Source organism: Brachypodium distachyon, chromosome 5 (assembly GCF_000005505.3).
Source record: "Brachypodium distachyon strain Bd21 chromosome 5, Brachypodium_distachyon_v3.0, whole genome shotgun sequence".
Taxonomy (NCBI): domain Eukaryota; kingdom Viridiplantae; phylum Streptophyta; class Magnoliopsida; order Poales; family Poaceae; genus Brachypodium; species Brachypodium distachyon.
The window spans coordinates 26,006,521-26,124,313 of NC_016135.3; the positions used below are offsets into that span (position 1 = coordinate 26,006,521).

A 117,793-nucleotide genomic window follows, 5' to 3' on the forward strand; every position below is an offset into this window, starting at 1 on the left:
AAATTCCACCGGGTGTGATTTGCTAGAACAATCCAAAGCGTAAGCTTTAAACTTGATATATAAGCTACTAGTAGTATAATGATTAGTAGTATGATGATCATCAGGAAAAAGCGAAAATCCCTCAAGACAGGGGAATCGGAGCAATTTATTGTGTTTCTTTATTACGCTGGAAGCGCACGACTCAAGCTAGTACTAGTGGAGTACACAAAATGCCATCGGTGCATCGAACCATTTTGTCGGCTTGTCTCGCGGACCGCCAGGAGGATATGTCGATCGTACGTGCCAGCTTTGCCTCTGTGGCCCTTCTATCAGTAACTAACACAACACTCCTAGAGTAGCTAGTACGACAATGCAGATCTTACTTATACTGTGGCTAAACATCACCCAAGTCGCTGACAAATGGCTCCGACGCAAAAGAAGAAGAAGAATGCTTTCGGATGAACTGCCGCATGTTTCTGCAGTTTTCCCTCCGTTGCCGTATAAAATGGGCCGTCCTGCATACGTAGTCCGGTCTATTTAGCCCAGATCAGAGAAACCTGGGCCAGATCTGCTGCACCATGGCCCATTCATCCGACGGGGATCAAACTGCGCGAGTACACGTGATACTTGTGCCCAGCGGGCCGCATTAAGCTTTGTGTCGGTTAGTCCAAGAGATTTCACGGGTTGCCCGCGTACCTCGATCTGAGGCGGCGACCGAAGCCCAAGTTGCTTAACCCAGCCCGTGACCTCGACACGGACCGCGTTTGGTCCATCATCGGGTGGTGTTGTGTAGCAGTGGGCCCTAGTGGACGCGTCCAGTTTCTGCAATGTTACGATACGACCGACGCAGTTGCTTTATTAATTCCACTCAAAAAAAAAGTTGCGTTATTAATTGGTGGCCGACGGCATCACATCACAGGTCACCCATGCACCTACGGCGCCGCCGGAAGCTCGGGTCTTGTCAGTTCGGCGGCGTTCAAGCCAATGTTTGCACGGCATTTCCTCCATCGAATAATCATGCCACGAGTTTCGAACAAGTGTCGACTGTCAAGGAGCTATACTAGCTGGGTACGTGGCGCCTTATCTTGGGTTGTATCAAGATTAGCGAATTCCCGTGCGCTATTATGTTCCAAACCAAATGTGCACAGAGCGCAGTTATGTGTGTGTACACAGTTGACAGTTGCAGATCACAAAGGGACCAATTGGAAAGAGATCGACTACGGAATTGGAGTAGCTAGTTAAGTACTCCAGCATGCAAGCAGTCCTGTTCTGTCTCGATCGGTGTAAGCAGTGGTACTACCGAGAGATAGAAGTTTACTCCGTATATATACTTTGTCCGTAAATGCGTCACTCTGCACTCATACGCAGCGGGGCATGCATGCATGAATGCATCCACACCCGTCGTCGTTTGCTTGCAGAGAAGAGGACACTTTTTTGAGTAATAATACAAGAGGACACTTCCAAGATCGAGATTAATTCCCATCACGGTTTGAGCAAAACACAGAACAGGCACGTACGCACAGTTTTGGCGACACAGATCGAGAACAGGCCCCGGCCGGCCGGGCTGGCCGGCTGCATTCTCCAGCCACGCGCGTCTGCCTGCGGCAAAGAACCACACATGCATGCCCCAGGTGCATGCTTAATTTTCTGTCGGTCGAGGTCGCGACTTTTACGTGTCGATGGCCCAAGCGCGCGCTAGCAACTACCCGATGTACAAATGCACAATGTATTGTACTTACGTTTTTAACTTGATGACGCCGTGCACGCACGCACGCAGGCACGTTGAGGATGCGATATGCAACAGAGTTACAGAGGACATGCATCGGGTACGTGACGCTTGCAGGAGCCGGGTGAAATGACGACAGCATTCGAGACCGGCCGGTCGAGTTGACACATGCATGCATGGTCCGGCAACGGCGCAGGCGTCGCGACACGCGCTCTATTACAGTTACAGTATTATTAGCCCCCGATCCAATGCATGCATGTGCATGTGCATGACGCCGTACGTGTGCATGCATGCATGCGCGCGCCGGGGCCAACCTACGTAACTCGCGCATAGACTAGTACATTGCCCGTGCGTTGCCACGGATTTTTAAACATATGCAAATAAAAAGTCACATTTATAGAAAAGACAACAATATAATTTGATATTCAATCAAAATGAATGGAACAATGGTTATTATTCAAAGCGTTATTTTTTTCGGTGATCTCTTCTTCCTCGCCGTGTCATCTTGGTCGAGGTTTGCGGGTGGAACAGTGGGTATTATTCAAAGTACCATTTTTTTGGTGATCTCTTCTTCCTCTGCCACCTAAACTTCTCTCTGCAGCGTCTCACTAACTCAGCTTTTCTTCCCGATGTATACTGGCATCTCCTTCTAAATCTTCTCTGTTTTCTAAATCCCGATGCGTACTCTAATCTCCTCCTAGATTCCGTCAATTCTCGCATAAATCCCAGTAGCCCTTGTTTGATGTCGTCCCTTCCCAGTTGCGCTGCCTCTGCCCAGAGCAGGGCCGGAACGGTGCTCGTTGAATCGGAGCAGGCGAAGCGGGGGCAGAGGTGCAGATGAAGGGATGGCCAGGCGAGGCGGGGGTCGGGTGCGGGTCTTCGGTGCACCACACGATGCGGACGGGTGCCGGCACTCGTCGAATCGGAGTAGGCGAAGCGGGGGCTGTGCAGAGGAAGGGACGGCCGGGCACGGGTCTACGGCGCAACACGCGACGGGCGGGTGCAGCCATCTGTTAAATCCATCCCGGCTCCACGCGGCCACGGCCGTCGGCGGGGGCAGTGGATTTCATCTCCACGGGCACCAGAGTTTCGGGATGGGCATGAGAGTTTGGGATCAGGGGCAAATTATTTGTTTTATTTTGTTACTGTATGTGGGTGTTTTTTTCGTGCGTCAGTCGGTCGAAGCGTGGGCGTGGGCGAGAGAGATGTACAAACAACGACGTCCGCGGGTAGAGAGGGAGAGGGCGGTCCATGGCGGGTTGAATTACCAAAACCTGAAGGACTAAACTGCAAAATTGACCGACGACGACCAAGAAAACCTTCGTCCCTTTATTATTAGGGGTAGATAGCTAGCAACAATGTCATGCAATGCAACGCAAGCGGCAGAAGTGGTCACGCTAGCTTGCATGCCGCGGGATATACCCAAACGTTCAGCGGTCAGGAGGAAGAAGGGAAGGAGCAAACGAACGAGCAAAAACTGACGGACAGATCAAGGATATGGACGGACGGACGGATCGAGCACCGCAATTAGCTACTGTACGTAGAAGCTAAGCCGAGCTGCATGCGAGCGTATACTAGGCACGTAGTACGTTACGTGGGTCATTCTCCGTGCAGCTTAAGCTCTCACGTCGCAATCCTGCACTGGCGCTAGATCTGGAATTCTGAACCGGGCCGGGGGAGAGAAAGGCGAAGATAATAATGCGAGGCAGCCTCTTTGCCTTTTTCCTTCTTCGCAGCTGGGCAGCCGTACGTGGATGATAGCTGCGCGTCGGTGCCCACTTTCCCTTTCGGGAAGGTCGGGCAGGCCGTGAACAGGGGCCGACGAGCCCCGCGCGGCTCCATCTCAACAGCACCGCACCTATAGCTAGCTAGCTAGGGGTTACTAGAGTACTATGCATGCTCTAGCTAGGTAACTCCTCTGAGACGCAAATAATCGACAGCCACAAAGGGAGATCTAGCTAGCTAGCTACCTAGCTAAGCTAGGAGTAGTGTATGTACTGAGCTCTAGAGAGGGTCCATGCTAGCTTAGACTCGGGCCGGGGTCTGCGATTGTATAGGTACGTCGATGTGCATTATGCATTGTCATGGCTGGCTAGCTAGGGAGCTATGCCGGCATGCGCGCGTCCACCTTTGTGGTTTCCTTTTCTTTCCCTCAACTAGCTTGTCGTAATTGGCCACGCCTATGTATACGGGGTGGTTTCACCTCTCACGGATCCATATGTCCATCGTCCAACGAGGAAAGAAATGCTTGCGGGAAAACGGATACCAACCGATGCATGCGTACGTACATCTCATCGATCTCCATGCATATATGCTTGGGTGTTTGCATCAGCAAAGACAGCAACGTACGCCTTGCATGCATATGCTAGGATCCAATAAAGATTGCCCGTTAGTTAGCGGGGAAGACTTTGAAGTGGCACTAGCCAGTGTGTCCCGTCGAGTGGAAGGCATCGATCATGCATATCATCATCAAACTGGAGTATATTGGACTAGCTCCTTTAGCCGGGTGGACGGGAAAGCCGATCTAATATATCCACGATACGCGCCCTCGGTAATAAACATATGCCGGTCGGCGGCGTGGGGTCGATCCCGATCGGTTCGCGCGTGTACGATGAGGAAGTTTTGCTATTTCTCGCCACTGCTACAAAACGATCTATATGTAACGGCACATCAGTAACGGGTCCGACGCGACCATTACTGATGAACAACATCAGTGTCCGCAACCGTTACTGATGAACACAGCAGCGTCTGGCCGTCCCCGCCCAGCCACACATCAGCGGTGGTCGCGCGAGGCCCATCATACGGTCGTCCAAGTTCCGACCACCACTGATGAGTGCCGTGGTTTAAATACGCAGAACAGAGCCGCAGCTGATCGCGTTGCGCGTCATAACGGACCAACTGTGGCCCCTTCTTCTCCGGCGACGGCGGAGCGCTGCTCGAAGGCGCCATGGCCGCCAGCGAGCCCCCCCGGTAGCGCCTCCTCCCTCTCCCTTCCTCCTCCCCCCCCCCCCCCCCCCCGCACCGGCGGCCACCGTCTCCATGGCCGGCGGGCGGCCATGGCCGGCGAGCTCCATTTTTGGAGCTCCGGCAGCCGGCGAGCTCCAATCTTCGAGCCCGAAGCTTCCCTCTCCCTTGCGAGCTCTCTCTCCTTCCCGATCTGTCTCACCGGCCTCCAATTTCTCACTGAATTTCCCCAATTTCAAATTTTTTAGCTCCGGTCGCCAGCCAAAATGCGGCCTCCTCGTCGTCGCCCGGAGCTTCCCTCTCCCTTGCGAGCTCTCTCTCCCTCCCGTTCTTTCTCGCCGGCCTCCAATTTCTCTTCGAATGTCTCTAATTTCAAATTTTTAGTTAGTCCCGATTAATTAACACCTTAATAACCTTGTCAATGATTAGGCTAACTATTTTGCTTTGTTTGTTTTCTTGTGTATTGTGTTGTAGATAGAAGGACCGTTCTTGGATGTACACCAAGGAAAGAATCAATGCTTGATGGATAACCGAATGGATGGTCTTTTTTGGAGTCGCGAAAGGTGATATGGAACAAAAAGAACTTGTGATGATGCGTTGTTCATGTCGCAAATGTGGAAACACATGCATGATGAAGCCTGAAGATGTACAGATGCACGTGCTGGCATCGGGTTTTGTGGAAGGTTATTCTCGCTGGACTTGTCACGGGGAGGATGCGGTTGATGTCGGTAGTGGTAGCGAAGATGACGATGTCCTGCGGTATGATCTGGCGAATGATTCCGAGGAAGAAACAAGGGTCGATGAGGAGGTTAATGTGGAAGGTGAAGGAGCTCCACGTGGATGGATTGCCGAAATGCTAGATGACCCGTACCTACGGGACCAGCTGGAGGACCCCGAAGATGAGGCAGAGTCTGCTCGGTTCAAAAAATTGTTGGAGGACACAAACACACCCTTGTATGACGGAGCTGGCGAAGAAAACAACGTGCTCGAAGTGACGCTCGAACTTTTGAGGCTGAAGACAGCATCATGCTGGTCAGACAAGGGGCTTCACGGACTAGTTGAGTTACCTTGCTTCGGTTTTACCACAGCCAAACAAGTTGCCCAAGAGCACATACGAGGCGAAGAAGATTACATGCCCGCTTGGATTAGATTGCGTGAAACATCATTCATGTCCAAACGACTGCATGGTATACATTGGAGAGTACGAGAACCGTGAGATCTGCCACATATGCGGTGCATCGAGATACAAGAAGAAAAACGCTAGAGGTGGCGAAGATGATGGGGAAGAAGTGATGAAGGGCAGGTCGGCAAATACTGTCTGGTATCTTACGGCAGGTGGCCGAGTTGAGCGTTGGATGCAGAACGTTAAGGACGCGAGGTATCTCGTCTATAACGATCCGGCGCAGGCTGCATTCGATCCTGACGGTCACTACCGTGTGCAGGAAGCTGGGGTCCTAAGACACCCTGTCGATGAGATTCGTGTTGGGGAACGCGGTATGCTACGCTAGCACAAAATAAAATTTTCTACCGCTTCCGCCCGGATCAATGCTGTAGATAATGGATCACGAGATTACCACTAGACGCGCAGACCCGTAGCGGAAGTAGAGTCGATGTAGCGCGTCGATGCCGAGTAGTCGAACAGCCTGCTCCTCCTCGCCGATCCCACGAACAGTTCGTCCAAGCGCAGCAGGTGCAGCGCCTCCGAGGTATCCACACGTACAGGGAGGAACTCCGTGCGGCGGACTGCTAGATCCGATCGCAAGGCTTTGGGCGTGGAGGTGCGACGGCCGAGTCTAACTCGCGTCTGAACTGGAGTTAACCCTAGACGGGTTGGTCTCCTCCACTTATATAGACGTCCCTAGTGGGCTCAACACTTGAGGCCCATTAGGAGTCCAAGCCCGATACGAGTTGGATCCGATCCAACTCGGTTCCCACCCCTTAAGCGTGTGACCCTTCAGGTTCGCGGTCAGTCGGCCACGACTACGAGCTCGGACTGCGGGCCCGAGTAACACCTTGCTCGTCCACTGGCACCGACTCAAGTCGATAGTTGGTAGCGGCGCCTAGCAGCACGTGCCAACTCCCGAGTAACCACAAGGTATATTGACGAACCATACAATGTGTCATATGCAACATTCCTTTTGCCTCGCGATATGTGTGTCGAGCTCAAGGCGAGTGCGTGTCATCCTTGTGGATAGCTCGAGTCTCTTCTCGTTCCTGTGATACAGATTCCCGAACGGGTTAACACTTAACCCAAGTCGCATGGCCATGCTTTCCGAATCTGATCACTCGAGAGGGCCCAGAGATATCTCTCCGAACAGGAGAGGCAAATCCCATCTTGATCAACCATGACTCGCAGCATGCTTCTCAGCAAACCCGAAAGCTACCTTTATAACCACCCAGTTACGGAGTAGCGTTTGGCAACCCCTAAGTAGGCCGATTCACATCCCAAACTCATACGATGACCTCAGGTCTAGGACTGGCATATACATCGTACTTGAGACTAACAAATGACAATCATCTCGTTGTGTCTCAGTGCGGGTCTGTCCAACTCAACAATCTCATTGTCGAGTCCATGCTATCAGTCGGCAACACCTTGCCCTATGACTTGTGAAACATAGTCATCACACTGATTCACATTGCTAGTCTAGGTTATGTGTCCGCATAACCTCAATGACCAGGGACCATTAGAACAACATCATAGAATACATAGTTTCACAAACAAATCACGTATTTATTGATACATATCAGTGATGATGTTCAAGGACAAATAACTCATGAATACATAGGAAATAACATCATCACATGATTGCCTCTAGGGCATATCTCCAACAATTCGGTGGAGGAACTTCGACACGGCATTTCCAAATTTCGGGGTAGAACCCAGAAATCTGAGGCTCGGTCTCAGCATTGACGGGATAAATCCTTTCGAAAACATGAACTACAAGCACAGCACATGGCCAGTGATCTTGTTTGTCCACAACCTTCCTCTATGGTTAATCATGAAGAGAAAATACATCCACATGTGCGTGCTCATACAGGGTTCGAAAGCAGCCGGGAGCTGACCTAAATGTGTATCTACAGCTAGTGAAGGATGAGCTGAAGCAGCTTTGGAATCCTGGCAGAGTTGTTTGGGACGTAAATAGGAGGAAGTACTTCACGATGAGAGCAGCGCTTCTGACCTGCGTGCATGACTACCCCGCAAATGGAAATACTTCATGCCAGATGACACATGGCTACAAGGCCTGTACAAAGTGCGGGGAAAACACGACATCGGAGAAGTTGCCCGCTTCATCCAAAATTGTTTACATGAGCCACCGAAAGTGGTTGGATGCTAAAGACCCTTGGAGGGATGACAAGGAAAGTTCAATGGGAAGACGGAGCACGGGACAGCGCCGAAGGAGTCTGGTATGCAAATTCTTCGGAAAAATTGCTGCGAAAAAATATAAGAAACCTGAAGGCGTTGTGTGGAAAAGGAGGTCCGTATTATGCGATCTGGAGTACTGGGCACATTTAGAATGCCGCCACAGCATAGATGTCTTGCACGTGGAGAGAAATGTATGCGACAGCGTGCTGTGGTTGCTGATGAACATTCCAGAGAAGACGAAAGATGTACGCAATCCATGAAAGGACCTGGAACTCATGTCTATCAGAAAAGAGTTGTGAGGGAAAGATGAAGTGTCGGCACCCGACAAGAATGGTTTCGTGACGGTGACCACGCGGTGTCGTCTTGCATGTTATAACCTGTACAAAGACGAGTTGCATAGGATGTGCCAGTGCTTGCAGGGCATTAAAGTCCCATCGAACTACTCGTCGAGCATCAAGCATCTAGTTGACATGAAGAGTCACAAGCTATCTGGCATGAAGTCTCATGACAACCATGTCATACTCACTCAGTTACTTCCAGTCGCAATCAGATGTATCATGGAGCCACACGTATGGGAAAGAATCATGAAGCTTTCTGACTTCTTTGACAGCATCTCGCAGAAGTCAATCACCGTTAGACGATACCAGATACTGAAGGATAGTATGATACAGATTCTGTACGAGCTCGAGATGTTATTCCTTCCATCATTCTTTGATATCATGGTCCATCTAATGATCCACATATGCGATGAGATCTTGTCCCTAGGGCTCTCGTTCCTGCATAATATGTATGGCCCTGAACGATACAACGGGGTTCTGAAGCGCTACGTTCGTAACAGATCGCGTCCGGAAGGTAGCATCGTCAAAGGCTTTAGGGCAGAAGAGTGCATCGAGTTCTGCACGGATTGGTTGGCCGATCAGAAATCAATAGGTGTTCCCGAATCACGGCACAAGGGCAAGCTCCATGGCGAATGTGGCCTTGGACATACATACCTTAATGTCTATGGAAGAGGAAGGGAAGCTGACTTTGAAAGAGCACATTTGGTTGTGTTGCAAACTGTCGATTGCTGCCGGCCTTATCAGGAAATGCACATGGAACAACTACAAATTAAAACCCTAAAAGATGAGAAGTCTGGATCCACTGGGAGAAAAATAAAACATTCGCAGCATGACTGAAGAATTATTGGTACGGCAGGGAGACGACCAATGAATCTGAAGAGACGGTTGGATGTTTGTCATGGGAACCTGCTTACCACGTCTCTACTTGGCAATCATATGCGATCAACGGCTATAACTTCTACACTGCGACTTAGGACCGTAAAAGCAGGTATCAAAATAGTGGTGTAGGCATGCCTTCTGAGACCGCGACCGACGACAACAACAAAACCAAAGTGTTGTTCGGCGCTATCGAGGAGATATGGGAATTGGAGTACTCGATCACAAAGATCCCAATGTTCCGTGTTAGATGGACCAAAGGTGACAAAGAAGAGGTTCATGACGATGGTGCTACCTCCTGAGGTCCCTCGTGAACAAGTTGACATGAGAAAAATCCCGGCAAGAGAGGAACCATGGGTCTTTGCTAAACAATGAAAACAGGTATTTTACATAGACGACCCGGCAAATAAAGGCCGCATCGTAGTAAGAAGAGGCAAAAGAAGCATTGTTGGAGTGGACGAAGTTACTTCACAAGAAGACTACGAAGTTTCCATGATCCGACGACCGCCGCAGATGACGAAGAAGTGGAACGCACGATATTAACGAGGAAAAAGAGAGAGAAAAGAAGAAGTGATGGGAGCGACAGCGAGAAAATACCACAAAACCCCTACCTCACAAGCACTACTGAGAGGAGTCAAGTTATGACTTACCGAATGAAACAGAAGCACTAGTAGTCACATTGTAAAATGTACTCGTACTGAATTTGAATGCAAACTTTGTACTAAGTGAAATTATGTGTGAAATTTGTATACATGTGATGAATTTCTTGAATTTAATGTAGCACAAATACTAGAGAAATGCATGAATTCATTCCTGAAACATAATTTCAAAGGGACAGGTTTTTCTAAATTTAAATTAGTACAACTGCCCCAACAAGCATATGAGCACATCCGTAACGGTCAGCTACTATGTGACCATTACTGATGTATAGGTGCTCATTATAGGTGCTCATCAGTAACGGTCGCGTGGTAAGGCGACCGCCACTGATGTGCTTCGGCATATAAAAGGAACGGCCAAAACCCTAGCCCATTGCTCTTCTCGCCTGCGCGTCGCTTTCCTAGCAGACCAGCTGTGGGCACTTTCCTCCCCCGGGTGAAGCCCTGCCGGATCTCCGCGCCGCCGCCGCCGCCATCAACCTACTCCCCGTCCCCGAGCCCTCGAGCCCGACGCCGCCGTTGACCTCCTCCTCGTCCGTGAGCCCTCGAGCCCGCGCTGTCTTCCTCCTCCACCCTGAGCCGCCCGACGCTGCCCGACGCCGCCGTCTTCCTCTACGAGGCCACCCGACGCCGCCGTCGACCTCCTCCGCGTCAAGCCCGCCGCCGCCGCCTCCCTCCACGACACCCCCTGACGCCATCCTCCTAACCCTAGGTGCGCGCGCTCCTCTGCCTCCCTCGATCTCCTCTGATTTCCTTGTTCTAACCACAAGCATGTTGGATTTAGGTTACACAGCTATAGTCTGAATTGGATTTAGGTTACACAGCTATAGTCACAAAATCATGCTCTTCAATTATTATTAATTCGCACTTGCTGATTTTGTTTGCGAGTACTGCTCCATAAGACTCTGTTTATGATGTAAATATATCAATTTATGTATTGCTGTATATATAAACTAGTCCATCAATTAATGTTGTTTTGTGGAGTATATACAGAATTGTACCAATGCTACAATAGTCTGAATTGGAGCTACTATTAAGTATGCACAGAAATTCATTGTAGGACAGAAAGTATGCACAGAAATTCATTGTAGGACAAAAATTCATTGTACCAATTCATTGTAGGACAGAAAGTATGCACATAAATTTTGATCATGCAAATTTCAGTGAAACGGTACCTCAGAGCCCATGTTTTCAATTCATTAGACCAATTTGGTAGTACTGTTTTTGGAGCTACTATTAAGTGTGGCCCTGGAACCTCCTTCTTTTCCAATAGATAAGCGATCAAAGCTATAGTCTAAATTGTTTTCCAATAGATAAGCGATCAAAGCTATAGTTTGAATTGTTTTCCAATAGATAAGTGAAACATTAGTTGCCCCCAAGTTGCAGAGAATTAGTAATTCTACCAAATTAACAGAACACCAAGTACTGAGGCAAGTGAAATTTAGGATTTATATACATCCTGGGATACACCAAGTATATGATTTTAGCTATATACATGATGTTTACTTATGATTTTAGAATAATTTAGGATTTATACACATGCTGTTTACTTATGCTATATACATGATGTATATGATTTATATAAGTGCTTCATTTATGTGAATTGTGGGCCCGACCATCATGTCGAGTCATTGGAGAAGGGGCTGCCCATCGTGCCAAGGGGGTACATATGCGGGTGGGTTTTTTATGCAGGTTTCGAGCTCTTAGTAGAGAAAATTTGCTAGTTTTTTAGCATAGGTCATGCCGAAATTTTTGGCCGATACATATTTGATGGTTTTGATGGCATAGGTACGGAATGGGCAAGAGTAACCAGAAATCAGTTCTTGATCGGGAGGAGATAGATCGTGTCGATGAAGAGTCTTCATCGGGAGAGCAAATTGCCAGCTCTGGCTCAGGTAGCTCTCGTTCAGAAGAGCGCGACAACGAGCGACGGGTGGAAGAGAGTAACCCGCAGCCAACTGAAACTACCGCTAAGAAGCCAAAGAAGAAGACGCCGAGGGGGAGCCACAACTTGAAGGACTTTTGTTACGTGGTCACCCGGCACTCTGACAGAGGCCGCTCGGAGTCGCCTGAGAGGGCACAGAAGGCCTTCGCAACGACCTGTGGAGCCGTTGCACTTAAATATTGCAAGATCACCGAAGAGTGGAGTGACATCTCCGAAGTCGTTAGAAACACATGCATCGCGGACGTTGCAAGAAGGTTCCAAGTCACTGACGAGTGGCGTGAGCGATTCCTAGCGTCCGTCAACATGGCAGTGCGGAATGGTCTTGCTAATTGGAAAACCACCGCTAGAAAGTGGAAGGACAAACCCTACGAGATCATCAAGAAGAAATGGCCGTCGATAACTGATGAGGCCGAATGGGAAAAATTCAAGAAGGAATCGTCTGACCCTGCCTTCATTGCGAAGAGTGAACGTATGAGGGCGTTGCGTGCGAGAAAGCCCTTGAACCACAAGCTAGGGAGTGCAGGGAAAGAGGGAAAGAAGAAGGTCTGGCGCAAGCAGGACCGAGTTCTCGAGGCGGTAGGAACGGTGCCTCCAATGCATAACATGCTAGAGGACCAACGTGCTAGAGAATATGCACGTGCCGGAGGACCAAAAGCTTGATATCAACCTCCTAAGGTTGTGGTTTGCCTACCAAATAAGGGAAATGCGGCGAGTGGAGGTCAAAAAAGTAGCCATTCTAGACCCCGTGGTGTTGAACTACGGTGACATCGGTCTTGAGCCAGAAAAGGATCACTCAAGAACCCTGCCATCTAAATACTTGGTGGCATGTCTGGAAAAATGCGCGGACCACGACTTTATCCTCTTCTTCCTTAATTTGGAGTAAGTTGAATTTTATATATGGAACCGTTTGTTTTTCTAATTCAGTCTTTCTTATACACCCTTAGATACTAATTAAACTTTGTTTTTTTTTAAAACAGAGACCATTGGGTGACACTACTCATTTGTTTCCCTTGGTCCGCGGTGTACTACTTCGATTCACTACTTCCGAAGAAGGGTGTACGAGATCGGTACTGGAAACACATCAAATCACTCATTAACACTGCCTGGAAAGTGGCGACCAAGGGAAAACTAGCTGGTAAAGGCTATAAAGACGGGCCTCACCACAACCACAAGTTCCCTTGCCAGCAACAGCCGGCCGGCAGTGTGTACTGTGGCTACTACTGCTGTCACATACTTATGGAGAATGCCGGCATGTTCAAGCCTGAGTGGAAGGGGTCAGTCGCGGCTGTGGAAGAGTACTGGCGGCCTCGAATGACAATGGCACACCGACCTAAATGGGTCGTGTATAACATTCAAAGGGAGTTCGTTCATCTCATCAACAATGAGGTCATCAAGCCTAATGGGGACTTCTACGTACATGGAACAAGTGGTGAGTAGGGTTCACTCACAACAATAGCTTCAAACTTAAAATGAGATACATTTGTATTATTTATATGCTTCTATGAAATTTTGACACTTTGTAATCAATGTCATGAAGTGAGATACATTTGTATTCTTTATATGTTTTAATTGATGCGGCTTTATATACATTTGTATGTTTTAAATGATGTGGCTGTGTATTTTTCTGTGCTGTGATGTGATGTGCCAACTAGATGACGATGAATGTCATTTGTCAACTAGCTAGATGACGTCGTGTCACTGAAGTTAAACAATATATACAATGGTACATGGGAGGTTATACGTGTCACACAACATGCCGTCTTTATGCAAATCCAGGAACAAATCCAGGAACGTGAGAAGCTTTTTAATTGTCGCTAAGTTAGTACAAAATTGTACTAAATCAAGGATAATTAATATGAATCGGAGGCACAATGAACGACAGAGACCGTGAGTTAATGAATGACACCCATTTTCGGTAGCAGTGACCCTCTATGTTCAGGGCCAGCCATTCGGTCGCAAGCCCTGCTAGGGCCTGCTAGGGCGAAGCCATGATGACCAATGTTAATTACAAGCCAAGCCATGTCCATGGAAGCCGGCACTACGGCCAGGATGGAGTGATGGTTCTCTGTAGTCTCGCTTCATGCTATTCCACAATAGTTAATGGATAGTCGAAAGAAATCATATGCAAACACACAGCCCGCGCTAGCTCTCTGGTCCTTACACCGGAAAGGCCAAAAAGACCTGTAGGTCATGAAGTGCACGCGTCCTACACGCTGATGGTTCCTTCACTTTAGAGACGTCCCTGCTAAAAATGACGCTGCTGCAAACAACAGCTAATTAGAGTACTAAAGCAGAGGGCGACTCGGGTGGCGACTCCACCCCTCCTCTCTCCTCCTCGCCGCCGCCGGAGGATGCCGGAGACTCAACGGCGGACGGCGGACGGCGCAGCCTCGTTTTCTGTCACTGCCTTCTTCTTCAGGGCCCCCGCGACGAGCTCTTGTCCTGTACGTCGTCGGGGCGAGGCTTCCATGCGGGGCGGCGGCTTGCTCCGCGCGGATCCGGGGTCATGCTCTCGGATCTGTTGGGGTGGCTGGGCCTGGAGCTGTTGGGTACGGGAGCAACCGGAGCATGGCGCGGGCGGGCGTGGCGCGGACTGCCTTCGCGGGCAGCGTCGGCGAGGTGGCCGGCACGGCGCGGGCAGGCGTGCGGCGGGCCGGCAGAGTGCAGGGCGCGCGCGGGATGGCGAGGTGCGGCCCAGCGAGGTGGCCGGCATGGCGCGGCCGGCGAGGGGCAGGGCTGCACGGGTCGGCGAGGCTCGGGCCGGCGAGGTGGTCGGCAAATTGCGGGCTGACGAGGGGCAGCAGATCTACTGTGCGTCGAGCGGGCGTCAGATCCATGGCTGCCGGTGGCTTCGGGTGAGACATTATCAGCTCTTGGGCTCAATTCTCCTCTCGTTCGCGGTGGGTTGTTGGTGGATGCGGGCGAAAGCCTTGCACTGACAATGTCGGTGCCGGCGACGATGGTGTCTCGGACGTCGTTTACCTTCTTGAAGGCACCGTTTGGCATCTCCATTGCAACCCGCCCATGGCAAGCGAGGTGTCTCCGAGCGAAAACTCAGATCCGGTTTTCTGGACCGGGCAATGGCAACGGCTTCGGTCGTCGTTCCCTCCTTGGAGGCATTGCCTTTGGAGCTCTCGTTTGGCGGCGGTGGATGGGTTGCGATGAGATGAGCTTGGCAGGGGCTTGGCCAGGGCTTGCGGCTTCGAGTGGCGTGGGCACGCCGGTGCGCGAGTTGTACCTGTCGAGGCGATCTCCTCTTTGCTTCGGTCGCTGGAGAAGCCCAACTCTGACTACCTTCTTCTGGCGTTTAGGAGTTGCTTCATGTTCGGTGTCGTTGGAGCCGGTGGTGGTTTGTTTTTGCGGTTGCGACTTGTTTTGTCGGCTGTGCTTTGTTATACTCGTAGTCAAGGTTTTCGTGCGGATTCCTTTGAATAAGCTGCGTATTGTGCGGTTTTCGGTTCGGTTTTCTTTATAAACAGAGCCACTCCATTTTTCTTAATGAATTGCATGAGCACCTGCACTATTTACGAGGTTCCGTAAAAGAAAAAAAGACGCTGCACACGCGCTGCCGCGCGCTTAATCAGGAGTTGAGATCGAGGTCCCGTCCCTGTCCAGCAGAATCACACAAATTTCAGTGACACCCCCACAGCTAGCCACAGGATGACAGGACAGGACACCACGAAATTTCCAGCCAGAGGATCCGGCATCTCTGTTGGTTAGATCAACAAAGGAATCTCTCGAACGAACGAGCGTCTCGAAACGATCCCCCTGCCAACTTGGGATCAATCACTTTGCAGAAGGCAAAGTTTCCCTTGGAGAGACGCCCATGAATTGGAAACCAGAAGGAGGAATGAATGGGCATGGGCGCGCGATCGAGACGAACTGAGTTGAGGACAGCGTGCAGATCGTATTTGTGGTTGGTGTGCAGGCAGGAGCTAGCTGAGATTGGGAGAGCGACCCGGCGTCGTCGGTCGGAGTCTGGACCGGTCCACGTTAACTTAGTTCCAAAGGCCAGTTTACACGAATCGGCTTTACCATCCTTCCTGGCCCAGCCCAGCTTTTGCGTACACATGCTTGCTCTCAGGGACTGGCTCTGGCTGGTTGCTTCTTCTGGCATGGGCCCCCGCCCTACTAGGGTGGAGACCACCACTACGATGTCTCTCTCTACTCCTCGCTTCAATTATTGCAATGCCCGAATTAGAAAGAAGGAATCATCTTCCTTCTAGCAAAATGCTGCGGCCACTTGCGCGCGCCCCGGCCGGGGGATGGCTGTTCTCTTTTCAGTTTAGGGAGCTGCCTGCGTTTCATAGGCTAGGCATCACATTTTGAAAGCATCTCCAAGGATGTCAAAAAGGAAAACAAGCTTGTTTATGTTTTTTGACAGAGGCTTTATCGTCATTCAATCCTATCGAAACAGTTATCTCGTCGATCAAATGTAAAATTAGGAATGGCATTTTGATCTACATGAGTAGTAACTTTTTTTTAGAAAAATCGGCTCAAGTTCTTTACATGGCACGATAAACCTGCGTAAACAGAGCAAATTCATATTTGTTTCTTCTAGGATGCAAACATGTACTCCCTCCGTTACATAACTATTGTCTCAAATTTGCCTAAAAATAGATATATCTATTTGTAAAAAATGTTTAGATACATGTAATATTTCGACAAGATTTATGGAACGGAGCAGAGTACCAGTGAACTCTAGCATGCATGGAAATGGTGTACTGTCAAACGGCACTTTCAGCTAATTTTATTAATACTCGTGACATTAGATGGTGCACCAAATCCCATGATTATGAAGCACGATAACGACAATTACTCCGGCGAAGGTTTATAGAAAAATAGCACGAGGTCCACGAGTTGCATATTCTATGATGTTTACTAGAGGGGTCTTAGCATTGTCGAGGTTAATTAGCACTAGGGCTAGCATCGACAAGACAAAAATGAAAATGAACACGGATGCGACACCAGGATAATTTTCGAGATGTTTATTATTGGATGACTAGCTAGCATGTTGTCGGCCACCCGGGTCGTGGGGGTGCCTTGGAGCGAATTTCCGGAACCAATCTCATCATGGAGTGAATGATGCAACATGAGACCAAACAAAATGAGCTGTGATGTGGACACCCCCGACTCATCGCTGTTGGCCACGGTAAGAATGGAAAAAGCGCCAAAAGATACACAACACACACACTGAATGCTTCTCGAGTGAGTTGAGAGGTGACCCTCCCTCAAAGCTAGCTAGCTAGGCAGTCCACTACTGCCAATCTCTCTCTCGATCTATCCCCTTCTGGGGATAATCTCCACTCCTCATTTACAATGCCCTTTGCTCTCGCTCTCATGTCCATCCATCCTCGGATCGATCCATCTCTCTCACCCAATCGAGAAAGACAGAGCAAGAAAGAAGGAAAAACAAGAAATGTTGGGGAAAGAAAAAAGAATCAATAGTGTCCAGTAGTCGTTCTGCTGGTAATAGTCGTGAGGTTGAGGAATGAAATCCTTCCTCTTGATCTTCGTCCTCCTGGAGAAGAGGCCATGATCGAAAGGGCTTGCTGTTCTTGATCAAATTTTTTTTTGGCTAGCTGTAACGAGAGCTAGGTGGGTCTGGCGAGGGAGTGGAACCCGTTCTTCTGAAGCCAGCTCTGGGCTTGCGATGCGATGTAGGGTGGGAATCGTGATGATGCTGCTGCTGCTGCCGCGGCTGCGGCGGCGTTGCTCGGCGGCGCCGCCGGGTGCGGCACCGGCGACGGCGGCGGCGGCCAGCTCGTGCCAGCGCCGCCGCCGACGCCATTGTTGCCCCAGACGCCATGCAGCCTCTGTTGCTGCTGCTGCTGGAGGTGCGGATGCCAGTGCCCTGCTCCGCCGCTCGTGCCGCCGACCGTCAGCGACAGGCCTCCCGCTGTCCCCGGATCGCCTCCGTTGCTCACGAACTGCCAGCACAGATTTGCACCAGACAATCAATCAGCCAAGCAGAGTATTAACTCGCCGCCTACTAAGAACAGATAATTAACCAAGATACTAATCCATCTTCTCGAAATGGAAAATGGCAGAGTACCCACTTGGTGATGCCTGGGACTAAACGGCAGGTGGGAGGCTTGCAGGCCGGGAGGGGGCATCTGCTGATGCTTCAAATTTTGGTCCAACTGTAGTGCCATGCCAGCCAGCAAGCAGTTAAATTAAGAAAAAATTCAGCTTTCCAACACCATATTAGTACGGCTACTTGATTATAGTTATATAGTTGACGCACGAATTAAGCAAGGCCAAAGTTGGTGCGTTGTACCTTGGCCTTGGTGCTCCGCGCCGCCGCCTGCCAGTCGAGCTCGAACGCCATGGGGACGCGCTGGTCAGACCCCGCGGCGCTGTCGTCGTCGCCGCCGTCAAGAATGCCCCTTTTGGACCCCGCCGAGCTCCCGAGCGACAAGTCCAGGTTTTGCTCGCCGTCGTCCGTCGCAGCTGTTTACACGGCCACAGAAGAACATTGCCCATCATAAGCTCAAGAACAGCAAGAAAAAAACAGATGGTGAATTAAATCACGCGCGCACAGTAGGCAGGGTTCAGTGACTAACCCGTCGGCTCGAACTCCTCGGCGTAAATGCTGGGATCGAAGTTCGTGACCGCATCCTTGCCGTTGCACTTGATGGCAGCGCGATCGTACGACCTGCATACCGCGGGCCGACAAAGGTCCAGAGAGAGAGACACGAGACAGCCGATCAATCAATCAGTTCACCGCCCAACCCAAAGCTCGATTCGATCCACAACAGCAGCAGCAACAATGGACAGAGGGACGCACAGTTCACAGTGCTGGCAATAATTTAGTCTTTTACCTGGCAGCTTCCTCCTCCGTGTCAAACAGGCCCAAGTAGACGTACCTGCACAAGATAGAGAGATGCCACTTTGAGCGCAACGACAGGAGCAAGCAGATACCACTCAGAAACACATGGATGTTCTGTCCGTTTTTGAAGTGGTTCAGAAGATGGATGAAATTATGAAGCGCCGCAAGGTAATTGGATTGGAGGAAGGAGGGAGAGTGATGATACTTCTTGCCGAGGAACTGGCCCATCCGGGCCTCCCATCTGCCGCACTTGTGGAGCGTGACGCCCCTGTACTTGGAGCTGCCCCTGGGGAACCCCGTGCTCTGCCGCCGGAGCACGTGGACGAACTCCTCCTTGGTCAGATTGCCCATCTGCAAGTCGATTCCAACACACGTTTAATTTTACGATTCTGCAAAAACGAAATCGATCGGCCTCGCTGGCGCAGCAGAAATTGTTTGTCGATCACCTGCTTAATGTCGTCGTAATCGTCCAGGCTAAAATTGATGTCGGCTTCCACGCCGCGGAACTTGATCGCCGCCCGATCGTAGGCCCTGCAGTCGTTGCGAGCATGGTAAAGAATTCAGAAAAGAGCGGCGGCGAATTAATTGAATTGGTATTGGCAGAGCAGAGATGCTCGTGTCAGTCGGGGGAGAGAAAGATCAAGGAAGCGAAATATCTTACCGAGCCGCGGCATGAGCAGTGTCAAATCCACCTGCAAGAAGTCGTCACAAGCCAAGCCATTGTGAGGGAAGAACCCAATTGGCGCCCCAAAAATGGAGAATTGGAGATATGGACAAGATGGACGATGAACGAAACTTACCCAAATAGACCTGCTTGCCACAATCCCTGCATTGCACAAAAGGATGGGGTGAGAGAGAGAGAAGAAGAGAGGGCAGCAGAGAGTGAGAAGAGAGAGAGGGAGAAACAAATGGAGAAGAGAGAGAAGGGGAATAACTTTGATAAGATGTTGCTATGAAAGGCAAAAGGAGCAGAAGCGAGGAATGGCCAAAACAAGACGAATCCAATACCAAACCCATCCTCGCTTCTTTTCTTTTGCGCAGACAACACACAAACACTCTCTCCTCTCTCCTCTTCTTCTTCTTCTTCTTCTTCTTCCTCGAGCTCTCGAGAAAAGGGAAAGGGAATGAACAGAACGGAAAGCACAGAACTTACCATATGTGCGACTCCCACCGCCCCGTCCGGCGGTAGAAGGTGACGCCGCGGTACTGCGAGCTGCGCGACCGGGGCCCGCGCCGGCTCTTCTTCCCCACGGCGGCGGCCGCGGCGGCGCCTCCGCCGGACGACGCGGTGGCGGGCGGCGGCGCGCCGGCGAGACGCAGCCACCCCGCCCGAGCGGCGTCGGCGACTCCTGGGGCGGGCTCGCCGGGGACGACGGCCGGGGGGAAGAACTGGCGCGTGAGGACGGCGGAGTCGTCGTCGTCGGGTATCTCGACCAGGGCGGCGGCGGACGACGACGAGGCGCCGGAGTCGTCGACGGACGGCGGGGACGGCGGCGGCGCCGCCTCCGCCGCCGGCGAGTCATTGAGATCCCACATGGCTCCCCTCTCTGTCTTCGCTGGGAGCTCCTCTGCTCTCCTCTTGCTGTTTGTTGTTCTTCCCCTGGCTGGGGCGGCTGAAGATAACAACAGGAAAGGGAAACCAGGGGGAGAGAAACAAAGAGAGGGAGAGGGGGAAGAAAAAGGCAGGAGCCGGTTGCCTTGTTGGGGTATGCAAGTACTTTCTCTTTTGCGCTCTCCTTTGAAAAGCCCCTCTCCTCCTAACCTAGGAGCGCAGAGGCGGAAAAAAGGAGCCCTGCTGCTGCTGCTGCTGGTGGACGAGGCTGTGCGAGATGGTGCGTCTTTTGGCAAACATACTTCCACTAGCTAGCAACTCTCACTCACTTGCTCCGAGGAGAACGAGGAGCGAGGGGAAAAGGAAAGGAAAAACAGAGGCGTGGCGAAAGAAACAGAGTGTGCGCGCGCGCGTTTATAAAAAGCCCAGCGGCGGCCGGTGGACAGAGCAAAGCGCAAGGAGTAATATCATAGCCGTCTTGTGTTATAACGGCTGGGAAAACCAGAGCTCCTCCACCTCAAAAAAAGAAGAAAATTAGAGGTCCTCCTCGTACAGCTTCCTGCCGCTGCAATTGGCTGCAACTCCATGGACCATATGGTTTCACCTCGTTGGACGCTTCGCTGCAAATACTCTGAGTTTTGACCAGAGAGAAAGAAACAAAAAGAATGAACCAGCGAAAGGAACGGCATGCAAGCATTTCCCAATTTAAATTCCTGTCGACTTTGAAGTTCATATTATGTATTGTACGGAGTACGTGTGTGACGAGCCGGCCGGCCGGGCGCTTTGGCCCTGCCAAATTAGCCGGCTTGCGTCGACAAGTCAAACCCAACTCGGATGTACCGATCGAGAGTCCTACATAAGCCCGGTACCGGAACGGTACTTGTGTTCCGTTTTTTTCCTGACCCGTCCGAGCGCAATCGATCGTGACAAGGACGCCATAATTTCCTACGAGTTGCCAATTGCTCTGCAGTGTTCCGGATTTTAGATATTGGTTCTGGTCGACGTCCGGACAGCGATCTGCCGCGCGCGGGTGGCGAAAATATCTCGTCTCCACGGAGAAATCGTCGAATATGGCGGTAATCAATCGATTGTTCCTTCGTAACCCTGGGGCCTAGTGCTTAGTTGTCGGAAGCTCGAAGGCTAGGAGGCTCCGACACATGGGGGCCCATCTGCCAGCCGGTAAAGTGAGGTCACTCTCCGTCGATCATTTGTGCACAAGGTTCCCCTTTTGTGCAATTCTACGAGGGATCGACCTTCAGAAATTCCACACGGTGCTTTCCCATCCTTTGCTTGTCACTTCCACTGAAATGATCCGTCACCCAGCTGGCTGCTACTGTTCGAGCCAATTTTCACGTGTTCGCAGGCGTGATTGATTTTTTCCTGAGACGTGCGTTAATTTGGGGCAAGAATCGTAGTACAAAGCCAGTGTTAGCCCGGGGTAAGCATGTACGTGCTGCTGTCAAAGCAGTGAAATTTTGGAGAGAGCCATGCATGCATGCAGATGTTGACTGGTCTCCGATGGATGGAATCGATCGTTGTATTTCCATTGGCAATGGGCCAATTTCATGTCGACCGACGCCGTACTTGCAGCTAGAGCGAGCTCTCGATCAGCTGCTGCCCGTGCCGGGAAAGATATTTCCGGCCGGTACGAATATTCTCCTCTACTAGCAGCAACACAAGCAAAGATTTTTTTTTTAAAGGTTTCTGCTGCGATATGATAGGGCCTAAAGACTGGAGATGCTCACGCACAGGGACTGGCCACTGGCCAAGGCCAACAGCACAGTCACTACTGCCTTTCTGTTGTTGACCAAAGAGCTACGTCTGTGACGACTAAAGACTTTGAGTGATTTCACTTGGCAAATCTGGGTCTCCTCTCCTCCCTCCGTTTATAGCACCGACCGTTTTTTCTTCCTTAACTTTAGGCCTGGAAGTTTCCCATCGATTCATTCATCCCTTTTCATGTCTATTGAATTTTCAACCTTTTTCCTTCTAAAAAACCACTCCTCCACAAATTCAATCTTACCAAGCTGCATTGCTTCCACATCGCCTGGTCCTGGAGTCATTTTGCGGAATTTACTGACCCGTGCCGTGCCGATGAAAGATGCATATACGACCCGCTGGTTAATTATTACCAGTTGGAGACTGTGGCAGGGGTCGAGAAAAGGCACGCTAGAACCACACACGAATATGGAAACCATAGTCTGCACCGATGCATGCATCACAAGCACGCAGCTAGGCAGATAGATAGATAGCTGGTCCATGTCATCGGGACTTGGGAGGGGGGCTCACAGCGACGTCAACTATATACGCGTACGAATCTGTAGCTAGCTTAGCTAGGGAGGTCCATGCAATGCACTGACCACCCGCAAGCTCCAGCTTGTCTGCTCGATCTAGATGCCAGACTACACGTACTACATGAACTTCTTCTCATCCCCTTCAAGAGAGTTCAAAGGCTAGAAGTTCTAGCTTTGCCCCCACGGAGACACACATGTGCATGCTCGTACGTGCCACAGTCATAGCTAGCTCTCGCAGACGGATCGACTGAAGCCTTGACCGAATTTGCCCCCAAATATGCTTAAAACGGTGCGGTGTTTTTGAGGCACGCGTACGTACAGGTTCGTGCGGTTTCTGGCCGATCGTTATATCTCCTTTCTTTGGCCGAACCTACAGATGATGACGTGATGCGATCCGACGTATGTGTCGACAGCGAAGCTGCAGGGACAGGTCGACTACTCAGTTTAGGCTCTCTTCTTGCTATAAGTATCTTTTGAGCGTCTCCTGTCTCCTTTCCTAATCAAAAGTACTGTACTCCACTGGAAAGCATAACTGGCCAGTGCCAATGGCCAATGGGATATCAACACGGGTTAGGAGTACTAGCACTGAAGTGCTGATCATCCGGGGAATAATAATTGGCTTTGCTTGGGGTCACACGGAGAACCATATAGAATACCCCCCCCCCCCCACCCCCCCAACATACTATTATTGGCAGCACAAGGGCGTGTCATGGGAGAGCGTGATGGTCCACTGATCGTTTCGGGCAAGCAGAAGGCGGATTTGTTAAATCCGGGAGCTAATTCTGGGCCTCGTGGCCGCCTGCCTGCCCACAAACAAAGCCTTTCGACCACTACGTACGTTGGATGAACAAAAATAATATCTTATCATATACTCACCCCCATCTCTCTTTCTTTCAGTGGAGTCAGTCAGTCACGCATATGCAGCTATAGGTAGTAGCCGCTAATTATTGGTGACATGAGCTGAGCCTGTGTGTGTTGTTTCATGGCGGTTCGTGTCAGAGCGAAAGGAAGGGCGGGATCGGGGACATGGATCGATTATTGATGATGGCCGTGGCGAGGAAAGGAAAAGAGCTTTATTTTACAACCGAGAGATGTTCCTTGGAAAGTGGGGGATCGAGAGCCCATCGCCCCACGTCTGGAACCGAACCAAAGGAGGAACCAATTGCAACAAGAGTTGTCAAAGAGTCGAGTCATGCCTTTATTTCGTAAGACTAACGTGAGTCGACCCTGACCAGATCCACGGCCAACGGAACAAAAAGAGTTAACTTATTGGTACAATACTACTCCTCGGTTCGGAAATAAGTGACTCACTTTTGTCATCCAGGCAAAAAACTAAAAGAGTTTTGTTGAGCGACGTTCTTAGAGCGACTCCAATGGGATCGGCCAAATTTTGTCCTCAAATGTCTTTTTTTGCTCATTTGAGGAAGCAATTGGACATGTGTCCGCTTCATCCAACCACACCTTCCAAATTAGTTTTTCTTTTTTTTAATCCTTTCTTTTCTTCCTTTTACCTTTTCTTCTCATTTTCACATCTCTTGTTGTGGGCCGGGACGGACAAAAGAGATTGTCCGGACACCCAAACCTCCCCCCAAATTTTGGGCAAATTTGAAGGATGTGTCCGGACAAACATGACATTTTATCCGTTTAGGAAATTTCATTGAAAGATGATTTTTTGGACAAAATGTACATATGCTCTTACGATTTGTCCGTTCATCTTTGAACGATGTCATTGGAGATGCTTTTACGATTTGTTACTAGGTGTACTATTTTGTTTCAAAGACACCAAAAGGAGACTAATATCATTGTGTGCTCTCCTAAACTTCCTTGGTAGTTGGGAAAGGCCAAATGTGTAACTGCGTGAATTTGAGTGCGGCTACAAACTCCAATTTGGGAAGATGCTCAACATATGGCTGCAATTATCTGTTGGAAAAAATCTAGCTGGATGTCAATTTAGGTGTCAATGTTTTCCTTATTTGGAAGTAGGCATCACAACCCGTGTCCCATTCCTAGTACCAAAACTGCAGCCCCGTACGGTTTGGGCCAATAGATGCTCACGAAATTAGCTAATGGTCCAGCTAATCTAGACCTAACTTAGTACAGCTGCTACAGTGATGAAGAAAGGTTGACATCTGGTGACTGATTTTATGCTATAATTAATGCAAGGACCGTTCTCTCGTCGGGGAGGCAAAAATAAACTACATTCAGTTTGGGGTCCCAGGTCTTGATCAATATAGAAAAACATGCAGGCCTTGCATAGAAATGAGGCTATCATTTTTCCAGCTTCCTAGTTGAATTGTTTCGTCTGAAACTCTAGCATTTCAAATATGTAAACTCCAAACTTGCAGGTGCCTGCAAGTGTTTTTCCAGGGGAGAGAACATGTCACTTGTAGCAGTGTCCTTTAATTTCTTTTCCCTTTTACGCGAATTATTGATGCCGTAGGGTCATTAGAATGGCATTGTTTTCCTCTGACTGTGACCGGTCGATCGCCTTTCCAGGTCTACACATGGCGACACCAGGTCGTAATCAAGAGGTGAACATGAACGTCCAACCAAATGCCTAGATATATACAGTTGTAAGTTAATTGCAACCGTGCAAGGCAAAGGCTGTAACAGGACTCTGAAATCTGAATACGGCACAGATTTGTTAGTGGTTAAACGATGTGCGCTGTGGCTTTCTTTAACTGTCGAAATGTATAGACACTTACTTTTTCTGTGTTAACTTCTGAGCTCTTCTGCTGGATACCGATGTTGTTGGTTAAGCTGGTAACAGTTTACTACTACCAGTTGGTGTTAATTAGTCGTGACTTGTTGGAAAAGGGTCAGATGCGACACATGTGATTTATAGCTTTGGAAGGAAGAGACACCTTTTGGGGATATCATTTGATCAGACGTGGTGGTTGAAATGAGAGATTCAAACTTGAAATATTGCAGCATCAGAGTTCAACCCAGGATGCATGCAGGCAGGTCGCAGGACATGGGCATCTCTTTTCCCTTCCCTTAGTTAAAGATAAGAGAACAAAATGGGCCTTTAAATAACCATGTGCCCAGCTTGATCTGATTTTCTGCTAGTGCTGCCTCTGTCCTGCAAAGAAAGTAGTAGGTCAGCACCAACACCAAACACCCAAGAGGACAAGGGTGTTCAGAAAGTGGTGAGGTATACTCTACAACTATACAATGATCTATTCATTTGTGTCGAATGTTTACGTGTGAGTAAACAGCATGAAGATGATGATGGTACACTGGACTAGCCTGCAAAAACAACAGCCGTGACAGAACAAAAATTTGACCAGCAATAGGACGGAGAGGCAGGAGGACGGCCGCGTTTCATCAAGAAGCAGGAACTACACTTCTGCTGCAACTGTCGAGTCACCAAACTACCCATACTTTTCTCTTTGGCACCTCTTCAAACTCCTATCCCTCTGGCCCGATCGCGTCACTGCAGCTCCTTTCTCCCTATCACTTCTTTACACTTTTCAGGCAAACAAACATGGAGGACATTGATTCCACTTGCCGTTTTCCTTCATTTCCTCGTCCATCCATCCACCAGTCGCCGCCCCAGCTGACACCATGAACGCTTCATTAACTGAGATCGGCACACTTAATGCCTTCAAATCAAGTGCTCTCTGGTGTCCCTCCCTGGTTCCTCGGCATGCAAATGCAGTGCATGCGCGAAGCGGCAGCAGCAGCAGGAGATCTTTTGAACCGGGCGCGTGATCCCTGCGCCTTTCGCTTGCAAGGCGACAAGGCCGTGCCTGTACTCGTGCGAAAACAGCAAGTTTCAGACATGGTACCCGTCATGTGCAGTGCAGATGATGCGTGGAAAAATGGCAGGCGAAACTGAATTCTTTTCTTCCCTTTGGACGAGACGCTCGGGATCAATGCGAGCTGTGTGGACTGGAAAGCCTCACAGTAAAGGAAAGGTGCTTTGCGTTCTGGGGCATTCAACCGAGCAAGAAGAAGAGCTCCGGCGCCAGGTTTTCTTTTTTTTCTTTTCCTTTCCTTTCTTTCTCTGGAACTGCAACTGCAACTGCAAGCAACCATTTGGTCATCTGCAACAGCTTGTGTGTCTAGCTAATAGGAGTACATCATCAAATCCGATCTGGAATTGCGGACGAGGTACTTCTCTGCATGCTAAGCTGCAATCAAGTCCATGTACCATGTTTAGTACAAGGACTGAATTCGGTATTCAATCCAAGCATAGGTTCTGGAGTACTGCGTACTAAAGAGTGCGTATTCAAGTGTAATAGTCTAGATGCACGTACGAAGGGGTACATGCATGGATTGTGGTTGCTTATTTTGATTCGAGTGTAGATTAACAAAAGTGCTGTGTATAATGCTTTGCACCATGCGTTTGTACCGTTGGGATTTACAGCAGCGAAGGAACGCACTATACACACCTACGCGCTGTTCCACTAACCTCTGTTGCCACACGTGCATGGCCCGGCCACGGCACGGCACGGACGGCGACACGTACATTGGTGATACGCTGCCTGTTTCCGACAACGCAGTAATTTTGATCCACCTCGATACTGCACGGGAAGACCCAAGAGACGCTCTGATCTGTTGCTGTTCATCAAGCGTGTGCAAGAGTTGCAGCTCGCATAATTCATTTCATCCATTCGTTCGTTCAGAGTCCCTTGTAACATTTAAATCTAGCAGGCCGGTGGCTCCCTACTTGCAGAAATTGCTGTTACATCTTACAGGCTGGGTTAGTTCTATGTGACCATGTACGCACCCAGCTGTGTTGCTTCCTGCGCGGCTGCGCCCGTAGTACATATATACCAGGGTTTGTTTTCGATCTCTTGTGTGCTGGGCTGCTGGCACATGGCAACCACAGATAGAAACATCGTACAAGTGGGTGTCTGGGTTCTTAATATACGCATCAACCTTTCATTGATGTATGCATTGTTAAACATCGTCTTTCTTATTGAGAATGGGGGGTTGTTAGTGAGCTCACGGCTGACGTATTTTAGCATGACAAGACATGAGTATAAACTAAGCTATATGCATGGTGATGGTATACCTCGTCAGTCACCAGCAGCTTAAAAAACCTTTGCCTCACACTGGGTATCTGAGGACACGATCGTCCACAGGCAATGCAACTGAACTGATGTTTTTGTTCCATTCATAGATCAGAGTGTCAACGCACTAATTAACCAGTCCCCATCCGATCGGCCCCGGCCGGCTCGTACGTATATATATTGTCCCAACTGAACTAATAGCAGAAAATGAACAAGGTTTATCTACAACTCGTAATTTTTTACTCCATGCTTGCATCTGATCAAGCAAAGATTCGCGGGAGTTATTATAACCTACAGCAGTACAGGTAGAGAGGGCAGATGAGCTTCGCTGTTGCTTTGAGTACAATGCCTGATGTTACTACCATGGCTGAGCCGTCCAGTCCGGGAATGGAACAACAGCTGAGCCACGGGCGCGGTCGTCGTGTCACTCGTGTGTCTGTCTGCCCCGCCTTCTACGATGCTCCTTCGATCGCCGGTCGCAGCAGCATCACGTACAGTAGGAATGTTTGGAGATGCTGGAACAGTCGCTCCCTGTAAACTTGAGCAATGTTCTTGTGTTGGCTTTCACTGTAACCTCTCTGACCAGCCCGCTACTGCTTATGAGTTGTCACGTTTTCTGGGTCGGATTCGGATGAACTGCTGTTAGCACCAGTCCGGGGGAGAAAATAGTAATGGCATGTGCGGTTGGTTCGTAGATTCTCGTTTGACCATATTTGCACGAACAGAAACAGCGACATCACTGTAAGAAAAAGACTGCAATGCGAGCTTGTTTCAGGGCTCAGTTGTAACTGGAACTGGCCCTTCTGTTAAAAAAAAAAAGCTTCAACTGGGCCACAATACATTGGACTATTGCTGGGCTCATTTCAATTGGTTGCAAAGCTCTAACCAGATCTGGCTGGGGCTCTCGACAACTCAACGTACTAATATGAAGTTGGGTGGTCCGAGTGCAATTTTTGTTAGGCTATTTTTAACATGGGCAATCATGCTACAACTCTTATGGGCCTAGTTTTATTTTGTTCAAACACCAACTTCGCCTGGGCAATTATATTGATCATTGAACTCCACATGCAGAAAGAAAGAACTCCACATGCAGAAACCTGCAAGTTGGATATGTTCCCTAAAAAAAAAGCTTTCAGTTCCCCTTCAGTTAAGGGGACGGCATTTCATTATCGCGGCACATTAAATCTGTAGCCTCTTCACTATCGCCGCACCATTAAATTTGTAGCCTCTTCAGCGAGTGAAGAGGCCAGAAAAGGAACCCCCAACACTTTTTATGCTGCAAGCTGCAGGCAGCAATAGGGAACGCATGACAAGTTGTCGCCTCGCCCGCCGGTTCCAGCCAAGGCCGGAATTAAGCACGCCTGTCCTGCATATCAACTGACTACAGCAAGTAGCAAAGGTTGCTGTGTCTACAAGAAAAAAAAAACACGCATCCGCAAGGCAGCCGTAGTGCGCAGCGACCGAGTGTAAAAGTTGGCTGGAAAGAGCGTGCGTGAGAGCTGCTGCTGGGCTCCTTAATTCCCTGTGGTTGTGGTGCTGGCGTGGTCCTTTCCTCCGGTCGGCGCCTCTCTGCCTTCCCGACGTAAGAGTACGTGAAATCATGAGCCGTCAATTTGCGAAACAGGGAGAGGCCATGCTGGCAGGGGCGTCGTCGTTAACGTTCATGCACCGTAGTGGGTTTCCTCCTTTCCAAGCAAATGCACAATGATTAGTTCAGCTGAGGAGAAAAAGAAGAACCACTTGTCAGGTGTGATGTCGCCGACCATCACACCACAACTCCCTGGCCCCACTGCAAGGTGTGTAGTAGTACTAGTACTATAGTGCCCAGGTTTAATTCTCTCCATTCTTAACACAGCGACAACTCCGACAAATCACAAGTCGCTACGCACTATACAACCGAATTTAATTACCGGCCGTCCCATCCAAACACACGAGCCCGCCTGCAAAGCAATTTCGCACAGAAAATGGCCGCCTTGCTGGACTTCAACGAATTTCCTGTTTTCTTTTTGCCCCGCTAGTATGCACCAGAGCCAGGGCCGGACACGCGTGATTGCCTCGCTCGCTCTCACTGTAGTGTGCCCGGGCGCACACGCGGCTTTTTTTCCCCCACCTTTCCAAGCAGTCGCCAGTACCGGCCACACATGCTAGTTGTGATGACGATGATGATCATGCATGCATATAACCGGCAGAGCATATATCGTACTACGTCGTATCACACTGCTGTTAGTGGAAAGAATCGCAAAAGAGCACGCCTTAACCTAAATCTGGCGGATCCCCACTTAAAAACCACCGAGGCCCGAACCAGCCGTGCCGCTTCCTTTTCTTTTCCTCCGATGATCGGACCCGCCGCTTTCCGGATTCCAACTCGGCCGGATCCCAGCGGATCGTTTCCGACGCCGCCGCCAGGGGAAAGAGTCCAAAAAACGGAAGGCATCATCGTTTTCAGAATTCGCGGCAGGAGGGGAGAGGAAGGTGGGTAGGTGGCCCGTGCCGTCCCAGCGCGCCGCTTTGCCTTGTCGGCGCGCCTGGCAGCGACACGCGCGGGATCCCCCAACGAAACGCACTGGGAGACGGACGGATAGCGAGGCTTCACTAGGCAACGGGACGGGCCGGGCCGGCGTGCGTGCGTGCACCCAGGTTCCACGGGGCAAGTTGCTCGGGGCAGGCAGGCAGGCACGCCACTGGCCTGTGTTTTTCTTAAAATAATCGACCGGCACGGCGGCAATGCATATATGCTCTCGTGGCCTCGAACCGTCCAACTGCTGGTGCCGGCGGATGATGGATCGAGTCGGCAGGCGGGCAGTGGAATTCCAGAGCACGAGCATTATCCACTCTGTCTGTGGAGTGTCGATCCGTCCATCCACCCGTCCCGCTCCGGCCTGCCCACCTCGCAGCCGTTTCATTCGCTTCTTAATCCGTCATGATTAGCAGCAGCAGTACGTACGACGGGTTTGTTTAATTCTCGGCGAAAGAAACGGCCGGGCCGGGGTTGTATTCCTCGTTAATTACTCCACCCCCCCCCGGCCACCGGAGACCCTTTTGTTTGTTTATTGGGCGTCACAGATAAGATAGCAACGCCCCCGCGCTGGTGCTGTGGCTGCTCCGGGCGGCCGGCCAGGCGCGTCCCTGTCGCGAGCCCCGCGCGCGCTGTTGCTTCCCTCACCCGACTCCTCATCCCTCCTAGAGACGGTAACAGCCAGTGCCCAGATTACGAGTTCAGACATGGACGTGATAGTTGCCATTATACGACTAGTATTTTCCATATCGTCGATCGACCCAGAGATCTCTGGTCTGGTCTTGGTTCTGGTCCCTCCCTCACCCGGCTGCAGATCTTACTATCAATAGTTTGATGCATGCCAGTTCGTCCTTACCCGAATGGTGCATACTGCAGCCTGCGCTTATACTTAAATTGGAAGCTGTATATTTTAGTGCTGTGATCGAGTTTGATACCCAGCTCAGCTGGTTTATCCAAACGAGTGCTACAAACCAACCACACATGTTGCAGCAGCCGGTCAGGTCTCCACCTGCATGTAGACACACCATCTTGTCTTTGGTTCATCGATCTCGATGTTGCCAGTTAAACGGGGCCATACTCGGGTGGCCGTATGAACGCCACATCACCGACAAGATTCATGGAACCAAGAAGTCGTTGCGGCCGCTGTTGGTAACAGAACACCAGTAGTCCAGTACTACTGACTCTTCCTACCTGCACACACACGCGGGCAGTCAGTGAGGCGTACCCAAGCCCCACTTATATTTCAACGCTCTCTCTCACACGTGGCTTCCGCAGGTCTAAACATGGATCGAAAGGACGCTGCAGTTTAATTGCGGTCTTGAACACCCCTGGAAGCCGTGACGACTCGCAACTCGGAAGTCTGTAGTCTAGATAGTCTCCAACCACAGGCACGGCCCAGGTTGGCACCACGACGTGGATTCTCCCCTCCCCGTCCTATCAAGCCCCAACACGATGCGTTCCTATCCGCCCCGCACCGACCTCCATCGTGCATCGACCGTCCCATGCTCGGTGCGGCGCCGCTTACCCATCCTCACCGACCCGAAGACCTGGCGCACCTGGACGTACAGCCTAGACCGGCGCGCGGGTGGCCACTCGTACGAGTCAGGCGAACGAAACGGGTGACGTGGCGACCGGATAGGATCTGCGACTCGCGGTCGCGGCAGGACGAGACGAGACGGGACGGGATTAGGCGGTGCTGATCGCGCGGGGGACGTCATTAGGGCAGCATGCATGATTAGGGAGCCCCGGTCAGATAATGCGCGCGGGGCGTACGTTGCCGTCGCTGGCAAGCAAGCAAGTTGGTTGACGTCTGTATGTGGCTTGGCTTGGCTTGTCCGCACTAGACGAGACGGGGCCGGTGGATGGACGTGGGCAGAGATGCCGTGGACGGGGGAGAGGGAAACGAACGTCCGCGTCCGCGCGCGCACGTCACGCCCCCCATGGGGTTTTACGCCACCTATAGCCCCCCGGCCTGCTCGTTCGTTCGTTCGGCCGTCCTCGTGTCGGTGGTGCCGGTGCGCGCGCGGTTGGCCAGCGGAATTTAGTTCCACGTCCACCAAACGTACGGCGAAAGCGCGCGTCGTCTGGCCGATGGATGGATAATTTCCCAATTGATTGACCCGGGAGAAAGAGTACTCTCCCATCCCCTCTATACCTGGTGCAAGTGCAACGCGTACGCGCGCCAAAGGCAACACCTTTATGTGCTACAGTGCTAGTCTGTTCGATCCATCGCTCGTCTTGCTCGAACTCATCAACACGGAATTCTGGTTTTTATGCCGTGCTAATTGACTCAGAGACGAGTACTGGTCTGTTTTCTTTTTTTTCTTCCCACAACCGATCTCGTCTGGTTGTACCATTCATTGATCATGGAGGAGTATATATAAAGCTAGCTTGACTGGTCTCGTACAAGGGATTTAATTGTCTCGCTCTCTCTGGACTTAAGCACTTGTCGGTTGTGTACTCCATGAGCATGTACGTACAGGAATCGATGTATCACGCGGGGTTGGGGTCAAGAAGTTCACTGGTTAAAATATTGTGAAAAAAACGCTACGTCTACTAATATTTTCTTAAGTGAACAACTTTTGTCACAAAACCATGGCACAAATTTCCTGCTGTCCATATTTTCTGCTTGCAGCTCACCTCCTGCAATAACAAACTACTGAGGACTAAAATTTCACAGATATTACTAATTGACAGCTTAATCACATGCTCGTAAAAAAAGCTCAGTCACGTGAAACGTTAAAACGGTCAATAGAAACATGAATTACCGTACATCAGTTCTTGAATCTGTCATTCGTGTACTGAAAGCCCGGGGAACGAAAGCAGTGCATGCAGTACATGGGACGCCATGTAGCTCTCGATTCCGCGTGCTGTTGGCATCCACCACGACAAAAACGGAACTGAAAGGCCCCCTTTTCCGTGCATGCAGCGCCCGGCTTTTCTTGACCTCAACTCAAGAGGGGGGAGTTCCTAAAGAGATGCTACCCTATTAATAGTCTACTGGCCTCACGAGGCACCAGCCGGATGCAACACCGCACTCGATGGAGGCAAAGCAGCTACCCTCCAACTCTATCCTAGAGCGCCAGCGATATACTCCATATATATAGTCGTCACTACTTATCCTAGCTAAGCTATACCACGGGCTAATCTCGATCAAACATGCATGTGGTCCAAAGCTAGGCCTCCTCTTTTTCGAGCCCGCCCACGCGCGCCGCGCAAGCGACAATCCATGCCGGTCTTTCCCGGCCACGTCGCGTCCCCCACGCGGGCACGGCTCGCATCAGCAAAGCAATACGGTCTCGACGGGCTTCAATCTCACCGGGGGCCACTCAGTGTCGTACTGCGTGATACTGATACCGCGACGTCTCGGAGGGGTTGGTGTAGTGTGTAGTACAGTACGTCCCCGGCCAGCTCGATTGGCCGCTTAGATTTGCATGATTTGGGTTTGGATTTTAGGACACGGATGGGAGCGAGCTAGCTAGCCGGCCACCCGGCCGGCGCCAGCTATTCCCACCCCAATTATGCGTCGCGGCGGCTGGCCAGTTCACCTAAAAGGAAGCAATTATCAGGATTGAAAGAAAGATTAGCTCGACCAAGACGTATTGGACGTCGACCGACCACATAGCTTCAAACTAAAGCTTCTCTACGAAATTTATACGAAAGTATCCAATTATTGCCGATTCCTATCTAGTACTTCCTATCGATTGAGAAAACATTTTTAATGAATCAGGCCACATCGATCGAGAGTTTTTTGTGTGTAGCTAACCGAACATTCCTCATTTATGCACGCAAAACGTGACTCAAGGCCGTCATTCGTGCACGGTAATGTGAAATGAAACTTGGGCATCAAGCAGTTGAACGTACAGGAAAAATCGAGCTGGCGGCACACGGAGGTCAACAAAATTACAATGTGGCGACAAGTGCCCATGAGGGTTGGTGAGGAACAACAAACAGAGCGAAACGAAACGATCGACCGCGACATCCAGATTACCCAAACAGAATTTTCCTCGTCGATCCTTCCTCTCTTGAGAGGCTCTTGACCCAGGCCGATGATGTTGTTTCGATCTGCGTCCAGATTAATTACGCACGGTTCTGTGAAAGGAGAGAGCGAATTGATGCTCAAGTCCAATACGGATATGGACGGAGGACCCATCCGGTGTCCGGACGTACGTACGCACGCAGGTTAGACGGTGGACCTAACGAGTTCCGATCGGTGCCGCTAGCTCTCGGGCGTCCTTCCAAACAGCACGGTGCGTAGTACACAGTGTTTGTTTCTGCCGTCGACGTCCTCTTCCTGGCCCCGAGCCGGAGCTAGTTTATCATTATCCCAACCAAACTCTAATCATACCCCCACCCACGCAAAAAATCCCGATACAAATACCGCCCAGGAAATAAGATAGCCCCGGAAGAAAGAGAAACCAAAAGCTACTCCTCCGTCCGTCCGCCCGCCCGGCTGTCTGTCTGATACCACTGCACACCACAGGGCGGCTGGCCTGCCTCAGCTAGGTAGCCAGACATCTAGGTAGCTGCTGCTTCTTCTTCTTCTTCGCTGATGCAGGGCGAGTATCGCTCTTCCAGCGAGGACTCGGCGGGGTCTGCTGCTTCTGCTGCTGCTGCTGCTGCGGCGGCCATGGCGCCTCTGGCGGCTGCTGCTGCGGCGGTGTCAGCCAAGGAGGAGCAGGTGACCGTGGCTGTGGCGCCGCCGCCCTTGTTGCCTCTGCATCACCATCACCACCACCAGCAGCAGCAGCAGCAGATGCAGGGGCAGAAGCGGCAGTACCGCGGCGTGCGGATGCGCAAGTGGGGGAAATGGGTGGCGGAGATCCGGGAGCCGCACAAGCGGACGCGCATCTGGCTCGGCTCCTACGCGACGCCCGTGGCGGCGGCGCGCGCCTACGACACGGCCGTCTTCTACCTCCGCGGCAGGTCGGCAAGGCTCAACTTCCCCGACGAGATCTCCGGGCTGGCGCCGCTCTCGTCCTCGTCACCGGCGCCGTCCGACGAGGCCGATGGCGCGCTGTCCGCGGCGTCGATCCGGAAGAAGGCCATCGAGGTCGGGTCGCGCGTGGACGCGCTCCAGACCGGCATGATGCCCGTCCCCGCCGCGTCCGTGCCGCAGCCGACGCCGCCCGCCGCGGCGCACCACCGCGAGCGCCCGCTGAAGCCGCGCACGCACTCGCAGGAGGAGGAGTTGCTGGAGCAGCAGCAGCAGCAGAAGCTGCAGCGGACGGCGTGGAACGGGCGGGCCAAGAACCCGGATCTCAACCAGGCGCCCAGCCCGGAAAGCTCCGACGCCGAGTGAAGAAGCCGCCGGCCTCAGCAAGCTGCTAGCGTCTTCCACTACTCCACAGCCAGAGAGCAAAAGACGATGCAGTCAGTCAACTCGATTCTCCAAACGAATTACAGCGTATGATCATCAGCACAAGCAACTCGATCCCACCCGCCTAGCTACTACCTATTCCTCCATCTCCGGCTCTCCTCCGCTGCTGCTGCGGCGGCGGCGGCGACGGGCCGGCGGTGGGGCAAAGTGCTTAATTGGTCGGTGGCGAGATTTTTTTTCGATACGTTCTGGATAAGAACAAGGGAGGGAGAGGAGAGACGGGGGACGCCACAAGTGGCGGTCTTTCCAAATGTCAAAAAAGACAGCTGTAACAGTGATAAAAAAAACAAGTCGTCTCGTCGCCATCTCTTTCTTTTTCTCTCTTCCTTCTTGTTATCGAGTAGATAAGCAAAGCAGGGAGCTTGATTAGCAGTACAACAGACGGCTTAATTAATCCTCCCAATTGCCCGTCCACTTTCTCTGCTTTGTTAGTCGCTCCCGATAGCTGCCATGCCACTGCCTGGCATCGATTGCCGGTGGATTATTCTCACGTATATACAATTGCCCCTGGCCTGCTCAATCGATCCCACCCAACTCGCGTAATACTCATCCAGTTGTCTGCTGGTGAGTACGAGGCCGGGCAAGCAAATCCGCGTTAGGTTAGGCATCATTCAGCGGCCACTAACCAGCCTTTTGTTTTCTTCTTTTCCATGACCGTGTGATTCTGCCGGTGCAATTATGGATGAGGAAGGCCGAACCGCCGTGTCGGTAATCTAATCGCTAACTGCAGTAGTGTACGAGCTACAGTATCACGAGGTTTGGAACCAATTAGGCAGAGAGGAATCGTATGTAGGTGCAAGTACTGCCAGTCCTGGTGCTAATGGCGTGCATGGGAGATCTGGGTGGGTGTTAGGCCACCACATTGGAAAGAAAGAAAGCCAGCAGCACCGGCCGTCGTGCGTGATGATTGATTTTGGGTTTTTTCTTCTCTGCGTGCGCGGATCGAGCCAAAGTACGTACGTACTACTGTGTCCTGTCCCTGCCGCCAACTTTCTGTAGCCGATCAAACTGTTAATCAGCGGTCACGACAGTACGTAGGCATCTGCAACGGCAAAGCAAGAATCATCGTGCTGGATTGGACCCGGATCATTCGATTCCGATGACAGCATTCAGAGTCTGCCGCACGCCGTCAGTTAACGAGTAACAACAAACAGCTAAGGAAAATCTCGAAAATCTAGCGGCGGGTAAGCTTTAGGGGCACGGGGACGGTGCCGGTAAGCTTTTCTGGGTCTTGGCCTTGGAGGTGACGGATCGGCAGGGGCTAAGTAACGACGGCACAGGTGTCGGCACATGCTGCTACTAATGCAGATACGGACCGCGGGGGAGAGAGGCGGCCAGTGGAAGAAGACGGCAGCAGTGCGATTTCAGTACGGTGTACATGTGCCCCGGCCCACTGTTCCAATTGCTCTCGGATCTCACCTCTGGCCATGCATGCTGAAGCTGAACTGCTGGGTCGGTCTCTGCTGAATCTGAGAATCTGAATCTTTATAAATGCAAATCCATGATTGCTCCTGTATCCTCCAAATATTTTCCGTGTCATTTTCAGTTAATCTTCCCACCTACGTGCGTACTCAGATCCTCTGGATTCTCGTTTAAATTTCCTATGGCTACACGGACCCAGTCGTTGTTGCACTGCCTTGCCGGAAGGAGTATACGCTTACGGCTTACACAAAGGGAAGCGAGGAGGTGGCTTTCACGTCCCTTCTTTGCCTGGCTATCTATCGCCTCCATTTCTGGCCTTTCCGGCGTCCTCCCTCCCAATTGGAGCAAACAAGGCATCCAGGAAACACGCACGCCATCGCCAAAAGGTTCTTTCGTTCCGGGCAACCACCACGCCACGCACCCAGCCTGGCCGGCTAGCGAGCTAGCCATGCCCAATAAATACCCTGTCGCGCACGCCCTCCAGATCGTCCATGGCTTCTTTCCGAACGGTCGATCGCCGTTACGGGCCTGTTCCAAAGGCTCTTGCAGGCCAGAAAGAGCCCATTGCCCTCTAGTAAATTGGGCCCGGAATCACGTTGTAGGCCCACCAAACTTTGTTTTAGCACTTTGCACGCGCGGCGAAAATGGAGGGGGCAGAAAAACAGTCCGTATCTCATCGATCAGTTCGTGCAGTCTATAGGGGACATCCGATACTTGCAGCAGTTGGTGCATAGCACAACAGGCAAAGAGCTGTTAATACTCCAATCCAGGTCCGGTAGGACTTACCAAAGCATTGGCCTCAAAAAAGAACCTGAAGAAGACATCCATGACACTTTGCAGGCAGCGGGGAGAGAGCGACCGATCGGACCAGCTAGCAGAAGAAACGGTACCCTGCCGGTGAGAATACAGCGACCGGCCTGTCCGTGAACAATACGTATCAGTCAGTCCCCGTGCGCCACAGCTGTACGTGCGCCCATCGATTTCCCGTCGTGCTCCATGCCGGTGCCGAATGCCGATGCCGATACCGATGCCTGGCCGCGGCTGGGACGCGCGCATGGGTGCGTGGCCAGAGAACAGCGGCCATGGCGTGCGACAGCGAAGGGTGACGACGTCAACAATTGCGTGCCGGCTTCTCGCGGCACCTCATCTCCGTGGCCGACAAGAAACACATACATACAGGTACAGGTGCAGCCAACTTGGCATGAGATCCAGACCCAACCGAGCTGGCTGAGCTACCTGAGCATACCCTGGAGAAAAAGCCCATGCCCATGCGAGCGTAACCGCTGCCTTGCATTTCGTCAGGACTCAGGATGGATAGATAACCACTCCTCCAGCCGTGGGTGCATCCAGGAGCCATGACGTGCATCACACAACAAAACAATATATAGAGCGGCTATCATGTCACATGTTTGAAACTAAGTCCATTATACCAGCCATGAATAGTTAAATACGAGGAGACAGATCCCAGGGATTATTTTGCTGCTGCAAGCCAGGGGGGCATTATGCAGCTTACAGACCAGTTTTGATCGGAATTGTAGGTCAATGTGAAAAAAATTCAGCCAAAATAGCACGGTAATGTTGAATTTTTTGTAAATGATCTTTGTAGTTGAATTGGCATGACTGCGACGAGCGAGCCTCGCAGCCTCTATGATGATTTAGGTCTTCAAGGCGGTGTTCTTGCAAATCGGACACAGATTCTTCACCACTAGCCACTGCCTGATGCAACCAGCATGGAAGTCATGCCCGCAGTGAAGTGTCCCAAGATCATCCCCGTCAATGTACTCTTCCTGCATAAAAAAAAGACGCAATGTGATTAAGGAACTTATATGAATTTTTAGTTTGGAGTGTAGCCTCAGCATTTTTATGGATTCTGATAACTTGAAGAATGAGCTAAGGTTCTAATTTCAAAGATTTCTCCAAGATAATCCCTAGGCAAGACGCTGACTGAAAAGAAAGGCGTGTAAGTTTGAGCGAGCAAAGCACAATTTAATGTTTCTTTTTAGCATACTGTCTAAGTGTTCATGACTCCAAATATTGTTTCGGAAAGTAAATATATGGATGGAAGCAGCAGGCAAGTCTGATTATTTACCCGAAAAGGATTCAAGTTTTAGAAGACTTCAAAAAAATTGAACAAGTATGAAGGACCGGACCAAAGACTTAAGTCTATTTCGAAAAATGATGACTGGACTGCAGATTGTATGCACTACTCCTTTTCCCTTTGCGCGTAGCGCAGGTGTGATTAGTACTAAATGGCTTTGTGATTCAAAGGTTTAGATCAATTCTATAGCTTACTTGGAGTAAAAAATTGAATGCAAATGCTTATATAAGAACTGAAGCAGCGAATGTTTCCAAGTTAAATACTCGAGAGTGGTGGACATAAAGAGTAGAGTGCTCGGAGCATACTGGTACCTGACAGATAGAACATGGCTCATGTTCCACAGATGATAATCTCCACGACGAGAATTTCCTTTGCTTCAGGAGATTCATCACATCTTCCTCACTGAGGCCAGTGCTAACATTTCCAATCCTTTCCTCCAGAGCTAATAGCTCCTGAAAGATGAGTAGACAACAACTATCTTCAATAAATTTCAGTTCGTACGAATATACAGGTAATGCCACAATAAGGAAAACAGACCTCATAAGACATGTTGTCTATGTCAAGACGCATATCCCTGTGCCTATCATGAATTTCGACACCGCCATAGAAAATAGACTGCTTCAAGAACAGATAGGTATAGATACAAAGTAAATCCCACAAGAATAAGCAGAGCTAAAAAACTCAAGGGAAACTTATATGATTAAAGTCTAGTTGTGCATGTGGCAGGTTCACGCCATACTAAACAAAGGCGCCCACCGCCCAGGAACCTAACATCTTAGGAAAAGATCTGTCGTTTCAGCATCTGATATACAGGCTATTTATTATTAAAAAATAATCAAAATAAGAACTAGATGTGATAAGACAACAAACGATTTCAGAAATGAAACAAGGGGCACGGCTCCTTTAATATAAAAAACAGCTACACCCTTTTTAAAATTATGGGCAGTTCATTTTTCTGATTTTTTATCTTCCACAAGTACAGGTTCAGTATGCAGAGATTTATGCGCTATTACTGCCATAGTTCCAAACAAAGTACTACCTCCATTCCTAAATTTTAGTACAAATTTGAACTAAAACCACGACAAGAATAGGAGTACTTGTCAAAGTTAAAACTATGTATACTAAATGTTTTCTTGCCCAGCTAGTAGGTTAAGTTTTGCCAGTCTTGCTGGAAACTCAAGAACAAACAACAGGCCACTACATACAATACTCACAGTCCCTCAGATCCATATTCCATTTCAGTATATTCTGATTTTCTTTACAAACACTACTTGAAAATAAAAGATAGCATGCTCATATGACAAGTTCTGTTGCTGACCTCAAATCTGACATTCTCCCCTCTGTGTATCATTTCAAGCGCATTACGGATCTGTTGACAAATAAACCAATTAGTACCATATCTTGGCATGAAATTCCTCACAGTTTAGAAGTAAATGAATGAAATATGTATCCGTAAACAGTACATATAAACATGGGTGTTCTCTAGCATAGGACATGACCAGAACAGAACATGAAACAGCCAAGTGATCTGTTTCGTGAAAACACAAAAAATAAGATACTGGTGCGTTGCAATTACAAATTTTTCTGGAGTCAATCAACGCACCTCCATTAATCTTCGGCCTTCCCTACTCCTCGTTGGTAATGGAACACCCCAAACACCATCACCTTGTCGTTCCAATAGAAACCCTGACCTTAAACGTGGGTGCTGCTGACTACGAAGTGCTCCAGATAGACGACCTAGCTCCTATAAGAAAGAAGAATTCCATCAGATTAACAAAAAAGGGCAATCAAACAAGAAGACTAACACACCGACACGTGAGAGGAAAAGTTACCTCTGATAAATTTCTAGTATGGCGTCTATGCAGGTTTTGATGATTGATAAATTGGGAGCCTGAACTGGCATTAGCTCTTGATACGGAGGAAACATTTCCTGCAATGGCAGTGCTGCGACCATCAGAGTTCCAGTTAGACGATTCTGGAACCGGATGTCTCATGTCTAGTGCGGCAAGTGGGGATGGATTAGGGAAGTTGGGAGCTACAACATTCCACCCAGTTACTTCGTCGCCACTAAAAATTCTGTTCTCCAAACTGCCTGCTCTCGATGATGAAGCTTCATGACCAGCGAATCGGTGTGCAATTTGTGGAATACCAGGGACGACATTTACAGGGTGTTGGTACTGCAAGTTGAGACCACCGACCATGGGAATACCCTCTTGTGGTTCATCAAATGTAGTCTGAAGGGGAGGCACCTGATGATTCCATGAGCTTGGATGTCTGATTGTACTCGAAGAGGGCCATACACCATAGGGGCTAATCTGCTGAGCTGTGGTCATTCTTGCCCGGAAACTTCTTTGTGAATTTCCTGAATTATTATTGCCTCGGCTAGGATTGTTACTGCTGCTAGATGGCAATCCTACAGTAGCTCCATAACGGGGGAGTTGTTCCTCGATGGAACTTGGAAGTAACAAATAGTTATGAGAGGACAGATTTGTGCTAGGAGGAGGATTGAAACTTGAAGAAGGGATGTTATGGAAGACATTATCATTCCTGTGGGAAAAACTTGTGCTAGCACCTGCTGAACATTGCCCGTGGACTCCCTCAATATTTTTCCTCTTGCAAGCTAAACGGCGACCATCTAGGGAACTGCCTGGTCTGTGATCAATGTCCTCTCTCATTAGTGGAAAATTGCTCAGGGGATTTTCTGAAGCATTCGAAGAAGAAAATGACTCTGGCTGCTCGTCATTTAAGATGAAAGTCCTGTATGGATGTAATCTTAGCTCAGTGGCCTGAGCGTTTGTACCATTACGAGAACATCCAACATATTGCTCTGAGCCTTGAGCGGTGCTATTCGCATTTGAACTCTGACCATATAGATCAAAACTGTTCACGTTAAGATTTATATCCCCGTTATCCAAAGAAAGGTTATGTTCAGCTACCATGCGCCTTTCGCCAATCCTTAAGCCACCACCAATATTTAGTTGCTCTGCTTTGATCATGTTGGAGTTCCCATAGTTTAGCGAATTGACACTTGAACTAGCTTCACCTGATTGCCAGAAACCTAAAAATTGGCCATCTTGATGTAATTCATTTTCATGTGGAATGGTTGCATCACTGCGGTTCATTTCATAACCTTGAAGATTCTGTGATTCTACTGATCCAAGAATGTTATTCCAGTATGCTTGTTGATCCATGACAGGGTTGCCTGAACTAGATCCATGATCAAATCCGAAGACTTCAGCTAACTGTTCGACAGAATTCCTCTGCCCTTGCATTATCAAAGGAACGTCCTTTCTACAAGTTGATATGCGGCAATAGCATTTCAGATGCTGTTACCGCTTTCCAGCAATTTAGGTGTGACCTGCCAATGTAGAAAAAAAACATCAGAAAATTGGTAATGAAAATTTATTCTGAGCATCCCATAAAAAACCCAGCAATTCAAGTAGCAGAGTCAAATATTAATTCGGTACTAAGTTATTATACCTTCAAGGCTTACCACTAAAAAAAGATTATCCCTGTCAACTCATTAACCCCCATCTCTGCTATCCAAAACACTGTGCTGCAATCTTCTTTGTGTGGTATCTCTAACAGATCGATATCTATACAAATTTGGAACAAAGATGCAATCTTATTCCTCTCTCCTACAGTACCTGGAAGTAACTACACCCTGGGTTGTACTACTAGAAGAGGTAGCAGCAATTCATTCGTGAGTGCATTAACTCATCAAACTGTAGCGATCTTGGTGTGAGCCGCATTTGGTGTGGTGTGTGGATGTACCAAACTTGATGGCAAGTTTGGTCATGCTGTTGCAAGCAAAGGTAGTGGTGCTGATGCATGCATTTCTTTTTTCTTTTATTTGGTTGGAAGCGAAGGTGATGCATGCATTTTGATTTTAAAGGGAGAAAAACACGGTGATTCCACATTGCATGCGACCTAAACAGATGGTCCGCATGCATGCAGACGGGGCCCATTGCTTCTGTTCTGTGTGGACGCCCAAAAAACACGCCCTTTTCTTGCGCATTTATTTTCCCCTTCGCTTTCAGTTTTGCAAAAGGATGCGGTAAAACAAGCAAAAGTGAAGACAAAGGCGGAGGTAGCCATCCATGGGTTTTCAATGTTACAGATCAATTTTCTTCTCTTATCACAAACTTGATGGGTAACCAACGGATGAAGAGATTTAGCTAACCCAGAAACACCCAATTCATCTCTGTCTGACGCCCAAAAACAGAAAGACGAATTATGAAGATGCATCTGAAGGTTAGAGAATTTTCTGCTAGCAAAGACATAAATTTTTTGTGCCTTTTTTGGTATGAAATATGTCCCAGGCTTGAGAAAACATATGGTAGAATGAACCATGAAGGAATCAATAAGACAGACAATATGTTCTGAGTAAACCATGGAACTTCACCAGATGGAAACGAATGCCCAGCAGATAGCAGTATAGAATCAAACAAGAAGAAAAACAAAAAACAAAATAAACAGAGAGATGGGAAACAAACCGTACCTGAAACCGGCCCCGATTCTTTCAACAACTTGTCAGAACCCGCAATCCCAGCAAAGAAGAAAGCTTCGTTTCCTCCTGATCCTCTCCAGGCAAGAGAGGAGCCTGAAGAATCAACCCAAGCAAGAAATGGATGAACAATCGCTAGAGAGAGAGAGAAGGCCGAGGAGAAAGATGGTGGGGGAAGATGTGGAGACCGAATTCAGAGGGATCGATGCGATGCGGGTGGGCGGAGAAGAACAGGAAGAGAATGGGTGGAGGAAAATCTGTCAAAGAGAGGGAGAGAGGGAGAGGGGGAGAAAGACAGGCAAGGGGAGAGGTTGGGGGTGGTGATGAGAGGATGTAATGGAGGAGAACAGAGGAGAGAAGTTTGGCAGAATTCGGATTTATTTATTTCTCTGTCTCTCCCTCACTCGTCCCTCCTCCTTGGTCTTGGAACGAGTACAGGTATTCCTTTCCTCCCCCACTTAAAACCTTTACAAATACTGCTCTCCGGTACTTACGATTTAGCAGCTCTTGAAGAACGGCCAAAGATAACACAAGAGGCCTGCGCTGTGTGCTGTGCTGTGTTATCTTTCACATGACCCTGTTTCTCTGCATTTTTAGCCCCCTTTTGGAGGGTCCTTGCAAGCCTCTCTTTCTTTGCATGCTCATCTTTTCCAGCCTTTGGCATTGAATATTTCCTTTTCTTTCCCTTTGCTTGAGCATCCATCCCCTCTCCCGCCCGCATTGAATATTTTCTGGGTGTAATCCAAGTGTCATGAGGTACGGCCCCGGGCTGGGCCACATTTGTCAGTTCGTCATAAAAATAGGATGTTGAGGGTTGGATGCATAAAAAAAAAATCATTGGTCAAGTTGCCATTTACTAGCATCACGCTATCGGCTATCATCTTTTAATGAAGAACGTCCCCGGAATAATCGTATAAGATCCGTTTAAAATCCATCCATAAATTAAGATGGATTGCATCAATGACCTCCCATGAAAACCGAAACGAAACCATGTCCTACGCATGAAAACCATCATGCGTACAACCATGTATTTTTACTACTAGCACTCGCACGTTTCATCCTCTCCCTCCTCCTTTTCTGCATCTCAGTTTCCTCCTTCCTGGTCAACCGGAGCAGATAGAAAACCCCTATATATACCTTCGCAGAAATACGCAAAAGGGGAATAAAAACAGATCAGATTTGCCCATCTACTTATAAGCCTAAAGAAATCTATCTAATCTTCTGACCAAATGGCCCCATCCGTCAGCGTCTCACGCAGTACCTCATCCACAAGACCACAACTCGCCCGCCCCACTGCGGGTCCCGTCCACAAGACCACGCCACCACCAACAACGATGGGGGTAGAAAGTCAAAAGCCGGTGCTCCTACGTGTCTTCAGCAGCGCCCTCGACCATTTCACGGGCAATTTACGGTATCACGTAATCAGGATATAAAGTTATAAACAAACAAACAAACGGTGGGCTGGGCATCGGTGGATGGATCGTTCGGTTCTCCGTCGTCAGATGGCCGCTTTCATGGTTGCATTTGGTGCTTTTCTGACGGGGCTGCTGCCATGTGGAATTCACGGGGAATATACAGCGGGAAGCACCCATCCGTCGCTTTTCTAATTTTTCCTTTCGCCTCTGGTTTCTCCGCATGACTCCATTTGTGTTAGATTCCCCCTCCATCTTTCGTCCTCCCTTTCCTCACGCCCGCTTTGGGCTAAATTACGCAAAGAACCTCCTGGAGCTAGCATGTACAGTTTGTTTTTATGGCTGTTCCTAGTGATCTGTCCTTTCGATGAACAAAATATATAGTACATGCATGAGTACGATCTTGTTTTAGCTAATACAGGAATGGATGCATTCTTACATATCTCCTCACAAGGCAAATAGGCTTTGACTTGGTGAGGTTAGTTTGTTTGGTTGGATGCAAAAGGTTCACAAGGCAAAGCATGCAGCATATGCGTGGACTATTCTCCTCGCTCCACCGCCACTTTAGGCCGGCTTATAGAAGGAACGTCCATGCATACATGAAGACAATTCCAATTCCATTCACCTGTTTTTTTGTACAGGTTTACCAAACCCAAGCACTCGAGCGTGCTGGCTACCCTGATGGAAAATGCGGAGGATAGAAAGTCGTGTGTGACAGACAGGAAACACGGCGCTGCTGCCATTCCCTAGACGAAACGTAAAGAAGGCGAGTTAAGTAGGCGAGTATGCACTCATGGAGGATGAGCATTTGAGCAAGATGCAGAGTTGGTGCCATTGAAAGGCAAGCATCCATGATAATACTAGTATATACTCATGTGCATGTCAGCTACTCCCTGGCAGTAGTACGAGATGTTTAGGTGATGCATGGCATGGATTTTCACGGTTTTTTTTTCTCCCTAATCAAGCATCCTTGTGATGTCCATATCATTGCTATCTACACTACATATTTTTTTTTAACCTTTATCTACACTACATATAGGTTTTGTGTTTTTCTACTCTCTTCCTTTTTTCATGGGCTGTAAGAGAGGGAGAGGCAGCTAGAGTAAAATTAAAGCTGCCAGGTGCATACTGTGGGGACAGGCAGACAGAGAAGGTAGCAGCCATATTTTGGTTTCTCGTCCTTGGACTGTTTAAGCCATTGACTCTGGAACGGGCTGTACTAATGTCGACTGCATGCATGTAAGGTCATCGCATCAATCAAGGATTCCCAGTCTCCTGTGGCTAACTACGTACGGGTCAATTGAAACGGTACGTACATATGATCAGCGCCACACACACACACACAAGAAATCAACGCTAGCGATGATAGTCGACGAAGTATACTGTACCGGAGTATGAAGCAGCAGCAAACCGAGATCCTTTTGCACAAAACAACATACCGGAGTATTTTTTTTTTCTGTTTGAGTGCATTTGCTTGCTGTTCGCTTTCAGAATAAAATTTGCTTGCTGGTACCAATTATGCATGAATTGGAAAAGGAATCTTGCTTTGGTTCTACTATACCCCTGGCTTATTTCATTTTTCTTCCGTTGCACACGTCCGCATGCGTAACGATGATGGACTCGACCGAGCAATTTACTGGAATCGAGGGAATCGAAGACCATTGCATTGCATGGAGGGATGGAGGGGGGCTGGTTACAGTGGTGAGTAATAGTGAGTAGTAACATATTTGTGATAACATAAATCCTCATTTATTAATTTTATAGATTCATTGTATGTTGGGAAATGTGATGTGATGGTAACATATCTAGTTACCTCAACCCTCTCTTTTCTCATTCATAACATGATACATCACCCAAATTGTTTAGTTGGCATTTTAGTTATCATCTTTGTTACTTCCACTGTTACCAGCCTCAATGCTCGAGCTGCGGCACCAGTCAATGCGTGCAGTGCGTGCACACTACACGAACACATGGCTTAATTACTGTACGTACTCTGTATTTTAATCAGCTAATAGTGCTATAGGTACGATTTTTTATGTACGATGTGTGTACGACAGAGCTATGCCATCCAATCGTAACTGCTTAGTTGCTCTTCATTAGCTCAGAAAATGAAGAATCAAGAAATTTAATTGGATCGCGTACGAGTGGGGCGATTTGGGGTAGGGGGCAGAATTAGATAGATGATCTATTTTTAAGAAATTTTAATGGGTTGATTAGTGCATATTAAGTAAAATCAAATTTATTTGCCCCTGTCTCCGTCCCTGGCCACGTCGATTCGTACATCCATCGTAGTCAAAACGTGGGCGTTTCCGCGGACGAAAAAAGAACCAGAAAAGGAAAACCACACCATGCATCGAATTACATGGACACGCAAGTCCAAAGGACTGAAGGAGGTAGTAGGGGCCAAGTACTTTGCTCCCCAATCTCCATTAGGCAGCAGAAAGCTAAGCTAGCACGAACAATGCTCCTACTAGTCCTCGGATAATTGGGCCATCACCAACCACTTTGACCGGGATTTCCCCTCCCCGCACAGTACACGCACGATCGATCAATTCATCCATCCGTCTTTGGGTTCTCGGCGGACTGTGACCCGTCACGAACGAAATGTGAAAAGAGCCGGGCGATCGATGTTTCTTTCTTGCCGGTCTCCTCGTCCCGTTTCCCCCCAGCCCAAAACGTCGGCCATCAACCACCCCTACGGCCCTACGAGTACTAGCACTACGTACGAAGAGCGAGTACTACGGAGTACGTTTTTCTACGGTTCACTGGGACATCGGGAACCGTGGTGTGGACACCATCGTGATTTCCGCCTGACCTTCTCGCGTCACAAATCACGGCTGCATGCACCAGTGAACAGAGGAGAGCAGAGCAGGCAGGGGAACGGCTCGAGCTTAATTAACCTGCTGCCGCGCCCCGCGATTCACGTCCCCCGTGTCGTTGCTGCTGGACGTATGTCATGGGTTAAAGTGGGTAAATTCATGGAGGGACGCGACGTGCGTGCCAGTGGGGGGGAAGAGGCTCTACCGGGAACAGGCGCTGCTATGCTACTCGTAGTCCGTAGTGTACGCTCTCAAAGCTCAAAGCTGGCGCCTGCGGTTTTTTGTGTTTTTCCCTTGTTCCCCTTCCTACGAGGGAGCACCGGAGCACACATTGGCCAATAGGGCTGCTTTCACGGTTCACACGGACGACGTACGCCATTGTTTTACTTACATACAGCATCCCAAAGCGTGCGCTAATGCACGAGCAATACTCCAGTAACTAGTACCAGTTCGTACTGTACTTTTTTTTTCCTTCGAAACTTGGTGTAATGCACCACTAGCAGTACTACTAGTGTACCGCACCTCCTCTTGGGCACTCCTTTAAGACCGATCAGGGACGGATCCGGGCTCATGTCCGTGAGACCGATCACGAGAGGGCTAATTCGCGTGTGCAGCGATTCGAAATTACGCCGATGAATCCAAGATATAAACCCTCCATCACATGTCAAGTGATTCAAACTTGTTCAAATATGAATGTATTTATGCGAAAAAAATGTCTGGACGGGGAGATGACAGCAGCAGCAGTACGTCGCAACTTGCGATGCGAGTCCCGTGATCGTGTGGCAAGCTAGCTCGTTCAGACTCCGTTGGCACGGGCAACTGGCCGGGCAAGTGTTTCGCTTAAATTCCCCACGCTCTTTTTATGCCTTTTCGCGGCGCGCCTGGCTGGCCGTGCCGTGCCCTTGCCGCGCGGCCGGCGCGCTCGGGGATCCCCTCCCGCTTTTCCCTCACCCGCCCGCGCGCGTCGGCGGCGGCTCTCCCTTCCGGCGACACCCAAACCCAACCAACACACAACGGCAGCACACGCAATGCAGCCACCAAACTTACACTATTACTATCGTGTTGACCGGGATCTTGTCATCCGGGCAAAGATCTTTGGACATCGACGAGTGACATCCTGGCCCTCGTCCCTCGTGTCCCCTGCATCTCCTCTCCGGAGCCAGGAAGTTCTCTGAAAGAACGCGCCCATAAACACGATAAATCTCTCATAAATCTCTGCCCACACAGTACAACAAGGGCAGCAGCATTTACAACACGGGCCAAAATGTATGCGCTACTCCTTGAAAGCCTAGGGGCTCGTTCTTGACCAGTAATTGCTGCTGGAATATCACAGATCGACCATCCAAGTATCCAAGGCATGGGCATGGGCTGTCCCTGCTTTTCCTCTGACAAATCACAATGAGAGTCCCCTGGTTCAAGCAAAGCCACATGCACGGCACGGAGAGAAGGGCTAACTAAAGGCTATGGCCGTAGGCCCGTAGGCTTTGCCTGCTGCAAAATCTTGGCCCACGTAAGCGTATACTCCGTACGTACGTTACGTATCGAAGCAGGTATGTGTGTATATTAATATGGTCGATCTTAACCACGTACGGCATGTGAATGAAGGTACCAACAGTAAAATGGTGGTGGTGACCAGTGAGAGAAAATGAGAATGATGTGGCCACAGAAGTTGGCCATGCCTTTGCGTTGCGGGGGATTCCTTCCTTTGAAACGACTTCTCATCTCAATGCAGGAATACAAAGATCGCAGGTGAGATGGTTGTGAGACAGTATGTATACTGTACTCCAGTATATATACCTGTTAAGAATGTTCACCAATCGCCACCGTTTGTGTACCTGAGACCACATGCCGTATGCATGTGAATACATCCAATTACTTCCTTTTCCTTTTTTGTGTTTTTCTTCCATGTGGTGACATGGACAAGGAGGTGATGACTTTGGCGATGTTTTGTCAGCAAAGCGAGTGAAAGCAAAAGTAGACGAACACATAATAGAATAGAATCTTTAGCATATGGCCATAGAATGGTACACTAAACTGGGCTAATAATTAAGAAAACCTTAAGCACACCTAGAGCCAGCCAACAGAAAACCAACACGCGCACCAGCAGAGAACCTAAGAAATAGCTACAAGTGAAAGCTATATATATTACACTATCACAAGATCAAAAGCTACACGCAGCTGGATAATGTAAGTAAACCTCTCTCCTTGTGATTTGCATCATGGCAGCCAAAGAACGGGCGTGCTTGGTCCCCCACCGGTGACTAGCTTGCTAAATACTCGGACAGAGACCTGTCATAGCGCATACGAAGCATAAATCAGGTTGGTGGTTTCAGATGACAACATGAGTATCTTCACAGGAAAAAAAGAGAAGGGGATTATTTCTCACTAGCCAGATGTATATTTATGAAGCGGAATCGGCGCGTGTACGTCTATTTTGCTGACGCCTCAATAGCACAGCCTGCAGTGCCGATGCACCAGCGATCAGTCCAGCTTCTCACGCTCTCTGGCACTGCACTGCACGTCTGCACCTGATCAATGCTGCTACGACGCCACACAAATGACACAATCCCCTGCAGCTACATTTACTCTGCAGCAGGAGAAGGAAGAGTGCAGGAAGGACTCTTAAAAAACCCAACAAACAAATTGCATGCTGTCACGGCTCTTCTTCATTTGCGGGAGACATTGGCATTCATCAGGTGCAAGTGTGGTGTCCAGCTGGAGGATTTGAAACACGGCTCGTCGTTGAAGGTCTCCGAGAATTGAATGACTTGTCACGGAGTATATTCTGACCAACCCTCTACCAAGAGAGTTGCCTGTTTCAGTGAATTGATGTGGGGGTAACCGTACACCTGCATGGCTGCACCTAGTGTACTTGCACTGCACTGTCGACACGCACAAATGCAGGACCGTGCCCTGTTTGGAATCGTGTAATAATTAGATCATGATGGCGCGTGTTGCCTCGCACCCGTCCGTTTTAACAATAAAGTGAGAGTTAAGTTATCTCATTGATTCAAAATTGTGAAATCAATATTTGAGTACGTATGTAATACAGATTCATGCCCTGACCATATACTCCCTCCGTCCCATATTAAGTGACTTAAATTTGTTAAAATATGAATGTATCTTCATCTAAAAAGTGTCTAAATACGTGTAATAGAAACTCACTTAATACAAGACGGAGGAAGTAATATATAATTTGGTGATTATGCTAACACTTTGAATCACACCTTGCACTAACAACATTTCTCTCTCCTAGTCCAAAAACCACTTCTTTGACAACTTTATTGCCATCGGGTCCTGCCCTGGAAATACTCAAATAACTGGACAACACTGACATTGTATTATCAACATTCATCTATGAGTATATGAGTACGCATATTGCGAGTTTTTCCGCACAGATGCTCCTAGAGCAACATTCATGTATGAGTACGCATATTGCGAGTTTTTCCACACAGATGCTCCTAGAGCTATAGCATGACTTGACACCACCAAAATAAAATGTTCAATATCTATATAAAGAGTTCCTTCCATCTTTCTGGAAAAACAAATGGAAAGAAAGATAATGCAGTTTATACATATAAGCTTAATAACAAAAACAAGTTTGCCATCTCTCAACCATGCACTGTCTCAAACCAACCCCTCATTCTGGTTCAATTGGGTTCAGACATGGATTGAGAAATATAACCTTATTTGTAAACTGAGAAAAATTATAAGGTCACTGCGGCATTCGGCATATACAGGCAGCAAATCATCAGGTTCTCTGCAACGAAACACTTATTTGTTGGAAACCGTAAGTTGCAATTGACGAATCCTCGGCATACGGTCTGTGAATGCCAGTAACACACAGAAAGTTATCATAGAGAGAGGGTCGTCAAGCACATCCATATCATCCCTCTAGAACAACAAGACAAGAAAGCTAACCAGAACTCAACCACCGAGTTAGAGCATCTCTAGCTGATACCGAAAAGAGGCCAAAACCGAAAAATAACCATCACTTTAAGGGTTCGGAAGGAAAACCGGCACAGAACAGATACCGTAAACCCAATCTGAACTTGATTTTTTTCCGGTGAACCTATCTCGCGAGGCAAAAATCCGAACATACTCGGGACAGAGTTCGGGATTTCTCGGTTCCGAACATCTCGTGAAAACGGTTGGGCGGGCTGAAATTTCAGCCCGCGCTTTCTTCCTCTGCCGGCCCCTCCATGGCTGCCGCCCTGCCCACGCCGTGCCCCGTGCGCGCCTCCGGCCGCCTGCCCCTGCGCGCGCTTGCGGCCCCTGCGAGCGCCATGGCCGCCCGCCGCGCCCCGTTGCCAGCCTGCCTGCTCGTTTTCGGTTCAGTTTTCGATTTTGCGAGGACTCGGGCATAACAGATACCGCATACTCGTTTTCGGTTCAGTTTTCGGTTTCTATTTTGGCCGCGTTTTTTCAAAACCGAAAAACCTTGATTCAGTACACCGAGCACGCATTTTTTCAGTTCAGGTTTTTCGGTAACTGCTAGAGTTGCTCGTACCCCAAAATCGATGGTCGAATTCATTTGTGCCAACACAGCCCGTATGATTAGCTAGCTCTAAGCAGCTAGAGATGCCCATGTCCTGCATGCATGCATGACATCTGCGTTGAAGGCCCACTTTGTTCTCTATTGTTAACCACAAACCGACAACGCGAGGCCTCGCCACCTACGGAAATTTCTCCGCGCCCGCCCCGTTCTAATTACGGAAAAAATTCGTCGCCCCTCCCTTTTCCTTGTTGTTCCCATTGCGGAAATTTTCTCTGTACACAAAAACGCCTTCGCCTGCTCGATCAGATCAGAATGAGCTCAAACTGACAAGATGTCGTCCGCCCCTCCATCACCATGCACTACCAATGAGTAAAACCAAAGACCCACCACCCGCGAACCCGGAGGATGGAAGGTCGCATGCCTCTGTCTCATCGTCCTATGGTTGTGTACCTTCCTTTTCGTGATCTTCCTATGGTGTCATTGGAGGAAGGCGGAGGCAAGCCCGGCGGATGCGCGACGCACGCCAGAAGAGCGCCAGGCGCAGGCCCAGCTCGTTTAAAACTCAACAAACAAATTGGATGCTGTGACGACTCTTCTTTCATTTGCGGGAGTCATTGCATTTCATCAGGTGCAAGTTTGGTGTCCAGCGGGCAATTCCAGCATCAGCATTGATGCCATGTAATCTCACGGGAGGATTTGAAACAGGGCTTGTCGTTGAAGGTCTTCGAGAATTGAATGGCCTGTCATTGAGTATATTCTGACGAACCAAGTTACCGCACGCCAGTAGTCTCTACCAAGAGCAGTTAGTTGCCTGTTTCAGTGAATTGATGTGGGGTGGGGGATGGGGGGTAGGCGTACACCTGCACGGCTGCACCTAGTGTACTTGTATCGCACTGTTGACTCGCACAAATGCAGGACCGTGCCTCGAAGCCCAGGGACGGAGCCAGGAATTTGACACGAGGAGGGCGAGTTGGGATTGGGGAGGACGAAATTAGAGTCTTCACCAGTGTTTTTTAGTGAACTCATTAGTAAGTATCAACTAAAATGAAATTTCTTGGGCTTGGGGGGGGGGGGGGGGGGGCTCCCTTGGATCCATCCCTGGGGGGCGGCGCCCCCCTTGGATCCATCCTTGTCGAAGCCCGTAGTAATATATGAAAACTCCAATCAGTAGTTTAGAAAGCTTCAATCACAATTCCATTCGCAAAAGGAAAACTAATGGAAAAACTGAACTGCACGCAACCTCATGCAGAAATTAATATATTTTTTGAGAATTGCATAAATTAATATAGTGGAGTCTCACACGTCCATATGGGCCTCGGGATGGCCCAATGAAAATCTACCAAATACGGAGTAGCAGAAAAGGAGTAAATATTTGTCCAGGATACGGATATTGTTTTTAGAGCAGGTCCAGGATATGGACGAACAGTGTAACATACTGGGCCAAACTTTTCGAATAGATGGACCATATGTATGGAATTCGAAGTGGCACATGATAGGAATTTGTTTGGCCCATGTTGTGTACCCTAGTCCTGGGCCAAGTACTCGGGTCGATCCAGTGGTCGCACCCCCCCTCTAAAAAAAAGCCACCGCCGATCCAATCGCCGCCGTGGCTCGAGAATCGAGATGCCATCCCCCTCGAGTTCCCAACGAATATGGAGACGCGCGATCTCGTCGAGGACGGGGACGGTGGCGTCGCCGCGGGCGACCGTCCGGCGCTGGAACTCGATGGCGAGCTCGCAGACCCAACAGCCGACGGCGTCTCTTTTAGCCTGGTGCGCCCCGCGGGACTCTTCGGCGGCGCTGGTGACAGGTGACCAGGACGACAAGGAAGGGGAGCTGATCCATTGGTCGGAGCGACGGAGCCTGCGATGTCCCTAGCTAAAGTTCATCGTCGATTCCGCGCTCGGAAAAAAGAGGAAGAAGATGGGGGTGTTGAGGAAGAAGACGGCAAGCTAAACATGGGCGCTAGGAGCCTGCGCAACCGCAATCAGTATTCGACTGTCTTCTGAGCTGCGTTACAAAATCGGTTCATTGTGGCCGAGAAGGCCTTGGGAGATGTGGATGATTCCACCATGGGATGCATAAAGCTTGCAAGCCTCTTCTGCAGTCAGCACCGACATTGTCTTTCGTTGTGGCCATGATGTTGTGGCTGAGATGAGTTTGGATACCTCCAATATCTCACTCCCGCATGAGAGCTCATACTTTGGACTATTATCATAGTACATCTTCCCCTCCTCCACAGACCTCTGCAAGGAAAAAGGTGTGTCAGCCATTAATGGTCTCACTCATTTAAGTTCATGTTGTTTTGGCCATCAATCTTTTTTTTTATGCGTAGAGCTTCTAGAAAGACATAAGATGTGCATGATCATAATACACATAATGTGGAAAAAAAACATAATCCCTCCGTTCTACAAAAGATGTCTCAAGTTTTTTAAAATTTGAATGTATCTAGACATGACTTAATGTATAGGTGCAATCAAATTTAGTCAAAATTGAAACATCCTTTGTTAGACGGATGAAGTAAATATTTTCTTTTCAGAAACAAAAAAAAACATAAATAAATTGGCACATGCAGGCCCAGTTTTTTGTACGGCTTCCCTCAAATAAGTCATGCTTTGTATGTTTTTTAGGCCCATCGATCTCTTCTTCTGCAATGGAATTTTAGCAGCTCTCATGCTAACTTAAAAAAAGGAATTTTCGCATATAAATCATACAATTTTTCTCGTACTATGAATCTGCAGAATAGAACTAAGCAATGGCTAGACCTCAAGGACACTAGCCAATAAGCAATTGATATAGGAACGATAGTTTTGGGGGGATTTATTCTACTCCCTCCGTAGAATTTCTTGTCGTAGCATCTTTAGGAATAACATTTTACAATAACATCTTCAGAATTATAGAAATTACAATCATCTCGATGAACCTCTCAACCGAAGCCCAGACCAATTATTCAACCCCAATGCGCCCTCATGAGCAGTACTAATTAATCAATCAATTGCAGCATCCATCACTTGTTTGGAGAGCAAGCACATTAGGGTACAACAGAAGAACCTAGTACTGAACTATCTGCTAAATCAAACCATTCCACTTTTTAAAAAGCATTAGGGGCCAAGAAGGACAGTGCTTGTACCTTGAGGTGTGAGGAGAGGGCGGGGCCGTGGAACCAGCGGCTGAGCTCGAGAACCATCCCTGGGTCAAGCTTGACGGCGATAACAACCTTGCCGCCGGCCTCGAGTAGGCGGTTGCTGAGGTTCCCCGTGCCGGTGGCGGCTTGAGGCCGACCTCGGCGAGGATGGAGTCCACCAGCGTCGAGTTTTTCAGGATATGCTGGCCGTTGGACTTCTCGAACGGGACCCTGCGCTGCAGCCGTCGCCGCCTGCCGCTTCTTCTGGATCTTCCCGCCCGCCATGGTGGTCTCTGGTTCCGGCCTCCGCGAACTGGGCAGGAGGCAGTCATGAGGCGGCGCGCGGGTTTGGAATCGGACAGAGGAAGAAGGTGCTAGGGTTCTAGCCGTGCAGTTCGTGCGGGGGCAGATCAAAAAGAAGGGGATGGGGCGGGTGATACGGTGCGACGGCCCCCGCATTGGTGCCTTGGTGGCCGGCCCCGCGCCGTTGTGCTCCGCCCGCACCACCGCGTACTGGATCTTCAACATCTCTCGCTCCCTGCTCGGATCCGGTGTCGCTTGTCCCCTTCCATAACCTCATGCGCCGCTGATCTGAGAAGAAAACCGCTGGCTCGGGCACACGCGCGGGGAAGAAGTGAATCGGGGGACGTTTCCGCTCCACGCGCGGGTAAACTTTATAGCAGTAAACATACAATGTATCTCTTTTTTTTTAATAAATAGAATGCGACATCACATTTTTTACTAGATGGCATACTAGGAGAGTAGTTCCTTTATTACATAGTTGATTAGTGAGGCTTCACTTAATCTCACTCCAAACATGGGACTAATTTGCCGGCGGCGGATCAAGCGCTGGGCCACACCCGTCACACAGTCGACGTCGCTGGCGAGACAAACGTGCGTGCAATCTCCAACGTCTGCGAGAGGCCCTTCAACACAGTTGGCGCCGTAGTCGGTCGCCTGGTCACTCGCTCTAAGAAGAATCGGGGATTGCAACTGCGTATGCAAGCTTTAGCCTCTTGTGCACCGCTATTGATCTTCATGTGGCTTATGTCGTGGATGTGAAGAATTTGGTGGCCTCCGATGTCTCACATGAGAACTCATAATTTGGACTTTGATCCCATTACATTTCCAATCCCCAAGATATCTACAAGGACCTTAAATAGGGTTCATCCTTATTGTGCTAAAAAACGTGTCATCCATTTATGGTGTCACTTAGTTAAGTCACACCACTTTTCATGCCATTTTTTGCCATCAGAAAAGTGTCGTTCGCTCATAATATCAATGCAGACGCACGGAACGCATGCAATCAGGAGCAGAGTAGCATAGCATGCCTGCTCGCACGCACGTTGGTTCGACCGTTGAAGCATGCAGGCTTTTCAAGCATACGGCGAAATTATTACACGTCGCGGCCTTTTTTTCCCTCTCCAAAACGTCTCGGCGATGCGACCATGGTCTAATATGAGAATTGGCCTCGGCATTTCCAAGAACCCAATATGCTTGCTTCGCCTCTGTTTCGATGGAACTTGGAGCAGGCAGTGTGTGCTTTTTTTCGTGGACTACTCTGACACTTTGGCCGTCATAGGTTCCATGTAAAGTGTGACTACTGTAGTTTTTATTTTTGTTGTTATAAACCTCAAGGAAACTTTACCTTACCGGCTCTTGTTCTAACAGAATGAACTGCAGCTAAGTATTAACAATTGTGCAGAAGGTCCCCTCGGGGACATTGTTGATTGCACGGTTATGTGTATGGCGCGCGTAGTCACTTGCATCACTGGATGTGTGCCGAGATTTGACATAACGCCTCTGGTAATGGACGTTTGCCACTACTATTTTTATATGTATCGAGACAAACATTACGATGACTAGCGTGAGATAATCACAAATGAAGAGTTGGAAGAAATAAATGGATCTTGTTCCTAACTCTATGGTACGTTCCTCTAATGTCTCGAATATTCGATTCTCGTTGCCAAACTTTTTTATAATCGAAAAACAACACACTCATAAAGCTAGGAGAAGTGCTTGTTTGAATTTGGCCATCTCTCACAATAATCAACACATCGATGAAGAAAATCTACCAATAAGCCTCTTCCCTTTCCTAACACATTGAATCCTTAAATAGGAGAATTTGTACAGGGGTATTGGATAGTACATGCAAAACTTTCATTGAAACCAAACCCATACCATATGTATGACTATATTACATGCATAATAATTTGGAATGGTGGCCTCATGAGGCATGAATGAAAAATAACCAATGACAACGTCGCATCAAGCATGATGCCAGTCACACAAAATAGGACTCTGTGCAGTGGCGTTGAGGAAGCACAAATGAGTGATCTTGGGTGCACCCCTACAACAGCACCTTGCGGTTAGAATATGGAAAAATAGGATTTTTCTATGAAATGTTCATGTCTGAGTGTTGAATTTTCTGTGAAAAACAGGAATTATCGATTTCACATTTCAGAATACCTTGAGGGAAGGTGCCATGGTGAAGACACCAGGCAAATTTGGGACTGTCTCATATTCAACATTCAACACGTCACCAATTTTTGCTATTTGATTTTACTGGTTGCTTCGATGTTTTTTTTCTTCCAAATATCAGTAGATGATCTAAGAATAAAACACTCCAATAACTAGTGTGTTGGCCCGCGCACTTATGCGGATAGACTTTATAAAAGGCTGCACGTTAACTAGCTCGTGCTCGTCAAAAGTCATAAATAATATCCCACACACCATGTCAGTCTATCCAGCTCAGTTTCCTCCTTGTAGTGTTAGATAACTCTTCAATATTCGTTGACACTAATCACCTAAGTTTTGCCACTGATCATTTCATGACATCCAAGAAACACTGGACTCGACGACAGTCGTGATGCTTAATACAGTCAGACAAGACAGTCTTATTGTACTTCATAATGCAGGCTAATCCCTTTCACCCCTTCTTCCTTAATTCTATTGGTATGATCAGCTGCTTTGAAGTCGGATGTTCCCACTGAAGATCCGGTTTAGGATCGCAGCTAGCCTCACGCCTCCCTGGGCAATCCTCTTCTGAACAACCGGCAGCGCCGAGAAGAAGTACTCGTCTGCAGTTTCAATATCAAAGAGAGGTGATTTCATCACAGTTCTAACCATAGATTGTTTGCCACTACGATAACTAATTCCTTCTAATTACTACTAGTACCTTCTAAGTTGGATTGTTGCTCAACACCCACATATGCGTCGCACGACAGCTCCGCACTCTCCTGTGCGTATCTGCAATTCGCTTTCAGCCGTCAGCTTGCATGAAACTCAGTTTCAGCTGTTCCATTAGAACCATGCAGATGATGAGCTAGCTTACTTGTCGGGATAAGTCGTTGCCGCCCACTCGTTCTCTTCACTGGCCCAGTCCTCCTGTTTGAATTAATACAACTCAAACACTCGAATCAAAACAATCGAGGTGGGAAATTAAGCTCCAGCTAGCGATGCCGACAGTGCAGTGCAGAATATAACGATCGAGCTTACAGTGAGGTTGAGCTTGATGGCCTTGATCATGGTGCTGAGGTCGTCGTTGTAGAACTTGTTCATGGCCGTTTGGATTACCTTATCATCCCACACCTGAAACAACTCACGCGTGTTAGTTAGACAAGCCAGGAACAGAAGGGACCAATGTGGGTCCAAATCCAATCCATTCTATATTTGTACCTTGTGCAGGTTGGTCTTGGTGGTGTTGTACCAGGTGACAAGGATGGTGTTGCCGCCGAAGTCGCTGGTGCGGCCGCAATGCATGGGCTGGTGGACGTCGCCGACGAAGTGGGACAGGAACATCAGGCTCTCCGTCAGGTTGTCTGATGATGGCAGCCAATGTGATTCAGTTGTTTTCTGATTGACCAAGTACACAGCAAAGTGGAGAAAGAAGCTTACAGGGGCTGGACGAGTCTTGCAGCGAGGCGGTGTAGTTGTTGATCGCTCCCACCACGCACATGTCCTTCTCCCCTTTCGTGCCGTGGCAGTCCCCTGTTCAGAAATCGTACCACCGGCGCTAGTTTAGTTTAGCCAATTTTCTCAAGGTTGGTACTACTCGGTTAGTACGCATGCTGCAAATCAAATGTGAGATCGATGAACTGAACATGCTGCTGGAATATTCTGCAAATCAACCGTGTCGGCGTTCAATTTCTCAGAAAAAAGAAAGAAAAGACTAGAGAAGAACGGGTCAGGCATCCAACGGGTTCTTCAGTAGCGTCAGGTGAATGTGTGTGTGGCGTAAGCTGTGGTCTAGGAGCACGCGTGAGAAGAACGTGTGGTGACTGGTGAGTCGTGACCACTCACAGACTTCTTCTGCTTAAGCACGGGCTTTCTAACTTCTAGATGAAGAATGTAGTACTGGATCTGGATGTAAAGGTTGGGAGTCACGAGTGCGAGAGGACAGAGGAGTACGTACTGGCGTAGCTGAACTTGCAGTCTCCGGGAGTGTCGGCGAAGTGCAGGGGCGCCGACCACCGGATCCGGGGCCGCTCGGTGTCCGGCCACGAGCACACCTCCGCGAGTTCGCCGTTGGCGGACGCCGGCAGGAGCGCCTTCACCGCCGCCAACGCCTCGCTCGTCAGGAAACCCTGCACGAGTCCCATTCATTCAGTTAAACAGATTGCTGTACTAATTAAACAACAAATCAAGGACTGGTGTGCAGTGCTGGAGCTGGTGTACGTACATCGGCGATCTTGCAGACCATGTAGTGGCCCTCCACGCCCCACGCCTGAGCCGCCGGAGCTCTCGCCGCCGCTGCGACCAATAGGACGTGGAGAAGCAGGAGCAGGGCCATCCTAGCTTGGCCTCTCTCTTTCGTTCTCTTTGTGTGTGTGTTATTGCTCTCTTTCACTTTGGTGTGCTTTATTATGCATCTACTCCCGTACTGCTACCGACAGGCTGATTAACAAATGACCAATTGCGTGCGCCCGTGCGTTTCGGTAGAATCCCCCGTCTGATCAGCTGAGATGCTGTTGGTCGCAAGTCCTAACCCACCCAGTGTTCCTCGTGGTTCGCATGTGCAGCTCGTACGCTCTAGTGGTCTGATCTCAACAGAGTAATCTTAAAATAAAATAAAATATGAGGATAAGGTCTTAGAAAGGCATGCATTGTCTGCACGCTCTCAGAAATGATGGTTTCAGTCTTGGATTTGCACGCTCAACTTGGTTGTAGGAATGGGTGTGTACGTTGCCATCCCAAAAACCCGTGCCAAGTTGAACGTGAATGGGGCAGTAAACAAAGAACGCTGCCGCGCAGGTTTCGGGGGGCTGGATCTGGATACCCAATACAAAATTCTGTGGAACCGATTTTTCGAACAACCCAACTTGGGTCAAGGGAAGCACATATAGTTGAGTAAAATACTCAAACTGGCCCTATTTTTTTGGGGAGAGGGGGGGCGGAAATTGGCAGTAGGGTTCACTTTAGTCACTGCTCATATTTCCAAAGCCTGAAATTAAGGTCATTATTTTTGGGAAAATGTCTCATCCACGATCACCATGTACAATTCGCTTGTATTCCGCTGATGTGACATAGAGACCATAGAGCGAGGCACTTGACGGGTCACCGTGACAACAGAGCAACCATGCCACATTCTTCTTTTTACCACCATCGTCCCAAACATGCATATCTGTTGTACAACACTCTACCTCTCTAGTAGTATAAGGTTTGCAATGGAGCAGACTAAGAACCAACGAGATCATCGACTTCCGCCACTTGGCTGCAGCCGGTTCACATGCCTCCACACCCGGACAACACGAGACCGGTTGTCGCTCACCTGGGTCTCGATGCCCATCACTGGAGAGCTTTGCCTACCACAGCAACCACGAGACAAGAAGAATGAGGAACCCGTCGGCAAAGCCCCGTCGGGCGCTCAAGCCTTGCCTGACGGTGTCCTCCGGCGGCGACAAGGGTGGGGGCGGGGAGGGGTGGAGATGTGCAAAGCTCAAAGGCCGATCACTACTCTCAGACAACGAGAGTCAGCCAAATGGAACACAAAGACGACGAAGGAACTAGACTGTACAGCTTGAGAAAGAGTTCATCCAATCATCTGAAATTCCAAGATAATTTTACTTGCATGCAGAAGTGTTGCAGTTTGTTTCATTAGTTCGGGTGCCATACTAGAAATCAAATGTCAATTAGGAAACTCTGAACTATTTCTGTGTGTATTTCCTATGCTAATGGCTCACAATGTCATATAGAGCTAACTATGTGGAAGCAGACAAAATGAATTCAGGTTCAGTTTTCATACAGTTAAAAAAAAGTTATGTTCTTTCAAAAGTTCACAGGAATAAATGTTAACTGTATCCACGAGCATAAGTGTTACAAATATTTTCCATTCAGGCTCCAACTTTGTGAAGTTCTTCGTTGTAGACACTTCCAATGATGACAAGGAAATGCAAATTTGGTAATGCAATCAGATGATCAAACTGAGAATTCGGCCAATCCCGGGTTCAATATCTTATCTATCGCTAAAAAAAAAATATCTGTCACTAAATTATTACATCGCGTACAAATCTGCTGGTGGAAGACTTTAACTTCACGACTTGTACCTCTGTCCCAATTCTGTGTGCGGAAATTGCAGCACATACAGATTTTCAACACAGATTGGCTAGAAGCCTAGGCAGCTCGGCAGGATGACGCCATGTGTGCCGACGAGATCATCATGTTCCGCCAGTCGGCTTCAGGAGGTTCACATGCCTCCACACCCTCCAGAACGGCGACGACACCATCTTGGCCACCAAGGCCTCCGCGTCCCCGCACTGCGCTTCCACCAAGGCCGCGTACTCCCGCAGCGCCGCGCCCACGACCTTCTCCTCCCCCTCCCCGGGCCTCCCCTCGAACCCCGCCGCGCCTCGCCTGAGCATCTCCGCCCGCTTGGCGTGCTTCTCCGCGAACCGCGCGCCGCAGCCCCCCGGCGCCCTCGCCGCCGCATCCACCTCACAGGCCCTCGCCGCCGCGCCAGCTTCCTGGATCCCCATCTCGTCGTACACCTCCTCCAGAAATTCCATGGCGGCCATATGAACGAGGACGTCCTCTGGCTCCACCTCGTCCTCCTCCGCCGCCGCCGCCATCGCCCTCAAGTACATCTCCCGCAGGCGGCGCGTGGCGGGCACGAGCTGCTCCGCCTCCGCGCGCCGCGAGTCCGACCACGCGGCCAGGTGCCGCAGCTTCTCCTCGCCTGCACGCCGGTAGTACGCCGCGTTGTTGGCCAGCTCCGCGGCGAGCTACGCGGCGTAGCCCGGGAGCCCGTCCGCCCAATCCAGCTGCGAGAACGCGGGAAGAAATCCCGTCTCCTGCGCCTCATCAAGCGCCCTGGCCACGTCTGACTGTAACTTCCTCAAGGATTCCTCGAACTCTCCATCGACAGCCATCGACATGATCTGCTTCGTCTCTTGCTATCTCGATCAGTATTGATATGTGTTAATTCTGGCCTCTAGAGGGCCAGCTCGGCCCATATAAATAGGCCGGTGCCGCCGCGTCCCCAGGGATTCTCCTCTCCCCGGACTCGGAAACGAACACGCGTCCGATGGTGGGCCGGCCTGGCGCGGGATGGTCCGTTCCAGGCCGCAAAGGTAACATATCGATTTGTGCTAAAAAAAAAAGGTAACATATCTAATGCGTAATTTTGCGACAGTGTTTATCACTCCCAGTTACCGAAAAAAAATTCCACATCTTACCCGATTTAACAACTTTCTTCTAACCTCTTCTAATATGGCAGTGTGGCCCAAGTATTAGGCCTACATAGTAATAATTGATTAGATGCCAAATCAAAACCGCAAAATTTCACGTGATTTCTGTTCTATCGGGTCCACTCGACCAACATGACTGGCTACCTGCCCGATCCAAGTGGACTTTTGATTTGGCATCTAATATGTGTTCATGATCCAAACCGCCTCCGACTTTGCTCAAACCGGAAGCATTGTTTCCGGTTACCAAACCTAGTACGTGTTCATGATCCGCTTTGGTGCTTCTTATGCAAAAATATGTTTCGTCCCGGACAACTACCAGGATCACACAGTGAAGGTGCAATTGCACCGTCAGAAATAACCTAATAAACACCACATAAATATAATTTGTGCGTTGGTTAGCCGTGACTAAAGGTGGCAATCTCCGTCGACAGCCATGAGCGATCGACATGTCCTTGTCGGCAAAGCCCACCGCCGCCATGATCACTTGCGTTTTTTTGGAAACGTCTTCTTCTCTTGCTAATCGTCGATGTGATCTGTTTTTTTTGTTATTTCTGCAATCTCGACTACCAACTTCGCTGCGTGCCTAGGGGTTCTCTGCCCGACTCGGGAAGGGACACACGTACGATTGTACGCCGGCCTGGAGTCGTAACAACATGCCCCGCCCATGTAGGGTTTTTGGTCTCCTTTTTTTTCTTGACTGGTGGACAAGGGTATATGGATCAATGCGTAAAAAAAAATCTGAAGACATTTCAGGTCTTGCAAATGGTCATATTTGAGTGGGATTTTCTAGCAAATGTTCAAATTCGAGTGGGATTTTCTACTAGTAAATGGTCAAACTCTCGTCGGTAATTATGGATTTTCCCCATGAATTTATTCATATACTTGTTTTTTGCTAGAAAATTAATATGAATGAGTCCAACTCTCCGTGAAGATTTTTCTTTTAAATCTAGATTGTAGCTTCTTGATCATGTGCTTGTCGACGATCCATTTAGGATTCAATTATTCTAGGGTGTAGGTTACGCGAAGGGTTTAAGGAGTCAAGCCAGGGGGGCGACGAGATGATTCCCCTGGACTTCAAAGTTCAAACACACGGCGTACATCAAAATTAGTTAGATTCAGGCTAGAGGGTAGAGTATATAATCTTGTTTGATCTACCAACTCGGCCTAGATTTCTCGAGTACGAGGGGTTCATATTGAGCTAGTACCCATCTAAGACTCCTAAATCATCATTTGTTAGGAGAAAACCTTTTGGGTCAGGGTACCAGCGCAGTGTGCATGAGAATATGAGATTGTTTCTTACTCGTTTTGGATCCCTTCTTAGACGTACGGTAGCCATTCACAAAACATGTCATCACATTTTTTATAGGTATGGTATTTCAGTGTAGGGTACCCAATCACAAAACATGCCATCACATCCTTTGGAGCTTATCCAAAAACATTTACAGTAGATTAACAAGAGGAGAAATATGAGTGAAAAGATAGTACGGTTACTATGTTAAACAACTTCAGCATAAATTTGGCAAAAGCAATAATATATCCTAACTCATCCTAGCCGTGTAAATTCAATCGGTCGCTAAACAAAGACAAACAGACAACCGAAGCCAACACAGTGTCCACACTCCTCCACACACCGGTCGGCCGGCTGCTACCCACGGCGGTTCCGCGGCCCATCTAGTCAGACACCGACCCACCGGATCCACCAACCCGCTTCGCCGGCTCGCCGCTCCGATTCGCACGCTCCCCCGCGGCGCTGACTCCGGCGCCATGGCGGGCTGGATCTCCTCGAAGCTCAAAGCCGCCGAAACCCTCCTCCACCAAGCAAGCGCCGTCGCCCCTCCTCCCGTCTCCTCCTCACTCTGCCCAGCTCTTCTTCTAACTCTTCTACACTCGTCTTCTCCAACAGATCGACCAGCAGGCGGCGGAGTCGCTCGGCAAGTCCTCCTCCGCCTCCGACCTCACGGCCCTGCAGCAGCCTTCCCCCGCCGAGCTCCTCGACGGCCCCGAGCCGCGCAGGCCGCCGCCGGCGACCCCGCCTCCTTCCCTCGGCCTCCGCCTCGCCGCGAAGCGCCGCCACTCCCAGCCTCCCCCTCCACCTGCGCCCGCCCCACGCCGGTCCGCCTCCGCCGCGGCGGATCTCTCAGCGCAGGATCGGCCCGGTGGTGCGCCTGCGGAGGCGGTCGAGGCAAAAGCTGAGGAGGAGGATCGGAGGGATCGGGAGGGCGAGGAGGGAGGAGGCCCGTCTGAGAGCGGGAGCGGGAGCGATGAGGATTCCGATGGGTCGGGGAGCGACGACTCGGAGGAGGAGAGGCGGAGGGAGGAGGAGAGGAGCCGGCGACGTGCTGAGCGGCTCGCGGCAATGGCGGCGCGAGCGATCGCGGAGAGGGAGGAGGCCGTGGCGAGGCTTGAGGGAGAGAAGACCAGCCTGGAGAAGCTGCTTGCCGTCCGCGAGAAGGAGCAAGCGCAGGAGGTGAGACTGCTTCGGTCTCTGCGACGATTTTAGGTTTCCTTGTGTAATTTGAGCGATTCCTTGACGTGGCTATATTCTATGACTGAATGAACGGATTGAAAGAGAATGCTCTAGTGCCTTGGCATAGATGAAAACTGTTCGTGAGCAATCACAGATTCACAGACGCTTGGGTTAGTAGAGCAGTTCATTCATGTTATTAAGGTTTAATCATGTTGGATCAGTTCTGCTTAGCTTGGATGGGTATTGTGTTATAAGATGTATGAAGCCATAATTTGATCATCAATGTCAGAGTTTGGCATTTCCCCGGTTGTGTAACTTTTGCTGATCTTAACAATGACAATGAGCAACCTGGCCATGGGCTCATTCTTGTTTCTAGAAGGTAGTAAATAACTCAATCAGTTATGTTGTTTCCTATTATTATGTTCATGAACTTTCCTCTTGCTGCTTTGTGTTTTTAACACTGTGTTCTTGTGCTCTAGAATGCTGTCTACTTTGGTTCTTAGCTTGTGTTCTCATGCTCTGTTCCCACAGCTGCTTGTTGTGATTTTCAATGTTCATTCACTTGCATATTGGTTCTGTTCCATTTAACTATGTTATAATGTGGACTGATTTCCGCAAATGACAAATTGGTTATTATTTATCAGCATTTTTTCAACTATTTTTATGTTCATTTTCAGGCTTCAGAGCTGCAGACTAGTATGATTGAAACCATGGAAGCTACCGAGATAGAGAAACAACGACATCATAGCACTAGAATGGAAGCCCTTGTGCGGTTGGCCGAGCTTGAGGTTTGTCCATGCATATCACCTCTGTTTATAGACATTCCATCTGCCCTGCCTTACAACAAGCAACACAATATATCCCTTTTGACTTTATGTTGGAGAATATTATTGTTTCCAGTGTCCTACAAATGGCTCCAGTAAGCCATTTATTTGCCATATATAAGGAGCATATATCTTTTGTGATGACCAGACAGGTCACATAGCTGGGCCTGTTAGGTCATATAATCACTTTCAAGTTTCAGCAATGTTCTTATCAAAAATCATTTCAGGTAACAAACGCAGAGCTGGCAAAGTCACTTGCTAGGGAACAATGGAACCTGGAAGTTCAAGTATGTTGTCTTCCCCCCATTCCAATCTGTTTCTCCATGACAATTATTCATTGTGTATGTTGTGTATATGAGCACGCTTGGTTGAAAGTCACTTTGGCATAGTGCATACAGTTGTGTTGTGGACCACATTGTTTTATGCTTGGCTGAAACAGTCACTTTAGCATATTGTTGTTGACTTGTTGTGCTTTCTAGTTGTATAACTGTTGAATTAATGTACCATGTAAAGTATAGCTTGCTAGCCTTACACTGTACTATTTCCATGACAAATTGGACCTACTTATATATGTATTATGGTTGATAACTTGATATCATTGCCATCATATTCTAAGACATGTATCAAGCATGGGCAATACAAACTACAAAGAACTGCCGAAAGTTAAAATTTGTAGATTGTTATTTTAGTCATTTGGCAAGAAGGAAGAATGTGCGTAGAAAGTGCCAGTGTATGGTATGCCATATGCAGGAACAAGCCATAAGCATGAGTACTGGTTGAACATTAGCCTATTATACTCCCCTTAAACATTTGGAGAATGCTGGCATTTGCTAGGGCCTATACCGTGCATAATAGTTTTTGGTCACTTTCCTAAGTGCTGTTGTCACTCGAGAATACATAATTGGTATTACTCTGGGATGGGATAATCTAGAATGAGCGCACTCTACATCCTTACCTTACAATCAATTGTAATTAACTAGCTAGAGAAAAATAACTGTCATAGCCCCTGATAACAGTGAGTTGGGTGAGTAATGAAAATAATTTTACAATTTTAGTAGTAGAACTTTAAATCATTTCACTCTTTGCATTGTGAGTAGGTTGATCAAGTTGCACAACTTCGAGAGGAAGTTGATCTGAAGACTTTTGCTCAAGATAGTAAGCTAACCATTCTTGTCTTTCTGTTTTATTTGAGCTTTAAACTCTCTTGTTTCTGATTATTAGGCCAATTATGGGTAATATAATAGCATGGCATCATTTTCAGAAAGTTTCTCATCAGGTAAGCACTGTATTTCAGTATGTGACTATTTATCGTTCCATGAGCAGAATACAAGAGGAAAATAGCAAAGATGCAGAAGGCAAGCGTCCCTTTGGTTGATGAAGTAAGCAAACGAATTACATTTGATGTGATTGGACGTCCATCCTGAACAACAGATATGATGTTTGTTTAAGGGTTTAGAGTAAAATGATTTGACTTAAACAAGGTCTCCTTGTCTTTCCTGTTTGTAATTTTGTTGAACTTTTGTCTAGATAGAATCCTTGAGAAGGCTAAAGCTTGAAGATGAAATTATTGATGCTGAATACACTCAGACATGTGATAGAATTGTCAGCTTGAAGGACAAGGTACGTCCTCCTGTCTATAACTGAAATGAACAACTTGTTATGTTGTATGTTTATCTAGCGATCTAGGGACTCTTTCAACAAATCGCTATAGGCAATAATTGCTCTGTGCTTCATCATCTTTTTCCACAAATAGTGTTAGGACATAATTATTCTGTGCTTCAGCATGGTACTGTTCAGGATTCTTTCCAGTGGACTCCCAATTAGCTCAATAATTTATTAGTCCTGTTTGATCTGGTTTGGAACGCATACGTCAATTCATCTTTTTGTTGTTTCGTTACTGCACACTATTTTCCTTTATGCTTTAGATCATTGAGAAAAGGGACAGAAATAAATTATATCCTTGCAGTTATAGCACTCATGCTATCTACCCTTTTCTGGAAAATTCTCTGTGTATGTGCACCTTAAAAATAGCATTCTTATTTCTTAGGATCCAGTGCTTATGAGGTGAGCAGCATTTGTTGAGATTTTACATTCTGTTCTGCAGAAGAAAAAGAAGAAGTAAAATTAACCAATTGTCCACATTGGGTTTCCCTTGTTTTTATTCATAGGCAAGGAAGATTGAGGAAAACATTGAGCTGACAAGAAGGGACATGGTGCAACCTACAGAGGTGGAAATTGAACTCAAGAAGAGGCTTGATCAACTCACTGATCGGTTGATTCAGAAACAAATGCAGGTTAGTTCTATGTGCTCGTCCATGTTTAATTCCTGGATTGCGATTGAAGTGTCCAGATTTTATAGCATGTCCTGTAACTTCAGTACCTGCTTCTTTTTCTGTATTGGGATCTTCCTTTACAGAGAGAAGATTTTTGAATGACCTCACTTGGATAGAATTTGGTAGCTTATGAAAATGTCATTATCTGCATGGAAAAAACACATGTTGCTACTGCTTTAGTACACTGCTGTTCGCTGGCGTAATGCTGAGATGCAAATGTTTTCTTTCAGGTTGAATCCCTCTCTTCAGAGAAGTCAACTTTGGTACTGAGAATCGAGGTATATACATGTAATAAACCTATTGTATTCAAGTCAGCATAGAAAATATCTTGGTAGAGTTGAATCAATCTACCCAACTAAAACTACATAAAGGGGTAACTAACATTGTGCATCACTGCATCATCTCCAGGCTGTTTCTAGATCACTCGACAATAATGCCTCATCATTGGCTTCATCTAGCTCATCATCAAGAATAGATATCGAAGCCGGTACATGGCAAGGGTCATATTCGCCAAGGCTGCGCGACAGGATACGGACTGGGCAACAGCATCTGGGATCTGCGATACGACAGCTCGATTCCATCTTCTCAGCTGGCCATATCTTCCTGCGGCGGAATCCGAAGGCACTGATCTGGGCCACGGTGTACCTGGTGTGCCTCCACATATGGGTCCTGTACATACTGTCATCACATTCCACAGCACCAGACACCCGCCCTGGTGCTACTTTTTCTTTGGAGTCTATAAACAAGACTAGTATTTAACCTTTTCCTTTTCTCTATATTTTTTCTTTTCCGTTTGTGCTCTACACTATACTATAGCCATACATAGCCTATTCTTGTGCAGAAGGGGCGTTACTGCTGGACAAGTGGTGGTTTGCTGGTAAAATGAGTTGGTTGTACACTTGTACTCTTGTATCGGCCTGCTTCAGCATCAACTCGGCTACGATTCAGAAATTCTACCACTTCAGTTTTTATCTTGCAGCGTATTTCCTGCAGTCCGCGGCACTTCCCGATTCAAAAACAAGGTACTCAACGTAGTAGTAGTAGTAGTAGTAGTAGTAGTACCAACTCCGTAGCCTAAATAAATAAATAAAATTACTCTAAAAATATGTCACCAGAAGTAATGCTGTTCTTGCCGGGCACACACTGTTCTTGTTGGAGTAATGCTCGAGAGACACTCGCTTACAGTGTCCACTTAATCCGGTCTGTTCTGGGTTTTAAGATATGCTTGCAAACGAAAATGATAATGTCTCAAGATGGAACCCACCAGGTTTGGGTGTATCATGTTTGGACTTTAGACGGATGCATGTTTCGTTGTCGTCCGTCGTGGCAGGCCACGCCAGGAGCATCTGGGCGCGGTCGCAGTGTTGGCATGGCAGGTGCTTGGATAGTTGGATTGCCGTGTGCGGAAGGAGCGTTCTCGTGCATGCCGGTCCATGACTTTGATTGGTTAGGCGCGGCGCAATGTAGCGTGCATTGTGGGCACGCTGACAGCAGGTACAGCTACGTGTGAAGCAAATCACAAAGGTGATGTGAGATAAGCGGCGATTCGATCGACGATTCGGGGAAAGGGAATCTGATCAGGCCGGCCGGCCCTATCTTCAACCTTGGCATCTCCCGCGGTGTCTCTGGCTACCTGCTCCGTACCATCGAAAAAGCGACGTCGACCTGGCATATATGGCGCACCGTCTGTCCGTCTTGAACTCTTGATGATTTCTTCTTCTTCTTTTCCCGGTGGAGATGGACAAATCGTGTGGCTCCACTGCGCCTGATTTGCCTCCACTGGGCCTTCCACTGCCTCTCTGCCGGTTGCTTTTGAGCCTACCTTAGCTATGAACTTGGTACGTGTTCGCAGCTCGTGAAAATCATTGCCTGTTACTCTCAAGTATGGATCGAATGGAATCTGTGCAAATCCTGCTCTAGTCAAAGCCGGCCGGGTGCAGGTGTGCAGCGTACATATCCTGGCTTCCTTGGCCGTTGACACTTGCGGTCGCTGGTACGCTGACTCTATCTCGATCGAGTTAGTATTGCCCACTTTACGCCACAACAGTGGTGCACGTATGTAAAGTGAAGAAAACTACAGACACACGTCTCACTTACACCGCATGGGTTAAGAACACAGAAACATCGCTGCTCCGAAAACGAAACGCATTTCGCAAATTATTGGGCGCCCGTCACACGCACGGAGAGAATCTAGCTATAGTAGCCATTAATTTGCTCTTGCGCGCTAGATGACTGTTCCTTGCATGGCCACTATGTATATGTATGCATGCGTGATATACATATCTCCAAAGCTAAAGCCTAAAGTTCTTTTGCCCGAACTAGTTAAAGGCAGAGCTGAGCACGATGGACGTCAATCGGATCACGTACCGATCGTTTCTGCATTTCTATCCAAACCCCGGCCCCCTCCTGGAATATCGATCGATCACTTGTACGTCGTTGTTTATTTCATCCGTTTGCCTTCTTCCATAGACCAAGGATGCGATTTATCGACGGGGACACACACTGCACACCTGCGGTCATGTCGCCCCACCCACGAAAATATACCCGCTTTTGCGTAAAGCTCGCAGGTGATTCCCTGAATGTGTTATTCGGAACGAGCCCGGCTTTCTCTGCTTTCTACCAGTGGCTGGCGGACACGTCGGAGATGTGTTCCGTGGATATCGCTGCCGGGAAATGCGGGCGATCTACGCTCGGTGGAAGGGGGCCATGCATGAGAATATTCCAGCACTACTGAGCCATGTCAAGTTATCAACGCCACGACGGTGCAGAAGTGCCAATCCCAGCCCACCCGATTGGGGCCTGGGAATCCCAGAGAAATTGGGCGGATCGAATTAAGATAAATATCTAAGCTTGGGATAGTAGTAAGTTCTACGTGCTAGAGATCAAGTAGGATTATTCATCTGATTATGCTTGATTGGAACTTGTCGTGGTTCCGGGAGAAAAACTTGCTGCCGCATAGTTCCTGGTTCGAGCCGCCACAGCCCACAGGGTTGCATATTTTCAGACGGCTCGTGTCGAAAAAATGAAAAAATGACAAGCTACTCGCAAATATGAAAAATGACAAGCTGGACAGAGTATATTCCAAGCTTCTATTCGCATACTATATACAAAGTCTGACTCTCTTGGCGGCGGGCACACTCCCCTATGCAACAACATACCCCTATACGCATGCCAAGTGAGAAAATTTTCCCGGTGGAATTTAATTGGTTTGCCTGAGTACATACTACGTAGCATATCAAATTTATTTCGTAGGGCATGGCGCAAAAAGGTATCTCGATTCTGGGCCGCTGAAGACGATGACCATAGGACCAAACGTCAAAGAGTTTTCTATCTGCTCTCTGGACCCTTTGACTAGCTTCCTCCGGTCAATCGTTGCCGATGATTGTCTTCTGGTATCGTACGTGACGCCACGAGTCCGCGACTCAAGTGTCAAGGCTACGATGGTGAGGTTCAATTTTTTATCTATCAATCTCTCTCCTGCTACAAAAGCCTAACTAAATTTGCTTTCTCTTCAAGATGTTGGGTATTAATTCTTAATGCTCAAGTGTTAAAACAGTACTTCCTCCGGTCTGAATTACTTTTTACTAATTTAGTAAAAAAATGTACTAAATTTGGGACAAATAATTCCGGCCGGATGGAGTATGTTTTTTTCTTCCCTTAACTTACACAGTGGTTTAAATTTTTTTAGGAAAATGAGAAACAGTGTAGGAAGAAGGAAAAAAGTGTAAAAATGTCGGCCAAAAATCAAACCTAAGAATGTTCCATATTTTAGCAAAACAACCAAAGAACGAAATACTGTAACACGTAAACAAAATAGTTGCCAGCAGTTTATGATCAAATCTAGGCTTTTGTCATAATTGATGACATCGCAAATAACAAAAAAGGGGGCCATACGAAAACCGTAAATAAAGCTACACGCCTACACCCACAAGTATTTTGAGAACAGGGGTGTGTATCATGAGTCCCTGCAAGCATATGCAATGGCGATGTTAAAGTAGCAAAATATATCGGTGTATGTTTCTCTATCAGGAGGGATGGTGGCCATCAAATCTAAGGATTCTATCCATGAGGAAAACTACCAATTCTCCTATGTGCCTTTGCCAAATTATTGAAGCATTTTACCCCACACCCGGCCCCGGCCCCTTTGTGTCACATTTGATATGATTCTTCTCTCCGGCCCTTTTCTCAAGTTGCGTACCACTTTTCTTCTTTTGTAGGTAGCGACTGGCCTCTTCCCATATCTGCCTCGGACAGGGGCTTCGCCTCGGCCCATCTCATCACCATATATACAGACACACCTGTGCTGCAGTGGCCGCATTCAGCATTTCAGCCTCCTCCAGGCAATAATCTCTCCCTCTCTCTCTCACACACACAGACACACACATGGTGGGCATGAGCGGCGCTTATGGAGGCAGTTACAATGGCGTCGGCGTCGGCGAGTCCAAGCCTGCGGCAGAGGTGCCGGTACTGCACAAGGTGGCGGCGCAGCCGGCGCAGAGCACGGCGAGCAAGATGAAGGAGAAGGTGAAGGAGACTTTCTTCCCCGACGACCCGTTCCGGAGCTTCAAGGGGCAGCCGCTGAGCGCAAAGTGGCTCATGGCCGTCAAGTACCTGTTCCCCATCCTGGAGTGGGTGCCGGGGTACTCCTTCTCCCTCTTCAAGTCCGACCTCGTCGCCGGCCTCACCATTGCCAGCCTCGCCATCCCCCAGGCAAGTCCCCAAAACCAAATTTTACTTCTTGCTCTTGCAGTTAATTTGCAGCTAGTACGATCGACAATCTCTCTTCCGGTTTCCTGAATCGACCAGCTGGTTCTTGATTCTTTTGCAGGGTATCAGCTACGCGAAGCTGGCGAACTTGCCTCCGATCATTGGCCTATGTACGTATACACACACATACAGAAGCTTCCTTCCAATAATTTCTACGTTATACGTGTACGGAACGCAAGTGCTTGTCGATCTGAATTGTACATACATACACATCTATGTATAGATTCGAGCTTCGTGCCGCCGATGGTGTACGCGGTGCTGGGGAGCTCGCGGGACCTGGCGGTGGGGCCGGTGTCGATCGCGTCGCTGATCATGGGCTCCATGCTGCGGCAGGCCGTGAGCCCCTCGGCGGAGCCGCTGCTCTTCCTGCAGCTCGCCTTCACCTCCACCTTCTTCGCCGGCCTCGTCCAGGCATCCCTCGGCATCCTCAGGTACGTTACGTACAAAATACGCTCGTGTCTGTATATACACGCGTCGAAAAAGTGCCCCGACCGTACGTACAGCTAGCTGACATACGTATTTATAGGCGTAGTACCGGCGAGCTAACATGTGTTGTTGTAGGTTGGGTTTTATCATTGATTTCTTGTCCAAGGCGACGCTGGTGGGGTTCATGGCGGGCGCGGCCATCATCGTGTCGCTGCAGCAGCTCAAGGCGCTGCTGGGGATCGTCCATTTCACTACCGAGATGGGGATCGTCCCCGTCATGGCCTCCGTCTTCCAGCACACCAACGAGGTCCGTCCCCGTCCGTTGGATTGGATCCAAGTCTTTCTTCTAATTAATCCAACGGCCAGTGTGCTCGATTGATTAGCTAGCTAATGGTTTTTGTTTGTGTGTACGTGCAGTGGTCGTGGCAGACGATACTGATGGGGGCCTGCTTCCTGCTGCTGCTCCTGACAGCGAGACATGTGGTACGTGATTTACTGAATTTTTCTACTTGTCGTCGCAAAACAAAAAATTTATTTACTTGACAGTGTGAGCGTCCGTGCAACTTCTTTTTCTGACACACCCGTGCGGCCCCTTCTTGTCGTGTAGTAGTACTGTTGATTGGGGTCTACTGTTTGCACGTTACTAGTACTAGAGCTGCTGATGCCTCTGATGGCGTTTCTGCCGCCAGCCTTTGAATTTTGTGACGACCCGATCATTTTGTCTTCTTTTAAGTTGTTATACACGTCGCACATAGCTGCAACCGCCGTCTTTGAAGTCTAGGAGCGACGAGAGGGCGGACGTATCACGTATATGTTATGTACGTGCAAGCCGACAATATGTAGTCGCAAATGGCAAGCACACATCGTGCGTATCCCACCGTCCATGGGAGGATGTGTGCGTGTGTCTTTCTTCTTCAGGTTTTGCCCAGGCAGGCAGGCACCCCGACCCGACCGACCGACGGGTCGATGCATCTTTGCAGTGTTTTGCTGACAATAATGTTACCGCCCGGGGAACGGAACTGCCATGTTTAGAAAAGAGACCGGAAAAAACTGGCAGGAGAAACTGGTCTCGTTTAATTTGGACCAGACTCTCAGAGGCTCAGAGCGAGTAGGACTAACTAACCTATAGCTGTAGGTTCCCTCAAAAAAACAAAAACAAAAACTGTAGCTGTAGGTAATATTGATGGATCCAAAGTTGGCTATGGTATCAGAGCATTACCACGGTCTGATATCTAGGATGTGATGTAGCCGATTTGTTTTTTTCTTTCAGTACATACAGACATACAGTATATCTGAAGGAATACACCAATCCAGACAACAAAGACATCACATTCTGAAACAGCTTGATGTGGGGTTGGCTATTCTGAAACTGTTAGGGAAAGTTCCATTCCCAGAACCTAAAGTTTGATCTATTGCTTTTCACAATTTACTGATTTCAGTTACTGCTACCTTTTCGTCTGACTGTCTTGTGTATGCAGAGCATGAGATGGCCCAAGTTCTTCTGGATCTCAGCGTGTGCTCCCTTGGCATCTGTCATCATATCCACCCTGCTCGTTTTCCTGTTCAAAGCGCAGGACCATGGCATTAGCATCGTAAGAAATCAACGAAATCTGAACGATTATATACTCCTGTTTCGCAACATGATTGCAATCAAGAAATGTCTGCATATTTTCCACCACCGCAGATTGGGCAGCTCAAATGTGGCCTGAATCGCCCCTCATGGGACAAACTGCTCTTTGATCCTACATATCTAGGCCTCACCATGAAGACTGGCCTTGTCACCGGCATCATCTCCCTTACGGTATGACAATCATCCTATGTAGTATGCCTCTTATTGCATTTAAAAAGTTTGCCCGAAAACAAATGTACTCTATGATGCTTCAAATTAGGATTAAGTGTCACCGAATTTTAATCTGTCAGGAAGGAGTAGCAGTTGGCAGGACATTTGCTTCACTCAAGGACTACCAGGTAGATGGCAACAAAGAGATGATGGCCATTGGGCTGATGAACATTGTGGGCTCATGTACATCATGCTATGTAACAACAGGTAGCTAGCTATATTTCTGGACCCAAGCAACTTCGTTCTCTTGCATTCCATGTAATATCTAAGATCATCAGGGTAGAAAGATTGTTTTGTAGATGATGGAAGAGCTAGTATCCTGTTCTGATCCTCTACACACAACCATGGGTAGAAAAATTGATGGCTCTCTCTCTTTCTCTCGTTTTCGTCAGGAGCATTCTCTCGCTCTGCTGTGAACCACAACGCTGGCTGTAAGACCGCCATGTCCAATGTGATCATGGCATTGACTGTCATGGTCACGCTGCTGTTCCTCATGCCACTGTTCGTCTACACGCCAAATGTTGTTCTTGGAGCAATCATCATTGCTGCTGTAATTGGCCTGATCGATCTCCCTGCTGCATACCACATCTGGAAGATGGACAAGATGGATTTCCTCGTGTGTTTGTGCGCGTTTGCTGGTGTCATCTTCATCTCAGTTCAAGAAGGCCTCGCGATTGCGGTAACCGACATAATTGTTACTAGTTTTTTCCATACAGGAAGTTGCTGGTTCAATTGTTTGGCTACTAAAATTGTCAAATTTGCAGGTTGGTATATCTATATTTAGGGTATTGATGCAAATCACAAGGCCTAGGATGATGATTCAAGGGAACATTAAGGGAACCGATATTTACCGGAACCTCCATCAGTACAAGGATGCTCAAAGAGTCCCTGGATTCTTGATACTGACAGTTGAGGCTCCTATAAACTTTGCAAACACCAACTACCTGAATGAAAGGTAAAAGAAACTTCTAGTACTATAGAGAAATGTTGAAGTCAACCTGTGGAACAAGTTGCAATGCAATATTTTCATTTGCAGGACTAAGAGATGGATAGAGGATGAAAGCTCTTCAGGGAATAAACAAACTGAACTCCGTTGCATAATCTTAGACTTATCAGGTTTGTGACTACCAAGAAAAAAAATGCGTTCAATCACAGTTTATCTTTCTTATTATACTTAAGTCAAGCTCACTTAACAAAATTAATGTACTTCGGCAAGATTTCTACTAGTAAATGAAAGCATGTTTACAGCACATAGTTTTCTAAGAGTTCAGTTTCCTACTTGGAAATTGGAACAAAGAAAGTTCAGATCGGGCCATTCTACAACACCTTAAAAATTCTATATTCAGATTACTTGATAATGCTTGCCAGAATTTTATGCTTCAATAGCATTCGTGTTAAGTGCTAACACATCATTCAAAAAAATCTTCCCCAGCTGTCCCTGCAATTGACACAAGTGGCATAGCATTCCTCGTTGACCTAAAGAAATCGACAGAGAAACGTGGCCTAGAGGTATAGTCATCATTCACTGAAAGAAATCAACAGCTGTCTCTCATATATATGAAAAAGTTCATATTTCTAGCTGTAAATTTGGTTATGAAGAAAAGTTACCTTTTTCTCTCCATTGGCAGCTTGTACTTGTGAATCCAACTGGAGAGGTCATGGAGAAAATACAAAGAGCGATAGATGCACACAATCATTTCAGGCCGGATTGCCTGTATTTGACCACTGAGGAAGCAATCGCTTCACTATCTGGATTTGCCAAGATAACAACACCTTAGAGTGGTTGAGCCGAATTTTCATTTTGATCATCTAGTTGCAATGCTAAATTTGCATTGCCTTCTCAATGAAAGTGCCTGCAGCAAAGCATTTCACAATTTTGTTTGTAGCTAATCTTCAGTGCTCTTAAAATCCCTGATGCAAATTCAGCACTAGAATGGGAAGTATTTACAATATGTACATTCATGGATGCTCGTCAACATATATTATCACAAACCTTTAAAATTCAGCGTTAACTAGATGTTACAGGTTTTAACTGCAGAAATTGTACGTGAATTCATTTTATACACTTTCAGTTGACATAACCCATGACCAAGGGAAATACACACATGGCTACAATTCAGAGTTCCTAATTGACATTTCATTTGCAGTATGGCACCCAAGCTAATACGAAATAGTAGGAATTGCGGCACATCACCATCTAAGTAAAGTTATCTTGGAATTTCAGATGATTGGATGAACTCTTTCTCTAAGCTGTACAGTCTAGTTCCTTCGCCGACTTTGTTTCCCTTGCATGATTGGTCAGTTAGAGCATCCTGGCTCACTCTTGTAGTCTGCGAATTGTGATGAACCTTTGAGCTCTTCACGTCTTCAAGTGATATCTCCACTTGCCTCATTGTAGGCCTTTCTTCTCCTTTCAAACTTAAGCATGCTTCTGCTATCCTTGCAACCACGGTAGCATCTTCAGTGCCTCCCTCCTCAAAAATTTGTGTGTCTAGAATATCTAAGAAGCGATTGTCTCTTATTATTGACACAAAATGGGATGCTAGGCTTGTACCTTCTGACGAATGAGAAGAAAAAACTGGTGTCACCCTTGTCACTAGCTCCGCCAGGATGACGCCAAAGCTGTAAACATCACTCTTCTCGGTGAGTCGACTTGTGTAGTAGTATTCAGGATCAAGGTAACCATAAGTTCCTTGGACGGCCGTAAGTATTCCTGTCTCATCTATTGCAATTGACCTTGAAGCTCCAAAATCTGACACTTTTGCTGTTAAAGTATCAGCGAGTAGTATGTTTGCACATTTGATATCTCTATGGTATACTGATATGGAAGCAGCAGAGTGAAGATATACAATAGCCCTTGCAGTTTCCAATGCAATCCTCAACCTATCTGTCCACGTCAAAGGGTTCTCACTTTGGCCATGGAGATGAAATGAGAGAGTTCCATTTGATATGAACTCATAAACTAGTAGAGGAACTTCCGTCTCGAGGCAGCACCCAAAGAGCTTCACCACATTCCGATGGTTTGTCTGTGAAAGTATCACAACCTCATTTATGAACTGGTCGATTTTCCTCTGGACGACAATTTTGGCCTTCTTGATGGCCACGACACGTTGATCAGATAAGATGCCTTTATACACCGTGCCATGGCCACCACCACCAAGGATGCGATTATTGTCAAATTTGTTGGTTGCTTGCTCTAGCTCTTCCCAGCTGAAAATCCTCGTTCTTTCGGCTATATCTTTGTTTGAAGAGATTAACTGTTGTAGAAGCAATCCATGGTTTTTCTTGAAGAATTTTTGTCTCAACTTCTTGGCTCTTTGTTGCTTCAGTTTTTTAGTGATTTTGGCTGCACCCAAAACTGAAAACAGTAGGCCCAAACCAGCACTGATTGCTATTACGGTAATTAAACCTGCAGAAAATGGGCCAGACTTAATTAGCGCTAACATGACACTTAATATGGGGAAAATTTAAAAATCTAAGATGACATCTACATTGAGACAGAGGGAGTACTATCTGCCGCATGCATTTAAAAAATTTAAACTGAATCGAAACTACTGAGCTATACCATGACAAAGGTTTTCTACTTTTCTTGGAATGTTTATGAGAGCAATCGTATTGGGAGTATTTTTCCAGGACAGAGATCACAAGTTTATGTCTTCTTGATTCCGTCGAAAAGTGAACGGTATAGGCCCTTACAACCTTTACTAATTTATGAAGCACATAAATTTCTGTATTTATTTGCTTTTCTTCGATTTTATCTTTCATTTCTTAATGTTCAACCAACCGATGTGTTCAGAGCTGCAGTATCAGGACAGCTGATTTTAGAACTAAAGAATGCAGTAGTAGTATTTTTTGTAGCTGTTTTACTGATGTACTCCCTCCATTCGTTAAAATAGGACCAATGATTACTCCATCAACATGTGATTTATGTGATACAAATCATACCCATAAACAAGTACTTTTGAATACGAATGCAATGATATCATTATTTCCCAAAAAATCTATATTGATAGACTAATTTTGGTCAAAGGCTCGGTCAAAGGAAACAAAATACGTCCTATTTTTAGGAACGGAGGGATCATGAAGCAAATAATGATACCAAGTGAATGAGTGTATTCATACCTGGGAGGCTGATGATACTTTTCTTTGATAAGCATCGATATGTCCCTGGCATATTGATGCAGGTTCCGTGCACGCATGAGTAAACATCTGGCTGCTGGCACTCGTCGATATCTGAAAAGGAAGGGAAAAAATACAGTTGAAAAGCAGAGGGGTGTCATAAATAAAAAACGAAATATTGCTTGTCGGGTATGTTCAAAGTGCAATTGAAGCCTCTAAATATCAAACGAAAAAACTAAAATCATGATAAGCGAGAAAGAAATAAGTGGAATCATGTAGGCTCCATCTTATGGTTGGCTGGAAGCCCTTCTCCAGTTGACTTCAAAGTCCATTCCATGATACTACTGTCGGCAAGCAACGAGACTACACCCTACCTGTACCAGTAGATCAACGTGACTAAAGGACAGAAATGTAAAGGAAAGTCTTGGCCCTGCTTAGCACAGGAATCTCTAAACTGCCCGGGTGACTGAGCTTACTGGCAAATTTTGTGTACTCGTTCTTACAGTTTCAAGGGGCTGTCAGCATTGGAGCATTGGGAGAGCCTAATTCCATCAAAGGCCAATCGCATGAATGAGTTGATTCTACTCGCATATAGATGGATATGGAAAATAGAGGGAACAGGGAAGTCGCAGTACCTTGGCATCCGTTAACGATGTAAGGATTGCCTTCGTATCCATCCAAGCAGCTGCACCTTGATTGGACTTTACGAACATCGTTATTAACGAAATTAACGACGCTGTTCAAGCTTATGCATCTCCAGATAGAAATATTGGGATCCAAGAACAAAATGTCATCATCGCGCCGTGGTTCCAGCCACCAATCTAACACGGTGGGTACGACCGTAACCTCTCCATGATGGACGTTATTATATGTGTTATTAAACATGAGCCCCACATTCCCGCTGAACCAATTGCTGTCGACTATTGCGGCGGCGAAACTGAATGGCGTATCTTCTCTGAATGCAACTTCGTCTGACACGGGATAGGATTTCTGAGAGAAATCCTTGAACTGGACCCCATACGCGGGTAAACCCGACGCGATGGTTGTATGGCAGCAGGCCACGCCCGAGCACGGGGCGTCCCTGTCCCAGGCCCAGACTGTTCCCGTCCAATAAATATAATCATCGCAAAGCGCAGCGCAGGTGCTGTTGTACAATTGCTCGGAAACATTATAGCTGGGGGCGAGGTGGGCGATGACGTTGGACCTGAGGACCGCGAAGACGTTGTGCTCGGTTGACACCGAGATGGTGGCATTGGGCATTATGCCACTGGACCAGGAGCCATTGAAGTCTCGAGTAGTCACGATTACAATCTTGCTTTGGACCCGCATCGTGCCATCCGCTAGGGAGATGGCGTCGACTTCTACGCCATGGCCTAGGAAGAGTTTCGGTGGATGGCGTGTCTCGTCGCAGGTGAGGTTGAACCCCGGGCGCGAGCAGCCTTGCCTGATGCCGAAAGGGTAGGGGACGGTGATGTTACCACATGCCTCCGGGCAACCAGGCAAGGCTACTGGAGCTGCTAAGATTGTCACTATAAGCGAAAGCTCTAGTGCTGCAACAATGGTGCCTAACTTTGCTTTTGTGGAAGGAGTAGAGGCAAACAACACCATCTTTCATACTTACTCTCCTGTGCAATGCAAAGGTACCTATTTATGCCAAACTCTGCATGCCGTGGTACACGGGGTAATTGGGTCCAGCGCATCGTTCTTGCTAACAAAGAAGAAAGGAAAATGAAGTTGGCATATTAATTTGTGATGTGACAAACCATCCATCTTATTTGAAAACTTGTGTCCAACTTGTCTATTACTACAGTGACCTTTGTGGACTATCGACCACTATATTGGTCAATCGGTTGAATGTTCATACTTCATACCGTACCATCCAGGGCAAGGACCAAGGGGTCAAGGGGACGCCCAATGCCCCGTTGCTCACGAATAGTTCCGGTGGATGGAGTTGTTCAGTAGGTTGAAGCCCTCATGGAAGCAGCCTCACTGTAGGTTTCCAGACAACCAGGCAGTACAGGGGCTAAAAAATTACCTTAGCATATGCTGCTTAGCCCCTCGACTCGCTTGGCGCCGCGGTGAACTCAGTTGAACATTTCGTCGAACAGCTCGCCTGCACCGCCAGAACCCAAAGCTCGTGACTGCTACAATCTATTCACGAAGAGATGGGAGTCTCAACAAGTTGCTCACCATTAATTTCCCAGCATACAACAACCATCTGCGTACCCGCGACATTCGCCGCACCAGCCAGCCGCCGACCAAACCTCATATGCCGACCCCCATTTCGTCGAACAGCTCGCCTGCGTAGTTCTCACTTCTGTGGTGCTCGCAGCCAGGCGGCAACAGTCTATCAGAGTATATATGGGCTGGACTGTCAAAAATTTTTTGAGAGAATACATGGGCTGGCATGTGGCATGCCCTGCTAGGCTCATAACGACTTGACTAAAAGCCTAAGCCCGCTTAGAATGGCAGGGGTTGGTTGCTTTAGGCCTACTAGTTCGGTTGTGCTAGCCCGGTAGGAGGAAATTTTGGGATTGCAATTTAATTTCCCCTCCATCCCTTCCAATCCGAATCCATGCAGGTATTTTAGCAAGTTGTTCGAATCATTAAAGCACAGACTAGATCTGACATCTGAACAATGGATTTATCTCTAACTAAAAATCAAACCACTTGTATATAGCAAAATCAAAAAAGCATCTACTAGATTAGATATGATCGATCGAGCGGAAAAACGAAGGAGAGCCGGCAGTAGCAGCGGTACCTTGGCATCCGCGGACGACGTAGGGATTGCCTTGCTATCCTTCCGAGCAGCTGCACCTTAAGACTCCATCGGTATCAACCGCGAAGCTGTTCAAGCTCATGCTGGACCAATCAGTATACGCAGTCAGGTACGTCCAGTCGTCCATCCACCAGACGACTATCGCCGAAAGCATGGGCGGACTCACCGGCCGGCCGGTCACCCCGGGCAGTTGCCTGATCGCCTGACTCCGCCCATGGATTGGCCGCCCGAAAGTTTAATTAGTACTGTGCGGAAAGCGTGTTACAGTCTTCATACAATTTCGATAAGAGTCAGATCAGTCAGAACCGCCGTAGAGTCGGCAGTCCCCACTCTACCCGGTGGTTCTGTGAAGTAACCCAGCTGCAACACGAGCCCCTTTTCGCCCAAACCACTCTTGATCGGCTATGGATTAAGACAACTACGTACTATGTAAGTATGTTGATATAACTTTGCAATAAAATTGATTGTGTGTATCGTTTTCGATGCAAATGTAAGTATGTAACCCGGAGGAATCGCCGGCCGTGCCGAATAGCTAAGCTCGATGTCGTAGTACGAGAGGCCTGGACGCGTACAAAAAGAGGCCCGGACGCGGGATGGGCGTTTGCCAGCAGCCAACAAATGCTGGAGGCTGGAGCACCAGCCCAGCAGCCATCCATTGCTCCAGACGCTAACAAAGCGGAGAACGTCCGTTTGATGCAAAATTAGTTCGGCGCTTGAACGGGGAGTATTTACGATACATCTGTGGATAACTGGATACCCATCAACATATATTCTCGAAAACTTTTGAAATTCAGCGTTAACAAGATGTTTTAGCTGTAGAAATTGTACCTGAAATCATTTATTAATTTACTTCCACATACATGGTTCTACATGACCAATTAGAACAGGAAATGCGCACACGGTTATTATTCGGAGTTCAGAATTGACATTTCATTTGCTCCATGGAACCCAAACTAATAACAGTAACGGCAACACTTTAGCATGGAAATAAAATCATCTTGGAATTTCAGATGATTGGATGAACTCTTTCTCCAAGCTGTACAATCTAGTTCCTTCGTCGCCTTTGCCTCCCTTGCAAGAATGACCTTTTACAGCATTCTGGCTCACTCTTGTTGTCCGAGAATTGTGATGAACCTTTGAGCTCTGCACATCTTCAAGTGCTGTCTCCACTTGCCTCATTGTAGGCCTTTCTTCACCTTTTAAACTTAAGCATGCTTCTGCTATCCTTGCAACCACGGTAGCATCTTCAGCCCCTCCCTCCTCAACAATTTGTGCATCTAGAATATCTAACAAACGACTGTCCCTTAATAGGGACACAAAATGGGATGCTAGGCTTGTGCCTTCTGACGAATGAGAAGAAAAAACTGGGGTTACCCTTGTCAGTAGCTCTGCAAGGATGACTCCAAAGCTATAAACATCGCTCTTCTCTGTGAGTCGACTAGTGTAGTAATATTCGGGATCAAGGTAACCATATGTTCCTTGGACGGCTGTAAGTACTCCTGTCTCATCTATTGCAATTGACCTTGAAGCTCCAAAATCTGATACTTTTGCTGTTAAAGTATCAGTAAGTAGTATATTTGCACATTTGATATCTCTATGGTATACTGATATGGAAGCAGCAGAGTGTAGATATGCAATGGCCCTTGCAGTCTCTAGTGCTATCCTCAACCTATCTTTCCATGACAAAGGGTCCTCACTTTGGCCATGGAGATGAAACGAGAGAGTTCCATTTGATATGAACTCATAAACTAGTAGAGGAACTTCCATCTCGAGGCAGCACCCAAAGAGCTTCACCACATTCCTATGGTTTGTCTGTGAAAGTATCACAACCTCATTTATGAACTGGTCGGTTTCCCTCTGCACAACAATTTTAGCCTTCTTGATGGCCACAACACGTTGATCAGATAAGATGCCTTTATACACTGTGCCATGGCCACCGCCGCCAAGGATGCGACTATTGTCAAATTTGTTGGTTGCTTGCTCTAGCTCTGCCAAGCTGAAAATCTTTGTTCTTTGGGCTATATCTTCGTTTGAAGAGATTAATTGTTGCAGAAGCAGTCCATGGTTTTTCTTGAAGAACTTCTGTCTCAACTTCTTGGCTCTTTGTTGCTTGAGTTTATTGGTGACTTTGGCGATGCCCAGAAGTGAAAACAGTACGCCGGAACCAGCACTAATTGCAATGACAGTAATTAAACCTGCAGAGAATGAAAGTAAGAATCGAAAGCAGCCTCTGCATCATGAGATGCAAACAGCCCAATCAAAGAAGTATATGTCGCATGTTGCCATACTGAACTGGAATTTGACATTAATCAACTATACCATGACAAAAGGTTTTCTTGGAACACTTGTCAGAGAAATCATATTCGAAGTATTTCGTTCCAGGCAAGTGTCAAATGGTTCATTAGTTTATGAAGCACGTAACATTCTGTATTGTTTTTCCTTTTATTTTTTAGTGGTCAAGCACTGATGCTTTCAGTATTAGGACATCTCGTTTCAAAGCTGAACAATGCAGTGGTAGTATTTCTGAACACCGTCTACTCATGTATACATTTATGAGTTATGACTACGAAAAGCTTCATATTAGGTGAGTGAGGTGCATTTGTAGTTTTATACCTGGGAGCCTGCTGATACTTTTCTTTGTTGCACATTGGTATGTCCCTGGCATATTGATGCAGTTTCCATGAACACATGGATAAACATCTGGCTGTTGGCACTCGTTGATATCTGAAAGGGGAGACAAAAAAAATTCAGTCAAGAAGCAGAGAGATTTCACATATCAAGAATGCAATTTTGCTTGTTTGGTTGTTGGGAGTGCAGGTGAAGCATCAAAGCATCGAAAGAGAATACTGAAATTCCTGGGAAGCGCAATGTTCACTCGTGGTACCGAGGCCAAGAACACCCAAAAAAGTAATGTACCTTGGCATCCATCAGTGATATAAGGATTGCCCTCATATCCTAGGGAACAATTGCACCGTCTTTTCTCATAATTTAGATCAGCGTAATAGCTAACACTGTTTAAGCTTGAGCATCTAAAATAAGAAGACCTGGGCCCGACAGACAAGGGCAACATGTCCTCGTCGCTGATCAAATCTAACCACCACTCCAACACAGCAGGTACACTCTCAGTGATAGTGCGCTGATAGGATTTTGTGAAGTTGAGCAGCATCTCGTCTTCGTTTCTGCTGAACCAGTCCTTATCAACAACAAACACATACACACCTGTGTATGGCAAGGAACCGCCGCCCAGCACAGAGAGCTGCGTAACCTGGATGGCGTATGGATGAGTCAGCAGCTCCCACGCGATGTATGTCCGGCAGCGCGCGATGCCGGAGCATGATGAGCCGGTGAAATTCTGCTGTCCGCCCACACACATGGCGGCGCAGGTGCTGGTGTAGGCGTCGCTTTCCACAAGACCGAGCACCCCCGGGGGCATGAGCCGCGCTATGATGTTGCAGCCATATGCCACGAACCAGTTCCGCCGGCTCAACACCGTGAATGGCCTGGGGACGACCGTAGCAGGGCCAGGCCATGAGCCGTTGAACTCTTGGAAATCTGATCGCAGAACGTTGCTGCGGATCCATACTGTGCCGTCCATCAAGGAGATGCCGAGCACTTCCACGCCGTTGCCCAGGAACAGCTTTGGTGGATGCCGCGTCTTGTCGCAAGTAAGATTAAAGCCTGGGTGGGAGCAGCCTTTGCCAATGCCAAAAGGGTACGGCACGGCAATACGGCCGCAGCTTTCCGGGCAGCCGGGCAAGGCTATTGGGCCTGCTGCCACCAGCAGCTCAAACGCAAGTGCTCCGATCATGCCTACAAGCGCTAGTTGACGGGAAGAAGAGATTGAAATCGTCATCTCTCAGAGTGCTAGTTGAGCATGGCAACACTGATATTTGTTCTGATCGATTGGCTGGTACCCATAATTCTCCAGTTGACTTCAAAAGTCCATTCCAAATTTCCAAGCAACTGATCAAACGACTACCAGTAAAGTGAAGTGACTAAAGCAGGATGGATTAGTTGACACGTCAAGGAAAATTTCAAACAGGACTCCCGGTCAAGATAAGTGAATATATTCAAAAGGATAGCACATGTTCTACAGGAAAGAGGAAATTCCAAAGCAAAGATAGTCTTGGCATACGTGTTAGAACTAACACATAAATCTGTCCGGTTCCAACTTGCCAAGCTGCTGAAATAGATTGCCCCATTTAGCACAGCTGCACATGGTGACTGAACAGCTTAATGCAGAGTTTAATAGGTTCAGGTTGATCACCTGGTCACCAACCAGGTCTTCATGGACTGTGGACCGTTTGTTGGTCACTGCGTCGCTCCCTTCGTGCCATCTGGGGCAAGGAGATGCCATGTTGCTCAGGAACAGCTTCGCTGGATAGAGTGTTTAGTAGGTTGAGGCCCTCGGGGTCTCGGGGAAGCATGCGCACAGGAGTCAGGACTCCATTCAATCAGACAGCGGCAATTTTAATGACTGGGAGCAAACAAACAAAAATACTCCGTACCTCGATGTTGCTCGGTCGGCCTAGCTAGGCACCCTCGACCCCGGCCCGGTGGGAGCTCGAACACTTGAGCATTACATCGAACAGCTCGCTTGCATGGCTAAGAACACAAACTGAACTAAACAGCTCGCTCACCATTGATTCCCACCCAGCACCAACCACCTCCGGAAGAAGTCAGAAGAGGTTAGGATGACCTACGAGTGCACGAGCCGACACCTCTGCGCAGCTGCCGGCTGGCCGCCTGCGTCCGCCGCGCCAGCCTGCCACCGCCGCGCTACCATATGGTTCTGTCGCCGCTCTATTTTTCACTCTCACAGCCTCACAGGTGCTCCCAGACCCAGATATGGCAAATCAGTGATATACGATGCACTTAGCTAGTTAGCCCAGCCCTGGAATCTCGTGGGCCTAGAACGGCCCGCACCACCCATATGGGATCGGAGATTCGGTAAAGAATGCACACTCTGGGCCGTGCCGACTGCGGCCTGCCATGTCGATCATATGGTGGTTCTTTCGAGTTCGGTTCTTTGTGGCATTTGCCAATTTTCTTGATCGAAAAACCGCAAAAATGCAAGGTAAGAGTTGTAGGAGTAGATTATTTTTGTCGGCAAACATGCAACGGCTTTATACTTGCAGAAAAAATGTTTTTTTAACTATACAGTAAGTACCTTGGCATCCATTAGCAATGTAAGGGTTCCCTTGATATCCTCCGGAGCAGTTGCACCGTGCCCTGCCGTAAAGATTCCTACCAATGTCGTCTTGCACGATGACGCTGTTCACGCTAACACATCTCACCCACTGAGACACACCAGGGTCATACAAGAACAGGTCCTGATCGTCATCGCGGTCCATGTCCAGCGACCACTCGAGCACCGTGGGCACCGCCGTGGAATCGACCACCTTCCGGCCCTGTACGTTTCGACCGATTGAGAGGGATCCTGGGGAAACTAAACTAAATTTTCGAGTTTCCTGTCAATCCCCGCTGGGAAGGCCGGAAGGGTGAAACCGAACCAGCCCTCTTCGGGTCGTCGAGGAAACTCAGCTGCAACATGGCTTGCTGGCTGCCGAGCCACTTCCGGACCGCTATGAACGTGGCCCCTTGCACGGGGTAGGCGGCCGGCCGCCCGGCGAGATCGTTCAGCTGGATGCCGTAAGCCCGCGCGATGCGCGTCTGGCACGCGAAGTTCGGCCGCTGAAGCTTAGGCCTTGAAGTTTGAATTTCATTTCGGCCCAGGTACGTAGGGTTGGGGCCGAAAACTCTGGGTCAGGCAAATTTACTATAGTCTAGACTCTAGAGTTGGCCCAACTTGGCATCATGCAGTTTTACAGGCCCCAAGCGCGAGGGAGCGAGCGAACGCCTTTCCAAGAACTTACGTGCTGCACTGGTAACCAAAACAGTCACGATGCCAGGTTCGCCAATGGCACGTAGTGGGATGGCCTAGCACTTGTCTCGCAGGCCCGGATGTCAAAAGCGCGCACAAATTCACTGCGGAAACCCGACACCAACCCAATTCAATTCTCCCGCTGAAATGCAACCGAAAGCTCAGTTCTCCGTCTCGTTTCGGTGAACCATGCATATATCGCCACAGTCACTTGAAATGTTCTAGACTAGGATATCTCATAGACGAAATGTGTCTCTGCTTCGGTACGTAAAAGTCCACCGCCACCACCAAGCAGCTAGTGCTTACATTTATCCCGTACGTGGTTCCGTGTAACACTATGTCACTCTTTTTACCGCCATTCGGTACTGCGTTTGACACGTCTTCGTGTCCGGCGCCACCCGACGACTAGCGGGCTCTATACCATGCACGGCTATGTATCTCCTCTACCCAGCGCTAGAACAAATCGATGTCGATCTCCTTGGGTTAATTTTCTTATAGTACGTACAAAAAGTTCGCCGTCAATGTGCAAGAGACATATAGCTATAAGCTATTATTATCAGAGTGCGGATTAAAGAGCGAAAAAGAGTCAAGACTAATTTCCAAGTGATTTGACCGCCCAGGCCGGCTATATATCTGCACGTAGAATACTGGCCAGCTTCTGGATCTCATCAGAATTAATCAACCGCTCACCATTGCCATGGAGTGCAAATTAACTAGAATGTCGTGATCATGCGCGCGCCACCGGCACGATCAAATCGACGACGTCATTCCGTTGCAGTGCTGGAGCTCGCCCTCGTGTTGTTTGATTCTTGGAGAGTGCAGCAGAGCATGCTAGTAAAGCCCAAAAGTTTGGCAAGTGCATGTGTGTGTGCCTTGCCAGACTCCGTCCGTGATCAGTGGGAGGACAGCATTTGCGTAAGACTTTTCAACCGCCTAATCCAATACTTAATCATTCATAAAAGGTATTTTTGCCTTGTTTGATTCCCATGGATGCATGGACAGTGATCATGTAACGAATCGGAAAAGTCTCGCTCAAGGAAACAATGGAAAATTGGAATTGTTTCCGAAGAGAAAGCTCTCGAAATTCTTCCACATTGCAGAGAAGCGAAGACGAGTTAAGAAACATCATTGACGACCGGCCATGTCCGATAAAGTCACAAGAGTTTGGGAGATCCGCAACCATGCATGCGTCCATGGATTCCAAATTAAGCATACAAGCTGTTTCTTTGCTTGACAGCTTGAGAGTTAATGTTCACTACCCCTAATAGAGCTAGCTGGCTGCTTAAAGCAAGTACATGCTGCATGCCTAATTTGTTGACCCCGGTCAGACTAGCTACGTGGGGCCAGTCGCGCCGCTATTCACACCTGAGCTTAAGACTAACCGGAGAATTGCAGGTCTTAAAAACTCATTGGTTTGTAAGGTTGTCGTAAAGTCGCACCTTAAGCTGCATTGTGCGAGCCTGACCCACACATGTTGATTGTAGCTTTTGAAATCGTGTCCCGAATTGGAACACTGAAACGCAAGTGGCTGGATCTGATATCTTGTTTGGGATATGGTCATACGAGACAAGTAGCGATTAATCCTTGCTGGATGCGTGGTACTCCTCCGTCCAACAAAAGATCTAAATTTGAATGCATCTATACAACAAGTCATGTCCAGATACATCCAAATTTTGACAAATTTGAAACATTTTTTGTTGGAGGGAGGGAATACATCAATTTGGACGCCCTTGTTATTATAGCTAGTGTCGCCTATAAATGATGCAGAGAAAATAGAGAGTCAACGACAGAATCTCGGTACCTTTGTGAACGATATCAGCTCGCTAATCCTCGTAAGTGGATATACTAGTCCTGAAAATGAAGTTTCAGACTTTATTTGTACTGCCTGTACCTCCAAATAATAGCTAGTGTCGCCTATAGATGATGCAGAGGCTGAGGGTATTCCCTTGTTTACGAAAAAATGATTTGCTATTTCTCAGGTGATTGAGAAATAACTATTTCTAAGTCAATGCTAATAACCGTTTGATCCAATCACTGAGATTCGTGAAAGATCCATACAAATGCAAATGATTGAAAAATCTTGATCAAATGGCTATGATCGTTGACTGAGAAATAATTTTTTCTAAATCGACTGAGAAATAGACATTCTCACGAAAAAGTGATGATGCAGAGAAAATAGAGAGCCAACAACGGAATCGACGTACCTTTGTGAACGATTTCAGCTCGTTAATCCTCTTAAGTGGATATACTAGTCCCGAAAAAAAATGAAGTTTCAGACTTTATTTGTACTGCATGTACCTCCAAATAAAACAATAGCAATGCACCCTAAAAAACCCGAATCCAACTATATATACATCTCGAACAAACTTACAATCTTTTTGTCTAATTGTTGATTAAGTTCAAATATTTGAATAAGTGTTACCCTTGGATAAACAAACGGGCAAATAGCGTGCATGCATGTGGTAGAAGAAGTACACTTGTGGATTGCACGTACTCCTTCCGTCCCAAATTAACTGACGTGGATTTGTATAAATAAATTCACGTCAGTTAATTTGGAACGGAGGGAGTAGCATACATGAACTTTCTATACAAGTAAAAAGCTCCCATTTAGATATGCATTTCTTCCTTTCCGGCTGTATAGCACTAAGTTACATGGAAGACCAGAAGAACAAATAAGGTATATACATAGTGACACACCCGAGAATATCCCCTATAAATACCCCGGCGCATGTAGCTATCCAGCATGCACTCCTAGTCTAGTCTACTAGTCCAAGCCTACACACAGTACACACTGAAGTCTGAAGTTAGCTGCACTTGCCTAGCTCAGTTAAGCTATCAGCAACCAATGGCGCCATCCAAGCACACCTTCGGTACCTGCGGCATCACGGCCTTGCTCCTCCTCCTCTCTGCCGCTCTCGTCTCGGCTAAGCTCTCCACCGAATTCTACGACGAGACCTGCCCCGACGCCCTGGACATCATCGAGGACGCCGTGAGAGCCGCCGTCTCCAAAGAGTCCCGCATGGGGGCCTCGCTGCTCCGCCTCCATTTCCACGACTGCTTTGTCAATGCAAGTGTCATACATATGCTTACCACCTTCCTAAATCCTAACTTAAGTCTTAAGCTCTCCCTTTTCAAGGACTAACCATTGAGCATCTTTACAGGGCTGTGACGGGTCAGTGCTGCTGGACGGCGCCAACGGCGAGAAGAACGCGGTGCCAAACAAGAACTCCCTCCGTGGGTTCGAGCTGATCGACAACATCAAGGCGGAGCTCGAGGACTCCTGCGCCAAGGTCGTCTCCTGCGCCGACATCCTCGCCGTCGCCGCCCGCGACTCCGTCGTCGCCGTAAGCCAAGCTTCCGCTAAGAACTCAAAACCACTTCCTGACATCCATGTACACGAAATCGGAGGCAGCAGCTAACACGTGAGTTTATTGTTTTTTAACTGCAGCTGGGCGGGCCAACGTGGGAGGTGGAGCTAGGCCGAAGGGACGGGACAACCTCAAGCCTAGACGCCGCGAACAACGACCTCCCGGCACCATCCTCCGACCTCGGCGCCCTCATCAAGGCATTCTCCGACAAAGGCCTGACCGCAAAAGACATGGTGGCGCTGTCCGGCGCGCACACGATCGGGCAAGCCCGGTGCGTCAACTTCAGGGACCGGCTCTACAACGAGAACGCCACCCTGGACGCCACGCTGGCCTCGTCGCTGAAGCCGAGGTGCCCGTCGACGGCGAGCAACGGCGACGACAACACCTCGCCGCTCGACCCCTCCACGTCATACGTCTTCGACAACTTTTATTACAAGAATCTGATGAAGAAGAAGGGCCTGCTGCACTCGGACCAGCAGCTGTTTAATGGCGGGTCGGCCGACGCGCAGACCACGGGGTACGCGTCGGCGACCGGCATGGCGGGGTTCTTTGATGATTTCCGTGTCGCCATGGTGAAGATGGGCGGCATTGGGGTGGTCACTGGGGCTGGGGGGCAGGTCAGGGTTAACTGCAGGAAGGCCAACTGAAGTAAGTAACTGGCTGTCAGTGTGGTGTCAGGCTTCTCTCAACTCAGGGTCTCTGTGCTGTGAGTCTCTGCGTGTGTGTTGTGTTTGTGATTTGCGGGTACAATTTCTTCTTGTGTGATGGTGTAGAGTCTGCTTCGAACGGTTGTAGACTTGTACTACTATACGAAGACAAATTCGAGGAATAATGAGTAAGATTGGATAAATTACCTGTTTGAATGGATGCGTGTTCTTTGAGTTTGTGTGCTAATTTCGATCAGATCCAAAATCTGTGTGCTGAGAATTTTGCATTTTGGTGGTTCTCTCTTTTCTTTTTGCGGGTGGTGGTTCTCTTTGTAGTTACGCCAAACGAACTGGGCTTGTGGTATTAATTGGGCCGTCTGGCGAGTTGTGGAGTTTGATGGATGCATGGTCAAGCGTAAGCCCAGTAGGAAAGCACGGCCCGCCTCTCGGTTCTCTGTGCGAGCATGAGCGCGCAGCGATAGAAAGTTTAGTCCCACATCGCCTAGGGAGAGCAGAGGGCTCGGTGGAGGTTGCTATATAAGCAAGGGCACGGCTCCGTTCCAATTCATACCTTTCTCGGCCTTTTGGCTAAGATCAAGTGTAGTATCTGTTCTTATCAGTTTAATATCTGATATGTGGGCCATGTGCCCACAACGATATTAAATTTATTTTTCGTGGGGGAGGGTCCACCACAGTGGCTTGCCGCTGGGGCCCTCGCGTGTCGCCTGGGCGTTGCACTACTGCCCAGGCCTGGCGCACCCCAACCAAGTCAAAATGAAAATTTCGGATTAATTCAAATTCAAAATAAGATGTTGTTAATGTTAATTAATTGACCTGAAGTAAGTTTGAAAGTCGAACAAAAATTTAGGATTGGACATAAATTTGAAAATTGCCTACGCGATGTTGAACAATATCTTGCACATTTGAAAATTATCTTTCCCTTCAAAAAGAAGAAAATTATCTTGTTACAACCACTTTGAACTAATTATACTGACGGCACGGGCCCAGTTCGTCCGTCCTCTTCAGTGCATAGACCGGCCGCTCTTGTCGTCTTCGCTCGCCACCTCCCAATTGCCGCCCGCAACTCCCCCCGTCGCCGGAATCTGCCGTCCTTTCGCTTTCACCCTCCATTTCCTAATCCCCCAACCACCGCGTCTCTCTCTCCTTCGTCATGCCGTGCGCAGAGTTCCACTCGCCACTCCCGCTTGTCTCTCCTCCCCCACCTCCCCTTCCGCCGCCGCCGCGATGCTGCCGTCCTCTCCCGCTCCCCGGTTCCTCCTGCTCGTAGCCGTGATCGCTTGCGCCGCGTCGGTGACCAGGTGCTCGGGTCGGCGGTTCGCGCAGCTCGACCGCCTCCGCGAGCTCCACCAGAGGGAGCGCCGGCCTCCCGCCGAGCAGGTGTACGCCGCGGAAGGGCTCCTCGCGCGCCTCCTCCCCTCCCACTCCACCAGCTTCGAATTCCGGGTCATCTCCACGGTACGCGCGCTTCGTTCCTATGGAATGTTTAGGGTTTTAGCGTTTGCTGGAAGCGGCGACGCGTAAGGAGAGTAGCCGAGGGATTGAGTGTAGTGAAATTAGGTAGGTTCCGAATGCAATTGGACGAAGCGTGTTGCCTGATCATCGATTTATTTGATCGTAGTGAGCAAATTCGATTGGTTCAGAATCCAATTCACGAAGCGTGTCGCCTGATCATGTAGTATTTGATCGGAGTGATTAGCTGTTTTTTTTTTGGAATTGAGACGCTGTGTGTATGAACATGTGACAGCTGAGCCTGAGGTTATAGGCTATATATATGATCACTAGAAACGCTAAATGCCTAAATCCATTGTAGGCTGCTAAGTTTTGCAATTGGTATGCAGTGATCTCTAGTTTTTCGAATAGAAACTGCAGGCAATGCGACCATATATACCCTTTTCGCCTTGACCTGGTGGATTTCTAGCTAAGTTCATAATAGCTCCATTTGAAGAAGAAAAAACTCTTGTATCTGTCAACGAGTCACAATACTTTCCTCTGCACTAACAGGAACAATGTGGCGGAAAGGCATGTTTCATCATTAACAACCATCCATTGTTTGATGGAGAAGGAACTCCCGAAATACTGTATGTTTCCTCATTTTGCTCTAGCATTCATTGTGAACTACTCCCTCCGTCCCATGACTTTCTATTACATGTATCTAGACGTATTTTAGTATATAGATACATTCATATTTAGACAAATTTGAGTCACTTAATATGGGACGGAGGGAGTAGGTGTTTTTTTTTGTAGCTGTAGAATGTTAACTGTAGCCTCATGCTACTGTTTTTTGTGTAACATTATTCATGTTTCAGCATTACTTGTATTTTGTATCTTCGCCAATATTTCATGTAGGTGAGCCACTGGTCTATATTTGTACTATGTACTATCTGCAAGAAAACGAATTTGACAAACCATGTTTTCATCCCTAAACGTAATAATTGATATGACACACTAGTATTTTCATGTGTTTTGTTATCAGCACTGTTCTTATTTTGAGTGGTGTCCAACGTCATGTAATTATGTTGCTTACGTATATTTTAGCACACAGCAGGTCCTGCTAGAATAGTCTACCACTACCATTTCTACATGCTACCATCAGTACATTACTGAGCTGCTTAGGTTCATTGTATGGTGTATCATTCTTCTATACTACTTAAGGATTACTTAGACATGCTAGTGTTATACAGCATTCCTCTTTGGTCTTTAACTCCTTATTAGTTACGCCCTCTAGTTTCTGTGTAGTGAAGTCAGACAGAAACCATAACATTTGTTCTTGTGTTTTGGTCAGCATACTTGGAGTAAGTGGGGTAGAAATTTCTGCTGGCCTTCATTGGTATTTGAAGCATTATTGTGCAGCACATATATCATGGGCTAAAACTGGTGGTGCACAATTATCATCTGTTCCACATCCTGGGTCACTACCTCATGTTCCTGCTGGTGGCATTTTGATCCGGAGACCTGTCGACTGGAGCTACTACCAGAATGCAGTTACGTCCAGTTGTAAGTCGATTGTTTTCTTTGTGTGCAGTTTTGATACTTCTCGTTCCCTATCCACCGAGTATGTTTTCTTGTCGCAAGCATCAGATCACCTGTGGAATACATAAGCAGTGTAGCATAAGGAGACATATGATGTTCTATGCTGTTAGTATCCCGTACTTTGATGAAGACATGATGGATATGCTCAAGTAGTCAACTTCTTCATATGTGGTGTGTTACTTTCCCTTCTGTATTGCATTCCATGGAAGCTTTCAGGTTCTTCATGATAAGATTCGGTCAGAAATAGTCATGTCATTCCTTTTCCCAAAAACACGTCATATCTTTTGTCTATTGGTGTACTACTATACCCGTGTTTTCTCAAGTACTTCAAATCGCCTCTTCTCTTTTTGACATTTGAGTTATTGTTATTACTGTAGTGTCTGGTCTCATTTTGGGTTGCTCACATGGTGCTGAGCTTTTGGTTGTTTGATCCAGTATTGATGATATGTATTTTTCTCATGCTTAAAACCAAATTTCTTGTTATTCCTTTTATACTGGTAATAATGTGTTTAAAGTTTATTTTTCTTGCTTTTAAGATTCATTTGCTTGGTGGGATTGGGAGCGCTGGGAGAACGAGATTGACTGGATGGCTCTTCAAGGAATCAATTTGCCTCTAGCTTTCACTGGGCAAGAGGCTATATGGCAGAAGGTTTTTCAGGTTTGTGGAAAGAATAGGCCAGAATGTCTGTTGAAATTGGTAAATGCTAGCATGAAAACTAATCAAGACTTAAAGTAGTAAAGCAATTCAGATAAGCAAGCAGGGACACACGTCATCACATTTCCAGGTGTGATGCCATTAGGGATGTCAACGGACGCCGCCAAGCCCGTTTAATCAACTTCCCGCACAGTTTTTAGTTTTACCTTTTTCTCTTTCCGCTGTCAAAGGCTGCATGGGCAGGGCTAAATGGGCTCAAACGGGCGCCCGTTTACATCCCTATATGCCATCTTTGTAATGTTGGCATCTGAGTATGATAGGATAATTTGGGTCAGTTTCATGATTATGTCCTTTTGCAAAGTGCGGAGAAGTGTCTGGATCGCTGATAGAATATGTTGTGCATCCTTAGTTCTGCATGTTTGTACGCTTGTAATTTACATCTCATCCCTCCAATGCTTGCAGAGGTACAACATTAGCAAATCTAATTTGGATGATTTCTTTGGCGGGCCAGCCTTTCTTGCATGGTCCCGGATGGCCAACATGCATGGGTAAGTTTAGTGGTTCTTTGGTATTACAATTATTCCCTCTCATTGAATTTATTTAATGTCTCAGTATAAACAAATTTGATAAGATTTTTTTTTGCATTATAAACAAGACATGCTGCTTGTTTTCAAATTCTTTTTGTCTTCAGTTTAACTCCAATCCCAAGTATTTTGAAGCAAGCTATGAATTTTGCTGTTTTTAACTGCCAATAAGACATCGGTTCAGTACTCGCTAGAAATGGATACTTGATGGTTTATTTAATTTGTCTTGTATGCAGTATTTTCTTGAACTTCTTTTTGAAACTATGTCACATATACACTTTTAAGTCAGTGTGGGTAGTCGGTGCCTCAGTGGAGACAATATAGTTAGTAGGATGTATTTCTGAAGCCCATTTTTATAGGAGTAGAAATCTTAAATCTAGTCAAGACAGGGAATTATGTTCCAGATGGTGGATGATTTGCTATCAGTTAATCTTCTAAGCAACTGTATCTTGAAGGAACACATAATAAATACATAATGGTAATGATTTATCAGATGGGGTGGGCCTCTCCCTCAGACTTGGCTTGATGACCAATTAACTCTTCAGAAGAAAATCCTTTCTAGGATGTATGCCTTTGGCATGTCCCCAGGTGATCTTATACTATGATTTTACTATTTCTGAGTTTTTTCAATTTTTCATTTGCAATATCTTAGTCTATCCTCCTCCCTTGCAGTTCTTCCAGCCTTTTCTGGCAGCATCCCTGCTGCACTGAAGTCAAAATTTCCCTCAGCTAAAGTCACCCACCTTGGAAACTGGTAACAATGATATCCCATAGAAAACTTGCTGGGCAAAATTTTGCTGTGACAAAACAATAACATATTAAAGGATGTCTGCATTTCTGGATTCACTCATTACATGTTACTGCTGAATTCCTAGCAATTTATACATTCCCATGAGCCCCACCATCGTTGTCTTTCAATGATATTGCACAATGTACCCTATACCCTCTACTGGATTGTCTGAATATCTTGCACATTTGAGCAATTTGGATTTTTAGGCTGTTGAATGAACCAATCTTTGATGGGATTATTGGACACATTGTAGTTCTTGATGTGACCAATGATTGGGCACTAAAGATTCATAACAAGCTTCCGTTCTTGCGTTCTGATGTATTGCTCATTTCACCTTGGGTGCTTCTTTATGTTTATATTGTTCGAAAGTAATATTTGTTAACACAGCTGAACTAATATTCTTTTTTGCAAATCAGCTAATGTGAAGTAATTCATCAAATGTTCCACACATTTTTCTCAGTCATAGCTATGTGTACTTATTTTTGTTCGTTCTGTGGTACTAAGGTTTACAGTTGACAGCAACCCACGGTGGTGTTGCACATATCTTCTAGATGCATCTGATCCCTTATTTGTAGAAATTGGGAAGTTATTCATAGAAGAACAAATCAGAGGTAAGATATGTTGTTTTCTTAAAACTGAACTCCAGTCTTCTAAGTTGTAATATTTAAATGTCAGGCCTAAAGTCACATGTTTGTTCTCAGATAAGTATCTTGACTGGAAAAGTTCACAGTGGATAAATCTAAGTGCTGTGACTTTTTCCCCAGCGGTATTATTTCTAAGTTGTTTAAGAGCACTATCAGGTCATCCATGTTAAGTCACAGTTGTCAATTTCTCAAATTTGTCATGGAAGTTGAGAAGACCAATCGTGGTCCCTTTTACCTGATACTCAACCAATAGGCCAACATTGTGGTAATGTAGTTAGCCCCTCTGCGAGTTATTTTTGTATGTCATATGACTCATATCCAGAACAGAAGGACAACAAAAAGTCTGCCCCATAATGTGTTAGGCAGTGAGGACATGCTGCCAATTGGTGTAGCAATTTGCTTTTGTGCTGAATACTATGTAGCTTTCACTGAGTCCATGTATAATATGTGTTGCCATGTCAACACTTCCAAATCTTCAACTACTTTTGTGCTTCCTGGCATACTCGTTGATGGAAATTGCTGTTTTAAATTGGTTTTTGTGGAGGTGCATTATTTAATAAATTGTGATTTAGAGGATACAAGAGGGCATAACTAGCCAAGTAGGTCAAGGCACACTTGTTTTGGAGGGGGTTTAGAAACTTGGGAAAAAATATTGTGAGTAATTCTTTCTTGTTTCTTTGGCCTTTCTCAGTTGAACCGAGCTGTTGTCCTGCAACCGTTTCTAGTTCTAAATCCTGATAAAATCTGGTAATACACTTGAAGGAAAAAAACACAGGGCCGATATATGTTTTTCTTTTGTGAGAGCGGCTAATTTGTATACACACTTTATCAGAACAAAAATGCAATCCTTAAGACATATGATGAGTTTTTTTGTTCTTTGCACAGAATATGGTAGGACAAGTCATGTATACAACTGGTATGATTTTTTAGTATTCAAATAATTAGAAATTCTTCTCTGATGAACCCATTGCCTCATTTGGTGATATCTTCTGTTCATCTAGTGATACTTTTGATGAGAACACCCCTCCATTGAGTGATCCAAACTATATATCTTCTTTGGGTGCTGCAACGTTCAGGGGAATGCAAAGTGGTGACGATGATGCTATTTGGTTAATGCAGGTAAATTTCTCAAAGCGTTGAAATTTCGTTGATACTTGCCATGGGTTGGAAAATGTAGTTTCTAGGATTGTAGGTTAGGATGTCTTGCTTGATGTACTTTCTTTTTCCTTTTCCTTTTGGGCCCCTCTTCAGATTCATAGTTCTCTTTCCAGATGTCATTTTGCTTTTCTTGCTGTATGAAAACACACTTGAATAGTTGGATATGCAACTCACTGACTTTTATTGTACTTCACAGGGATGGTTGTTTACTTACGATCCTTTCTGGGAACCCCCACAAATGAAGGTGCAATCTTTTGATAGTTTTATAATATGTTGAGTGTTAGTTTTGTTTACCCTTTTTTTGTTTACCCTTTATTCATTGTGGTTTTTATCCAAAATATTATGGGACTGTGTCATGGTATGAAACCTGTATTTCTAATGGCATACATATTTTACATTGTGATTTGTGTAAGTACAACAGTCCCTCTGGGAAGTTGGGACTTGGGATGTCATATACTCATATATCTAAAATGAATGCTGCAGTGATGTGAAGTGATCCTTTTTATTTTGTACTGCACAAACCTTTCGAATTCCAAATTAACATACACTATAATTGCTAAACCGACAGTAATGATGGGTAATTTGTGGTGTTATCTGTAACGTTGCTGTCTTGATACTGTTCAGCTTATGCTATTAAAAAGTCTGTGACTGCAGTTATACATTACTGCTGTTGGTAGAAAAAGGTGTTGGTTAGACTTAAGAATTATAAGTTAGAAGCAGAACTGGTATTCTCTAAATCCCCAACTCGCGACAACTGTTGCGGTCTTGCGGAGAGCACAGGCGCTGTATTGCTAATCATGAGCCCAATCCTTATTTGTGAAGTCTTGGGAAGAAAAGGCAGCTATTGGCTATTACATCACCAAGTTGTCATTTTTTCTATTGAGAGTACACACCAGCTTCTAAGTTATGAGAGATCTCCTTTTATTTAACATCTAACTATGTGGTGGGGTGACTACTGGCTAGGCACTATTGCATTCTGTTCCAGTTGGCCGGATGATTGTTCTCGACCTATATGCTGAAGTGAAGCCAGTATGGATAAATTCTGACCAGTTCTATGGTGTTCCCTACATCTGGCAAGTCCTCTTTTTAATTCCTGTCAACACACCATCTATTTAGTTAAAACAGCATATCTTTTCCTTTCCTTAAAAGGCCCCGCAATGTGCTTTTTCAGGTGCATGCTTCATAATTTTGCTGCAGATTTTGAAATGTATGGTGTTTTGGATGCTGTTGCTTCTGGGCCTATTGATGCTCGACTAAGTGAAAATTCCACAATGGTATGGACTGTTAGCTTAATCAGTAGCTGGTACTGAACTAGCAAATATTCTATATGCTGATCTTTACTCCGAACAACTTTTGATTTAGGTTGGAGTTGGCATGTCTATGGAAGGTATCGAGCAAAATCCTATTGTTTATGACCTTATGTCAGAAATGGTTTTTCATCACAGACAAGTGGATCTTCAGGTGAACTTTTGTAACATGGCAGTTACTATGTAATACATCATTTGATGTTGACATATAGATTTTGAATCCCAAATTCTTTTGTACACTTTCAGTAGTTTGTCATGTACGTACTTTGCAGCAAATGTGTTGAGCACTTATCTCATTTATGTCGTTACTTTGCTATTCCCTCGGATCCTAAATTATTGTCGAAATATTACATGTATCTAGACGTTTTAAAAAAAATAGATACATCCATATTTGGGCAAATTTGAGTCAAGAATTTAGGATCAGAGGGAGTACCTAGCTAATGGATGCAACCAATTTTTAGCTTGACCAGATTCTCTCTATTCCAGGTATGGGTTGAGACATATCCAACAAGAAGGTATGGTAAATCAATTGTGGAGTTGCAAGATGCTTGGCGAATTTTGCACCAAACTCTGTATAATTGTACAGATGGTAAAAATGTAAGTTGTGATATTATATGTGTAGTGGGTAGCCACTGGTGCGCAGTCGCTGCACCCGTTTTCATCCAATGTTAGACAAGCATATTCTAGGTACAGAAGATCATGTGAAGTAACAAACCTAACCTTCGTATGAACATGGCTGCTGGATCATTTTTCTCCTTTGTACCATTTCATCTTGCTGTATTAAAAGGTCGCTACATAATACTGTTATGTACTATACACCTGTCTCACCATTTTTCATGAATGTCGCCAATACTAGTAAAACACCAATTTACTTCTGTGATTTGAACTGTTCTCAACTGTTACTCTGCTCATAGTTTTTTATTATGGTAACAGGACAAAAACCGGGATGTGATAGTAGCATTCCCAGATGTTGAACCTTTTGTTATTCAAACACCAGGATTGCATACGAGCGCTAGCAAAATGTTTTCTACAATGTCAGCAAAGAGTTACTTAGTGAAGGATGAATCCAATGATGCATATGAACAACCACATCTATGGTATGATACCAATGTCGTTATACGTGCCCTACAGCTCTTTCTTCAATACGGAGATGAAGTATCTGACAGCAGCACCTTCAGGTGAGAGCACAGCTGCTCCTATTGCTTAAAATTAGTTGTTCTTTTGGTTCATCTCTCTTAATATTAGGAAACTATAGCTGCTGTATGTCTTCCTGTTTTGTGCTTTCATCGATCAGCCTCAATATGTTCAGATTTCTAGTGGCTCTAGTTTGATTTGGTTCATCCTTATAAGAGCGCAAGAGAAATATGTCCATTGCAAACTCAGAAAGTAACTTTATCTTCAATGGACGTTAAGAACCTCTGGAACCGGCATTATTAGTTATTATATTTTCTTTTGGTATTCCACAACTCTTCGAGGGTGTAGAAGTTCAATCTTTATGCCCTGAATCATTCCACTCTGGTCTTTGAAAATGTTGAGCCTTATACATGTTTTGAACATTAAGTCGTGTTGTATGCCAAGTTAATTCAATCTTACTGACCATAACAGGTATGACCTTGTGGATTTAACTCGTCAAGCTCTGGCTAAATATGCCAACCAGATCTTTGCAAAGATCATTCAAAGTTATAAATCAAACAACATGAACCAAGTGACTACCCTGTCTGAGTGCTTCCTCGACCTTGTTAATGACCTTGACATGCTGCTAGCCTCTCATGAGGGATTTCTGCTTGGCCCTTGGTTGGAAAGTGCCAAGGGCCTTGCACGAGACCAAGAACAAGAAATACAGGTAATGCCTTCTTTTTTGGGTTAATTGGATCTATGCCATTATAATTTCCACCGGTTGGAGATATGCCATTACAAAACCTTGACTTGGAGAAATGCCACTCTAAAGCGGTGGAATAGAGAGTGGCATAAATCCAATTAACCCTTGTTTTTTTAACGATGTTACCACTTCTCTTATACAAAAACGATGTAGCATATCATATGAAATCCCAATAAGTACTTAATTAGCTTGTTCATGGAAGCAGGATGGTTTCATTTCTACCTGCCTGATGGTAATCAGGCTGAAACCAACTGCTAGTTAGACAATCCTGTTCTATACCACTACATTGTGCTGTAAACTTGTGATGCTATGCTAGCTTATGTACAAGCCTTAGCATTCCAGTAGTTCTTGTACTATTCATATCACCTGATAAGTGCTAACACACAACCGCTTTCAATTGGGTGCAGTATGAATGGAATGCTAGAACGCAAATTACAATGTGGTTTGACAACACCGAAACAAAAGCAAGTTTGCTACGGGATTACGGTGAGGGCAACATGCCATCCACCCACTTCTTACCATCCACTATTTCTGTGCTTTTCTTCCTAACAAGTTTTGATGCAGCAAACAAGTACTGGAGCGGCTTGCTGGGTGACTACTATGGACCAAGGGCTGCCATCTACTTCAAGTATTTAATTCTGAGCTTGGAGAAGAAGGAACCGTTTGCGCTGGAAGAATGGAGGAGGGAATGGATTAGCCTCACCAACAACTGGCAGAGCGATAGGAAAGTCTTCGCGACCGCAGCAACTGGTGATGCTCTAAACATCGCCCGTTCTCTGTACATGAAGTACCTGCGCAATGCTGATTCACTTCAGCTAGAAGACATGGATGGCTCCTTCGGAAAGTCCACGAGCTTATAAGCTACTGGGGTATGAATAATGTTTGGAAGACCATCTTAGCTGTTTGAGCTTGAGAGGCCAAGGTGGAGTACGCACGCATGGATGTTTGATTCAGTGATCTTTTTCACTCTGTAATCTGACTGCATGCTTAAACATACCGTTAGTTCGTGTTTGGGTTGGCTGGGCTGTAATGTTGTGTGCCCATTCCGCTCAACCTCAGGTGTGCTCGCTGTACAATACTGGCCAACTTATATTTCTGAATGAATTTGTAGAACTTGAATTGGTGTCAGAGATGAAAACAGATAAATATCTCCCCCGATGGTCTTATAACTTCATATCTGTTAGCACGAACTTCAGTTAGTAACTTCTAGCGTGACACGGCGCCTTGCAGAACAGATCTAGGACAGCACAAACATAGACTACCATGTATCGTCACGTTAATGTTCAGAAAGTAAAGCAGAGAAGAATTGACAGCAACCTCCTTATTAATTGCACCATGTGCGTGGATTAACCAAAACACGGACCAAACTCGGGCACCACCATAAAAATACGCACGAAAAACCTTATTCCAACGACAACCATCTGTCCCCTAGGCCCCTGATTAATTAGCTAGCTACATCAAAATTGCACAAACATGTTCGCACCATAGATATGAGCCTAGAGCTTGAGGAAAACAAACTCTTCAATTGCCGGAATCTCCCCAATCTTGGTCAGTGTGGCCTTGCTAGGCTCCTCATCGACACCTATTGCCATGACAGCACGCTTGCGAGGAGCAATTCTCCCGACACTCATGAAGCTGACATTGACATTCTCCTCACCCAGGACACTTCCAACTGAACCAATCATACCAGGTTGGTCAACCTGCCTACAAAGAATCAGGCTGCCTTCCATGCTCACATCAACCTCGAACGCTCCAACCTTCGTTAGGTGAGGGACACCATCCTTCACCTTTCCCTCTACTGTGATCTCTCCAGTCTCAGATATAGCACTGGGGAATTTGGACTCAACATTGGCAATCTGAACTTGAATGTGATCAAGAGGTGTCTCAGGCGAGCCATCCATCAGGATTCTCTCCTCACTGATGCGAATCCCCCTCTGCTTGGCAGTGAAGTCAGCATTAACAAGATTGACAAAAACATCAGAGATTGGTTCGATCACCCCCTTGGTGATCATTGCACGGAGAAGTCTTGTGTCTAGATCATCAGGTGCCCTTGCAGATGCATACGTCACTTTCACAGACTTGATACCACCACCACCAGCCACTAGTTGCACAGCTAGGCGCCCAAGCTTTTCAGCAAGTACAACAAAAGGTGCAAGCTCTGACAGCACCTGTATGAAACACAACAACATAAGATTATATATACGATAGATTCAAATGGCAGAAGGAATGTGTTAGAATTGGCAAGGAACAGGAGATCAATACCTCGGCAGGAACCATTGGTGCATTGACCGCAGAAGCTGCAAGCTCCCCTCTCAGAGCTCCAGTGACTGCTTCAGCTATTTCAATAGCCACTCCTTCCTAAAGAATTTGAGGCGTTTAGCAACAGGTAGCCTGGATAACAGAACCTGAATGCAAGTCATGATGACATTTCTGAACCAATGAATTATACCTGTGCTTCCACTGTGCTAGCACCAAGGTGGGGTGTCACAGTAACATTTTCGTGCAGCACTAATTTGTCGTCTGCTGCTGGAGGCTCTTTAGTGAACACGTCAAGGGCAGCCTAGTATATACACATAGAAAATATAAGCACGACTATGGAAAAACTACTGTTCATAATTTTACCGAATTTCAAAGAGAACAAACTGTCAGAAAATGGGAAGAGGAGGCAAACAAACCTGTGCAACTATCCCTGCATCGAGAGCCCTCACAAGTGCTTCTTCATCAATGACACCACCACGTGCAACATTTACAATCCGAACACCCTTCTTCATTTTAGCAAAGGCTTCATCATTGAGCATCTTGTTTGTCGCAGGGGTAAGGGGCATATGCAATGAGATAAAGTCAGCGGTTGTCATAGCCTCTTCCATGCTTACTAGCTCAACTCCAATTGCACGAGCACGGTCAGCGGAAGCATATGGATCATGTGCAATTACATGCATTCCTAAACCTTTAGCACGGCGTGCGACTTCTGACCCAACCTTTCCAAATCCAAGGATAGCGAGGGTTTTACCAACAAGAGATACACCAACATACTTGTTGCGTGCCCATTTACCTATAAAATATTCAAGTCAGGAAATGGGGTAGGAAAAAACAATATTGCTAGACAAACATAGTTACATGGACTCATAAACATAAGCAAGCAATTTCTCACAAAATGTATCCATTTGTCCCAAAGCAAAATGCATTACTAGAAGTGGTGGGAAGACATCATGAGTTCATGACTGCTACATCGTATTACAACTGTCACAAAGTTGTCATTCAGAACACTGCACTGTGGTATTGCTGCTTCCATTTGTAAATAAATATAAATGGTCAGCCTAATGTTTGGAAGAGAGGATGTATAATCTTGGTAGTATTGCTCATCAGCATGCACCTAGCCTGAGGTATTCTTCTAAATTATAATTTGTCAGGCGAATCAGATACGGAGTTAATTTCAGATGCACCAAAATTGACGGTTCCTAACAGAACTAAAGGGATAAATATTGGGGGCTATTTTCTCCCGGGGGCTTAACAACACAAAGTATAACAGTTGCAACAGACGAGAAATGACAGCACGTTTGCACGATACAGAGCTAGGAGCTTCGAGAGAACAGAGCAAGTAAGTTCTGCACAATTCAGATTGCACTCACCAGCCTTGAGCGAGGCATCCGCCTGCGCGATGTTCCTGGCCATGCCCGCGAGCAGCGCGATCCCGTGCTCGGCGGCGGCGACGGTGTTGGCGGTGGGCGCGTTGACGACGAGGCAGCCGTGCTCGGTGGCGGCGGCGAGGTCGACGTTGTCGATCCCGACGCCGGCGCGGCCCACGACGCGGAGCCTGCCCCCGGACGCCTCGAACACGTCGCGGCCCACCTTGGTACCCGACCGCACGATGAGCGCGTCGCAGAGCGAGATCTTGGCCCGGAGCTCCTCGGGGGAGAGCCCGTAGGAGCAGTCGACGTTGGCGAACTCCCGCAGCAGCGCCAGCCCCGCCGCGCCCAGCTTCTCGGCCACGAGCACCGTCGGCTTCCCCTCCACGGCCCCGGAGGCCGAGGAAGGCGGGGACGCGGTCGCGGCGGGGGGCGCGGTGGCGGCGGAGGCCCGGATGCTGCGCGCGCCGGGGGCGGCGCGGGCGCGGACGGGGAGGCGGAGCGAGGAGGCGGCGCGGTGGTGCGAGGCGGGGAGGAGGACGTTGCGGTGCGTGGTGGTGCCCGCGGCGGCGGCGGTGGTCGGGGACGGCGCCGCCATGGCTGGGTGGAGTGGAATCTAGAACGGGTTCCTTGGGACCGAGGGCTTTGTTTGGGGTTTTGGCAGAGGAGAAGGCGGAGCTTGTTGTTGTTGTTCTGCGGTGGGTGTTCGGGGCTTTTGTGTTTGCTTGCGTTCTTTATACTACTCCTCGTCCTCGTGACGCGGACAGAGATCAGAGAGTGGGGAATTTATGAATTGGTGTGTAGCTTTCCTACGAAAACCTACCTACCAACCCTGACGAGGCCGATTTGGTCACTCGATCCGCCAGTAGTTGTATAGTCCAGTTTCCAGTAGGCAAAACGAATCCAGAATACTGAATCTATATGTCAGGCTCCGGGGTCGACCCGCAGTTGCCAATACTACTAGAGTTGTTTCCATTTTGGAAAGGAAAAACACATGCAGTATTGCTCGATTTCAAAGGCGTTTGATCCGTGCAACTTCCCCATACGAGCACAAGTTGCGCTCCTGCAGGCTTATACGGGTTGCCATCAAAGCATGCATGTCCCGTAACGTCCAAAGTGGTTCCTTCCTCATCAGGTTTGAACCGCAATGGACTCGCGAAAAGTCCATGATCGACTGACGAGGTAGCGTAGGAAAGCAAACGATGAAAAGACCGGCGTAGAGCCGCCTGGTTTGCTGCCGAGGTGTTTAGCTTAGAAAAAGGCATTTTCCTTTCTTTATTACGGCAAGGTAATGGCTGGCAGGTGGTCCATCTGTGGAAGGCCGTCAGTGTGGTCCTTGAGTGTCAGCGACTCAGCGTGATGGATCCCAATCTGAGTTGCGTGACAGATTTATTTTCAAGTGTGGTTGGTGGATCAGACGGATGGACCGACGGCAGCGATGGCGCCCTATGATGAGCCGATGCGGGGCTACCGGAACAAGCTAGTTGCCGATCGAGGTGCGTCGATGGCCAATTCAAGCGCAATTGTATACTTGCACTGCACGCTGCAAAGGTTTGATTTTAACGGAATCAGCCGATCGGCAAGGCCAGTTTTACAAGTGGCATTAGAGTAAAGAAGAATACTGTCGGGATCTTCGCTTCGGGACGGTTTTGGACCTTTTGGTGGGCTCTGGCGAGGAGGAAGCTTCAATCGCATTGTTAGTTGTACTTCAGGTTTCGTAAAACGAATTGCGTTTGTATCCGGCTTGGCCGCTGCTGATGAAAATGAGGGCGGCTCATTTTGAATACGAATGGGCGACATGTCTCGCCGACCAAGTCACGAAGGAAATGCTCATTTTTCGTCGCAAAAAGAGAGAGAGAGATGTGCTCATTTTGCTCCAAGCTTTGGATGGTGGTACAACCATGGCACGGATTAATCTTATTTTTCTTCTCCGATATAGAGGTCAGACGTGTCCAGCCAAACCAACGTGACTTTGAATAAGAGTTTAAAGAAAAAACGTGACTTCGATATTCTGGAAGGATGCTTGGATGGAGGGCTCTCGCCCCATGGATCTTGCTCCTGATCTCTTCGCCTGCTCGATCAGAAAGAATCGATCTCTCTTTCAACCGCTCTCCAATGATAATTGGATTCATGATTTGAAAGGAGATCTCAATGCGATAGCTTTACATCAGTTTGTTGGTATCTTTCAATTCGTCTCCTTCACCAGACTTGATCCAACTACGTCGGACAGTATAAGATGGAAGCTTACAAGTTCAGGTGCTTATTCGGCTAGCTCAGCTTACCATGCTCAATTTCATGGCTTAGTCAGGGCTCAACATGTGAAACTTCTTTGGAACTGTCGGGCTCCTGTGAAATGCAAATTCTTTAGCTGGTTGCTAGCGTATGAACGGGTCTTGACAGCTGATGTGCTCATGAAGAAAGGAATCGACTGTGATAAATGGTGCTCCCACTGCCCAACTATTGCTGAGAATGGCGTGCACTTGTTCATCGACTGTTCTTTCGCCCGACAGGTTTGGAACCTCGTTGGCAGCCGTTTCCTCCTTCCCCCCCTCTCCCCTCCCAACTGGAACGACTCCACTTCTGTCATCTCTTGGTGGACTGACAGGATGGAGGCCATCTCCATCGGCAGAACCAAAGCGGAGATCAAAGGGGCTACCTCCTTTTTCCTTCTTACCTTATGGTCTGTTTGGAATGAGCGAAATGGAAGGATCTTCAAGCATCGCAAGCGTTTGGCGATGGCGACGATGGAGCTCATTCAGGAGGAAGCTCGTCTATGGAGTCATGCCGACTCTTTAGGGATTGGTGCCCTCCTGTCTGGAGATGATGATGTTCCTTGAATTTCTTTTTTCATGTTGCTTTCCATCAACTCATTTGTAAATCCATAACTTGTTACTTTTCTTCCGGTTGAGTTTTCTCGACTGCTTGATAATGAAAGGCACGCTGTGCTACTTTCGTCAAAAAAAGATATGCGGGCCTTCGCCGGACAGGCTGGCGATGAGATTTTGTTGTGGGCTGTGTAATATTCTGGCCCATCTCTCAATTGAAAGCAAGTATAACCCCATCCATTCTCAAAAAAAAAAGTACCCCATCGAAATATTCCAGCCCATCTCTGAGCTGAATAAAGTTCAACTCTTGTTTACATAGTTCTTCAGCAATCGTCCTCTGAAAAAAAAAAGTTCTTGAGCAATCCCTCTAAAAAAAGTTCTTCAGCAATCAAAATCAAAGTGACCAGACGATCATTTTAGCTGAGAGGCCCGCTTACTTGCCAATGTTTTAGCTCAAAAAAACTGAAAAAAAGGGATTCAGGGAGAACAGAACAGAGTTTCGATTTCACAAGCCATAGAACTTTTCACATTATTATTTCCCAGGGCAAATCATCATCATCATCATCTAATAAACATATTAATCCAGCCTCCAATCACACACTAGCAACCACTACTGCTAGCACTAAAACCCCAATAATAAACAGACTAGAGCCACCACACGGCAATCGCAGGATGGCCACATGCATGCACACTAGCTAACAAGCTCCAATCTCCAAGGATAGACACAACAGAGCTAGCTCGGCTCACTCCCAGATGCCGACCTCCATGAACCCATCCTCGGTGGCACAGCCTCTGAACATCCCAGTACAGTTAAACCCATAGGCCACTTCCCCGGTGCCAGAGACAGCGATGAGCCCGGCAAAGCCTTCGTCGAGCCGCTCGTTGACGCAGTAGTCCACGGCCTCCTGGAGCGGCAGCCCCTTGTACTCCATCACGGCCGCCACGTCACGCGCCAGCGTGGACCGGATGATCGCCTCGCCTTCCCCCGTGCACGACACGGCGCAGGCCTTGCACGCGTACGTGCCCGACCCGATCAGCGGCGAGTCGCCGATCCGGCCGTTCATCTTGTTCATCAGCCCGCCCGTCGACGTGGCCGCGGCGCACGCGCCCGTCGAGTCGACGACGGCGCAGCCGACGGTCTCCGGCGCGTAGATGCTGATGGGCAGGCCGTTCATCACCATGCCGTTGCCGGCGCCGTGGTTCTTCTCCGAGGCAGCAGCCAATGCGCTGCACGTGTCGGCGCCGGTCAAAGGGATACGGTAGTCAAACTGCACCACAAGTATTGTACACGATTAGTTCAACGTGTGACAAAATATTGCACAGATGAAACGGGTAAATAAGACGGTGAAATTAGCTGAATTAATTACCAGGATGCTGTTGGCCTCCTTGGCGAGCTTGAGCATGCCGACGTTCTCCTCGGTGATGAAGTAGCTATTGTCCACAACCTCAAGCCCCTGCAACCACATCAACATAACAAAAATTATCAGATCAAGACATTCCAAACAAAGGACAATGTTTTAAAATCCCCAAATTAACTCTGGCTGTATATACTGATCGCATATTTGTTTCAGTGTCCACGAGATCTGCAGCGAAAGCGCGAGATTCTGTAGGAATCAGATCCAGTTGCTGCCTGTCTGCGATCTGGAGTGGGCCATGTACGGACGACAGGTTCGTCGGGCCAGGTTCAAGTGGCCCTGGTCCCTCGGCGCGGCCTTTCGCTTGGGCCGGGCACGCGATCCGGCCTGGATCGCTTTTGGGGCCCATCACACGCAAGACGAGTGGTTCACAGGGAGGGTAGCAATGTGGCGCACATGTTTTCCCGGCAGAAACAGAGGAGCACGGCAAAGGCAAAGCTGTGCCCTGTGACGATCCTAGGTTCATGAAGCTGGGAAAGGGAGTCATGTTTGCTACAGGCCTCTACTAGTTCCTTTGTTTTATGACAGATTGACAGACTACAAAGGAAATTGTTTTGTGCACATGCACCAGAGGAATTTTATTATTTTCTTGATGGGACAAGAATCCAAGGGGGGCTGCACGATCTTGACTTGAAAACTGGAAGGCTTTCGTAGAGTGGAATTTTTATAGGGGAGGAGGAGAAGTTTAAGTTGGAATGGCACGGAAATATTGTAGGGACTTTAAAAATGCTACTAGCTAGCCCACGAACGGTGGTGGCAAGCTGGCTTGGTAGGTACGAGGCGGCTGTTTGTCACCACACGTGACTCATGTTAATTTCTGGTCTCTTTTCTCCCATTGTCTCGTCTACTTTTGCCTCCAGCATCTTTCTGCTCTCCAAATGAAAAACAAGGACGCATGGGCATCAACCGTGTATGGTCAGTTGGTCTCGATGACACAATCATACTCCAGTATATTTTTACCGTGCACTTAACGAGGAATTACCTACTAATTGGCGGCTGTGGTGCTTGGTAAAGCGACGACACGCACATGACTTGACAACAGACGGAAGACATGTTACGTCGCTGTTGCTTTCAGTGGGATGTGACGAGAAATAACTTGAGCAATTTGGTCCACCTCTTTCTCCAAAGATCAGGGGACGAAAGAGAGACAGGCACGTGCAGACAGAGCACCGTATTTTCTGGCCGTAAAATTTAAGAAAACAAGTGATTACTACACGCCGCTAATAAAATGGTTAGGAGATGTGTATCGGGGCCTTCACATGCATGATGCAAGATTGATTGCCTACCTTGTTGTGCTAGCTAGACAAATCTCTGTCTTGTTGTATACATTTTCCCGTGATACCACGGAAAGCTAGATAAGCATGCCCCTTAACTAGCGGTACGGCAAGTTTACCAAAATGAAGCATAAAACAAGTTACGTGCATGTAGAGCCTAAAATCCAAAAAATACCTACAGGACAGCTATATCCCAGTGACACAGCCACCATCTAGATATGGCTACCAGTGAAGAGTTTTTCTCTTCTGGACGTGTTCCAATTCCACCCCGTGCAAGCATGCAGAGGCTCTCTCTGTCATGTTCTGTTACTTGTAATTTGTTCATTTCATTCCATACGATTTATATCAGCTAAACGTATGGTGTACGTACCGCACCGGTCCACCACGTCATCTACACGCGTCGAACACCTCCGGCCGGGACTCCTTCCACGACAAGAGCTGGGCTGCATGCTTACGATGCTCCGCCGTACGTTCTGTCACGTGCTCCTCCATGCCAGGTGCACGTGATTTTCAATTCAAAAGCCCACGTACTAGTAATTATTTCGAGAATGATTTATTAATGATTAGTAAAGCTTTTATTTTGTCATGGTACGACGGACCGGAAGGAAACCCATGCAGGAATTCACGCAGGAAAGAAGAGGGAAATTAGCGTGGTCAGTTACGGGAGCAAATTAAATTAGGTGACCTGCAGTTAATCAACAGAATTAACGCGAATCAATTTCGTTCCTTAAATGAAATGAAATCCTCACCTGCTCACGGGCGAACTCCTCGGCGCCGTCGAACGCGAGGTACGAGTGCGGCGACTTCTCCATGACGCGGCGGGCCAGCGACACGGGGTTTTTGACGGTCGACACCCCAGAAACAGCCCCGCAGCGGCGGCCCCGGCCGTCCATGATGCTGGCCTCCATCTCGACGGACCCGGAGCGGGAGAGCGCGGACCCGCGGCCGGAGTTGAAGCACGGGTCCGACTCGAGTTCCCTCACCACGGCTTCCACGACGTCGAGCGCCGGGGTGCCGGCCCGGAGCAGGTCGACGCCGAGCTGCAGGCACCGGGCCAGGACGCGCTTGGCTTCCTCCTGACGGTGCTCCGGGAGGTTCGGGTCGACTCCCGCGCCGCCGTGGATCGCGATTGCCCAACGCGCCATCAGGAGAGAAGATTGGCTTTGTTGGTTTGGGGGCAAGCTGTGGGTTGAGGAAGGAGATTTGGCTTGGCTACGGCGTGTTTTTACTCTGTTTTTGCTCTGCGTGCTGTGCTGTGGTTGGAGATGGGAGAATGAGGATGGGAGAGCGGGGTTATTTATAGGGGAAGGATGGCAAGGGTGGCAAGGGTGGCGCGGGGGAAGGCCGAAGGCGGCTCTGTTCTCCTTTTTTCCCGGACGCGAGGGCGAGGGGCGGGTGAGTTTTGGAAAAAATCTCAGGTCCGGGCGCGGATTCTTCTTTTGATACGGAGTGGATTCCCGTGAAACCGATTGCGGGATTTGACACGACCCGTACGTGCCGACTGGTTACTAGTAGGTCCGAGGTGTGTGGTGTTACGTGCTAGGCCGGGCTCGGCACGGCAGTGGATATATGTTTGCTTGCTTGTTGATTAGTTCCTGTCATCGATCGTATAAGGGCTTATCTTACTTAGCAGCCACATAGAAATGGTATATATGCTAGTGTCGATTTTAAATAGGAGTATTGACTATGATACAAGATTGTTAAAAAACGTTGACGGCGTAAGGGTCCGATTAATTTTTCATCACGAAATGATAAAGAAAAAAGTATATATGCTAACTTACTCCAGGTCAGTGCTCGACTGTTTCGTGCAGGCGTGCGCAAGATTGACCAGTCGGCTGGTTTAGCCGCTCCCGTTGGCTGGCATGGCAGCCAGCAGCAACGGACCGGAGCACACTACTTACCAACCACCCGCGACTGAGTACCCGCAGAATATCCTGGTGGGCTGATTCTGACTCTGAAGCGACCATGTGGGAATCCCAGACAGGACAGACCGTGCAAGCTGGAATCAGCACGGGAGATCCACGATTCTTTGCACGGGCACTCTCAAGTCACGCGACGGAATCTCTTTCCGCCCGGGGCTCTCGTTTATGGAATTAAATTATGGGCTAATCTCCTCGGGCTCCACGAAGATTCCTGCTCACTTCCTTTTTTTAATTAGGATTAACTTCCCTGTGTCATGCATTTCCAGTTTCAACTAGCTAGGAGGATTCACTTTCCTACTGTGAGCAGCGCTGTGAGCACTACGTGAACCAGACCGGACCGCCGGAGGTAATAAATTAGTAGGTCGGTCGAAACTTTGATCGCGCGATCGCTTTCCTGGGTGAAAATTGGGCCGGAGATCGCTGTGTCCAAACCCCAATTCGCCCGTGGAAGGATTTGCTGGATCCTGTTAGTCCGCATGTCATCCCTGCTTAAATTTGCCACCTAAAAATTTCCAAAATAAATGCCATCCTCGAATTACTTGATCCAAAGCGAATTATCTTGTCTAAGTTCCTATTACGAGCTTTCCAATCTTCATTACTCGACACCTAGGCGTTTGTTTTACTCACATCCCTCATTTTCAGAAGCCAAGATATTTTGCTTCAGACCAGAAGAATCTGTGACGCACTCGCATCCCTTTCGCCCCAACCAAAGAGGCAAAGACGTGACACGGTGACAAGCACAATACCGACCAGCACATTCCCAGGATACTCGGAGCAATCGGATCGATTAGGCGTGCATCATGCATGCATCCATGTCTCGGCCAACCAAAGTTAACCCAACCTGTGAGCTAAGCTCCGCATCGTCATTCCAAACCTGACGGCCACGATCGAAGCCATGTTGCTAGCTAGTGCTATGTGATACGTATGTTTCTGTATTGTAATGTGTTGTAGACTTGTAGTCAATGTTAGTCAGCAAAAGGAAGCTGCATGAATGCATGCACATCTCCAAAGAAAACAAAGGTGAAAGGGATCCGGTCGGAGCTGCACGATAAATGATGATGCCCGATTCTTTCCGCGGTTGATGTCATGCATGAGCCTTAGCAAGTGAATCTTCGAGAATCAACCGCACTTATGGATAGTTAAGTAGTATCCCATATAGTACTCCCTAGCTAGTATACTTTGAACATTCCTTGTATTTGCGATCCAGTGGGCGTGTAGTAGCCCAGGATGCGTAATTTCCCTGCAAGCTCCAAAGAATATCTGGAAGATTAATTAAGTTGAAAAAGTTGTGTTGTGGGCAAGCTAGCCAGTGCATCCTAATTAAAATAGCCAGACATTCACATCAATGTTAGGCGCGTGCAAGACTAAGTTAACTTAATTTGCTAACCTCGGCTTTCGGATCGCCTATGAAGAAGCTCCACTAACATGATAGTAGTCGTAGAGTTACATTTGAGTTCTTGTTTTCATTTTCCTCGATCATAGATTCATAGAACGCAGATGGGTGTTAATTGTGATGACGAGAGTTGTTCTAGATATCGTCGTGTACGTACGCGTGTCCGTGGGATTTACGCTGGCAGCACGATAGCTACTAGTAAAAGCCGGTCTCGACTTGAACATACCCTGCCGGACAGTTGTTTCAGCACTACGTGTACTGTGAACATACTCTAGTCTCGAACCATATACAAAACGTAGGCGACATGCAACGATACAGGCATGCTTCAAAAAGTAAGGAGTGAACAGGAGATCGCTTGATCAGATCACGAATTTCACCAAAGTGCTTTTTATCTCGTAGCCACCTAGCTAGTTGACGAGTCATTCCTACTGGTCTCCTCGTAGCATGCATCTACTAGTCTCTTTGTACAAACAAAAGTATATATTCCCCGTGAATGGAAGATTTGCCCTACTAGGATGGCATTCGGAGTGGTAGATTATACCATCGAACAATTTTATGGTGGATCCAGCATATGTTCTATTCAGTGATTTATTTTTCGTCCGTAACAAGAGGCTGTTCCGGAAACATAAGGGATGACTGGATGAGCAGTGTTTTAACTCTGTGGCGTCAGGGCATGAACGTGCCAAACATTACGAAATCTTCTAGGCTTGCATCATTTTCAAGTGACAGCGATTCTCTCGTGCAGTGATGCACAAGCTTTCGTGCAGCGAGAGCTATCATGCCAGGGGTTATCTGTGGGTTCCCAGAAAAAAAAATCAGGGCCGGTTTCCTAGGCTGCGCACGTGTGCAGTGTGAGCTATCATGCCAGTACTACTGTGCTCCTCCGTTCATTTTCCATTGGTTTTGTTGTCACACTCGACTCGGGTCGGAGAGATCAACCGTGAACAGTGTCGTCAACCTCACCGATCGAGTCAGTGAAAAATCAAAACAAACCCGTCGCTGAAAGATATCAAATCCCCGGGGGCCCGATCAGATCATCAGGGACCATTTACCCTGCCAAAAATCTCCTGTGTGTGGCATGCGTTGCCCGATCGATCCTCGCACGCCCTTCCCGGCCTAACACGACGACAGGGGAACCTCTCCACGTAAACCGGGACAGGGTATCCATCCAACGCTGCCGCTGTGCGTCTTTGGAATCTTAACGCCCCGAAACGGAACGCATACAGGCGCAGGGACCCTGTCAAGAAAGGCGTCGCGTTCGTGGACCCTTGGAGATCCGAATCTGAATCCTTGTCTTTCTTTTCTTTTCTTTATCGGGTTTTTCTTTCTTTTCTTTCTGTGGCTGCCACTGACAGAACAGTCGTGTCCGTACGAAGAGTCTAGTGGTGGGCCTGGGGGGACCGGCAGCTGCTGGCTTTGGTTGGTAAACGCACGTGAGGGCAAGCGGGCGGCTTCCGGCCACAAGCTGGGGTAGTATGTTTGTTGGAGAGACTGACATGTGGGCTGGGACAAGTGGCGCCGCCGGATGGACGGACCGCCACGCGCAGGCACGACCCCTAGCGGCTCCCAATAGATCTGTTCTCCCGAGGGGCCAATTGCAGAGGACACAGAGGCGGCTGTTGAGAAACGGCAGGGGCCGAGATTAAAATCAAAATTAACGTGGTAAGAGTAGTAGTAGTAGTAACTTCTGGAAACCTCTATTGTGGAGTAGTAGTTCTGGAAAACAGAGCTTGCATGTCAATTGTCGCTAAATTAGCCTAGCATATGTAAGAGCTTTCACTCTCTCTGACACCTTTGACAGCTGAAACTCAGGACACAAACTCACTTTGCCTTCATCTCTGAGAATCCAAGACACTCCGAGCACATATTTTGCAGAGTGAATCCGTTCCTAAATAATTATCGTTGTTTTAATACAAACTTACACTAAAACAGTCAAGTATTTAGGATCCGAAGAAGTTCATCGTGTCTCTGTTTGCACAGGCCTGCATCTACATGCACAACCACTCTCCCAACGTCACATCACTGGTTATATGCCTATGCACGGATTAATTAAGAGAGATGCCTACAGTTAGCAGGCCTCAAATTAATTAAGCATGCGTATAGGAAAATGGTCTGACCGGATTCCTCGGTGACAAGACCGGAAACTGGTACATTTGCCGAGATTTTTTCAAAAGCGATGGATCTTTTCTTTTGTCAAGACGGAGAACCAACTGAGCTCATGCATGCACCAGGTACTCCGAAATATCATCCCAGATCCTAAGTCTCCGGAGTTGAATAATTAGTAAGATTAGAGAACGATCGAGACACGACAGACTGCCGGCCGGCTGCCTCGTGCCGAGCACCGGCACAGAGTATTTAAACTGATCCCGTGAAAACAAAAATCATGATAAAATGCAATAGGCCGGCTGAGTTGGTTCCACTCGAGCATGACTGCATGTGCATACTCAGTGGAGATTTTTTTTTTAAACTGTCACGGAGCGGTACGTACTGTACGTGCATTGAGCACTCACCCTCGTGCAGCAGGGCTCATTCCATGCACGCTTGTTTTTGTCGGCCGCTGCAGGCAGCTGTATATAAAAATGGAAGACGGCACTACTGATAGCTAGTACGTACAAAACTTTAACTACGAGTTGCGTACTCGTACTACTCCGCGGAGAAAAAAATAAAGAATGTGGCTCTGATCACCCAAAACTTTGTCGTCACGGCAATTCAACCACTTGGCAGATTTGGTACCATACTCTCTCGGTCTGCAGGTAGTTTGTCCCTGCATCCTGTGTTGTGTATAAAAAAAGTCTAGCTCCAACACTTG

The 117,793-nt window shown here is 47.7% G+C and overlaps 13 protein-coding genes, 1 long non-coding RNA gene and 1 other non-coding gene across 19 annotated transcripts; 6 read left to right on the forward strand and 9 right to left on the reverse strand.

Moving 5' to 3' along the window:
- Window positions 1-16,941: 16,941 nt before the first annotated feature.
- On the reverse strand, window positions 16,942-20,650 carry LOC100834763 (AP2-like ethylene-responsive transcription factor TOE3). Its single transcript, XM_003580645.4, has 10 exons — window positions 19,834-20,650; window positions 19,481-19,506; window positions 19,342-19,372; window positions 19,127-19,211; window positions 18,886-19,031; window positions 18,673-18,717; window positions 18,415-18,506; window positions 18,129-18,301; window positions 17,908-17,991; window positions 16,942-17,778 (listed from the first exon to the last, which is right to left on the reverse strand). Exons 1-10 carry the CDS (start codon window positions 20,214-20,216, stop codon window positions 17,443-17,445), a joined length of 1,401 nt encoding a protein of 466 aa, XP_003580693.1. The 5' UTR covers window positions 20,217-20,650; the 3' UTR covers window positions 16,942-17,442.
- Window positions 20,651-32,422: 11,772 nt separating this feature from the next.
- Window positions 32,423-33,415, reverse strand: LOC112269267. The gene is made up of 2 exons (XR_002960841.1): window positions 32,836-33,415; window positions 32,423-32,705 (listed from the first exon to the last, which is right to left on the reverse strand). It is a non-coding gene; the product is annotated as an uncharacterized LOC112269267 (long non-coding RNA).
- Window positions 33,416-34,374: 959 nt separating this feature from the next.
- Window positions 34,375-35,845, forward strand: LOC100835071 (ethylene-responsive transcription factor RAP2-1). The gene has a single exon (XM_003580646.4). The coding sequence runs from the start codon at window positions 34,615-34,617 to the stop codon at window positions 35,362-35,364; it is 750 nt and encodes a 249-aa protein (XP_003580694.1). The 5' UTR covers window positions 34,375-34,614; the 3' UTR covers window positions 35,365-35,845.
- Window positions 35,846-38,270: 2,425 nt separating this feature from the next.
- LOC100835376 (probable E3 ubiquitin-protein ligase HIP1) lies at window positions 38,271-43,954 on the reverse strand. Of its 2 annotated transcripts, none has more exons than XM_010242225.3 (7): window positions 43,464-43,954; window positions 40,795-42,320; window positions 40,566-40,706; window positions 40,281-40,331; window positions 39,500-39,580; window positions 39,274-39,414; window positions 38,271-38,651 (listed from the first exon to the last, which is right to left on the reverse strand). In XM_010242225.3, exons 2-7 carry the CDS (start codon window positions 42,232-42,234, stop codon window positions 38,520-38,522), a joined length of 1,986 nt encoding a protein of 661 aa, XP_010240527.1. In that variant the 5' UTR covers window positions 42,235-42,320; window positions 43,464-43,954; the 3' UTR covers window positions 38,271-38,519. The 2 variants fall into 2 exon arrangements, with proteins under 2 accessions (XP_010240527.1, XP_003580695.1); XM_003580647.4 differs by having other exon boundaries at window positions 39,500-39,577; window positions 43,464-43,951.
- Window positions 43,955-54,130: 10,176 nt separating this feature from the next.
- LOC100835367 (ribosomal RNA small subunit methyltransferase) lies at window positions 54,131-56,232 on the reverse strand. Its single transcript, XM_003579345.4, has 2 exons — window positions 55,329-56,232; window positions 54,131-54,444 (listed from the first exon to the last, which is right to left on the reverse strand). Exons 1-2 carry the CDS (start codon window positions 55,848-55,850, stop codon window positions 54,214-54,216), a joined length of 753 nt encoding a protein of 250 aa, XP_003579393.1. The 5' UTR covers window positions 55,851-56,232; the 3' UTR covers window positions 54,131-54,213.
- Window positions 56,233-57,963: 1,731 nt separating this feature from the next.
- LOC100836520 (endonuclease 2) lies at window positions 57,964-60,311 on the reverse strand. The gene is given in 9 exon segments (XM_003580651.4): window positions 57,964-58,304; window positions 58,306-58,402; window positions 58,501-58,571; window positions 58,657-58,709; window positions 58,821-58,913; window positions 59,001-59,143; window positions 59,220-59,312; window positions 59,737-59,908; window positions 60,004-60,311. Coding segments are annotated over 9 exon segments (918 nt in total). The 5' UTR covers window positions 60,115-60,311; the 3' UTR covers window positions 57,964-58,219.
- Window positions 60,312-64,623: 4,312 nt separating this feature from the next.
- On the forward strand, window positions 64,624-69,602 carry LOC100835995 (golgin candidate 2). The gene is made up of 10 exons (XM_003580649.4): window positions 64,624-64,825; window positions 64,911-65,474; window positions 66,152-66,262; window positions 66,526-66,585; window positions 67,396-67,453; window positions 67,622-67,677; window positions 67,826-67,918; window positions 68,467-68,592; window positions 68,862-68,909; window positions 69,040-69,602. Exons 1-10 carry the CDS (start codon window positions 64,772-64,774, stop codon window positions 69,388-69,390), a joined length of 1,521 nt encoding a protein of 506 aa, XP_003580697.1. The 5' UTR covers window positions 64,624-64,771; the 3' UTR covers window positions 69,391-69,602.
- A 3,327-nt stretch (window positions 69,603-72,929) lies between these two features.
- LOC100835687 (probable sulfate transporter 3.3) lies at window positions 72,930-77,626 on the forward strand. The gene is made up of 13 exons (XM_003580648.4): window positions 72,930-73,341; window positions 73,460-73,508; window positions 73,622-73,829; window positions 73,960-74,131; window positions 74,242-74,307; window positions 75,303-75,416; window positions 75,509-75,625; window positions 75,745-75,871; window positions 76,057-76,343; window positions 76,429-76,619; window positions 76,701-76,780; window positions 77,097-77,173; window positions 77,293-77,626. The coding sequence occupies exons 1-13, from the start codon at window positions 73,015-73,017 to the stop codon at window positions 77,440-77,442; spliced, it is 1,965 nt and encodes a 654-aa protein (XP_003580696.3). The 5' UTR covers window positions 72,930-73,014; the 3' UTR covers window positions 77,443-77,626.
- A 153-nt stretch (window positions 77,627-77,779) lies between these two features.
- LOC100836833 (wall-associated receptor kinase 2) lies at window positions 77,780-82,150 on the reverse strand. 2 transcript variants are annotated; one of them, XM_003580652.4, is made up of 5 exons: window positions 81,974-82,150; window positions 81,819-81,896; window positions 80,419-81,491; window positions 79,787-79,897; window positions 77,780-79,073 (listed from the first exon to the last, which is right to left on the reverse strand). In XM_003580652.4, exons 3-5 carry the CDS (start codon window positions 81,389-81,391, stop codon window positions 77,872-77,874), a joined length of 2,286 nt encoding a protein of 761 aa, XP_003580700.1. In that variant the 5' UTR covers window positions 81,392-81,491; window positions 81,819-81,896; window positions 81,974-82,150; the 3' UTR covers window positions 77,780-77,871. The 2 variants fall into 2 exon arrangements, with proteins under 2 accessions (XP_003580700.1, XP_024311428.1); XM_024455660.1 differs by having other exon boundaries at window positions 81,819-81,934; window positions 82,010-82,144.
- A 1,228-nt stretch (window positions 82,151-83,378) lies between these two features.
- Window positions 83,379-86,823, reverse strand: LOC100835678 (wall-associated receptor kinase-like 8). The gene is made up of 3 exons (XM_024455662.1): window positions 85,479-86,823; window positions 85,176-85,286; window positions 83,379-84,757 (listed from the first exon to the last, which is right to left on the reverse strand). Exons 1-3 carry the CDS (start codon window positions 86,413-86,415, stop codon window positions 83,556-83,558), a joined length of 2,250 nt encoding a protein of 749 aa, XP_024311430.1. The 5' UTR covers window positions 86,416-86,823; the 3' UTR covers window positions 83,379-83,555.
- Window positions 86,824-91,180: 4,357 nt separating this feature from the next.
- LOC100837141 (peroxidase 2) lies at window positions 91,181-92,677 on the forward strand. The gene is made up of 3 exons (XM_014895733.2): window positions 91,181-91,513; window positions 91,608-91,790; window positions 91,895-92,677. Exons 1-3 carry the CDS (start codon window positions 91,292-91,294, stop codon window positions 92,459-92,461), a joined length of 972 nt encoding a protein of 323 aa, XP_014751219.1. The 5' UTR covers window positions 91,181-91,291; the 3' UTR covers window positions 92,462-92,677.
- A 351-nt stretch (window positions 92,678-93,028) lies between these two features.
- Window positions 93,029-93,225, forward strand: LOC112269624. The gene has a single exon (XR_002961516.1). It is a non-coding gene; the product is annotated as a U2 spliceosomal RNA (small nuclear RNA).
- A 252-nt stretch (window positions 93,226-93,477) lies between these two features.
- Window positions 93,478-103,679, forward strand: LOC100837449 (alpha-N-acetylglucosaminidase). Of its 3 annotated transcripts, XM_003580654.4 has the most exons (19): window positions 93,478-93,937; window positions 94,484-94,560; window positions 95,265-95,476; window positions 96,049-96,170; window positions 96,630-96,715; window positions 97,245-97,339; window positions 97,424-97,505; window positions 98,046-98,152; window positions 99,071-99,101; window positions 99,187-99,304; window positions 99,540-99,587; window positions 100,307-100,416; window positions 100,515-100,617; window positions 100,706-100,804; window positions 101,137-101,247; window positions 101,584-101,828; window positions 102,256-102,493; window positions 102,937-103,015; window positions 103,094-103,679. In XM_003580654.4, the coding sequence occupies exons 1-19, from the start codon at window positions 93,707-93,709 to the stop codon at window positions 103,387-103,389; spliced, it is 2,490 nt and encodes an 829-aa protein (XP_003580702.1). In that variant the 5' UTR covers window positions 93,478-93,706; the 3' UTR covers window positions 103,390-103,679. The 3 variants fall into 3 exon arrangements, with proteins under 3 accessions (XP_003580702.1, XP_014751215.1, XP_010240531.1); XM_014895729.2 differs by lacking the exons at window positions 93,478-93,937; window positions 94,484-94,560 and having other exon boundaries at window positions 95,324-95,463; XM_010242229.3 differs by lacking the exons at window positions 93,478-93,937; window positions 94,484-94,560; window positions 95,265-95,476 and adding an exon at window positions 95,561-95,683.
- Window positions 103,680-103,835: 156 nt separating this feature from the next.
- LOC100837751 (D-3-phosphoglycerate dehydrogenase 1, chloroplastic) lies at window positions 103,836-106,753 on the reverse strand. The gene is made up of 5 exons (XM_003580655.4): window positions 106,159-106,753; window positions 105,205-105,581; window positions 104,979-105,089; window positions 104,792-104,887; window positions 103,836-104,697 (listed from the first exon to the last, which is right to left on the reverse strand). Exons 1-5 carry the CDS (start codon window positions 106,751-106,753, stop codon window positions 104,026-104,028), a joined length of 1,851 nt encoding a protein of 616 aa, XP_003580703.1. The 3' UTR covers window positions 103,836-104,025.
- A 2,724-nt stretch (window positions 106,754-109,477) lies between these two features.
- Window positions 109,478-112,957, reverse strand: LOC100838056 (probable isoaspartyl peptidase/L-asparaginase 2). The gene is made up of 3 exons (XM_003580656.4): window positions 112,419-112,957; window positions 110,348-110,434; window positions 109,478-110,248 (listed from the first exon to the last, which is right to left on the reverse strand). Exons 1-3 carry the CDS (start codon window positions 112,812-112,814, stop codon window positions 109,724-109,726), a joined length of 1,008 nt encoding a protein of 335 aa, XP_003580704.1. The 5' UTR covers window positions 112,815-112,957; the 3' UTR covers window positions 109,478-109,723.
- Window positions 112,958-117,793: the final 4,836 nt, after the last annotated feature.

Coding starts and splice junctions, on each gene's coding strand:
- LOC100834763 (XM_003580645.4), bottom strand. CDS start 20,216: ATGTGGGATCTCAATGACTCGCCGGCGGCGGAGGCGGCGCCGCCGCCG. Junction 18,718..18,885: donor GGCCAGTTCCTCGGCAAGAA/GTATCATCACTC, acceptor TATCTTGTGCAG/GTACGTCTACTTGGGCCTGT. Junction 17,779..17,907: donor TTAGTCCCAGGCATCACCAA/GTGGGTACTCTG, acceptor CTGTGCTGGCAG/TTCGTGAGCAACGGAGGCGA.
- LOC100835071 (XM_003580646.4), top strand. CDS start 34,615: ATGCAGGGCGAGTATCGCTCTTCCAGCGAGGACTCGGCGGGGTCTGCT.
- LOC100835376 (XM_010242225.3), bottom strand. CDS start 42,234: ATGCAAGGGCAGAGGAATTCTGTCGAACAGTTAGCTGAAGTCTTCGGA. Junction 40,707..40,794: donor ATACTAGAAATTTATCAGAG/GTAACTTTTCCT, acceptor TCTTTCTTATAG/GAGCTAGGTCGTCTATCTGG. Junction 39,415..39,499: donor TAGACAACATGTCTTATGAG/GTCTGTTTTCCT, acceptor CTCATCTTTCAG/GAGCTATTAGCTCTGGAGGA.
- LOC100835367 (XM_003579345.4), bottom strand. CDS start 55,850: ATGTTGAAGATCCAGTACGCGGTGGTGCGGGCGGAGCACAACGGCGCG. Junction 54,445..55,328: donor CCCTCTCCTCACACCTCAAG/GTACAAGCACTG, acceptor TTTTCCTTGCAG/AGGTCTGTGGAGGAGGGGAA.
- LOC100835995 (XM_003580649.4), top strand. CDS start 64,772: ATGGCGGGCTGGATCTCCTCGAAGCTCAAAGCCGCCGAAACCCTCCTC. Junction 66,263..66,525: donor TGCGGTTGGCCGAGCTTGAG/GTTTGTCCATGC, acceptor AAATCATTTCAG/GTAACAAACGCAGAGCTGGC. Junction 68,593..68,861: donor TGATTCAGAAACAAATGCAG/GTTAGTTCTATG, acceptor GTTTTCTTTCAG/GTTGAATCCCTCTCTTCAGA.
- LOC100835687 (XM_003580648.4), top strand. CDS start 73,015: ATGGTGGGCATGAGCGGCGCTTATGGAGGCAGTTACAATGGCGTCGGC. Junction 73,509..73,621: donor GCCTCCGATCATTGGCCTAT/GTACGTATACAC, acceptor ATCTATGTATAG/ATTCGAGCTTCGTGCCGCCG. Junction 76,781..77,096: donor CATAATCTTAGACTTATCAG/GTTTGTGACTAC, acceptor AATCTTCCCCAG/CTGTCCCTGCAATTGACACA.
- LOC100836833 (XM_003580652.4), bottom strand. CDS start 81,391: ATGGTGTTGTTTGCCTCTACTCCTTCCACAAAAGCAAAGTTAGGCACC. Junction 79,898..80,418: donor CATCGTTAACGGATGCCAAG/GTACTGCGACTT, acceptor CTTCCTTTTCAG/ATATCGACGAGTGCCAGCAG. Junction 79,074..79,786: donor AAGTATCATCAGCCTCCCAG/GTATGAATACAC, acceptor CATTTTCTGCAG/GTTTAATTACCGTAATAGCA.
- LOC100835678 (XM_024455662.1), bottom strand. CDS start 86,415: ATGACGATTTCAATCTCTTCTTCCCGTCAACTAGCGCTTGTAGGCATG. Junction 85,287..85,478: donor TATCACTGATGGATGCCAAG/GTACATTACTTT, acceptor CTCCCCTTTCAG/ATATCAACGAGTGCCAACAG. Junction 84,758..85,175: donor AAGTATCAGCAGGCTCCCAG/GTATAAAACTAC, acceptor CATTCTCTGCAG/GTTTAATTACTGTCATTGCA.
- LOC100837141 (XM_014895733.2), top strand. CDS start 91,292: ATGGCGCCATCCAAGCACACCTTCGGTACCTGCGGCATCACGGCCTTG. Junction 91,514..91,607: donor TCCACGACTGCTTTGTCAAT/GCAAGTGTCATA, acceptor GCATCTTTACAG/GGCTGTGACGGGTCAGTGCT. Junction 91,791..91,894: donor CCCGCGACTCCGTCGTCGCC/GTAAGCCAAGCT, acceptor TTTTAACTGCAG/CTGGGCGGGCCAACGTGGGA.
- LOC100837449 (XM_003580654.4), top strand. CDS start 93,707: ATGCTGCCGTCCTCTCCCGCTCCCCGGTTCCTCCTGCTCGTAGCCGTG. Junction 96,171..96,629: donor TATGGCAGAAGGTTTTTCAG/GTTTGTGGAAAG, acceptor CAATGCTTGCAG/AGGTACAACATTAGCAAATC. Junction 99,102..99,186: donor ACAAGTCATGTATACAACTG/GTATGATTTTTT, acceptor CTGTTCATCTAG/TGATACTTTTGATGAGAACA.
- LOC100837751 (XM_003580655.4), bottom strand. CDS start 106,753: ATGGCGGCGCCGTCCCCGACCACCGCCGCCGCCGCGGGCACCACCACG. Junction 105,582..106,158: donor GGATGCCTCGCTCAAGGCTG/GTGAGTGCAATC, acceptor AATATTTTATAG/GTAAATGGGCACGCAACAAG. Junction 104,698..104,791: donor CACCAATGGTTCCTGCCGAG/GTATTGATCTCC, acceptor TGTTTCATACAG/GTGCTGTCAGAGCTTGCACC.
- LOC100838056 (XM_003580656.4), bottom strand. CDS start 112,814: ATGGCGCGTTGGGCAATCGCGATCCACGGCGGCGCGGGAGTCGACCCG. Junction 110,435..112,418: donor AGGAGTTCGCCCGTGAGCAG/GTGAGGATTTCA, acceptor ATGTGGTTGCAG/GGGCTTGAGGTTGTGGACAA. Junction 110,249..110,347: donor AGGAGGCCAACAGCATCCTG/GTAATTAATTCA, acceptor CTTGTGGTGCAG/TTTGACTACCGTATCCCTTT.